Source organism: Capra hircus, chromosome 22, assembly GCF_001704415.2.
Source record: "Capra hircus breed San Clemente chromosome 22, ASM170441v1, whole genome shotgun sequence".
Taxonomy (NCBI): Eukaryota; Metazoa; Chordata; class Mammalia; order Artiodactyla; family Bovidae; genus Capra; species Capra hircus.
The window spans coordinates 6,854,810-6,998,988 of NC_030829.1; the positions used below are offsets into that span (position 1 = coordinate 6,854,810).

The window sequence follows — 144,179 nt, forward strand, 5'->3', positions numbered from 1 at the left end:
AAGATACACAAATGGTTAATACATAAGATGCTCAGCATCGTGCATTATTACAGAAATGCAAATCAAAACTTCAGTGAGGTATTCTGATACTCTGACCTCATACCAGTCAGAAGGGCCATCATCAAAAAATCTACAAAAAATAAATGCTGGAGAGGATGTGGAGAAAAGGGAACCCTCTCACACTGTTGGTGGAAGTGCAAAATGATAGTCACTATGGAGAACAGTAGGGAGAGTGCTTTAAAAACTAGGAATAAAACTACCATATGACCCAGCAATCCCACTTAGGGCATATACCTTGAGGAAACCAGAACTGAAGAAGACACCCATCTGTCCATCGGCAGATGAGTGGATAAGGAAGCTGTGGCAGTTGCATACAATGGAGTATTTTGCAGCTGTAAAAAGGAATGCATCTGAGTCCGTTCTAATGAGGGGGATGAACCTAGAGCCCATTATAGACAGGGCAGTCAGTCACAAAGAGGAAGACAAGCACCGTACATTAACACATACATATATATGGAATCTAGAAAGATGCTACCAACGGTCTCGCATACGGGGGAGCAAAGGAGACACAGAAGTGAAGGACGGACTTTTGGACTCAGTGGGGCAAGGAGAGGATGGGATGATTTGAGAGAACAGCACTGAGACACATGCATTCCACATGTAAACCAGAGGACCAGAGTTTAATGTACGAAGCAGGGCACCCAAAGCCGCTGCTCCACGACAGCCTAGAGGGATAGGGTGGGAAGGGAGGCAGGAGGGGGGCTCAGGAAGGGGGGACACGTGTGTATCTATGGCCGATTCATACCGACGCATGGCAAAAACCATCACAATACTGTGAAGTCATTATCCTTCAATTAAATAAGTTTTTTTAAAAAGCTTTGATTGCTCAGGGAAAAGAGAAGTCCAATCTGGCAATGTGAATTACAGGGCATCTCTGCCATTACAAGGCCACCACAGACTTGGCTCGTACTGAGAGTCAGTACAGAGTACAGAACACAGGTTTCCACTCATCATCAATTAAATCCTAGTGTTTGAAAATGGGAAGCATTAACAGAGGTTCCCAAAGCAAACACACAACCGCAAGATAGCCACTCTCTGCAGGCCACATTTGGTTTCATCTTCCCTGTGTTTCTGTCGTGGAAAGAGACATCTGCTCTCCTGGAGCTGCTGCGTGTCAGTTTACAGAAATCAGCCTCGTTTTGTGCTTTAAATAATCACACTGAGTGGCCATACCTCAGTTCATCTACCCCATCTCCCATGAGGAGGCCTCTAGGTTGTTCCCAATATTTTGCAATCAGCAACACTGTCGCAGAGATTAACTGCGTGAATTTTATTTTTGTATCCTCAGATATACACCTTTGGGGTAAGTTCCCAGGTTAGGTGGTTACTGAGTTTGCATAGTTTGGTTAGACAGTGCCAGTTTCCCTCACCAGAGGTTGTACTGTTTTGCACTCCCAGAAATAGTGCAAACACCTGTTTCTCCAACATCTCCCACAAAGTGCAATCTCAAGCTTTGAATTTTTTTCATTCAGATAGGGAGAAATGATATTTAGTGTAATTTTAATTTGCATTTCTTCCTGAGAAAAAACTGAATGTATTTACATATGTTCAAGAGCTACTTTTATGTTTTACTTGTCTGTTCATGTTTCTTGCCTATTTATATCCTACAGGGATTCTGGTTCCCCTACCTCTATTTTAAGAATTCTTCAAATATTAAGTGTATCAGCTCTTTCTCTGTGGTATAACTTTTTTCTCTTAAGCTTTCTGCCTGCCTTTTGCTTCTATTTATGGTGTTTTTTCCCATCATGCTTTTTTCCAGGTTATTTTTAGATAGCTGAGTATACAATTTTTCTTTAATTGCATGTATACGGAGTTAAAGTTAGAAAGCCTGTCCCCATTTGGATACAAAAGAATTTTAAGTTTTCTTTTAGTACTTGTATAGGTTCATATTTTACATTTAGGTCTGATATACCTGGGAGTTGATTCTTGTGACTGATATCAGGGATGGCTCTAATTTAACCTTTACAAACAGCTAGCAGTTGGTCTAATACCATTTTATACATGTGTATGTATAAATACATATTTATATATATGCATATGTGTATGTTTATATATGTAAATATGTATTATATACACACATATAAACATATAAAACTGTTTTCTTGTAGAAACAAGCACGCAAGACAGTGGGCTTTTCAGAAATGGTCAATCACACTAATACATTTAGAGCAGATAGCTAAAAGTGCTTGAATAATTGCGGGACTAGTATTTAATGACTCTATGCAAACTAAAATTCCTTCCCTGGTGGCTACTAACATTTAATTTATGTAACACTTAACAGTTTAGAAAAGTACCCCCACATCCTCAATCTGGTTTACCCCATCGTAACTCTGATCCCGAGCAGGCTGTCCTCAACACACAGAGGACGGGGCAAAGGCTACAGAGGAGCAGGCGACTTACAGAGGCATGCACTCGGCGAGGGCAGTGACTCAGCTCTTCTCCCTCTTGCCATGGGTCTCCACAGAACTGGCACCACAGTGCTTTCACACTAAGATAGCTGTGGCTTTACAGAGTCCATTAAGAAGAAGGTGGTGGCTAAGACGCTCAAGTATCTCTTGCAAGCCAGGGTTGGATTAAGACTTTACTTGAAGGTTAAACCTCTCAAAATACTGAGCATCTCCGGCAGCTAAAGAGCAGCAAAGTATCTGGGAGTATAGCAAAAGATGTGGCTATGCAGCAATTCCACTCCTGGCTATGTATCCAAAAACACCAAAAACACTCATTTGGAAAGACACATGCACCCCAGTGTTCACAGCAGCATTCCTTACAATTGCCAGATATGGAAGCAACCCCAGAGTCCATCAACAAATGAATGCATAAATAAGATGTGGTACATAAATACCATGGAGTATTGATCATAAAAATGACTGAAATTTTGTCATCTGCAGCAATATGGATGGAGTTGGAGGGCATCAAGCTAAGTGAAGTAAGTCAGACAAAGACAAATACTGTATGATATCACATATATGGAACTTTAAAATGACAGTAAACTAGACATAGAGAAGCTATAACCACTAAAGAAGCGAGTGGTTACAGCAGTGGGGGAGTGGCGGGCGTGAGACAGGCCCAAGGATGTACTGTACAACATGGGGACTGTAGCCAGTATTTGGTAATAACTTAGTGGAAAAGTACTCACTCAAGATGTATTAAAATTTTTTTAAAACTAAAAAAAAAGTTGTGGTTATTATCTACCATCTTAATAGTACTTCCCATCTGCACAGAATCTGAAAAGAGCGCACAGACACAAAACAGAGGGGGAGCCCAACCCAGTGAACAATGGTGAAGTTGTCGCATCAAAGACAGGACATACCTTAATAAAAAAAGCTTGGAAGAGTCACATCCTACAGGATGTCAACTCAAATTTCTGAACCAAAACCTGGCTTTAAATTCTAAGGCAACACGGGGGAACATCAAATGACTAATTTGGCTACTGAGTTACACCAGCAGTTCTGAGAGCGATCAGAGGACCCCTGGAGGTCTTGAGGACTTCACAGGGATTCTGTGAGGTCAGAACTATCCTCCCCCTCCTCCTAAGAGGCCATCTGCATTTTTCACGGTGAGATTATCGGTTTGCACTGCAGGTGGAGTGCAACTAGGAGCACTCTAGCACAAGGCAGGGCGGTGGAAGCGAGCTGAATTTGTCGTCACTCTCCTCTTCACCACTCTGGGAAAACACAAAGCAAATTCACGTAAGAATTCCCTCAATGAAGTAAAATTTTATTAAGTTGCACCAACCAGTACCAGTTCTTGCAGCTCTGTGAGGAAATGGAAAGACACATGTACATTTCTGCTGCTTACTGAAGTGTTTCTGTACTGAGTGATGAGCTGATCTAGCCACTTCTTTCACCTACTTGAAATAATTACTTGAAAGAATTACTTATAGACCAGCTGGTACTTCAGGCGTATCTGGGAGACATTTTCTCAATAATGAATGAAGTGATCCTATCAGTACAAGCAACATAAACTGATAGTATCTGTTGCACTGACAGAACCTGAACTTTCCAGAAAAAAATTAGAATCTTGGAAAATTTGTATCGGCCACTGAGCCTGACAGTTTCCCACCACTTGAAACTTTTCTAATGAGATTTAATAATAACTAAAAATATGTTATTTGGGGAGGAGACATTTTATAATGGGACATGTTAGAATTTGGAAGAACCTGGAGTTCAGCAAACGGGTATTTTCTAAATGCAATGAATAATGTTACAGGAGTCACACAGGGGTAAAAACCCACTCCAGGTGAAAGACAGACCAATGGTTTTCTCCTGCAAAAAACAGTTGTCAAGTCTTGGCATCGAGAGAGAAAATTCACAATTCTCTGGAAAAGCTATTAAAATACTCCTACCTGTTTCCACCTATGTATTTCTGAGGCTTCATTTTTCTTCCTGGAATTCAGACAGCATTTCAGATCAGAAGGAACACAGTAGATGGGAGAACCCAGTTGTCTTCCATTAAGCCAGACACTAAAGAGTTTATAAAAATGTAACAATGGCACCCTTCCACAGACTTTTTTTAGTTTCACAGAGTTGTTTTCTGTAAAGTTATGCTAACATAAAATGGATTTACTATCGCTACTTATGAATGAATATTTTTAAATTTTCAGCTTTTATTTACCACATGGCAAATACAGATAAGTGACCACATTAAAAATAATTCTTTGGGGTTCTTAGTAAGTACAAATATAAAGGAATCCTGGGAATTCCCTGCCGATCTAGTGGTTAGGACTCCACGCTTTCACTGCTGAGGGCCCAGGTTGGGGAACTAAGATCCCACAAGCTGCAAGCAAAAAATAAATAAAATAGAAGAGGAATCTTGTGACCAAAAGTTTTGAAAATCGTTGTATCTGAATTTTAAGAAAATAAATTTTATACCAAGACAGAAAAGAACTGTCACCAACTAGTTCTAAAAAGTTTTGGTAATAAAATGAGACCAAGGTACAGCTCTGCCCCAAACCTATGTGTGGTAGTGTGTGTGTGGGTATGTATTACTCTCCCTCCAATTATATATAATCGTATTTTGAGAAATTGGAGGCATCATTATTTTATTGTTTCTTAAAAATATAACTATCTCCATATATGCTCTATCTGAAAAATCTTTTAAAAATATCCTTGAATTTCATGTACCTCTTCACATTAATCCCTTCATGTATTTTTTTACTTTATGTATATATTACAGTTCTTCCTATAATTCTCTAAAGTGATCATGATCACAGGATAAATCCCACACATACAGTGAGAATTTCCTATCACTGTCTACAATCCTATTTCAGCATGGGGAACCACTATTTGATAAAGACATTAACAACGGTGCTACGTGAAGGAGGAGCTCCCATATTCTGGCATTTTGCCAATTAAGAAGCAAGTACTTTCTGTAAAGCAAAAGCCCACATAAAAAACTGTAAAGGATACTACCATTTGGGCTACTGTTAAGTTCCATACTGGGCCTCATAAATTGCTATCTGACAGCTTTAAAGAAGCAAAACTAACAAGTTCTACATCAATCTTGGGCTTCCCTGGTGGCTCAGTGCCGAAGAATCTGTGCCTGCCAACGCAGGAGACAGGGGTTCAATGCTTGAGTTGGGAAGATTCAAGTGGCAACCATTCCAGTATTCTTCCCTGGGAAATCCCAGGGACAGAGGAGCCTGACGGGCTGTTACAGTCCATGGGGTTGCAAGAGTTGGACGCAATTTAGTGACTAACCACCACCACCACCAATCTTACATAAACTCTTTACAATGAATACAAAGAGGGAATACTCCAAACTTGATTCACGTCAAACATAAACTTGCTATCAAATACAGACAACTCCATGAAAAGTATAGGCCAATTTTTCTCAGAAGCATGATGTAAAATCCGAACAAAAGATGAGCAAACCAAATTCAGTTTTATCAAGTTAAATCTATTTCAGAGACACAAAGTTGGCTTAATATTTCTAAGAGGTAATGTAACCGATAATCATTAACAGCAAAATTATCTCACTATATAAAAAATGTTTTATAAAATTTAATACCTGTCTGTGATAAAATTTTATAATATAAACTAACTAGGAAAGAAGAGAACTTTCTGATAGGGCATCTACAAAAGGCACGCAACAAATAAACTCAACAGTGAAATATTTACAGCTTTCACTCAGGAAGCAAGATAAATATACTTCCACTTATTGGTCCCAGAGAATCCTACATTGGAGTGTGGGTGTCACAAAGCAAAACAACTTTAGAAAAGAAGAAATAAAACTCGTTATTTACAGATGACATAACTGTACTAGAAAATGTAAACGACAGATGGTGCACCTTTCCACAACCCAATTTGTAAAGCAGAGGACTGTAGACCAGATGCATGTATAATAAACTATAGATGAATTATTATTACATTAATAAATAGATTTTAGCAAGGTTGCTAGATAAGATCAATATTAAAAAAAAAGTGTATTTCTACATATCAGCAACAAAGTAACATTTTAAAAGGATGCCATTTAAAATACCATCAAAAAGAGAATGCTCTGGCAGTCCAGTGGTGAGAACCCCTTGCTTCACTGCTGAGGACCCAGGAGTCTGGGAACTAAGATCCCACAAGCTGCACAACGCAGCCAAAATAAATAAACAAGTAATAAAATAGCATTAAAAACTAGCTGGAAAAACATCTACTGAAAGAAGATGCAACCTGAAATACAAGTGCACTCAACACTACAAACACCGCGAGGAGAGACTGGAGACCTATATAAACACCAAGACGCTCCTCTGCAAAGTCTTGGAGGATACAAAAATCATAATCATCCCCAAAAGGATCTATAAACTCAATGCAATCTCAATCAAAATGCCACTTTTTTTGCTGCGGCAATGGACTAGTTGACTCTGAAGTTTATATGGACATGTAAAACGTCAGGAACAGCTAAAATAATCGCATGGAAATACATTAGAGGAGGGCTTGGGCTGCCAGATAAAGGCTTCTTTTTTTAACTACAGAAATTGAGAAGGTAGTGCTAGTACAGGACAGACAAACGGGCATCATGGATAAGACAGGAAGCCCAGAGACAGACGCGTGCATCAAGACGGTCCAATTACGACCAAGGTGACACTGCGGTTCAGGACGATGCCCTCCCCCAACCAATGGAAGGAAGGCTGTGACCAACCTAGACAGCATACTCAAAAGCAGAGACATGACTCTGCCAACAAAGGTCCGTCTAGCCAAAGCTATGGTTTTTCCTGCGGTCATGTATGGATGTGAGAGTTGGACCGTGAAGAAGGCTGAGCGCCGAAGAATTGATGCGTTTAAACTGTGGTGTTGGAGAAGACTCTTGGGAGTCCCTTGGACTGCAAGGAGATCCAACCAGTCCACCCTAAAGGAGATCAGCCCTGGGATTTCTTTGGAAGGAATGATGCTGAGGCTCAAACTCCAGTACTTTGGCCACCTGATGCGAAGAGTTGACTCATTGGAAAAGACTCTGATGCTGGGAGGGATTGGGGGCAGGAGGAGAAGGGGACGACAGAGGATGAGATGGCTGGATGGCATCACCGACTCGAAGGACATGAGTTTGGGTGAACTCCGGGAGTTGGTGATGGGCAGGGAAGCCTGGCGTGCTGAGATTCATGGGGTCACCAAGAGTCAGACACGACTGGGTGGCTGAACTGAACTGAATGATATCAAATTAACTGAACACATTAAAAAAAAAACCCTTATCCCCTACTTCACACCATCTGCAGAAATCAATCCCAGATGAACTGATGAATTGTAGAGAAGTAAAACAATAAAGCTTCTGGGGGAAAAACAAACCTAACACTATCTTCACAACCTTTAAAAGTGAAGTCACTCAGTCGTGTCTGACTCTTTGAGACCCCATGGACCATAACCTACCAGGCTCCTCTGTCCATGGGATTTCCCAGGCAAGACTACTGGAGTGTGTTGCCATTTCCTTCTCCAGGGGATCTTCCTAACCCAGGGATCAAACCCAGGTCCCTCACATTGCAAGTAGATGCTTTACCATCAGAGCAACCCCTGAGGACAAGCAAAAACGTCTTCAGAACAGGTACCCAAAAAAAAAAAAAAAAAAGTGAAAGGGCCAAACCACAGAATGAGAGAAGATATTTGCAATGCATATCTGACAAAGACTAGCATTCTGAATATGTGAAGAATGAGTCAGAAAGAAGTCAAATATTTCCCTGTTTTTCTGAGAAGGGGAAAAAAGAAAAGTCTTAAGAGTCTCAAACAGGTACATTACAAATGAGGATAACCAAATGGCCAATAAACATGAAATGTGCTTAGTTTCATTAGCTACCAAGGAAGTAAAATTAAAATCACAATGAGATTCTACTGTGTAAACAAAAATCCCGCCAGAATGAGAGACAATAGCAAGTGTGTACAAAGATGGAGAGCAACTGGAACTCTTGTATATTGCTGGAAGTAACGCAAATTCCTTTTTAAAAACTGATACATAATTCACGTATTATAATTCACCCTTCTGAAGTGACAAGTCTTTAGTATATTCCCAAGACTGAGGACTGTATCATTTCAGAACTACTTTTATAACCCTCAAAAGAAACCCTATACCTATTAGCAGTCAATCCTCATTGCCCTCTCCTCTTGCAACCACTGAGATGTCTCAGAACTGGCCTATTCTGGACATTTCATATAAACGGAATCACACATTTTGATGTTTTGTGACTGGCTTCTTTCACTTAACATGTTTCCAAAGTTCATCCATGTTGTAGTAGATATCAATACTTCATTCCTTTTTTTTGTTTTTCTGGCCATACCACCTGACTTGTAGGATCCTAGGTCCTGGAGCAGGGACTGAGCCTGGGCCCTCGGCAGTGAAAGCACAGAGTCCTAACCACTGGACCACCAATTCCCCATTCCTTTTTATAGCTGAAAAATACTCCATCGTATGGACAGGCCACACTTTGTTTATCCATTCGTCCACTGATGGATGTCTGGGTTTTTTTTCCCCTTTTAGCTATTATTACTAGCTGTAATAGCTGTACTGTTATACATAACGCTGCTATAAACATCTGTATACAAATGTTTCTAGGAGGACATACGTTCTCATTTCTGTTGGGTATATATCCAGGAGCGGAAGTGCTAGGTCTTACGGTAACTATATGCTTACCCTGTTGAAGAACCACCACACTGCTGTCCGAAGTAGCTGTGCCACTTTACATTCCCAACAGCAACATACAGGTGTCCTAATTTCTTCACGTATTTGCCAATTCTTATTTTTCATTTTTGGCTCTGAGGTGGGATCTCACTGTGGCTTTGTTTTGCATTTCCCCAGTTATCAATACTAATGACATCAAGCGTCTTTTTATGTGCTTGTCATTTGTGTATCTTCTCTGAAGAAGTATCTACTCAAGTTATTTTGTTCATTTTAACACTAGGCTGATTTCCTATGAAGTTTTAAAGAGTCTTCCTATATTCTGAATACTAAACCCTTATCAGATATATAATTTGCAAACATTTTCTCCCAGAAATGCAACCTCGTATAACATTTGGCTAAACATTTAGTATCTGCTCATGTTGAACACACACACAGCTTATGAATCCAGCAATCCAGGTCGACACACACCCCCAACAGAAAGGAGGACACGTTTTCCACAAGACACCCTGAAGCCTGTTCATGACAGCACAAGTCCTAAGAGCAAGAGGAGAGCTGAACAGCCACCCAGGTATCCGGCAGGAAGCGGATGCCGGCCCCCGAGGATGCCCCGTCCTAAGCCCTGGCGCCTGTGTACACTACTTCTCTTGGTAAAGGGGCTCCACAGGTGCAATCAGGATTCTGAGAGCGGGAAATCAGACTTCCATATTCTTGGAAGTCATCCCTCCATCCTAATAAGTAAAAAAGCTGAACACACTGAGAAAAATAAACAAGTCTCCTTGGATCTGTCAGAGAAGTGAGGTGATAGGGCCAACTGCACTCCCCCAAACTGGAGAGACAGGTGGGTGGACACAGAGAATCACAACTTACTGAAGCACAAACTTCCAGGCAGAAACCTCTAAGGGAGACAACGCTGGGGTGAGAGGGCCTGGACTGTGACTAACAGATTGCTGGAGCTCAGCATGGACAAGTCTGTGAGTTAAACACTATGGGGATCATAAGGGGATCCCCACAGTTTTGAGTTTTACGTCCAGGAATTCTACTAGAGTCTCAGAGGGAAATTCAGAGAAAAATCCCCTGGTGCTTCTGGCAGGGGAAGGAAGAAAGTAACCATTTTGAAAAAAGTCAAAGTCATCTGTTTCTAACAAGGCCTGCCCTCAGCAGAAATTACTTTACTAGAGGCTGAACATACTGGTAGGGAAATCCCCAACTCCAGCTCCCCCTAGAGAACCACTCGTGAAGTTCAGAACCCAGGGACACAGGCTTACTGAGAACTGATCACAGGACTATAAAAGACTTCCTCCCCACACCTCACCATCACAGCACTAAAAGGTCTATTCACTGGAGCGCCTTCTACCCAGTACATCATGTTCAGCTAACAGAAAATTACACGGCAGAGTAAAAGGCCAAAAAAAAAACCAAACCACATCACAGTCTGAAGAGACACAACAAGCATCAGAATCACATTCTAATATTTCTTGGTAGAAATATTAGAACTATTAGACCGTGAATTTAAAACAACTTTGATTAACATGTTAAGCACTTTAGCAGTAAAAGCAGACAACACACCAAAACAACTGGGTAATATAAGTAGAGAGATGGAAATTCTAAGGAATAACCTTTTTTAAAAAACAGACAGAAAACTAACAGAAATGATTAATGCTTTCCATGGGCTCATCAGTTGACTGGACTTGGCTGAGGAAGAATCTCTGAACTGGACAACAGGGTAACAGAAACTTCAAAAACTAAAAAGCAAAGATAAAAAAAGACTGGGGTGGGGAGTGGGAAAAAAAGAGGAAACAGAATACCCCAAAATTATGGGACAACTACAAAAAGATGTAATATATACGTGAGAATGCTGAGAGAGAAAAGGACGGAAAGAATATTTGAAGCAACAGTGACTAAGAATTTCCCCCAAGTTAATATTATTGAGAATTTCCCCCTAATTAATGTCAGATACTAAACCACAGACCCAGGAAGTTCAGAGAATACTAAAGATAACCACTCATTCACCCCCACCCCTAGGCATATCATATTCAAGCTGCATAAAATCAAAGATTTTTAAAATCTCAAGAGAAGTCAAAGAGAAAACACCACCTATGGAGGACCCAAGGCAATAAAATAACACTCAATTCCTCTTCAGAAACCACGCAAGCAAGGAGAGTGAAGCGTTGGGGGAGCTTACAGCGGATTACTCACGTGGGCCAAGTTTAATCCCATGGATGCTGATATGCAGAAGCAGCAGGGTCAGAGCGAGAAGCGGTGTGCTGGAAGCAGAGACCAGAAGATGCAACGCTGTTGCCTTTGAAGATGGACAGGGGGCCAGGAACCAAGGAATTCAGGCAGCCTCTAGAAGCTGGAAAGGAAGGAAACAGACGCTCCCTGGAGCCTCCAAAAGAAACCAGACCTGCTGACACTTTAACCTAGCACAGCTGGTTTCGGCTTCTGCCCTCCAGAATGGCATGATAGCACATTTGTGTTAAACCACTAAATTCTGTCAGTGTCTTACAGCAGCAATGGGAAACTAACATACCCTGTCAACAGCATACTAGAGATGTGAGTGTTTTTGCACGACCAAGTGTGATGTGATGAGAATTAGTTAACTATTGCTACAGGCAACGAAATGGAGGCACCCCAAAAAACTGAAAGAAGCCTGACGCAAAGAAATATAAATGTTAAGAGTCCATTCATATACAGCTTAAATACAAGTAAAACTGATCTATGGCTTTGGAGGAGAAGGCAGGAGTAACTTGGTAGGTGGGAGGACTGCGGGGGGGCACGCAGGAAATACCAGTAACGGTGTCTTTCTTGATGCTGGTGCTGGTTGTATGTGGTCACTTTGTGGTATTTCAAACCATACACCTGTAAGCTGTCTACTTTTTTGTACTGTGTACTTCAATTAAAAACAGCTAAAAAAAAAAATTAAGTAGTTTAAAAACAAATTTCCTTGCAAAAATTGGGAACAAAAAAGGTTTAAATTCTAACCACAATAAACAAAAGATCTTCAATTAGTTAAAACTGAACCTCATATAAAGTGAACAGTTATAATTAATTCAGGTAACAAAGATATTCTGAGGGTTTTCTAGTATATCTCCAATGTACACAGAAAAAAAAAAAAAAAAAACCCCATGGAGTTGGGTCTAGACCATGCCAAAATACGGTAGACCCACGGGCAGGACCACGGGCAGGGCCCACGGCAGGCCACGGCAGGGCCCACCGGCCAGGCCCACGGCCAGGCCACGGCGGCAGGCCACGGACCACGGCAGACCACGGCAGACCATGAAGCACAGTCTGCAATCTTCATCAGTTTCACTTACTTCAAGTACAACTAGTTTAGAAAAACTGGCCTTTACAACACCAGAATTGCAGAATCATTAGGATTTTACCAGCGGCATTTTCCCCCTCATATTTTATCAAACAAAATGTTTTCGCAAATTAATTTTTCCATGCCCACAAACATACTAAGTTTTTCCCACAATGAAACAAATTATAACCCTTTCATATATTTTAGTATTTACGGTCAACCATTAGGAGCCAAACACTAGTATAAAACTAAACAGATTTTAAAGTTATAATCAAAGAATTACATTTGAAAGTAGAGGTGTTGTCTTCAAATATTTTGTGGGGAAAAAAAATCTTTGGAATTATATATTATAAAGTTATAACAAAGACCAATGTAAATAGTAGTAACCGTTTTCCTTCAATTATCTGAAATTAAGCAATAGGTCGAATATACGTATGTTCTTTAGCTGAACATCAGTAGGACAATCTAACTGTTCTTACAAATGTTTCAAAACTGAGTATCAAAAGGTGAAACTACCCCCAGGTGATCTGACCTGGAAGGACGCAAAGAGTAGCTGTATGAATTTGCCGAACTTTTAAAACAGTTTCTGCCCATTAAATAATGATAAAAAAGGCTTTATTTTTTTCTACTAGGAATGCTGACATTAGATTTGATAGTTCAAGACACGCTGACAGGGAAGATGTACTGATCAAGGTAAATTCCTAATTTAAGGAGACTTACAGGGTAGTAATTTCAGGTACTTACTTGTCTCTTAGAAGAGTAGAAAACTTAATAATCCTATGAAGTTAAATAAAATACTGACAAATCTTATTCACTGTATGATAAATATAGATTTACATATAAAAGAATCCAACAAGTTATTTGAACCTGAATGCAGAGAATAAATACTTTATTAACTGATTACAGTTGAAAGTCACAAACAAAAAAGGGGTATATTAAGGCAGAGTCATATATATATATATAGGTAAATATATATATATAGACAAATCCAGACTGTTATACCTCTTTACATTTTAACCTCTGCATTTTTCTTTTATCCATTTAGGCAGTGTGCTTTCTTTTTCTTCTCAGTTAAACAAATCTTGACCAATGTTTCTAAATCACGTTTTGATAACTTATAGGACCATGGATTAAGACAGTGACTAGTGTGTCCAATGCTGACAGTTTCCTCAGCATATTCCATGTGTGGTGGTATAGTTACGGTGGTGTGGAAAATCTGACAACTGATCACCTCCTCTTTTCCAGCAAAACTAATACATAATTTTTTAAAAGATTTCTTAACAGTCTTAACTAAAATAAGCTTGGACTTCCAAGTCAGTCAAATGCCCAAAGCGTATTATTATTCTGCCCTTCCCAAACCCTCCTAGGTGTTTTAAGCAACCTTCAGAAAATGATCCCATGGCTGTATTTCAGATCTATAAATTTGAGTTTTTTAAATCCAAAATTACTTTCTTATGCAAAGTGGCGATGCAAATAGCAATCCTACATAGTGTAGAATAATTTTTTCTGTATAGTTCCCTTTTATTAAAAAATGGGCAACCACACACACACAAAAAGGACATAAATTTAGTCCATCTGAAAAAGCACTCCAGCTCCCTAATTCCGCTTTTGAAGGAGAAGGCAGAGGCAAGTTTACATTATCCCAGAAAACTGAATAGATGGCTTTATTTGGCATCTTCAAGAAGCTTCTCCTTCTGCAGGAGATGGAGGTGTTGTAGCGGAAACCGTCACTGGTTTCCGTGCAATTCTGTCCAGTTCCGCGTGAACATCTGAGAGGACGGGCTTCTGGCCTACAGTGAAGGAAGGAAACTACGATTTAGACACGAGGCAAAATATCTCTGACACTAATGCATCTTCATTTAACAACTGCCCATGGTTTCATTAACTCTATCTAACATACATACAAAAAACATACGTAAACATATATTCAAAACACATATATATCTCTAAAACTTTACACATATATATCTAAAACTTTATCTAAAGCACACATATATATATCTATAGATATCTATATATATATCTATATATATATATCTATATATATATATCAACATCCTAATTTAAACACAAATTCCCTCATTTTCTTTTCTTAATTTTGTTGGGGGTGGGGTGGTCACATGGCATGTGGGATCTTAGTTCCCTGACCAGAGATCAAACTCACACCCCCGGCAGTGCAAGCGGAGTCTAAACCACTGGACTGCCAGGGAGGTCCTTACAGTCCCTTGTGTTAGACGGTAGGGTCTGTGACCAAATGGAAGGAAGACTAGAACCTACCATTCCATCTCATAAAGGTTTTTCTTTTTAATAAAAAGGCACAGAACAAACACAGAAAATAGCTTAAAAATAGCCAACAAAATTTTGTAATCTGGAAAGAGGCTGCTGCTACTGCTGCTAAGTCACTTCAGTCGTGTCCACCTCTGTGCGACCCCGAAATGAGTGAGCGGTAACTAAATTAGCAGTCCTGAGACAGGTAATCTTTTCTACACTGAGGGTGACAGAAGCCAGAAACTAATTCAGTTTATCCTCAGAAATCTGTAAGATTAAAAATGGTAGCAGCAGGTACTTGAGAAAAGGGTGGCAAGAAGGTGTGATTAAAAAAGTAGAATAGGTTAAAGTCTGAAGAGCACTTATACAAACAACAAAAGGAAAAAACACTTCATCAAAATTTAAAAATCCTGCGTTTCACAGGACACTCTTAACAAAGCGAAGGGACAACCGACACAAAAATACTTGCAAATTCTATGTCCTTTATATAGGGGAGACAATACTTGCAAATTCTACACTTGAAAAATGTCCAATAAACAGAATATATAAAAAACACCCAGAACTCAATAATAAAAACAACCCCACTCTAAACAGGCAAAGAATTTGAATAGACATTTCACCAAAGAATACATAAAAGTGGTTATTAAACATGTGAAAAGATTTTCAAAATCATTAGCTATCAGGGAAATTCAAATTAAAACCACAATGAGATACAGCTTCACAGCTGAAATGATGTCTCTAACCAAAAAGACGGGCAAGTGGTGACCATTTTGTAATGCATAAAAATATCAAATCAGGGACCTCCCTGGCAGTCCAGTGGTTAGGACTCTGAGCTTCCACTGCATAGGGCAGGGGTTCGATCCCTCGTTGGGGAACTAAGATCCCACATGCTGTGTGGTGTGGCCAAAACAAATCAGATCACTAGGTTGTATACTTGAAACACAGTATTGTTCATCAATTATATTTCACTCTAAAACATAGACACACATGCAAAAATACTCTAACAAAGAGACATTCTGGACTTGGTTAAGCAAAACCAAAAGGAAAAACAACAAAAACCTGAAGTGGTGCAGCATTTTGGAAACTTTAAACGCAGAGGTACTACATGACCCACCAATCCCACACTTAGACACATACCCAAGAGAAATGAAAACGTGTGCGCGTGAACTAAAGAATGGATAAATAAAAGATGTATGCAGACCCATGCAATGGGATTTTTTTCAACATTAAAAAAATATTGATACGTATGCTACAACATGGATGAAACTCAAAAACATTACTTTAAGTGGGCATATACTGTATGACTCCCATTTATATGAAATCTCCAGACAGGCAAATACAAAGAGAAAGAAAACAAATCACTGCCTAGGAGGACGGCAGGGGAGGGAAGGGTAACTGCTAATAGGTTGCATTTTTCTTTTTTTTAATTTTTACAATGTTGTGTTGGTTTCTGAAATTCAACAACTCAAATTGTCCATCATTATACATACATCCCCTCCCTCCCTTACCTCCCTCTTCTCCCGCATCCCATCCTTCCAGGTCATCACAGGGCACCAGACCGGGCTCCCTGCGCTCCCAGCAGCTTCTCCCCAGCTGTCCCTGCGGCCTCGTGGTGCGTACATGTGGCTCGTGCGTACGCACGGCTGCTTCCTCCACTCGTCCTACTCCCTCCCCCCCAACTGTGCACACGGCTCCATGCTCTGCAGCTCTTTCCCTGCCCTGCAAGTAGGTTCATCAGCATCACTTTATTCCAGAGTCCATACATATGCGCTAATATAGTGTACTGGTTTTTTCTGACTTACTTCACTCTGTATTATTAGGCTCTAGGGTTCAACCATCTCACTAGAACGGTCTCAAATTCCTTCTTTTTGATGTGGATTTTTTAAGGAGATGAAAATGTTCTAAAATTAGATTATGGTCATCTACATCATGTTTTGCGTGGATTCCCTGGTGGCTCGGCAGTGAAGAAGAATCCGCCTGCCAGTACAGGAGGAATTGGTTCGATCCCTGGGTTGGGAAGATCCCCTGGAAAAGGGAATGGCAACCCTCTCCAGTATTCCTGCCTGGAGAAGCCAGGGACAGAGGAGCCTGGGGGGCTACAGTCCACGGGTATCAAAGAACCAGGCATGACTGAGCAACTAAATAACACCACCACAAAGGTTTGTGTAAGTCTGTAAATACATTACAACACTGAAATGCACACTTTAAATGAGCAATACCGCTGCTAAGAAAGGAAAGCCCCAGTAAGTACCTGACTTTTTGGCAGACGGTGGTAAACTGCCGCCTCCGCCTGCAGCCCCACCTCCAGGGCTACCACCACCAACACCAGGGCCTCCTGGGGAGCCAGTCTTTTTACTCAGCAAACTGTTAAAGAAATTTGCCAGGACACCTTCACTTGTAGCTCCAGCTATTTTAAAAAAAAAAAAAAAGGATAAAAAACATACTCAAAGCTTTCAACTTTTCTATAAATTATTACAGTAATGATACACAGAAAATGAATCACACACAGAAGATGTTCCAAATCCAAGCCAAGTTTAATCTTTTGAGGCTGGGTAACTTCTCTAATCAATCATATATAAAACAAATATGAGTAAGTGTTAAGAATGTAATTATTAAAAACTTAAGAGTGTTATTTTTTTCTTTACATTTTATTTCTTTTTTGCTGTGCTGGGTTCATTGCTGAAAGAGGGTAGAGTGTTATTTTTAAGAGGCCAAAAGCATTTAAAACAGATGCTACTTGTGAATATATATCCCCTTTGAAAGGGGTTCTTCAAAAATAAAAATAGTTGCTTCAAGTATTACACAAAGCTGTCCAATCTGATATGAAAATCAGCAGAAGCTCTAAGAGATTAATGGACAAAGGAGGGCAATAAACAATTCACAGAAGAAAAATACAAACAGGAAGGAAATACTAGGGGCGGTGTGAGCTCTCATTAGTTAATATTTACAGAATGCTGATTAGGTGTAGGCAAACTGCAAGGCTCCATGTTGATGACAGGTAACCTGACCAGTTGAGAAACATCAGGAAAGGGCATAAAAAGATAAGAAGTCTCACCTACTAATCCCACTCAGGGCAATTATTCCTGTAGAAATAACTATAATGCATACAGTTTTTTTCTGCTTGTTAACTGCAAATAACCCATTTCAGGTAAAACATTAATTTCTCCAATGACCTATAGGTATAGTTTAGTTCAGTCGCTTAGTCATGTCCGACTCTTTGCGACCCTATGGACCACAGCACACCAGGCCTCCCTGTCCATCACCAGCTCCTGGAGTCCACCCAAACCCATGTCCATTGAGTCGGTGATGCCATCCAACCATCTTGTCCTCTGTCGTCCCCTTCTCCTGCCCTCGATCTTTCCCAACATCAGGGTCTTTTCAAACGAGTCAGCTCTTAGCATCAGGTGGCCAAAGTATTGGAGTCTCAGCTTCAAAATCAGTCCTACCAATGAACACCCAGGACTGATCTCCTTTAGGATGGACTGGTTGGATCTCCTTGTAGTCCCAGGGACTCTCAAAAGTCTTCTCCAACAACACAGTTCAAAAGCATCAATTCTTCGGCACTCAGCTTTCTTTACAATCCAACTCTCATATCCATACATGACCATTAGAAAAACCATAGCTTTGAAGTGTCTTTTAATTTCATGGCTGCAATCACCATCTGCAGTGATTTTGGAGCCCAGAAAAATAAAGTTAGCCACTGTTTCCCCATCTATTTGCCATGAAGTGATGGGACCGGATGCCATGATCTTCGTTTTCTGAATGTTGAGCTTTAAGCCAACTTTTTCACTCTCCTCTTTCACTTTCATCAAGAGGCTCTTTAGTTCTTCTTCACTTTCTGCCATAAGGGTGGTGTCATCTGCATATCTGAGGTTATCGGTATTTCTCCCGGCAATCTTGATTCCAGCTTGTGCTTCCTCCAGCCCAGCCTTTCTCATGATGTACTCTGCATGTAAGTTAAATAAGCAGGGTGACAATATACAGCCTTGACGTACCCCTTTTCCTATTTGGAACCAGTCTGTTGTTCCATGTCCAGTTCTAACTGTTGCTTCCTGACCTGCATACAGGTTTCTCAAGAGGCAGGTCAGGTGGTCTGGTATTTCCATCTCTTTCAGAATTTTCCACAGTTTATTGTGATCCACACAGTCAAAGGCTTTGGCATAGTCAATAAAACAGAAATAGATGTTTTTCTGGAACTCTTGCTTTTTCGAAGATCCAGCATGAGTAAATATAACACAAAGCTTTTATAAAGTGCACACCATAGAATGTATGTTAAAACTACACTGTAAATGGTTCACAGTCTGACTCACTGAGTTTCTATCTCTATAGATACACAAAGAAGAAAATAGCTAAGGCAAAAGGTGGGATGACAGTAGGTAGATTTCTGCTGTGAAATACACTGTGTTGTTTACTCTTAAAAAGAGAGAAATGTACCTTTCATGTTTGGATCGATTTTTTTTGACCCAGCAGGGATGGGTGACACGCTAGCAACATTGGATGACACAGATCTGTTTGGTGTTCGAGGGGAGCCTCCTGGGACTCTTGGTGAGGCGTCCTAAGTAAAAAGATGAAAGCCATATTTATAAAACCCTGAAAGCTCAACTTCACAAAAATTATCATATAAACAACTCCTTTACAACTGCCCCCCATCTCTTCCACTGGTCCCTTTACACTGCAAGCCCTGAGCAAAAGTGTTTAGCAATCGTGTCCTCATTATTAGAATACCAGGGACCCCTCACATTTTAGCATACAAATTTTCCTTTCAATGGAAAAAGGGAAACACATAGAATAATGAAGTGTGGTTGTGAAGAGAAGCATGGGAGTCAGATCCAGACTCCAGTCTGGACTTGCATCCTATCCCAGCAACTGTATAATCTCAGGTAAGCCATGGTGTCCTAAAAAGCCTCCATTTCCCCACTTGCAAAATGGGGATAAGGATAGGACTTGCCTCATCTGGCTGTTGTGAGGATTTATAAAACAACATACAAAAATGGTTCAGCCTACAGGACAAATGGTACAAAATAGATCTTTATGATTTCAATATTCTAAAAGGGAATGAAAGTTTATCTTTTAAAATCTCACAAATTCCAGGGGCATTCCTAATTCAACTTTATATCCAAGTACACCCATCACAGACAGATATACAATCAATGACATTAAAGAACTGAAACAAGATGCACTGATTTTAATCCCTTCGTCAAGATCTGCAATACTGACCACAGGCCTTCCAGCTGCAGTTGGTGGCTGCTTTGCTAAAAGGGACTGAAAAACACACAAAAATTCTAGGTTAGACATTCAGTCATGTATTGCTGCTTTTAAAGAAAACGTGTACAAGAACGGTTTAATCATTAAGCGTACTAAGTCTGCTTCTGATGTAATTCCATACCTGTAGCTTCATAAGAAACACTTGGTCATCTTCCGCCACAATTTCCTTCTCATGCACAAACTGAAATGAGCAATGCATAGATGAACAAGTCATTATGCTAAAGTCATTCATAACTCACTCTCTAGATTAGCACAATTTTTTAAAAACACCAAGAATATGAATATTACCTGTATCACATGTACATGGGTGGACTGCCCTCCCCAAGGCCCTTCAGCAGAGCTGTCCAATACCGATCTGCACTAATATAAATGTCCTGTATCTGTGCTGTCCAACGTTAGCCTGCGGCTACTGAGGAGCTGCAATAACAGCTAATGTGACTGAGGAACTGAATTTTCCATTTAGTTGTACTTAATTTATACTTAAGAGCCATATGTAACTAGTTCCTACTGCTCTGGACAGCACAATCCAAGAGCCACACGCATATAAAATCTTGTAAGATTTACACATGCTTATAAAATCTGCGCGACTCAGTGGTAAAGAATCCTCCTATAATGCAGGAGATACAGGTTCAATCCCTGGGTCAGGAAGATCCCCTGGACAACAGAATGGCAACCCACTCCAGTATTCCTGCCTGGAGAGTCTCATGGACAGGGAGTCTGGTGAGCTACAGTCCCCGGGGTTGCAAAAGAGTCACACAAAACTTGGAGACTAAACAACAGTTAGGTGTTTTAAAAGGGCCAATAATATCCCAGTTGAGAGAAGAGCAACTTGCTCCTGGATTCCTGAAGTAGAAACACAGTATCTCTTCTATCTGCTGAATAATTAGGAAAAAAAGGCGGGGGAGCTGCCCATGCCTCCTGCTCCTCCTTTTCCTCTGCAAGGCAGGGCGATCCTTTGGAAAGGTTAAGGCAGACTGGACCCCACCTCCACTCCAGCTTGCCTGCCCATCACTTTCCATCCCACTGAGCATGAAATCCAGAGTCCTGCCTGCAGCCTAATGCTGAGGCCCCGCAAGACGCTAACCCTGCCTTCTTCCCTCTGCTCTGGCCCTCCAGGGGGCTCCTTCCCAGCCTCTGCAGCCGCCCTACACACTCCTGCCTCAGGCCACGTGCACGTTCTCTTCCCGTGGCTCCACATCCTCCCCTCTTATCAGACCTGCCTTCCCCATTCCCGACTGTAAGCTCCCACCCACCTGCTCCCCCTCCCTCACTGCGCTTCCTTTCTCGAGCACAGATCACCACCTGAGTGATGGCATGTACAGATTCACTACCTCATCACGGTCCTGTTTAGCACCTAATGCCTAAATGGCAGCGCAACAAATATTTGTGGAATGAATAAAAAACCATTTGAAGCACAATCTCGCTGTTAAAAGAGAGAATGGGAAAAAAATTGTTTTTAAAGTGTGTGTTTCTTTCAATAGACATTCAAACCGAATAACGCACCGAGTTTTCATTTGATGCTATATTTCTTATTTGTAACTGCTCTGTAAATGTTTGGATTTTTAATTAAGAACCTTATTCTATGCTGAATCAACATTACTTTTTCCTGAAGCATGTTCAAATTAAAAGTCAGTGAGAACGTACTAAATGCGAACACAGCTTCATACAGCTTTTCGGAAGTGTCTATACTATCTAACCATAAAACACCATCCTTAGCGAAAGACATATGAAAGTAGAGCATCATCTGGAATCAGACTTAGAAATCTTAAGGATGACATGCAACAATACAGAATAAAGCGAAACCTGGCAGCCCCTGTCTGCTGTGTGCTAGTATGAGCAGCTAATGACCAGGAAGAGGAGGCAAGGTCTGTCTCAAGAGACAAACGCTAATTCTACTTATTATTCTACCAAGGTGTTCCTGGCTTCTGATGGAGCCCCAGGTTGTAAAGTTCACAACTTGCCTTTACCTTACTTAACCCCTTACCTTTCTACCTACAATCTTAAAATAATGGACTTCCCCCTCAGTATAAAAGACTATTAAGACTATACACTAAAATTTACCTTCCGGACAGGTGGTTTAGTTATGATGTCTTCAAAATTATCTTCTGCTTTCAACGTTTGAAAGTTTTCATGTAATATTCCTATTTTCTTATCATTATCCCACCCTGCTGGACTAGAAAGAAACAAAGATGATAAATTCTCAACCATTTATACAGTCATTCTTTCATTCAATCCATGATCAGATTAAGGTGAACATTTTTTATGAAGTTAAATTTGACCAATTATGGAAAATTAATCTATTACAATACTCAAGTTAAAGTTTACTAATTTCTACTTAAACTTATCAACTTTCTTGATTTTAGAACTGACATTGCAAGTTTTTTTATTTGAGAGGAAGTAATCATTAGTGTTACCTCCCAATTTATTCAGATAACTTTTCAAAGCATGTCTAGGTTATACATTGGGTCCTTTATGTACCATAATCAATTAAAGAACAGGTACACTGACTGATACATGCCCCCAATAGGTAAGTTAGCTATAATAGCAGCCTTTCAAAAAGGCTCAGGCCAGCAATAAATCTAAAAGGCAACAATAATAGATCAAAGCATGTTATAAATAAAATAATCTAGGAACAGATTCTCACCAACTCATCATGGAAAAGTTTACTGGTCTCATTTCAAAACCAAAAATGATATCGCATCAAACTGCAGCAACAGTACATGATAGAACAATATACTCAGGAGTACAGCAGGCCTTTCTTGGTGGCCCAGAGGTTAAGCCCGCGCACGTCCAAAGCAGGGGGCAAGGGTTCGACCCTGGTTGGGGAACTAAGATTCCATGTGCTGCATGGCACAGCCAAAAAATTTTTAAAAAAAAGGCATACTTACATAAATACTGCATCTTTTTCCACAACAACAGCAGGAATCTTATAAGGAAATCCATAGAGTTTCTGGACGATGTACTTATATACTAAATCTATATTTTTATTTTCTTTTACTGAAGTGTATATAAGTGCTGCACCATCTGAATTAATACCGTTAAAGAAATTTTTGGACAAACTCCATGAAGAGGTACTGTAAAAGTCTGTGTTCTCAGCTTAACATTTACACATTATTAGTTTCAAAAATAATTTCCATGGATATAATTACATGGTAATCAAGAATTTCAAAACCATAAAGTATTTCACACAGGTTAAATTCAACTAAAGCAATCTCTACATAACTGATTTAACTCGGGAGGGCAAAACTCTCGTTAGCCAAGAAAGTAAAGGTAATTAACTGAGTTGACTATTCACAGCACATGAAGACAAGATTTGGTTTTGCTTTTTACCTTCAACCTCATGAAGGAGGGATATTATTTATCAAAACAACTGTCTTGCCTTTTCAACAAAGGCAGTCGGCACTAGCATCTCTTATAGTTTTTACTAGTCTCAGGAATCAGGACTTTGGGGAGAAAGCTCAGGAAAGCCACTGAACAGAGCAGATGAACCATCAAGAACCATCAAGGAGCTTTCAGGAACAATCCACAGCAACTGTGACCAAAATGTGATATAACACAGCCTACATGAAGACACAGTAAGTAACGCAGATTCTAACTCTGACCTTTATCCAAATGACCTGGTGGACCAAAAGATCAAGAGACGCCTGTGGAAAAAGGGGCCGTGTGACTACTGGCGGACACTGTGGTGGGAGCGGCTGACAGAGTTCTGACCACTGCTGAGGGGCACCTGCTAGCACGTGATGCTGTCCCGGGGGAGACGGTGACTCAGGCCAGGAGGGAGCGATGAGACTGCTGTACCCTCTGAACTGGGATATTCACATTTTCTAGGACACGAACCAAAGCTTGAGAACCTTACAGTAGGATTGCTAAACATACTTAATTTGTCATAATACTTAATTTGGTAGAAACAAACTTCATAATCTTAAGTAAAAGCTTAACTGTGTGAACTTGTCAACGATCTTTCTCACAACGAGAACCAATTTATAATAATTTGGAAGATTTACACAGCTGGAAAATTTGCATTATAATGAAAAATTTTTTAATTTTAAAGGAAACATGATTTTCACTCCCTGGTGGCTTGGACAGTAAAGCGTCTGCCTGCAGTGCAGGAGACCCGGGTTCAATCCTGGGTCGGGAAGATTCCCTGGAGAAGCAAATGGCAATCCTCTCCAGTATTACTGCCTGGAAAATCCCATGGACGGAGGAGCCTGGCAGGTTACGTCCTTGGGGTCGCAAAGAGTCAGACATCACTAAGTGACTTTACTTTTCACTTCGGTTCACTCACTCACACAGACACACACATGCACACACAACTCACTCTCCTGAAGTGCCATGTTTTGTATTCCTTTAAAATCAGCCAGCTTTACTACAGGTCTGCCATTATTTTAGTGGACAATCTTCCTGATCACATCTCTCTATAAACATTTTCAAGTGTAGTTTTAAATAACCATTTAAAGAGAGTGCTTGCTCTCAAATCTTCTAATCTGCAAAGATAACAAAAAAGGCCATGAACACCTAACTTCAATTACTCCCACTTTTTGTTTTTTTTGGCAGGCGAAGGCCCTTTAATTCAACCCAACTAACCATCCTGCGGCAGGAGAAGAGAAAGGCAGCAGAGGACAAAGTCCTGAAGGAAAAGGGGGAAAGGGAGGCTCCCGGTGTCAAGCGGTCTTATTCACTATTCGGCCAGGCTTTCTCCAAGCGGTCTTTAAGTCAGCATCCACTAATGACGATGAAAACCTTCGGACACTCTAAACATGTGTCCGTCACCTCCTCTTCCTATCTAGTGCTAATACCTATCATTTAGTCACTTTTCAGACCCACAAGCTTTGGTTCGGGAATGCAACTGCACAACAGCTGACCAGGGAGGGGCGAGTGAGCACACTGCTTCAGTGCTCTCAAGCCATCTGAAGTTTTCAACAGGAAATTCTAAGAGCATTCACTCACTGATTCATTGTATCCTTTGCTCAGCTGTAAATGTTATTCATCGGCTCATCTAATCCTTGCAACCTAGACTACACAAGATTCCTATGACTGGTTTTCTAACCTTGTGATCATCAAAATTACCCAGAAAGCTTTTTCAGAATTTAGCACAGATTTATCCAGCCTTTCTTTTGAATGGTCCAATTCAGTTAATTCTTAGATGGGCACACCCAGATTTAAAAACCATTTAAAACCATTGTATCAGACTATGCAATGGAGATAAATGCATACTCTGGAGATGATTAACATACTAAACATATTAAAAGTAAGAACACACAAACCCAAACACTGATCTTGCCCTACCACCCACTCCCAAGTAATGAACACTGGTTTTAAATGAGAACATTTACAATGCTAAGTTGTTAGAATTTTCTGCGTAAGTCTGAGAATTATTTTTCTTAATCACAGTACTTTAAACACATCAAATCAAAGTTACATGTTTCAGTACTTGCTTTTGTATCTCAAAATACCAAGATGCTTGGGAATTAAAACGAAATTTCTGACCAGAGGTAAGAAGATAAAAGTTTATGGAATTTTAAGTTCACCAATTTACTCAACTTAAATAAACAAACAAAATATTGCACCGACCAATGTATTAAAAGGATACACTGTAAACAAAACTTCCGGATATGTGACTGAATAAAATCAAAATGCTCATCTCTGTAGTCATGTTCTTTCTCCAACACACTAATGGCATCACACTAATGAGTTAAAATAATTTTAAAAAGAACAATATTAACTTTAAATAATAATGTAACGATTTAAATTCAATTTTGGGTGGGAGAATATCACGAAACTACAACTCTGACATGGTGACTGATTGGCAGGACCTAGAGTATCAATTACTCCTATCTGTCTAGAGACTTTTAGTCAGTCTTGAGACTAATGAATACTGTCATTACTTAAAGAGGTACTAACTTCTACGATATACTCATCTCTTTGGTGATAAGAACACCAAAGAGAAAGTTTTGGTATAAAAGGAAGAGTAACAGGACAAGCTTATAAAAGGCGGTTATACTTATTAACTCAATGACTTACATTCTAGAACAAATTCTCTAGAGCACTCCGTATATCCAGGGAGTCTGTACCGCACACCATTTCCCCTTTGTTCTGATTATCTGACAACTCTAAATTGACCTTCATTACTTTTCAGGTGCTTTTATTCACTCTCACTTCAATTTTACCAACAGCAGAAAAGGGGAATTACAGGGTATTTCTGAAATGTCACCAGTACAATCAATGAAACAAATCTGATTTCTACTTGCAACAAAAGAATGTTAGGAAAAAAATTAAAGCATGTTCCAAACATGACATCCAAGTAACGTCACCAAAACTTCTGAATTGGAAGCTTATGAAATCGAAAAATAAACAAGTATTAATTTGGGGTCCAATCCGTCATTTTTTGTCATGCATATATAAAATATATCATAGAACGGTTTCCTTTATAAACACCATATAAAATGTGGCATATCTGTCCATTCTATAGAACTGAGAGCATTTCAAATTATTAAAGATGCATATAATTTCTACGACACTTGGCAAAGCATGACAGTTTACTAAAGATATTTTTAACTGAGCTATGAGGATGTGGCAAGTAACCGTCTGAATCTCAATTTCCAGGGTCTTTAAAACGAGCTGAGTAACCCATCTAATCTGAGACACACATTCTCCCACACCCACATACTTTAAAAGCTCTTAAACTCAAGTAGAACTGATGGTGCCTTAGATTCTATAAAATACTATAAATGATCTCTTCTGGCTTGAAAATTTTATGAATCTGTGACTCATCTGATAACTGATTCAGGTCCCTTTTAAACTTAACATTTTTTTCATTCAAAAATAAGAGCTTTTATGAGGCAATCTGCAGTGTAAAAACAGGAAAATATATGTCGATAAGCAGCTGTTTGCCAAACAAAATCAAAACAAATCACACACGAAAGGATTCTATTGGGAGAGCTTAAGCACAGATTTATAGAAAAGGTACAAGAAACACTTCTAACTACACCAGAATCACCATTTGAAAAGCAGGCAACAAATTTTGACTTAATTATTTTAAATCGTACCCCTATTCCTTTGTTATCGATAATTTTTGCAGTGTTTAAAGTAAAACTTAAGTTATATTTTAAATTTTATCATTTTTATTCCAAAGATGAATTCCATACCCTCTTTCAATTATATGCACAAATTTCACATTACTTTTTGATAATAATTTTAGATAGCAAAAGCGTTTATATGTTCTATAATTTTCTTAACTAGTCCATGGCTTACTAAAGTAAAAACACACTACCTAAGACCAAACAGGGAGAAGATGAAGTATAAATTATTTTTTAAAGGAAATCTGATTTTATTATAAAGTGTATATATACAGTGACAGAATGAAATTAACAGAATTTAATAGCAACCCTACCAGAATCTCTTTAATAAAAGGCTTTTGATAGATGCATATCAACTTTACACAATGAGCACTGATGGGTCTTTAAAATCAAGTCTATTTTACATACATAATCTCCTAATATATCAAGATATCAGCATATGAAACTCAAGGCAGGAAAATATTTTACAAACTTGATAACCATCATCTTACCTGTAATTCTTTCTACTAAACTGACTACAGAATTTGAAGTCTAATCAGAATTAGGAAAATGAAACTCAATCACAACAGAACATCTAAAGTAACTTTCCTTCAAAGAAAACTACCATTTAGATCACAAAGCGAACATGTGAACAGCATTCAATATTTTAAACTGTTACTTCTAGTTTGGAAGTTACCTAGAAAAACTAATGCGTCCGCTCCACAAGGAGCCTAGAAATAAACAGTTGTTCATCCCGGGTCAACATCAGCAGCAGAGTCTACAGCAAGCAGACTAACCTTTGTGCAAACCACCAGTACTGGAACGCCCAAGTTGTGTGTGAGTGTATCCGCACCCAGCGGCAAGAGCACACTGTCATCTTTGTCCTCCTGCGACGTGGTATTTCTTCTCTGAGGGGAAGCTGGGAAATCTTCTCCTGGTTCTACATATTCTTGAAAATCTCTAACCACTGAAAATCAAAGTAAAGTAATTTAATACATAGTTTAGAAACAGCTTTTCATTTCAGTAGGTAGCTTTTCCGCCATCATCTAGACACGTATTTTTTGCTAGAGTTCGTACTTGGTCTTGTAAGAAACAAAAAGAGTTTGAGAAATCTGCTTCAAAGACAGTACATAAACACTGGGCAGTGGACCCACATTAATTATCAGGAGGCAGAATAAACGCTGAGTGGTTCCAAAGAGTGGGGTTCAATGCAGGCCTGGCTCACCTGGGCAAATGACGGTGGGCAAGCCACAACTGAGCTTTGTCCCTCTTCCTCTCCACCTCACAAAGGGCACTCGACAGGATATAGGAAAAGATGAACGTGTGTTGGGGAGGGGGGTCCGCAATTTAAACGACGGTTCCAGATGACTTTCTAATAGTAACTTCTCTCTAAACATTTTATTCGTGTCTTTCTATCTAGGTGCAATCTTGAGCCATATTTATTCTATCACTCCCATAAGAACTAATGAGGTATTACCAAAACTGATAAATGTTTAGAACTCATCTGCAGAACTATCAAACCTTCACTAGAAGAAAAGCTACGGTGAATGTACCCAGGGCCTTAGCAAAGCACACTTTGATTCAGTAACCCCTTGTCGAAGAATTCTTAAGGAACCAGTGGTAGATACACACAGGGGTTTCCACACGGCTGATTTTCATGTTTAAAGCCAAACGACGGCACAGGATAGTAAGTGCATGACGGAATATTATACAGAATCACAGAGGAGGGAAACGCTAACGGACTTGAGGTCAAGGAAGAGGGTATCCTGAAGAGCTCATCGTGGTTCCTGCAGGAACGCAGGGGCACGTGCACACCTCTGTGCATGCGTGCTCAGCTGCTTCAGTCAGGTCCGGCTCTGTGCAACCCCACAGACTGTAGCCTGACAGGTTCCTCCATCCATGGGATTCTCCAAGGCAAGGATACTGCAGTGGGTTACCACGCCCTCCTCCAGGGGATCCTCCCGACCCCAGGGATCGAGCCAGCGGCATCTCCTGCACCACCGGTTACTTCTCTGCTGCTGAGCTACCCGGGAAGCCCACGCACACCTGTACTGCCCTTCAAATCAGAGGCTGCAACCTCACAGTGGTTCTCAGATTTGAGCACGCACCAGAAGTTTCTCACTCAGCAGTCTACGGTAGGGCCTGAGAATGTGTGTTTCTAACAAACTCCCAGCTGTACTGTTGCCGGTCGTGGGACCACAGACTGAGAACCACCTTATGGCAGAAACTTAGAGGCAGGAAAAAGCTCCATAGGCAATGGCCAAAAAGAAAAGAAAGGTATAGATTAAAAGCAGCTGGATATCTTTCCCAATGATTCAGGATACACATTCTCTTAAGTTTGTACTGTTTCCATGCATATAAACTTCAGTAAGCTGTCCAATTTCCCCTAAAAGTTATCAGCTAAGGACAGCAAAGAGCAGCAGCATTCCATCTGTATATTTCCTTAAACGAAGGGCAACATTGACATATGAAGCGCTCTCAGTGAAATAAAGACTTGTGACTGGCCTACAGCTTGTCAGAAGTGGCCCATATTGTTTTCATCATTTCCATGAAAATTTCCAATTTATATGGGCACATACAAAATATATTATGTACTTCATAAACCATAAAAACAGCTTAACATCTTTATATTATAGTGTTAGCATCCGTGTGGACATACTTCATTTTGACAAGGTTAATAAGATTGTTCCACTTCCTTATCAAGAAACTAAACTACTGAAAATGAGCAGCTGTAGAAAGACTCAGAATTTATCCTGAAATACTGCTCTTCAAATGAACACATACGGCCTTTTGGCAAAGAAGAAAGGGCGCCTCTTCAGAAGAGTCTGCCATCGTGCGTATGTCTCCAGTGTAAAGCTATATTAAAACCTAGCACGTCATCCAAACTGAATTTCAAAGGCAGCACTCACATTATGTTTCCCTTCGTCAAACCTTTTTCAAACTCAAGAATTCCTAACAATCACGATAGTCAACTGGGAAATTTTGTCTCCAAAATCTGTATTGTCTAGACTACTCACACTTTTGTTCCATTTCTTTCATTTCTTCAGGAGGAACTTTCAATTTGTCAATATGTTCTCTAACAACACTTGCCCATTTCTGTAAAGAATCCAAAGCAGTCCAAGGCTTTGACATGTCAACAACCAGCATAACTAAAGTGTCCTTCAGAGAAATGGCATCCAGTGAGAATTTAAGGAGGCCTTTGTGATAGGGGTCTCCATCCAAGATCCATACATTACATCTTGTTTGATCTGCAAAAGACGAAGAAGGTTACCAAGGCAACAAGATAAAGTCATTTCATCATCCAAGTCACAATACTACTTGGCATTTTAGGGCAGCTCCACAGGAGAGGTTTCCTTTGGTAAGGTTCAACTACTTAGGTGACATCTACCAATTCAGTTAATTCCTAAAGAATACTCAAGAAAATGATTTAACTGCCAACACAGAAAACGAACATCCTCTCCTTTGAATTTCTCAATCCCAAACCACAGACTGAATCGCTTGTTTCTATTCTTACCATCAGAAGATAGAGCCATGCATATTCAAGACACTATATACAAAAATGAGAAAGCAAGTGATCTACAGAAGGCAAAGACGGCGGGTCAGACGCAAAAAGCTGGGAAGCAGGCGACATTCTCTCGTCAGAAAATGAGAAGACAGAAAAGCGAGGGCAAAACATTCACAGAAGACTTATTTCACTTAACAGGAGAGAAAAGGAACTGAAAAACAGATTATTCAAGGTCAGCGAGAAAGCTAAAGTTCACATACCAATACCTTAAGATGTTTAAAAATACCACCCTATGAATCCCAATCCCAAACCAATAAAAGTATGCCCTAAACTATTCACAGACTGGCATGAGATAATACGGATCCTGGTAAAATAAATGATGCTAAGAAAAGTCGAAGACTAATCTTCATATGGACAGCAGCTCAACCTGAAGAAAGACACCAGGAAAATCAATTACAAGTGGACGACACTCACCGTCCCTGTCTTCATCATGAACATTTAAGTACAAATATTCCAATCCTCTTCCTTTCTTGTACTCTTCTATTCCCTGAATTTTTCTTATTAAGCTTGTTTTTCCAGCTCCATCTTCACCTGTAAAAAGGACAGATCTTTAAAATTATAATACGGACTATTTAAGGGTGCTTCCTAGTGTGATGAATGAAAAACCCAATTGGAACTAGCTTCAACCAAGAGGGTGATTTGCCAGAAGACGAGTAGGGAACTATACAGGAGAAGATGCAGACTTCACCCCGTGATTCTCTGTCCATTATCTCCACTCCTCTTGCTAAGCCTCTATTTCTTCTATTACAAACGATCTCCTCTGTGGCCATATTTTAAGAAGCTCAACTTTTACGCCATCCTCATTCAAGCTACAAGGAATAAAACACTCTCTCGGTCAGCTTTCAGTCTGAAGACGCTCAGGTAAAGACGTCTAGTTGGTCCAGTTGGCATCACATGCACACACCCAAGGGCCACTCATGAAGGAAGGTAATAGAAAAAAACTGACCAGGACAGGGACCTGTGACTGGCCTCAGCCAAATCATGAAGCCACAAGAAACAAGTAGCAAAGGAGAGGGGTGAGTAACTTGGGGGTAGTGAGCTGAGCAAGAAGAAGGATAGAGAGAATGTAGAATAGATAAAAACTGTGGCTTAAAAAGTATTAACAGCAAGAAATCATGCGACTTAAACCTGGCACAAATTTCAGAAGCTTAAAACCAGGCCAGCTATTTGATGGTTTGGTGGGAGGTTTTTTCAAAAAGTTTTTTTTTTTTAATATTGGGGCTTTCCTGGTGGCTCAGATGGTAAAGTGTCTGGCTGCAGTGCGGGAGTGGCAGGTTTGATCCCTGGGTCAGGAAGATCTCCTGGAGAAGGAAATGGCAACCCACTCCAGGACACTTGCCTGGAAAATCCCATGGTTAGACACAACTGAGCAACTTTACTTACACTTTCTTTAAATACTACATGTTACTATTTCATGGACTTCTTTTGTTATTGCCAATATCATGTTATTAGTACTTAATAAAAATGAATTTCTTGGATTTAAGGACTTATTTCTACAGATTCGTGAGTTCTCTGAGAATTTCAAAATTATTTTCAATTTTCATGTTAAGCATTTAAGAAACTATATATCTCCTGGGTCTTCTAACTATCTTTAGCTGTCAAAGCTGTCAAGAAACTGCAGTAGCCACCTGTGCATCGGGGTTCATCATCCTACTGGTGCCAAGCTGAGGCCAAGTGACGCAGACAGAACAGAGCGGAGTGGCCACAGGGGCAAGCCAGACTCACAAGAAAGCGTCCCAGGGAAGCCAGTGCTGCTTCCAGCTGCACCGCTCCTATTGGTTTTAAACCATTTCTCAGCACTTCACAGCAGTAAGTGTGGCCTTTGCTATTGTTGTTCACTCGCTTCAGTCATGCCCGACTCTTGGGGACCCCATGGACTGTGGCCCGCCAGGCTCCTCTGTCCATAGGATTTTCCAGGCAAGAACACTGGAGTGGGTTGCCATTACCTACTCCAGGGCCTCTTCCCCACGCAGGAACCGAACCTGTGTCTCCTGCATTGCAAGTGGACTCTTTACTGCTGAGCCACCAGGGAAGCCAGCCTTTAAACAGATGCTTGGGAAAAAACCTGTATTTAAACAGATGCATGGAAGAAAACTATTTTCAGGAGAGCAGTAAGTGTAGCCTTAACTAAGCAATAAAGAACTTGCCATTAAAAAGAGTACTTATTTTTCAGTGCTATTTTTGCAGTAAACTATTAAAATGATCCACCAGGGGAATCTCCCGGTGGTCGAGTGTTTTGGACTCAGTGCTTCCCCTCTGAAGCTGGAGTCAATCCCTGGTCAGGGAGCTGAGATCCCACAAGCCACGTGGTGCAGACGAAACAACAAAATAGAGAGTCCATCAAAATAGCAGACTGGGCTGGAAACAGCGTACTATGATAATGGCACACACTCCGTGATGGTCACACTTAGAAATCATGAATTCGACCAGTGAAAATGAAAACACAGACTTCAGTTTACCATGAAACTTATTTAATTTCAGCAAAACATCGTTTGTTATACTGATTACTAATTTGAATGTTATCAGTTTTACAGTTTTTATGGCATTTACTTTATATATATATTATTTTTTTTTTGGTTTCATCATGCATCAGGGATCAAACCCACACCCTCTGCACTGAAAGTGTAGAGTCTTAACCACCGGACTACCAAGGAACTCTCTATATATACAAATTTGCTTTGGTAGTTCAAGCACTATAAAACAAAATTTAAGAATTTATATCTAGTCAACTAAGTGGGCACGAGCAACAGACATAAAGCAGCCTACATCACAGTGAGATCTAGGAGAACTTGCTTTAAGAGGGTCCTTGGCAAGATCAGCGGACTTTCAAGGCAGTGAGACTATTCTGTGTGGCACTGTAAGAGTAGATGCAAGTCATCAGGCACTATATTTTCAAAGTACATAAAAACAGGCAGTAATTAGTGAGGTAAAACTTCACTTAATATGACCCAGGATTTAGCTTGTCTCTTTAATTTCCATTTTAGATGTTAGCAAGTGAAAGGGTATGTTTAGAAGGGTCAAAAAACTTGAGTTAGTTTCAACTTTTTTTAAACATTTCAAATATATATAAACATTTCTGAATAAAAAATACACACATATACTTGTAGATGATCTTAAGCATAAACAAAAAGAATAAAACCACAATAACATCAGTTAGAAAGAACCACTGATAATTTGGTCATCCATGGTGAGACGACGAGTGATTCCTTAAGTTATAAGTTTTCGTCTTCCTTTTAGTTTATCTAATTCTAACTTTAAAGGCTTGTAAATAGTATCAGGTCAGAACTCCAAATTCATGATACTGTTAGGTAGTCAGAATAGGAAAACAGAGTCCAAAATGGCGGTGGCTAAAAGACAAAGAAAGGAAAGGCCCAAGAAAATGAACGGAAGAAAATCCGAGGACCAGAGTGAGAACCTCAGGTGGAACAAACAGCCCTCCTGGCTAGCCCATTTTACACACAGCAGGCTCGGGGGAGAAGAAACCTATACACAGAGGAGCCAAACTGAGCTCCTCTTCTTCTGGGTCGGCCCACCTTACACCTCAAGGATGTATGTTCCTCTGCTTACCAAATAAAACTGAGCGGTAACTGAGCTGTAACACTGGTCCGCCAAATAAAGCTGAGCTGTAACCGAGCTTTAACACCGGTCAGCCATTTCAAATTTTTGGTGCAGTGAGACAGACCCGAGGAAATTACACACTCTCCCAACATATCAACAATATTATCAATTGTGGGATTTTCCCTAACAGTCTAGCAGTTAAGAGAAGAGTGAAGATACCAAGAATCGACTCAGAGGAAAAGAGCCTGATGCTGGGAAAAACTGAAGGCAAAAGGAGAAGGGGATGACAGGGGATGAGATGGTTGGATGGCATCACCGACTCAACAGACAGGAGTTTGAGCAAACTCTGGGAGAGAGAGGACAGAGGAGCTTGGCGACTCTGCACTTCTGATACAGGGGGCACAGGTTCGATCCCTGCTCAGGGTATCAAGATTCCACATGCCATGCAGAGAAGTCAAATAAATGAATTAAATATACACACACACACACATATATATACTGTCAATCATAAGGACATATGCTTACAATTCTAAGTTCTTGCAGCCATTACTGTAGTGTGGCTGCTTCCTTTGTCTAAGGTCTGTATGAAAGTGGAAGGGTTCAGAGTTTGTTTACCATCATTCACTTCACTGGATTAATGGTTCTTAAAAATGCATCAGACTCCCCTGGGGGGCTTGTTAAAACACACTTCTGGGCCTCGCCTCCTGGCTTCCTGGTTCAGTAAGCCTGAGGTGGGGCCCACACATCTGCATTTCCAACAAGCTCCCAGTGTTGCTGATGCTACTGGTCCAAGGACCACACTTTGAGAACTGCTGCACAGACATTCACTACACTAAGCCAAGCACTAGGAATACAAAGATCCACAGGTCAAAGCTGCTGTCCCACGAGCTCATAAACTGGAGAGGGAAAAACAAACAGAAGAGGGTTTCAAGACACTGTCATCAGGACTACACCAGAGATGGGCAACAACCAGGAAGCCAGCGCGAAGGAAGACTCTGGTTTTGCCTGGAAGTCAAAAAGGGTTTTGAGAGAAGGTAATATTTCAGTCAAACCTTGTAATGTCCATGAACCATACTGAGTTACTCATTCCAAGAAGTAGGGAAACACATGCTGAGCCTGGAGGCAAAGAAGTGTCCTTCTAGAAAAGACAGATAATTTGAATGCAAGAAATGTACGATGTGAGAAAGAAAGGGGCCAGAAAGTGAGCACAAAGAGGGAATGTGAGATTATGAAGGGCATCCTACGCCAGTCTGGTAGTTAGACTTTATCGTGAAGAGTCCCTGGTGGTATTTAGGCATTTTAGAAAGACTGCTATCGGAAAAGTGTGGAAGGGTGACTGAAAAGGTAAGTTTGAGAGTAAGGAGACTAGATACAGTAACCCCCCTACATACAAACCTCAAGTTGCAAACTTTCAAAACTGTGAGTGTGTCTTCCATCAACATCAGGCTGAGTGAAACTGCAGCCTGCTCGCTCTGTCTCCCATCGCCAACATCCTTCGGCTCTACCATCTCCCACCTCCTCTCCCTCCTCCAGCCAGTAACTCTTAGTGCCTCCTCACTCAGTGCCAGACCCTGCACTGCACTGTACAGGGCACAAGGATTAGTCAGTCGCTCAGTCGTGTCCGACTCTGTGCGACCCCATGGACCGTAGCCCGCCAGGCTCCTCTGCCCATGGGATTTTTCCAGGCAAGAACACTGGAGTGGGCTGCTGTTTCCTTCTCCAGGGCATCTTCCCAACCCAAGGATTGAACCTGGGTCTCCTGCATTGCAGGCAAGGTACTGTACTATAAGATTAAACGTTTTCTTTATTTTCTGTGTTTATTTTTTCCATACATAGAATTTATGTGAAAAGTATTATAAACCTGTTACAGCGCAGTACTCTATAGACAACTTTGTTAGTTGGGTACCTAGGCTAACTCTGTTGGACTTAGGAACAAACTGAACTTACAAACGAGCTCTCAGAACAGAACTTGTTCATACGCAGGGGACTTACCATACTGGACCATTAGTGGAGTGCTAGCGAGAGGCGGGCGGGGGTGGGGCAGCTGGACCCAAGGCTGCGCTGGCTGGGCGAAGGCAGAGAGGGAAGCAGACGCAGAAGGCAGAGAAGCCTGTGCCGTGCCCCGCCCCCCGCCCGCTGTTGTCCCACCTGCCTTCAGTGGTCGGCCCTACGTCTTCCTGGAAGGTTCCCAACCCATCCAACGTTTCTGTTTCCCAGGGTTCCTTCTTCAGAGCCCAGTTCTCCTCACTCTACATACAAGTCCAAGAGAATCTCCACACAAGACTTCAATACCACCTATAATCTAGTGACTCTCAGATTTCCTTCCAGTCTCAGCTGCTCAACTACTTATTGTTCATCCCCATTTAGAGGTCCCACGAATAACTCACGGGGCAATATGCATAAAAGCAGTATTGTTATCTTGCCACCTAATTATTCATGTAACATTCCAACCTCGAGGCTTTGATCCACTGTTCCCTCCTATTTAGAACATACTCTCTTCAGAAATTTGTTAAGTTTGTTACCTAAGCTTCCTCCCAACCTCCCTCAAATATGTCCTCAGGTAAACTGTTCCTAACCACTGTATTTAAACTCACAACCTTGGAGTGGGGGGGAAATCACAACCTCCCAACACTCCTCCCGTGTGTTTTATTTTTCTCCACTGAACTTACTCACATAGTATAGGTTGGGTTTTTTGCTTAGTCTCTCTCTCATCCAAAACTCCAGAGGACCAGGCATTTTTGTCTACTGACGACTGCCACATCCCCGGTGTGTACTAACTCGTCACAATGGAAGGTATGTTCCTAAGCCGCCTACAAAGCAGCCACTGACAAACTGTCACAAACAAGAAAAAATGTGGCAAAACAGTAACACAACTTTCACAAACCCCTGAATGAAAGATACAAATTTTGTCCTCTTAACCACAGGGAGGGTTTTTAAACTTCATTATGTACTGAAAGTGAAAGTCGCTCAGCCGTGTCTGACTCTGTTGCAACCCCAGGGACTATACAATCCGGGGAATTCTCCAGGCCAGAATACTGGAGTGGACAGCTCTCCCCGTCTTCAGGGATCTCGCCAACCCAGGGGTCCAACCTCCGTCTCCCACACTGCAGGCAGATTCCTCACCAGCTGAGCCACAGGGAAGCCCATGTATTACTATTTATTGTGTATTAATGGCTTTGAAATGCAAAAGCCTCAGAAGTTAAGATAGAAAAGGGGTGAAATTTCTACTTCATCAACATGTTTCTATGTAAGAAAAATTAAGACTGTCATTCACCTTTGTTCACCCACATCCTGAGCAGTCAGAACCATCAGTAACCTCTGCCTCCGTCTCTTTGGAAGCAGCAGCGGCAGCAAACACCGATGGCCGACAGTACGCATCTCGGTCGGCTCAGTCGCTCAGTCGTGTCCAACTCTGCGACCCCGTGGACCGCAGCACGCCAGGCCTCCCTGTCCATCACCAACTCCCACAGTTCACCCAAACTCACGTCCATTGAGTCGGCGATGCCATCCAGCTGTCACGCGAGTGTATGCTCCTCAATTCTTTGTCTCGTCACAACAAAGACTTGGAGGGACGGACATTAAAGCCCCCTCGGCGTGTCACAGCTCTCAGGTCTTGGATAGACCGTGTTATAGCTCTCAGGTCTCGAATGGACCATGTTATAGCTCTTAGACAAATCAGTGTTACAGCTCAGTGTTACAGCTCTATTTATTTAGAAGGTGGCAGGAAAATCCATCTTCGAGGCGTGAGGGCACGTCAATCTAAAGACACGAGGAGAAGAGGGCCCCAGCGCGCGGGAGAGAGAGCTGGCTCTGGCTCCTCTATTCATATGTTCATCTCTCCCTGGGCCTGTCCTGTGTAAACTGGGCCAGCCAGGAGTGTTGTCTGTTTTACCTGAGGTCCTCACTCCCGGTCCTCGGACCTTCTTTTGTTTCATTTTCGCAGGCTTTTCCCTTCCTTGTCTTATAGCCACCGCCATTTCGGACTCCTTTTCCCTGTTCTACCTACCTAACACAACCATCTCATCCTCTGTAGTCCCCTTCTCCTCCCGCCTTCAATCTTTCTCAGCATCAGGGTCTTTTCCAGTGAGTCAGTTCTTCGTATCAGGTGGCCAAAGTATTGGAGTTTCAGCTTCAGCATCAGTCCTTTCAATGAATATTCAGGACTGATTTCCTTTAGGATTGACTGGTTGGATCTTCTTGCAGTCCAAGGGACTCTCAAGAGTCTTCTCCAACACCACAGTTCAACAGCATCAATTCTTCAGCGCTCCACTCACTTTATGGTCCATCTCTCACATCCATCATATGCATTTAACCAACAGTCTAATTCCAACACAGCCACATCTCTGGGGGCATGATGGTTACCTCCCATCTGAGGATACTAGGGTTCAGAACTATTAAATGTCTTATCCAAAGTCTCAAATAGTTAGGAAATGACAAGGTCAGGGTCTGAAGTGATAAAAAATTGAACTCCAAAACACCCTCTTTCCTTGGGACTTCCCTGGTGGTCCAATGGCTAAGACTCTGCGCTCCCAATACAGGGGACCTGGGCTCCATCCTTGGCTGGGAACTAGATCTCACAAACTGCAACTAAGAGTTCACATGCCAAAACTAAAGATTCCAAGTGTCACAACTAACACCCAGGGCAGTCAGATATTTTAAGTGTCCACTTTCCAATATACTACACACACACACAAACTAAATCTTCAGAAAACGATTAAACATACTGCTTATTATTTCTGTCTTATGACAAAATAATAAGGTATTCCTGCTTCCAGGGGCCATTTATTTTCAGAAGAAAAGCAATTTAATGCATTCCTCTCTCTCAACTGCCTTTGAGTGATGGGTGGTTATATTCCCACTTTCCTGATTCTACGTCTAAGGACCAGGAATGACGTTTGTTTTACTATACTGGTAATTTCTTTTCTCCTGTAATTTTAAACCTTGGGGATTCATTTTAAGAAAAATTTTACATTAAATTTGAAAAGGAGAATACTGTCAAATAAACGTAATATGGTAAATATGGTAGAGATTTCCCCACCACCCCCCCTCCCTGGATTCTGAAATTTCTCATTTCTGGTAATAAATTACAAGTGCTCACAATGAGAATAAAGAACATTAAATAAACACACGCAGGCTATAAGGAACTCCAATGACATCCTCTCTGCTTACATGAGGAACAGGCCAGGCCACAGCCACGAACACCGTGGGGCATAGTGACAGCCGTCCAAGCCTCCCCAGAGAAGGCAAGTCAGCCTTCTCAAAAGCGCAACTTCCCTGGCGGTATGCTGGTGAAGCATCCACCTGGCAACGCGGGGGTCACGAGAACTGAGCCTGCCTGCCACAAATGCCAAAGGCGAGCACCCAGAGCCCAGGCTCCGCAACAAGAAACACCACCACCACGAGCACCTCCACCGGAAAACAGCTCCCGCCCGCCGCCACCAGAGAAAGCCCTCCCACCGCCGACGGCCAGCAGAGAAAGCCCTCTCACCACGACGGCCACCAGAGAAAGCCCTCCCACCGCCGACGGCCACCAGAGAAAGCCCTCTCACCACGACGGCCACCAGAGAAAGCCCTCCCACCGCCGACGGCCACCAGAGAAAGCCCTCTCACCACGACGGCCACCAGAGAAAGCCCTCCCACCGCCGACGGCCACCAGAGAAAGCCCTCTCACCGCGACGAAGGCCCAGGACAGCAAAAATAACCTTTAAAAACAAGAATATTCTAAATCTAAGAGAGAAGATTCTCAAGATGTTTGAAGATGCACTTTGCTTGCTAAAGAAAATCTTTTCGGGAACAAAATTTCTCCCCTCATCAACATTAATGACATTTGGAAGTTAAACAGTTGGCCGAAAAAGTAAATATTAATATATTATACGTTTTAAAATAAATCTTAAGCCTCAATTATAATGACCATTTTCTGCTGCTGTCCCTTTTGTTTAAAATAAATAAATAAATAAATGAACTCTGATGTGATTTGTCTTGGTGACAAATGTGGACAACTGAAAACAGATTTCCTAAAAGGAGCAATAAAGGCACATGTAAACAAAATCTCATTTGTTCCCTAGTATTTCCAGAAAGCTCAACTGGGGTACAGTCTTGTTCTAGGGTTATACCCATTTTCCAATCACATCCATGTTAGACTTGCTTTTTCTCCCTTAACCCACAGCCACCTCCCAGCTCTCTCCTCTCACTAGATAAACCTACCACTCCAAAGTGAACATTCACCAAGTTCATACCACACTCTAATCCATTCCACATCCTACAGCTGAGTAATCTTCCCAAAACAATCACGCCACTCACTCTCTTAAGACCCTGAAAGGGATTCTAGTTAACAGCATTTAGAGGGAAATAAGCCAACATGTGCGATTTACTTTGAACTGAATTTTTCCTTCATGGCTGCATGGTTCTATGATAAGGCAAAAACAGTTCAGTATTAATAGCAGAATCGGGTTTGGGTGCATGAGCGCTAACTGTAAAGTGCCTTCAACGTTTCTGTTATGTTCGGAATTCTCATTAAAATGTCAGAAAAAAATCCTTAAAGGTCTTCCTGCTATCCTCACAGTACAGAGCCAACAGGAAAGGTCACCATCCCTTACAAAGCCCCCTGCCCTTTCCTGCCTCTCTCTCATCATGTCCCACCACCCGCACGTGAGGCTCCAGCCACTCATAACTTCTTCCAGGGCAACAGAGAGGCCTCGTTCTCGCAACTCTGAAGCTTCACACGCGCTGTCACTTCTTTCCAGAACTTCCCCGCACCACACTTGGAGAACCCTACCTTATCTCTCCGGTCTCAGCTTAGTGTCCTCTAGACTCCCGCCTCCAGAAGTCTGGTCAACAGCCCCCTCTGTCCTCCAGCAACACACGCCCACGTCACCGCAGTGCGTCGGCCTATCTGTGTGCTTCAGTGAGTCACGTCCGCCCCCTTCTTCCAACATCCTCTGAGCAGGTTCTCCCAACAGCAGCAGGGTATGAACTCCTTGCATTTAAGATGCTTACAGGAAAGAAATTACCCCATTCTTACCAGGCACTGTCCTTGCTGGCTCATCGAAACCAGGACTTCGCTGGTGGCACAGCAGATAAAAATTCGCCTGCCACTGTAGGTGACCCAAGTTCGATCCCTGGTCCAGAGAGACTCCACATGCTGCCGAGTGACTAAGTCACGCTCCACAACCCCTGCGCCCACGCTCCAGAGCCTGCAAGCTGGCACTGCTGAGCCTGTGTGTCGCAACTACTGAACCCACTGTGCCTAGAGACTGCGCTCCACAACCGGAGAAGCCAGTGCAATGAGGGGTCTGTGCACAACTCCCAGTGGACCGCACGCTCTGCACCCAGAGAGAGGCTGCAGAGAGCAGCGGAGACCCGGCACAGCCGAACGCACACACGTGAGAAACGCCACACGCTCTGCACCCAGAGAGAGGCTGCACAGAGCAGCGGAGACCCCGGCACCAGGCCCGGAACGGCCACACACGTGAGAAACACCACACGCTCTGCACCCAGGAGAGAGGAGGCCTGCCACAGGAGCCAGCCGGAGACCCGGCACAGCCCGAACGCACACACGTGAGAAACGCCACACGCTCTGCACCCAGAGAGAGGCTGCACAGAGCAGCGGAGACCCGGCACAGCCGAACGCACACACGTGAGAAACACCACACGCTCTGCACCCAGAGAGAGGCTGCACAGAGCAGCGGAGACCCGGCACAGCCGAACGCACACACGTGAGAAACGCCACACGCTCTGCACCCAGAGAGAGGCTGCACAGAGCAGCGGAGACCCGGCACAGCCGAACGCACACACGTGAGAAACGCCACACGCTCTGCACCCAGAGAGAGGCTGCACAGAGCAGCGGAGACCCGGCACAGCCGAACGCACACACGTGAGAAACGCCAGGAACCACGTCTCCGTCTCCTCAGGCTGGGTGACTTTTCAACAAAAGACATTTAACAGTTCTGGAGGCTGGGAAGTCCAGGGTCAAGATGTTGGCCTGTCTGTCTAGAAAGCCTGGCTTCCTGGGTCAGCAACAGTCTTCTCGCTGTGTCCCCTCATAGCAGGAAGGGTGAGACAGTTCTCTGGCATTGCTTTTGTAAGGATGCTAACCCCATTCACGAGGGCTCCACCTTCATAAGCTAATCATCTGCCAAAGACCCCCATCCCCTAATGCCATCACACTGGGGTTAGACTCTCAACGAGAACTTGTGGGGACACATTCACTCCACAGCATCGGTCCTGGTCACAGAAGATCCCTTAGCACCGTCATCCTTTTCCGGTTGTGCTGCCTCTGCCCTGCTACACACGGGCTCCCTCCAGCTGTGCAGAGCAGGGGCTGCCCTCCAGTGGCGGGAGACGGGCTGGTCGCCGCGGTGGCGCTTCTGCTGAGGGGCACCGCTCTAGGCACACAGGCTGCAGTAGCGGCAGCACGCAGGCTCCGGAGCTCGCAACGACGCTCTTATCTTACAGCCACGTGGAGTCTCTACTTCCGTAACTACACCTCATCTGTCATCGCTTATCTTGAGCCTTTACCACAATCCACTACGATGATTGACTATTACCTATAAAACTCTCATCAGTAACAGATCCTAAAAAATACCTCCTTTGCTAAACTTAGGAAAACTTTCCAGTCACTGTACAGAGCCATCAGTATTCAACTGCCTGGCTACAGCCAAGCTGAAATAAGTTTGAAGATACTAAGTCCATCATGAACTTTCTCTCTTTATTGTATTATGCAATTAGAAGGATCAAAGTGTTAAAATTCAGGATGCCTATCAGAATTGATAAGACATTTTAAAAATCATCTTTAATGGCCAAACTATTCAAGAAACATGTCACTAACCTCCAAGTTATTTTTGGAAAACAAAACACAGAGCCTGAAAGAGTAAAATAAACGAAAAACTACATACATACTTCATTGTATACAACCAGCATCTTTCACGTGGCAAGAAGGACAACGGGGCCTGTGCGGCCTCAAACAATGCTGAAAGAAGGCACCTACCTTCATCTACGAACTTTAAGACAGACTTATCTTCACTTCCTCGGCCTTCAACTGGCGGCGAAACACACACCAGCATTAAGTGTGCCAGCCAAACAGGTAATGATCTGTAAACACACACTTGTACAAGAAGAGAGTTCCTACTGAAACAGACTAAGATGAAAGTCCTTCTATAAAGCACTCCTTAGTGATGATATTAAGATTATTCTCTAAATAGTTTATATGAACTTGCATTTACACACTAGATTCTCTTAGGGGCCATATTTTAAAGGAGTTCTGAAGACAAACCAGGAAATTCCCTAGCAGGCCAGTGGTTAGGACTCCAGGCTTTCACTGCCAGGCTCAATCCCTGGTCAGAGAACTAAAATCCCACAAGCCAAAGGGCATGGCCAAAAAAAAAAAAAAAAAAATCCCCCAAAACAAAACGTAACTGGAGCTTCTGAGAAAAGATGGCAGAGAAGAAGGACATGAGTTCATCTTCTCTTACGAGAACACCAAAATCACAACTAACAGCTGAAAAACCATTGACAGGAGAAAAACCCTGGAACCTACGCAAAAGATAATTCTACATCCAAACACACAGCGGCAGCCACAGTGACACAGTAGGAAGGGACGCCATCATAATAACACCAGATCATATGCCCGCCAGGTGGGCAACCCACAAAACGGAGAGTAACTGTAACCTGAGGCTCTCCCACAGGAGTGGCAGTCCTGAGCCCCACTTCTGGCTCACCAGCCTGGGGATCTGAAAATGGGAGGAGGAGCCCCCAGGGGATCTGGCTTTGAAGGCCAGCAGATGCTGACGGCTGCAACTTCAGAGGACTGAAGGAAACAGACTCTACTCTTAGAAGGCGCACACAAAGTCTAGTGCACGCCAGGACACAAGGGGAAAAGCACCGGCCTCAGAAAGCCTGGGCCAGACACATCTGCTGGCATTGGAAGGTCTCCTGCAGAGGCGAGGGGTGGCTGTGGCTCACGGCAGGGACAGACGCTGGTGGAGGTAGCTCTGGGGCTACTTAGTGGCAGGACCCCTCCTAGAAGCCGCCATTTTTTCTCTAGGACCTGGCCCCTCCCAACAGCTTGTAAGCTCCAATGCTGGAGACCAGCAGCGTGGGAACATAGTCCAACCTATCAGCAAAAACACAACTTAAAGTCTTTTGAAGGCTGCCCACTAAACAGATCCCCTGACACAACCCTGCCCACCAAAGGACAAGCTCCAGCTCTACCCACCAGTAGGCAGGAACAGGTCCCTCCCACCGGGAAACCTGCACAAGTCTCTCAGTCTCACCCACCACGGGGCAGACGGCAGAAGCAAGAACTACCTCTCTGCAGCCTGCAAGACAGAAACTGCAATCACAGAAAGTCAGATAAAATGAGACAGCAGAATACTTCCCAGGTGAAGAAACAACATAAAATCCCACAAGAACCACTAGGGAAACAGACAGGCAATCTATCTGAGAAATAATTCAGAGTAATGGTGCTAAAGATGATCCTAAGTCTCAGAGAAAGAATAGGAACAGGACATCCCTGGCGGCGTGGTGGAGAGGAATCCACCTGCCAATACACGGGACACAAGTTCGATCCCTGGTCTGGGAAGGTTTCATGCCACAGAGCAGCTAAGCCTGTGTGCCACAGCTACTGAGCTCCCCAGCAGCCACCAAGTCCACGCGCGTCACCTACTCCACGCACCTGGAGCCTGTGCTCCGCAAGGGGCCACTGCAGTGAGAAGCCCACATGCCTCAGTACGAGCAGCCCCCACGCGCTGCACCAGAGAAAGCGCCTGCAGAGCAATGAAGCCCAGCACAGCCAAGTATAAACTGATTTTCTTTAAAAAGGGAATGAAGGCACAGATCAAGAAATATTTAACAAAGACCTAGAAAAAACTAAAGAACAAACAGAGACAAACAATAACTGTATAAAAAATACACTAGAAGGAGCCAACTGCGGCATAAGGGCAGGAGGCACAAGAATGGAGAAGATAGCAGAATGGCGCAAAACGCTGCCTCAGAACAGAGAACAAGAAAAAAGAACAGGCTCTAAGAGACCTCTGGGAAAACTTGAGATGCACCAACCTTCGCATTATAAGGGTCCCAGAAGGAGGAGAGACAGAAAGGACCTGAGACAATATCTGAAGAGAGAATAACTGAAAATTTTCCTGACATGGAAAAGGAGACCACCACCTGAGTTAAGGAAGCACAGACAGCCCCAGGCAGGATCAATCCAAGGAGGAATAATGCCAGACACAGAGTAATCCACCGACAAACACTAAAGACAACGAAGGAACATTAAAAGCAACAAGAAAAAAGCAACAATTAACAAAGAAGGAAACTCCCCTAAGGTTATCACCTGATTTCTCAGCAGAAACTCTGCAGGCCAGCAGGGAGTGGCAAGTTGTATTTAATGTGATGAAAGGGAACAATCTACAACCAAGAATACTCTACCCAGCAAGGTTCTCATTTAGATTCGAAGGAAAAATCAAAATCTTTACAGAAAAGCAGAAGCTAAGAGAATTCAGCACCACTAGACCAGCTTTGCAACAAATGCTAAAGGAACTTCTTCAGGCAGAAAAAAAAAGGCCACACAACTAGAAACAGGAAAATCACAAGTGCAAAATAACAAGTGGTAAAGTCTAACATACAGTAAAAGCAGGAAATAACCCACATACAAATATGATATCAAAACCAGCAATCGTGGGACGTCCCTGGCAGTCCAGTGGTTAAGACACTGCACTTCCAATGCAGCGGCCACGGGATCCATCCCTGGTCAGGGACCTAAGATACCACACGCTGCACGGCACAGTCAAAAAATTAAAACTTATAAAACTAGCAATTGTGAGAAGAGGAAAGTACACCCGCAGGATATTGGAAATGCAGTTATAATTTAAAAACCAGCAACTTCGAACAATCTTGTTTATGTACAGACTGCTCTATCAAAACCTCAAGGTAGGGCTTTCCCGGTGGCTCAGTGGTAAAGAATCTGCCTGCCAACGCAGGAGATGTGGTTCGATCCCTGATCTGGAAAGACCCCACGTGCCCTGAAGCAGCTAAGCCCAGGCGGCACAGCTACCGAGCCTGTGCACTAGAGCCCAGGAGCTGTCACTACTGAGCCCTCAGCCCTGGACTCCTGAAGCCTGTGCACCCTAGAGCCTGTGCTCGGCAACATGAGACCCGCCGGAATGAGACGCCTGCACGCCACAACTCAAGTAGCTCCCACTCGCAGCTACTGGAGAAAAGCCACGCAGCAGCAACGACCCAGCACAGCCAGAAGCAAATAAATGTACTTTAAAAAGCAACTTCAAGGTACCCACAAACCAAACATCTACACTAGATACACTCACACAAAGCCAAACACAAGGCCAGAGTTAGTCATCAAATCACAGGAGAACAAAAGAGGGAGGAAAGGAAAAAACCTACAAAAAAACTCAAAAGAATTAAGAAAATGGTAACAGAAACAGACATATCAATAATTAGCTTAACTGGAAATGGATTAAAACCGATGAAAAGACAGACTGGTTAAGTGAGTACAAAGAGATAAATAAATAAATGAACACAAAAACAAATAAGACGTGTATATATGCCGCTACAAGAGACCCCACTTCAGATTTAGGGACACATACAAACTGAAAGTGAGGAGATGGAAAAGGTATTCCATACAGATAGAAATCAACAGAAAACTAGAGAAGCAATACTCATATCAGACAAACAGGCTTTAAAATAACGACTGCTACAAAAGACAAAGAAGGACACTACATAATGACCAAGGGACCAAGCCAAGAAGAAGATACAACAATTGCAAATACATATGCATCCAACACAGGATCACATCAATATAAGGCAAACACTAACAGCCGTTAAAGGAGAAATCGACAGTAACACAGCACAGCAGGGGACTTTAACACCCCACTTCCATCAATGGACAGATCATCCTGACAGAGAATCAGTAAGGAAACACAGGCCTTAAATGACATATCAGATCAGAGGGACTGAACATTTACAGAGCCTTCCATCTAAAACCAGCAGAACACCCACTCTTCCAAATGCACATGGAATATTCTCCAGAACTGATCACATGCTGAGCCACAAAGCAAGCCTCAGTAAATTTAAGAAAACCGAAATCACATCAAGCATCTTTTCTGGTCATAATGCTATGAGATTAGAAATCAACTACAAGAAAAAAAAGACTACCAAAATCACAAACACGGAGAGGCTAAATAATATGCTACTAAACAACCAATGGATCACTGAAGGAATCAAAAAGGAAATAAAAAAACACCCAGAGTAAAATGAAAACAAACGCATGAATATCCAAAACCTAAGAGATGCAGCAAAACCAGTTCTAAGGGAGAGTCTGCAGCAGCACAGCCTCACCTCCAGAAATGAGAGTCTCGAAAGCTTTTACATGCATGTGCACATGGATAACATGTGCTATGCATTTGAGAGAACTTGTGGATTTTTGTCTAACTAAAAAATTTATGAGATTCTTGATTTCACTCATTTGACTTAGCATGACTAGAATGCTAGATTTCTAATAAAAAAACAGATGTGCAACAAGCAACAAAGATTTACTGTATAGAACAGAGAACTATAATCAATATCTTGTGATAACCTATAATGGAAAACAATTTCAAAAAATATATGCATACATGTATAGCTGAATCACCTGCTGTGTACCTGAAACACTGTAAGTCAGCTCCATGTCAATAAAATATACATATTAAGCCTAAAAAAAGTTAAAAGAAATAATAAAAATCTCAACAACCTAACCCTTATACCTAAAGCAACTAGAGAAAGAAGAACAAACAAAACCCAAACTTAGTGGAAAGAAGGAAATCATAAAGATCAGAGCAGAAATAAATGAAACAGAGATCAAGACCACCGAGACTAAATGCTGGTTCCCTGAAAAGACAGGCAAAATTGATAACCTTTATCCAGACTCACCAAGAAAAAAAGGGAGAGGGCCAAATCAGCAAAATCAGAAAGGAGGAGCTACACCAGACACCACAGCAGTACAAAGGTTTGGGACTTCCCTGGTGGTCCAGCGGTTAAGAATCTACCTTGCGATGCAGGGGACATGGGTCCACTCCATGGCTGGGTAACTGAGATCCCACACGCCACAGAGAAAAGAAGCCTGCCTGTCACAACCACTGTGCCTGTGCACCACAACTAGCGCGTTCACGTGCTACAGTGAAAGGTCTCAAGTGACACGACCAAGGCCCGGCGCAGAAAGCGAGGAAAAATGTTTTTAAAGAAAATACAATACAAAGGATCATAAAAGCAACAGGTACAAGGAACTACATGCCATTAAAATGGACAACCTAGAAGAAGTGGACAAACTCTTAGAAAGGTACAATTTCCCAAGACTGAACCAGGAAGAAACTAAGAATATCAACAAACCAATCACAAGTACTGAAAAGTGAAACTTGAGATTTAAAAAGGCCCAGCAAATCAAAGTCCAGGATCAGATGGTTTCATAGGTAAATTCTATCAAGCATTTAAAGAAGAGATAACACCTCTCCTAAAACTTTCAAAAAACTGCAAAGGAAGGAACACTCCCAAATTCACTCTAGGAGGCCACCATCACCCTGATACCAAAACCCAACAAAAATAACATAAAGGAAAGAAAATTACTGGCCAGTATTACTGATGAACACAGACACAAAATTCCTCAACAAAATACTAGCAAACTAAATCAAACATTAAAAAATCATACACCATAGTCAAGTGGGATATAACCCAGGGATGCAAGGATCTTTCAATATCTGCAAATCAGTGTGATACACCACGCTGCTACTGCTAAGTCGCTTCAGTCGTGTCTGACTCTGTGCGACCCCATAGATGGCAGCCCACCAGGCTCCCCCGTCCCTGGGATTCTCCAGGCAAGAACACTGGAGTGGGTTGCCATTTCCTTCTCCAATGCGTGAAAGTGAAAAGTCAAAGTGAAGTTGCTCAGTCGCATCCGACTCTCCGCGACCCCACGGACTGCAGCCTACCAGGCTCCTCCTTCCATGGGATTTTCCAGGCAAAAGTACCGGAGTGGGGTGCCATTGCCTTCTCCCACTTACCACTGCAACAAAAAAGAACAAAATAACTAGGAATAAACCTACCTAGGGAGGCAGAAGAGCTGTACTCAAAAAACAAAGGTAGTGATCAAAGAAATCAAAGACAACACAAACAGATGGAGAGATGTATCATGTTCTTGGATTGAAAGAATCAATATGGTGACTATGTCTGTACTACCCAAAAAGTGGAAGTGTCAGTCGCTCAGTCATGTCTGACTCTTTGCAACCCCACGTACTATAGCCCACCAGGCTCCTCTGTCCATGGAATTCTCCAGGCAAGAATACTGAACTCAGTAGCCATCCCCTTTCCAGGGGATCTTCCCAACCTGGGGATCGAACTCAGGTCTCCCACACTCTAGGCAGATTCTTTACCACTGAGCCACCAAGAAAGCCCAAAGCAACCTACAAACGCAATGCAATCCCTTTGATATTACCAATGGTATTTTTCACAGAATTAGAACAAAAATATTTTAAATTTGTATAAAAATACAAAAGACCTCAAATAGCCAAAACAATCCTGAGAAAGAAGAACAAAGCTGGAGGAATCAGGCTCCCTGACTTCAGACTAAACTACAAAGCTTCAGTAATCAAAACAGTATGGTCTGACACAAAACCAGCAATATTGATTGATGGACCCAGAAATAAACCCATGCACCTGCAGTCATCCAATCTATGACAAAGGAGGCAAGAATACACAATGGAGAAAAGACAGTCTCTTCAATAAGTGGTGCTGCGAATACTGGACAGCTACATGTAAAAGAATGAAATTAGAACACTCCCTAATACCATACACAAAAATAAACTCAAAATAGATTAAAGACCTAAACATAAGGTCAGACACTATAAAACTCTAAAAAGAAAATATGGGCAGAACACTCTTTGACAAACTCTAACAAGATCTTTTTCAACCCTCCTCTTAGCATAATGAAAATAAAAACAAAAATAAACAAGTGGACCTAATTAAACTTAAAAGCATTTGTATAGCAAAGAAAACCACAAACAGGATGAAAAGACAACTCTCAGAATGGCAGAAAATATTTACAAACCAAGCAACTGGCAAAAGACTAATCTCCAAATATACAAACAGCTCAGAACTTCCCCGGTGGCCCAGTGACTAAGACTCCACATCACCAGTGCAGGGGACCCAGGTTCAATTCCTGGTCAGGGAACTAGATTCCACATGTCATAACTAAAGATCCCAAATGCCCCAGTGAAGATCAAAGATCCCATTAAGATCCAGTGCAGCCAAATAAATAAATATGTTTATATACATATATACGTATTTATATATATATGTATACGTGTGTATACACACATACAAGACACAAACAGCTAATCCAGACCAAAAAAACACAAAACTCAACCAAAAAATGGGCAGAATACCTAAACAGACATTTCTCCAGAATAGACATACAGATGGCCAAACACATGAAAAGATGCTCAACATCTCTGATTATTAGAGAAATTCAAATCAAAAAGAATTAAAGATTTTAAAATTTAAAAAATAAAAAAAACTTAAAAAAATAAAAAAAAAAAATCAAAACTACAATGAGGTAACACCTCACGCCAGTCAAAATGGCCATCATGAAAACAATCTATAAACAGTAAAGGATGGAGGGACTTCCCTGGCGGGCCAGTGGTTAAGAAGCTGCCGGCCAGTGCAGGAGACAGACCCGATCCGTGGCCAGGGAACTAAGATCCCACGTGCTACAGGGCAACGGAGCCTGCGCGCCACCACTACCGCGCCCACGCCCCAGAACCCGCATCCCACAACTGCTGAAGCCCACACACCATAGAGCCCACGCTCCGCGGCAGAGGAGCCGCCGCAGCGCAGAGCCGGCACAGTGCAGCTACAGAGGAGCTCCCCGCCGGCCAGGACGAGAGAAAGCCGCTGGGCAGCAACGAAGGCCCGGAAGAGTCAAAATAAACACAGTACTACTTTTAAAAATTAAAAACTAAATAAATGCTAGAGCGAGTGTGGAGTAGAGGAACTCTCTTACACTGTTGGTAGGAAGGCAAACTGGTAACAGCCGGCAGGAAGAACAGTGACATTCCTTAAAACACTAAAAACATTAATTACTCCATGATCCAATAATCTCATTCCTGAGCATATACCTGGAGAAAACCATAACTCAAAAAGAAACCTGCTCTCCAATGCTCACTACAGCTCAATTTACAGTAGTCAGGATATGGAAGCAACCTAAGTATTCATCAACAGAGAAATGGATAAAGAAGACATGGTACATACGTACAATGGAACATTACTCAGCTATAAAAAGGAATGAAACTGTGCCATTCACAGAGACATGGATGGACCTAGAGACGCTCGTACAGAGTGAACTCGGAAAAATACCACATTAACACATATGTGGAATCCAGAAGAATGGTACAGATGCATCTATCTGCAAAGCAGAAACAGAGACAGACATAGAGAACACACACACGGACACCAAGGCAGAAGCAAGGGTGGGATGAATGGGAAACTGGGACGGACACACACACTGCTGTGTACTGACAGGAACTAATGAGAAAGCCACTGTACAGCAGGGGGGACTCTACTCACTGCTGTGTGGCGACTAAAGGAGAAGGAAACCCACAGTACCTATGGACAGCTGTGTGTGTACAGCTGGTTCCCTTTGCTGTACAGCAGAAATTATCACCTGACCTGCCTCCTGAGAAACCTGTGGGCAGGTCAGGAAGCAACAGTTAAAACTGGACATGGGACAACAGACTGGCTCCAAATCAGGAGAGGAGTATGCCAAGGCTGTATATTGTCACCCTGCTTATTTAACTTATATGCAAAGTACATCATGAGAATCGCTGGGCTGGAGTAAGCACAAGCTGGAATCAAGACTGCCAGTAGAAACATCAATAACCTCAGATATGCAGATGACACCACCCTTATGGCAGAAAGTGAAGAAGAACTAAAAAGCCTCTTGATGAAAGTGAAAGAGGAGAGTGGAAAAATTGGCTTAAAGCTCAACTTTCAGAAAACTAAGATCATAGCATCCAGTCCCATCACTTCATGGGAAATGGATGGGGAAACAGTGTCAGACTTTATTTTGGGGGGCTCCAAAATCACTGCAGATGGTGACTGTAACCATGAAATTAAAAATGGTTGCTCCTTGGGAGAAAAGCTATGACCAACCTAGACAGCATATTAAAAAGCAGAGATATTACTTTGCCAACAAAGGTCCATCTAGTCAAGGCTATGGTTCTTCCAGTAGTCATGGATGGATGTGAGAGTTGGACTATAAGGAAAACTGAGTGCTAAAGAATTGAAGCATTTGAACTGTGGTGTTGGGGAAGACTCTTGAGAGCCCCTTGGACAGCAAGGAGATCCAGCCAGTCCATCCTGAAGGAAACCAGCCCTGAATATTCACTGGAAGGACTAATGCTGAAGCTGAAACACCAATACTTTGGCCACCTGATGTGAAGAACTGACTCATTGGAAAAGACCCTGATGCTGGGAAAGATTGAAGGTGGGAGAAGGGGATCACAGAGAATCAGATGGTTGGATGGCATCACTGACCCAACGGACATGAGTTTGAGTACGCTCTAGGAGTTGGTGATGGACAGGGAGGCCTGGCGTGCTGCAGTCCATGGGGTTGCAAAGAGTTTGACACAACTGAACGACTGAACTGAAACTGAAAAATTAACACATTGTAAAGCAATCATACCCCAATAAAAATTTTAAAATAGAAACAAGTAAATAAAATAGATAACCAAGAGGGACCTAGTGTATAGCACAGGGACCTCTGTTCAACATTCTGTAATAACCGAAATGGTAAAAGAATTTGAAAAACAATACACACATGTAGATGCATAATTGCTTCATTCTGCTGTACACCTGAAACTAACACAACCTTGTTAACCAACTACACCCCAAATATAAAAATTTAAAAACCCCTAACCTACTTTGGCCACCTGATGCGAAGAACTGACTTGCTGGAAAAGACCCTGATGCTGGGCCAGACTGAAGGCGGGAGGGGAAGGGGACGACAGAGGGTGAGATGGTTGGATGGCATCACCGACTCAATGGACATGAGTTTGAGTAAACTCTGGGTGTTGGTGATGGACAGGGAGGCCTGGCGTGCTGCAGTCCATGGGGTCACAGAGTAAGACACAACTGACCGACTGAACTGAACATGTTTAGATCAAACTATATCATAATCAAGTTATTTTCACGTCCTCATCCAGGCACTGGGCACCTTTTTCTGCAAGGGGCTAGACAGCAATACTTTAGGTTTTGCAGGTCACATAAGGTCTCTGTCACATATTTACCTTTGGGTTCCGCCTCCCCAACTCTTCAAAGATGTAAAAAACAAACACCGTTCTTAGATTGCTAGCCACAGAACAAGCGTCTATAGGCCAAATTCTGTCCTAGTGGATGGACCAAAAGGAGGAATTCGTTAATCCAATTACAGTGAAATTCTCCACAGCAAGTAAGCCTGTATTTCAAATTATTCATCTGAACCTGTTCAAGTAAATCACTCTCTGTGAGCCAAGTACAGGATCTAAGCACTTAAAAGAACTTCAGTTTTACCATAAACCACCAACAGTCATCAATTCTCACTTCAAAGCTCAAATCTGAACACCAAATAAGGGAAAAAAACTCCACATAAAGTAACCAAAACAGCATCAACATAAACATGTGCTCATGATGTTGTTTTATCTCAACAGATCTCTAGTTTAACACCAGGATGTAATGCCCATAAACTTTTTAAAAATCTGATGAATGAATTAAAAACATAAAGATCTAGAAGATGGGACTTCTAGCAACTGTAACCTTGTCCCCATCAGTTGTGTGAACCAGGACAAGTCAGATAATTTCCATTTGCTCCCTTGTCTTCTAAATGGAGGTAGTGAAGTTGTTCAGTTGTGTCCGACTCTTTGCGATCCCACGGACTGTGGCCTACCAGGCTCCTCCATCCACGGAATTTTCCAGGCTAGAGTACTGGAGTGGGGTGCCATTTCCTTCTCCAGAGGATCTTTCCAACCCAGGGATTGAACCCAGATCTTCTGCACTGCAGGCAGATGCTCTACCGTCTGAGCTACCGGAGAAGCCCCTAAATGGAGGGAGAGTGGAGTATAAGACCAGACAGTCTCCAATCTTTACAGTGACGGATTTAAACTTCTAGGACTATCAGAATCCATACCTCAGACAATCTCCAATCTTTACAGTGACGGGTTTTAAGTTCTAGGACTATCAGAATCCATACCTTCTCCATCAGTGATATGACGCACTGGGGTTTTTCTTAGACACTGGTGTTTTTTTAAAAAGAAAACAGAACCATGACTTTTGAGCGGCTGAAACCTAAGTACACACTGTACTAGGTTAGGAACAACTTGAACCCTTCCCGTGTATGCCAATGTTTGAAGCGTTTACAAACAGTATCTCACATAATCCTTACACTAATCCTCAAAGGTAAACAGTATAATCTGAAAGATTAAGCAACTTGCTGAGGAAGGGTCAGGATTTAAGTCCAGCAATGCTCCTCCACTCTATTCTCTCTGTCACTGTTAGGCAGCAGGTTCTAGCATTGTCCCCTCACCTCCAGACAGACAGGGGTGAGAAAGGGAAACGTGAGCAGCACTCTGCCTCCCTCTCCTCCCAGCTTCCTCTCCTGCTGCCGTGGAAGGCTGAAGCACAGCACACTCCCTGCTGGGCACAGGCTGTGTCTCTGACGCCTGCCTTCTGTACAGAGCTTTGGTTCACACTTCCACATACCTCCGTTGGAAACTTTATGGTCCACAGCATCATGATACTAATCATAACAGAGAATTCCAGCCTGCCATATTCCTTCTTTATCCGAGTAAGACACCAACACTGTAAAATGAGCACCTCTGATTTGGCTTTGCATGATGGAAAATGAATTACTGGGCTTCCCTGGTGGTCCAGTGGTTAAAAATCCGCCTGCCAACGCAGGGAGCAGAGGTTCAATCCCTGGTCCGGGAAGACTCCACCCGCTGCGGGGCAACCAAGCCCACGCACCACGGCTACCAAGCCTAGAGCTGGCACTCCACAGGAGAAGACACCACGACGAGAAGCCCGAGCACTCCACCTAGAGAAAGCCCACGTGCGGCACAGAGACTCAGCACAGCCAAAAATGTTTTCATTAAAAATAAAAAAATAAATCATCCTATTTCATCTGAAAGCTCTGCTGACAAGAGCCACACGCAGTCACCACCGGAGCTACTTCTGGGCGTGGACCGTCCACATGGCTTCCGTAAGTTACCTGGATGACCCAAGCAGGCTGGGGGGTTGGTCTGCTCTTTGTCTGCAAAGAGCATCTCTCCCCTGCCTCAGCCAGCAAAGACAGGGAGAAGCTACCAACCAGCCATAGGGTCTGCAGCCACTGCTTCAAGACCACCTCCCTCCAGCGTGTCGAGGAGTGCGTGCGGTGGAGAGCCAGCCCTGAATCCCAGCTCAGCTGTGCACCCTCTTCCACAAGACAGGCAGCATGCTCCAGAGAGAAGCACCAGCAGAAGACTCGAGCAAGAGGCACAGCACACCCCATCAGCTGGTCCTAGCCCCACCTGTGAACACCATTCGGCCATCTAGGTGACGGCAAAAGCAAAACTTATCCTTTACCGTTCCGCTCACTAGGCCTGAACTGAACAACACTGAGTTCAATGCAATAAACACTCACCAGGGCCAATAAATGCTGATCCCAATGGTATTAACAGTTCCTAGGCTCCAGAGGGTCAAAGTCACCCTAATGCAACAGTTCTTCATGAACAAGCAGAGTATGTATTCTACAACTAAACTGCCTTTAAATTAATATGCCAGTTTTTAACCTGCCTACCAGAGAGGCAAAGATGGACATGAACAGCCCCTGGTGTCACCAATGGTGCTGGACAAACAAGTGCCTGCACACACTGATGGTGGGACACGTAGAACAGGACAGCCTTCTGAGACTACGGTTTAATAATGTTCAAGAAGACTCTGAAGGTACATACTTTCCATTGGTGAGTGCTGAGATGACAGCATTAAGTCCTTCTAGGGACAGGTCTGGAGCCTACGAGAGTTTCTCATGCTTTCATCCCTTCCAGCACATATTCAGCTTTGCATATGAAGGAGGTGCTCAGGAAACACCTGTTCAATGAATTCTGACAAATAGTATACCACAGGTTTCCACCAAGCCGTTGGTTAGATCAGTTTTCGACTCAACATTGTTTCTATATAGAAACAACATGGGAATCTCACAGGAGAGATGCAGATCTCCTTTATGTGATAAGGACTGAAGTCCTTTTATGTGCAGGCGCCATATGCCACTTCTGTGTACTGCTCATTTTTCCACATATAATAGGTATCTGTGTTCTGAAATTGTCCCAAATGGTAATACTTTAGTTTATTAAATGGCATTTTCAGGGGAGTTCTTTTTAAAGATTCTTTGATTGCTGGTTTTATTTAAGATCAAAGGAAATTTTTAAGATTGGGAAAAGAAACAGCTGAAACTTTGGTTATTCCATTTGTAAAATTGAATACCTTAAACTCATCATCTCATTTAGCTTATTAGTACTCTTATTTTGTACTTTATAAACTGTTTCAAGTTCTCCCTTACTAATTAGTAGTTCTCGAGATGACTTTTACTGTCTTAATATTTGATACCGTGAACTTGCTGGTCTGTTCAGGATTTCGTTGAGGACTTTTATTTTGTATTTACTTTTACCTTGTACCCATACTCTGTGAGGAAAGAGAAGATTTTAAGAAGTGCTTTAACAGCTCATGCACGCTGTAAAAGTTATACGTGGCTTATTTTTAGTTAGGAATACTTTGCAATAGTTGGATTTTAAAAGAATACTTTTTACTGAAGTATAGTTGATTTAAAATGTTGTGTTAGTTTCTGCTATACAGCAGAGTGATTCGGTTACATATGTGTGTGCGTACTTTTTCATCTTCTTTTCCATTATGGTTTATCCCAAGATCCTGAATATAGTTTTCCATGCTCTCCATAGAACCTGTTGTTTATCCACACTATATACTGATATGGCAGTTTGTATCTGCTAATCCCAAACTCCTGATCTGCCCCTCTCTCACACCCTGTCCCCTGTGGTCACCTTGTTCTCTGTGTCTGTGAGTCTGTTTCTGTTCTGGAAGTAAGCTCGTTTGTGCCGTATTTTGGACTCCACCTGTTGGGTGGTGTCATGTATGAGCACGTGTATCAGGATCATTCTCCTTTCGTATGATGGTCCCTAGGTCCATCCACGTCGCTGCAAACGTCATTCCATTCTTTTTTGTGGCTGAGTAGTATTGCATTGGAGAAGGCAATGGCACCCCACTCCAGTGTTCTTGCCTAGAAAAGCCCATGGATGAGGGAGCCTGGTGGGCTGCCGTCTATGGGGTCGCACAGAGTCGGACACGACTGAAGCGACTAAGCAGCAGCAGCAACTCAACCTGTGGGAGTTTATCCCAAAGATAATACCTAGTAAGCGGAAAATGGGGTGTAACAAGAATAATCTGTTTACCCATCAAGTATAATTTTATGACAGAACCATATGTATTATTCAGTCACTAAAGGGGAATCCACTACCACACCAAAAAAAAAAAAAAAAAAAAAACACCTTCCGATACATAAAAAGAAAAAAAAATCTGATTTCAAAATATAAGGTATGAGCCTATTTTGTTTAAAAAAACAAATATATACATAGAGAAAATGAAGACTGATTACTTCCAGGTGGTGAGATCACGTGTTATTTTCATTTTTCTGACTCATAAGTATTCTTTCTCTCTGGCAAGAAACATGTATTACTCTTATCACTTAAAACAAGCAGAAGGTGTGCTACACATTTTAGTTCTTTGAATCCCAGGAAATCTGATACACTCTCCCCTGAAAGGCCAGGGGGCTGCACGCTGCCCACAGGCGGCGGGAGGGCTGACTCGGACACCGGGGCCTCTGGGTAAGGGCCCCCACCCGAGCAGCTCGGGACTTCTCACCAGGCCTTCAGCTATAGCCACAGGCCCCCGCCGGCCTGCGGTGCCCCCTCCCCACCCTACTCGCAAAAGTTTCCTCAGACACCACCTTTCCCACAAAAATCTTATGTAGTCTGATTAGCAATTACTTCAGACTGACACAGCTGACTTTTTACCACATGCCGTGAGTCCTTCCCCACTGGAGGTCACAAGCTCCTGGAGGGCAGGGACCAAGTCCTAGCCAGCCTGGTTTTCTCCAGACAACCCAGCAGAGCGTTTTGTGCACAGCACACTCTAACAAATGCTTGATGAACAATGAATAAAGAGTTTACCTGTGAGGTTTTTCTAACGGCCACTGCCCTCACTTTACGAACAAAAGAAGGACCCCAAAGGCTAGTCCGTGGTCTCTTTCTTTCCTTTTCGGCCTCACCACAAAGCATGCTGGATACAGCTCCCCAGCTAGGGACTGAACCCACGCCCCGCACTGGAGCACAGTCTTAACCTCTGGACTAGCAGGAACCCAGCACTCACTCAATAGGGACACAGTCCCATGCTCAACTTGGATCTTTCCTTTTCCTAACCCAAGGCTCCCGTTCTGCATTCTCAAAGGGTTTTGCTGATCTTCCTTCATGTCTTACCGCCTGGCATCTGTACTTCTCCCAGCTCTGTTTTGCTTTTGACAGTAGCTCAAGAAGGAAATAGATGAGCGTCTCTTGACAATTCTTAAACCTGTGTTCAGACTATACCTCTAGCTGGTATAACAATGAACCTTTAAGCAAAAGATGGTCAACATTCATCCAACAGTTATTTGCTGAGCACCCATTAGGGGCCAAATATTATTCGGTTAACCAGAAAGCTCTATTAACCGGCTCCTGGTGTTATTGATGAAACTGACACCCGTAACATTCTAAAAAGAGGGGCTACAAACTTCTGCCCAAAGGCCACATCTGGTCTGCTGCCTCTTTCTGTAAATAAAATTTTACTAAATACTGCCACCTCCATCCACGAATGTATTCTCTATGGCTGTCTAGGGGCTACGAGGGCAGAGCTGAATAGCTACAAGAGAGACCATATGGCTCCCAGAGCCTAAATTATTTACTATGTGGCCTTGATAGGTTGCTGACCACCATAAAATACCAATATGCCACTGGACTCTCAAAACACTTTATATCTGGTATATGGTATAGCAACAGTAACATAATAGGCAATAGTTTTGTTAACCCTTTGAAAATTACAGCCCAACAGCATAGCTGTGACAGCACTGTCCCTTATATCCCATTCCTACAGGCAAGCACGCCAGAAAACACCACCCACAGGACAAAAACCTGTTTCTCACAAGCCATACAACTTCGGGGATCTTTAATCCCACTTTCTCTTAAACAGTTTCTGACTAGACAATTTCATTCTTTTCAGAGTCAGCCCTTATACAGAAAACCACTCACTTCCTCGACAAGTTACTTCCCTGAAAAGATCTCTAGTCCAATGTGTATCTTGAGGCCTACTACTTGCAATAATTCAAACATAAAAGAAATGAATTTTATTTCTGATAATGCTCAGTATTTTGTGAGACTTTTTTTTTTTTTTGGCTGCACACTATCCTGAACTAGTAATGCCTTCAGGGGTAAAAAATGCAGACTCCATTTCTTCCCTGAGTGGAATCAAACCGTCCACATATACAAAGAAATACTTTATTATTTTAAACACAATTACACCATGTTTTCAAAACACTTCTTCAAAAATATACAATCCACAAGCTTTACACTTAGAAATAATTATAGAATATCAGAGGAGGTACGACTTCAGAGATCACCAAATCCAAGTCTCTTAATTTACAGATGAGAAAGGTGAGGCTTACATGGGCCAGCCAACTACTCTCATTAATTCACGATGGCCTCAGAACAGGAAGCGATACTAATGTCTCACCTATCAGCCAGGCACCGCGCTGGCGTCCAAAGCTACGTATGTATCTTCAGACAATTAATTCAATTAATCGTTATCAATGAGATTTTTTGCAGTGAGGCAGGTTACATCAGGAGAACCAAAGAAAGTTCCTTAATAACTGCTAAACATCTTTTACTTTTCCTACAAAGAAAGCTTTCTTTTCTTGAAGAGAAACTGCCCGGTGTATAGATTGAGAATACTGGCTCTGGAGCCAGGCTGCACAGTTCAGAATCCTGACATTGCCCCTTTCTGACTATGTAACCTCAGGGCAATTTACCTAACAGCTCTTTCTTTCCTGATCTTTACAGGGATAATCTCGGTATGTAAACAATCCTAATGTGCCTGGTACACGTAAGTGCCTATAAATTTGTTGCTGTTGTTATTTTCCTTAGGTAGTCTTATCAAAACATGGTTAAGTAACCCAAGGCACAGAGAAAGTGCCCTCAACAGCAGCTATTAAAATTCATATAACTACAATCACTGTAGTAAAGTTTGATTAAACAGTAAGGGTAAAGAAGAAAAATGTTATTAAAAGGACCATTTGTAAGTTAAATCCTACTAAAAACATACACAAGAAGTTCTGCCTTTTAATATCAAGAACAGACAAGTTTACTCTCAAAATCTTTCAAGCAAAAATGACTGAATGCTAACGCCAGAGTGTTTCTGGGTTTCACAAGGGGCCAGACGTAAGTGAATGACTTCTTCAGCACAAACACCATGACAACAGAAGCTACATCCTAGAATCCAACAAATATTTGGATTTTACTTTAATTATTAGTATTTTCACTCCAAGATAGCCTTTTTAAAAAGTTATGCGGTAGGAAGAGTAGGTGGCACTTTCTCCCTTGAAGGAATTTCTGTCAAAAGTCCAAAATCCTTACCAAAATCAGAGGGCAGGGTCTTTACAGCTGTGTGGCCTTGGAAAACTCACTGAACAGCTCTCTAAAATTCAGTATCTTATCCACAAATCAGCATTCACATCTACACCCCAGTTTGGGGAAGCTGGGAGGAAGAGGGGCAGAGGAGGCAGACTAAGATTTGTACGTAAATGCTTTGAGATATGATCCAGCGATCCTACTTCTGGGCCCGTATCAGAAAAAACATAATTCAAAACAACACACGCATCCCAGTGTTCACTGCAGCACTATCTGCAACAGCCAGGACATGGAAGCAGCCTGAACGCCTATCAGCAGAGCAATGGTAAAGAACATGCGGAGCGCATGCACGACGCGATGCCAGCCAAGTGAAGCCACTCAGTCGTGTCCAAGTCTTCGTGACCCCCTGGACTATATACAGATGGCTGTGAAAAGACAGGAATCGAAAAGCAAAGGAGAAAAGGAAAGATATACCCATTTGAATGCCGAGTTCCAAAGAATAGCAAGGAGAGAGGGGAAAGCCTTCCTCAGAGATCAATGCAAAGAAACAGAGGAAAACAATAGAATGGGAAAGACTAGAGATCTCTTCAAGAAAATTAGAGATACCAAGGGAACATTTCATGCAAAGATGGGCTCGATAAAGGACAGAAATGGTAGGGACCTGACAGAAGCAGAAGATATTAAGAAGAGGTGGCAAGAATACACAGAAGAACTTTACAAAAAAGATCTTCATGACCCAGATAATCACGATGGTGTGATCACTCACCTAGAGCCAGACATCCTGGAATGTGAAGTCAAGTGGGCCTTAGGAAGCATCACTACAGGGGTTCAGGATGGGGAACACGTGTATACCTGTGGCAGATTCATGTTGATTTACGGCAAAACCAATACAATATTGTAAAGTAATTAACCTCCAATTAATATAAATAAATTTATGTTTAAAAAAAAGAAGCATCATCACTACGAACAAAGCTAGTGGAGGTGATGGAATTCCAGTTGAGCTCTTTCAAATTCTGAAAGATGATGCTGTGAAAGTGCTGCACTCAATATGCCAGCAAATTTGGAAAATTCAGCAGTGGCCACAGGACTGGAAAAGGTCAGTTTTCATTCCAATCTCAAAGAAAGGCAATGCCAAAGAATGCTCAAACTACCGCACAATTGCACTCATCTCATGCGCTAGTGGCTTCCCTGGTGGCTCAGAGGTTAAAGTGTTTGCCTGCAAGGCAGGAGACTGGGGTTCAATCCCTGGGTCAGGAAGATCCCCTGGAGAAGGAAATGGCAACCCACTCCAGTATTCTTGCCTGGAGAATCCCATGGACGGAGGAGCCTGGTAGGTTACAGTTCACAGGGTCACAAGTCGGACGCGACTGAGCGACTTCACTTTCATGCACTAGTAAACTAATGCTCAAAATTCTCCAAGCCAGGCTTCAGCAATACGTGAACCGTGAACTTCCAGATGTTCAAGCTGGTTTTAGAAAAGGCAAAGGAACCAGAGATCAAATTGCCAACATCCGCTGGATCATGGAAAAAGCAAGAGAGTTCCAGAAAAACACCTATTTCTGCTTTGATTATGCCAAAGCCTTTGACTGTGTGGATCACAATAAACTGTGGAAAATTCTGAAAAAGATGGGAATACCAGACCACCTGACCTGCCTCTTGAGAAACCTCTATGCAGGTCAGGAAGCAACAGTGAGAACTGGACATGGAACAACAGACTGGTTCCAAATTGGGAAAGGAGTACGCCAAGGCTGTATATTGTCACCCTGCTTATTTAACTTATATGCAGACTACATCATGAAAAACGCTGGGCTGGAAGAAGCACAAGCTGGAATCAAGATTGCCAGGAGAAATATCAATAACCTCAGATATGCAGATGACACCACCCTTATGGCAGAAAGTAAAGAGGAACTACAAAGCCTCTTGATGAAAGTGAAAGAGGAGAGTGAAAAAGTTGGCTTAAAGCTCAACATTCAGGAAACTAAGATCATGGCATCCAGTCCCATCACTTCATGGCAGATAGATGTGGAAACAGTGGCTAACTTTATTTTGGTGGGCTCCAAAATCACTGCAGATGGTGACTGTAGCTACGAAATTAAAAGACGCTTACTCCTTGGAAGGAAAGTTATGACCAACCTAGACAGCATATTAAAAAGCAGAGACATTACTTTGGCAACAAAGGTCCGTCTAGTCAAGGCTATGGTTTTTCCAGTAGTGATGTATGGATATGAGAGTTGGACTATAAAGAAAGCTGAGCGCCAAAGAATTGATGCTGTTGAACTGTGGTGTTGGAGAAGACTCTTGAGAGTCCCTTGGACTGCAAGGAGATCCAACTAGTCCGTCCTAAAGGATATCAGTCCTGAGTGTTCATTGGAAGGACTGATGTTGAGGGTGAAACTCCAGCACTTTGGCCACCTGATGCAAAGAACTGACTCACTGGAAAAGACCCTGATGCTGGGAAAGACTGAGGGCAGGAGAAGGGGACGACAGAGGATGAGATGGTTGGATGGCATCATCAACTCAATGGACATGGGTTGGGTGGACCCCGGGAGATGGTGATGGACAGGGAGGCCTGGCGTGCTGCAATTCATGGGGTCGCAAAGACTCAGACATGACTGAGCAACTGAACTGAACTGGACTACAGCCTGCCAGGCTCCTCCGTCCATGGGATTTTCCAAGCAAGAATACTAGAGTCGGTTGCCATTTCCTTCTCCAGGAGATATTCCCAATCCAGGGATCAAACCCAGGTCTCCCACACTGCAGGCAGACTCTTCACCATCTGAGCCATCAGGGAAGCCCCTGATGAACTCTCAGCCATTAAAAGGAGTGAAATAGCGTCATCTGCAGAGACATGGATAAATCTAGAGACTCATACAAAGTGAAGTCAGGAAGAGAAAAAAGCATGTAATACTGCTTATATGTGGAATCTAGAAATGATACAGATGAATTTATCTGCAAAGCAGAAATAGACACAGATGTAGAGAACAAACCAATCAATACCAAAGTGGGGAGGGGAGGCTGCACTGAGCTGGGAGATTGGGACTGACATACACATACTACTATATACAAGTTATATAACTAATGAGAACCTACTGTATAGCCCAGGGAACTCTACTCAATGGTCTGTGGTGACCTAAATGGGAAGGAAATCTACGAGAGAGAGGGGTATATGTACAGCTGGTTCACTTTGCTGTACAACAGCAACTAACAACAATGTAAAGCAACTATACTCCAATGAAAAGTTTTAAAATAAGAAAGAAAAGAAAATGTGTTGAGGATGGCTCACACATAGGCAAATATTGCCAGCTTTGAGTCCTTCCACTCCAGGCAGTGGGAGGGTAGACTGCAGAGCAAGGTAAAGCTAAACTGTCACTTGTGTTCAGGATATATGATGTTTGATCACTGTTCCTGTTTTACATATAAGTTGGAAATGTAAAATCCTTTTAGTCTCAGATTTGGTTTTTTTAAATATGGGACTCCAGAGATCACCATAATTCATATTATGAAAGACATACTAGAGCCAAGCATTCTTTGCCTAGCACCTTCAAACTCATGACAAAGAAAACCACAATCCCCATTTATACATTCTTCTCTTCCACCAGCATAAACTGAAGGCAGCCATAATACATGATGGTAAAATGTGATTAAAAAAATCTTTAAGAGGTATTCCAGAAAATTAAACCTGGTTATGTAATCAGTATAAAAATCTGTTGTCAGCTTTTTCCCAAAGTTGAAAAGGACTTTGATGAAATCCCAGTAGAAATAGTACCCCCACCAAAAAATTTTTTTAATTATAAACTTGCATAACTTGGTATCAGGTGGAGCTGGAAAAGCTCATATAAAAGGAATCTATTCTACAGCAGAGAAGATATAGAACAATCTATTCTAAGTTTGGAGGGATGGAAGTCTAGGGCCTCTAATTATATTCAGTCTTTGACGCAAAGACAAGTTTAAAAAAGGGTTTAAAACGCATGGTGCAACCTCAGTGCAAATTAGACACATCAAGAAATGAACAAAGCTGTCACTTTTGTTTCACTAGAAACAGAACCATGTAAGTAACATCTAATGCACTAAGGATTAGTTGCGAAAAACTTCTAAAATGAAAACAAAAATCAGGATCTTAACAGCAGCAGCATTTGAAAAGTCTTGAGAGTATTTAAAAATACAACCCACCTCAATGAGGTCAAGCTGTGTTAGGTACATTTTAGTTTAAGCACTTAATAGAAATTTGTTTAAGCTAGTAGATTGAAAACATCTTCTGGATTTTTTTTCCTTTTTTTTTTTTTTTTTTTTTGCTTTTGGATTCTGTCTCTGGCCTATATTACCACTTATGTAGGTACTAACTCAATTTTTAAAATAAAGATATTTTCTAATCCACTTAAGATATTCACAAAGAGTCATTGGGCTGTTATCAGTTCACAAACATTATCTCACTCAGTTGTCCCCATAATAAGAAGTAGGTATTATTTCTATAATGTCAATTTTAAGAAAGAAGAAATTGAGGGTCATAGAAGTCAAAGAACCTGCTTCAGATCATAGGACTAGTATGTGATAGGGCCATGAGGGAACCCAGGTGTATCCGCAGTGGATACTTTCAATCACATTAAAAACAAAGGTAATACTAATTTTTCAAATAGCTTCATTAACTTTAATTAATGTCAAGAATCACACTGCAGACTGGCAGCAGTTCATGAAAAATAATGTTTTTATTTAAACATTCCCATTAAAAGCAGACCCTGACAAATAGATTTGAATTCTGTTTCCTTTCCTGTTTTTAAATGCACATAAAAAGTCTTGAGGCATCAATACCAAAGTTTTAAAATTTAACCGTCATCTTATGAGCCAAACCAAATCTTCACATCGAAAGAGTATGAAAGAAATGTCTCCTCTAAATGACTTTGGAGCTAAGCCTGCAAAAATGTGAACCTGTGAATTGTTCTCCACGTCCACCCGCAGACTCAGTAAAGAAACAAATACCTAACTCCCGGAGAGTAGAGGGGATATAGATCAATCAGGACACATTAGACCATTTCTCCTTATTACACCCATCTGGCCAAAGGTGCTGAACAAGAGAGCTGTTTACTGCCCTATAGGTGTCAGTGAAAAAGGCAGCTGCAACACGAGCCCACTGTACCTATAAAAACTGACTCAAATAAGAACATTTATCACAACTACCAGGTCTCCTTTATAGCGTCTGTCAATTACACAAAGAGCTTGCTATTAAATATTGATGGCATGCTATTTGCAACAGAACTCTGGCGAAGAGCCTCCTGCTACCAATTTTTGTTATGAAAGAAAAACCGTCCTTATTTTCGACGTAAAGCCCAAGCCACGAGCTCTCTCCGATGGGCTATCGCATTGTCCTTCCCAGGGGAGGCTGTCAGGGCCACCCCCACACACACCCAGGGGAGGAGACGGGTTCTGGGGAGGGCGGGTCCCTGCAGACCTCGGGGCAGGGGTCCCAGTCTCTCTCCTCCCCAGCTGTCAGCGACAGGTCGGAAGGTGGGGCGGGGCCGGGCCAGGCTGTCCGCACAAAGCCAGCCAGAGCGCGGCGGGCAGACCCGGACCCAGGCCCGGGAGGACGCCGCGCAGGGCGGAGCAGGTGGGGGCACTTACCCAGCAGCAGCACGTTCTTCCCCGCGGGGAGTTTGGAGCGCGAGCGGGTGGAGACCTCACTGAGGATGCAGGACCTGGCGGGGAACAAGGCTCACGCTCAGGCCGGGGCCCCGCGCCGGAGGGGCTGCCCCGGCCTCCACGCCCGGACGGGGGCGGCCGAGAACGCGGCGGCCTGGGCCGGGCGCCGAGCCCCGGCGGGCACGCGACCCTGGACCATCCCCGGGCCGGCGCTGCCGGCGGGGACCAGGGAGAGGTGCGATCCTTACCAAAGGTTCTGTCCGTCCTCGTCGTCGCCTGCCGCGGCGCCGCCGTTGCCCGACGCTAGCTCGTTGGCCAAGGGGCCGCCTGTGTAAGTCGCGGTTATTCCTGGCGGACAGGAACCGAAGGAGCCAACTCGCCCCACGGCCGCCATCTTGGTCGGGAATCACTCCGCTCCCGGCAAAGCTGAATGAGCGCGGCGGCGGCGGCGGCGGGAACCCGGATATGGAGCGTTCGGCGCACGGGAGCGGGGCGGGGCCTGTGGGGGTGGGACCCAGGCTCTGCAGGGACTGAAGGAGTAAGAGAGGGCCAACTGCGCGTGCGCTGCAGGCTGGCCGGCGCGGCGGGGAATGCGCCTGCGCAGGTTAGCCGGCCGGCCGCCCTGCCGCAGCGCCAGTCCTAAGCTCTGCGGGTTGGTTGCCGCCGCCGCCACCCCCACCCTTCCCGCAGTCCTGGGCTGCAGCCGGGCGCCTTGGGGTGTGTCAGGGGAACAATGCTCTCTCTCTCTCTCTCTCTCTCATTCTCTCTCTTCCCGCCCCCACCTTCGGGTCCACAAACCTCGTAGCGGGTGTGAAATTCCTGCACTGTCACTGCTGTCCCGGCTGCTGCAATTAGAATTGGTTGTTCTGTTTACCTAAGACACAGCCGTCATCCTGCAGTCTCCTTTCGCCATTGTTGTGCGGATTCTGTTTGCCTCATTCCTGTGTCTTTTTTCGTATTTTAGTGGAGAACTTCCTCCGTTGGTTTTATGAGAGAAAAAAAATCGGGTATGGCTATGTTTTGGGAGACCTGTATTCAATCAAGGTCCAGGTGAAAGCTTAATGAAGGAATGATTGATAAAGGTGTTGATCTTAAGAGATGGGGTTAGCAAGAGCAGGAAGATTTAGGGCTGAAGGGAAGAAGGAAGGAATGTTCACTAGAATCCAGAGAGCTGCAGCGGTAAGAAAGGTGTTGATGAGCAAGATCTGTGGCTTTGAGTAAATGAACACAGCACTGACCTCTCTCCTTCTGCCCTGAGGTATCCCACCAGTGTCACATTTGCCAAAGCCAATAGAAGCCAAAAGGCAAGAGAACTCGAGCAAAGGAATCCATGCAGGTTTACCTATCTGAGCACAAAAAGGGATAGAGAAAGGATCAGGAAGAGCAAACAGAAGATAGCCAGCTCACCTAGTCTGTTTGAAAATGCAGATAGTCTATACCCAGTGATAGTCTGGCTGGGTATAGAATTCTTAGGATGCAAATTATCTTCCCTTATGTTTTTTAAGGCCTTTACCCCTTGTCTGCTAGATTTTAGTGCTGTCATTGAGAAATCCAAAGCCATTCTGATTCCTACTCCTTTGTTATGTGGTCTTTTTTTTTTTTTTTTCTACTTGGAGGCCTTTAGAACTTGCACAGATTTCCACTAAAACACATACCCCTTCCAGTTTCTGCACTATCACACTAATTATCCTGCCAAGTGTCACAGACAAATAATTCATCAGTTCAGTTCAGTTCAGTCGCTCAGTCGTGTCCGACTCTTTGCGACCCCTTGAATCACAGCACCCCAAGCCTCCCTGTCCATCACCATCTCCCAGAGAAATAATTCATACTCTTACACTAAACCAACAGCCCCACTTCTGCACTAGATTCCATCTCCTCTCCACCACTCAAGGACATTGCTCCAACAATTCTCCCCCGCTTTCTCTGCTACTGCTGCTAAGTCACTTCAGTCGTATCCGACTCTGTGCGACCCCGCAGATGGCAGCCCACCAGGCTCCCCCGTCCCTGGGATTCTCCAGGCAAGAACACTGGAGTGGGTTGCCATTTCCTTCTCCAATGCATGAAAGTGAAAAGTGAAAGTGAAGTCGCTCAGTCATGTCCGACACTTAGCGACCCCATGGACTCCAGCCTTCCAGGCTCCTCTGTCCATGGGATTTTCCAGGCAAGAGTACTGGAGTGGGTTGCCATTGCCTTCTCCGCCCCTTTCTCTAGATAATCATTTATTGATTTCAACTGGATCATTTCTCTTGGCCCTCCCTACTCTTTCACCAGCTACCACTGCATTTCTTTCCTCCCTTTTGCAGCAAAACTCTTTAAGTCAGTCGTCTTTACATGCTATCTTCAATTCCTCTTCCCCTTTGGCCTTAGAACTCACTTCAATCAGATTTTTACCCCATGACTCCACAGAAACTGCTCTTATCCTTGTAGTCAATGATCTCCTTACTACTAAATCCAGTGGTAAATTCTACTTCCTCGTCTTTTTAGCCTTTCAACGTCGTATTCTATAGCTGATCATCCTTGCTAGATATTCTTCTTTACGTGGCTTCCTGTGTCACGAGCTGCTGCTCCTCAGCCTCCTCCACCATTTCCTCATTTTCTTGACCACTTAATGGCTCAGGGCTCAGTATCTGTTCCTCTTCTCTATCTATACCCAATCCTTTGGTGATCTCATATAGTCTCATTAAATTCCATCTGTATGCTAAATCTCCCAGAGTTTTCTCTCCAGCCTAGAGCTCCATCTAGAACTTCATATTAATACATCCCAACTGTTTCTTCCACATCTTCACTTGGATATCGAACAGCAGTCTCCAACTCAGCATGCTTTAAACTGAGTATCTGACCTCTCCCCCCAAATTCTGTTTCACCCATCACCTAACCTAGTGATCCCCAACCTTTTTGGCACCAGGGACCAGTTTCATAGAAGACAATTTTTCCATGGATAAGGGAGGGGGGTTTGAGTGATGGGGAGCAGTTATATATACAGATGAAGCTTCACTTGCTTGCCTGCCACTCACCTCCTGCTGTGTGGCCTGGTTCCTAACAGACTACAGACCAGTACTGGGGGTTGGGGACCCCTGACCTAACCCACTAGGTAGCAGTTCCTTACTGCCTACGTTATTCTTGACTCCTCCTTTCCCTTCACACAGCACAACTGAATACATCAGGAATGCAAAAGTCTTTACCTTCTAAATATACCCACAATCCAACTTCTTAACACTCACCCTCTGATACTACTGTGAGCTATCTTCTCTTGCCTGAATTGCTATAAAGGCTCTTCAATACAGCAGCTGGAGGGATCTTTTAAAAAAATGAGCCAGGAGTACCCTGGTGGTCCAGGAGTTAGGACTCAGGGCTTTCACTGCTGTGGCCTGGGTTCAGTCCCTGGGCAGGGAACTAAGACCTCACAAGCTGGCTTTAAAAAAAAAAAAAAATCATATCATTTTACTCTTTTACTCAAAATCCTATAGTGGTTTCTCATTTCAATCAGAGTAAACTCCAAACTCCTTACAATGACCCACAAAGTCTACAGAATCTGGCCCCCATTGCCTCTCTAGACTTTTCTGCTCTAATTGGTCCCTCAGTTTCCCTACTCAGCCATACTGGTGCCACTTTGTTCTTTAAACATAGTTTGTATCCCTTTGATTTAGCTGTTCCCTCTGCCATGAAGGAGATATTGAAAGTGAAAATGTTGGTCACTCACTCATTCCCAGCTCTTTGTGACCCCATGGACTGTAGCCCACCAGGCTCCTCTGTCCATGGGATTTTCCAGGCAAGAATACTGAAATGGGTTGCCATTTCCTCATCTATGATATCTTTCTGAACCCAGGGCTTGAACTCTGGTCTCTCACACTGCAGGCAGATTCTTTACCATCTGAACCACCAGGGAAGCCCATGAAGGAGATAAGGAGCTGCCAAACCAATATCGTCCCCCAAACAGCCAGCTGGCTACCTCCCTCTCCACCTTCAATGTCTTTGTTCAGTTCTCAGCTTCTAGATGAAGTCCACCCTGACTACCCCATTCAATGCTGAAATTTAAATCTTCACCTCTGCAATTCCAGGTTCTTCTTACCTTGCCTGCCTTTTCGTCTTCTATAACACTACCTTCTGACATGGTATAAGATGTACAGATTATTACTTCGTAACCTACTACCATCATCCTCTGCAGGGGATTGGTTCCAGGACCCCCAAACAAATATGAAACTCCATGGATGTTCAAGTATATGAAATGGGGTACTTTTGCATTAACCCTTCGCACACCCTCCATATACTTTAATCATCTCTTTGTTGTTTAGTGAGAAGTAGAGTCTGCCCCTATGCATCTCCATGGCCTGTAGCCCACCCGACTCCTCTGTCCCTGAGATTCCCTAGGCAAGAATCCTGGAATGGGCTGCCACTTTATTATCCAGGAGATCTTCCTGACTCAGGGATTAAATCTGTGTCTCCTGGACTGGCAGGCAGATTCTTTATTGCTGAGCCACCAGTTCAGCTCAGTTACCCAGTTGTGTCCAACTCTTCATGACCCCATGGACCGCAGCACGCCAGGCCTCCCTGTCCATCACCAACTCCTGGAGTTTACTCAAACTCATCTCCACTGAGTCAGTGATGCTATCCAACCATCTCATCCTCTGTCATCCCCTTCTCCTCCCACCTTCAATCTTTCCCAGCATCAGGGTCTTTTCAAATGAATCAGCACTTTGCATCAGGTGGCCAAAGTATTGGAGTTTCAGATTCAAATTCAGTCCTTCCAATGAACACTCAGGACTGATGTCCTTTAGGATGGACTGGTTGGATCTCCTTGCAATCCAGAGGACTCTCAAGAGTCTTCTCCAACACCACAGTTCAAAAGCATCAATTCTTCGGCGCTCAGCTTTTTTTATAGTCCAACTCTCACATCCATACATCACTACTGGAAAAACCATAGCCTTGGCTAGACAGACCTTTGTTGCCAAAGTAATGTCTCTGCTTTTTAATATGCTGTCTAGGTTGGTCATAACTTTCCTTCCAAGGATTAAGCATCTTTTAATTTTATAGCTACAGTCACCCATCTGAAGTGATTTTGAAGCCCCCAAAAATAGTCAGCCACTGTTTCCACTGTTTCCCCATCTATTTCCCATGAAGTGATGGGATGAGATGCCATGATCTTCGTTTTCTGAATGTTGAGCTTTAAGCCAACTTTTTCGCTATCGTCTTTCACTTTCATCAAGAGGCTCTTTAGTTCTTCTTTGCTTTCTGCCATAAGGGTGGTGTCATCTGCATATCTGAGGTTATTGATATTTCTCCTGGCAATCTTGATTCCAGCTTGTGCTTCCTCCAGCCCAGCATTTCTCATGATGTACTCTGCATAAAAGTTAAATAAGCAGGGTGACAATATACAGCCTTGGCGTACTCCTTTTCCTATTTGGAACCAGTCTGTTGTTCCATGTCCAGTTCTAACTGTGGCTTCCTGACCTGCATACAGGTTTCTCAAGAGGCAGGTTAGGTGGTCTGGTATTCCCATCTCTTTCAGAATTTTACACAGTTTATTGTGATCCACACAGTCAAAGGCTTTGGCATAGCCTTTATATAAAACAGAAATAGATGTTTTTCTGGAATCCTTTTGCTTTTTCAGTGATCTAGCATATGTTGGTAAGTTGATCTCTGGTTTCTTTGCCTTTTCTAAAACCAACTTAACATCTAGCTGAGCCACAAGGAAGCCCTTAATCCTCTCTCAGTTTCTTATAATACCTCATAAGTAAGTGTTAGTCGTTCAGTCATGTCCAACTCTTTGTGACCCATGGACTGCAGCCTACCAGGCTCCTTGGTCCACAGGATTTTCCAGGTAAGCATACTGGAGTGGGTTGTCACTTCCTTCTCCAGGGGATCTTCCCGACCCAGGGATCGAACCCAGGTCTCTGGCATTGTAGGCGGACACTTTAAACCTGAGCCACCAGGGAAGCCCTTAATATAATGTAAATACTGTGTAAATAGTTGTAAATACAATGTAACTGTTATACTAATAGTTGTAAATGCTATTTAAATAGTTGCCTGAACAAGGCAAATTCAGGTTTTGCTTTCTGGAATTTTCTGGAGCTTTTTTCCCAAATATTTTTTTTCTTGGCCACACCAATTGGCATATGGGATCCTAGCTCCCAGACTAGGCATCGAGCAGGCAAAGAAGAAAAGGAAAGATATACCCATCTGAATCCAGCATTCCAAAGAATAGCAAGGAAAGAGAAGAAAGCCTTCCTCAGTGACCAATGCAAAGAAATAGAGTGCAATAGAATAGAATGGGAAAGACTAGAGATCTCTTCAAGAAAATTAGAGATACCAAGGGAACATTTCATGCAAAGATGGGCTTGATAAAGGACAGAAATGGTATGGACTTAACAGAAACAGAAGATATTAAGAAGAGGTGGCAAGAATACACAGAAAAACCATACAAAAGATCTTAATGACCCAGATAACCACAATGGTATGATCACTCACCTAGAGACACACATCCTGGAATGTGAAGTCAAGTGGGCCTTAGGAAGCATCACTACAAACAAAGCTAGTATGGGTGATGGAATTCAAGCTGAACTATTTCAAATCCTAAAAGATGATGCTATTAAAGTGCTGCACTCAATATGTCAGCAAATATGGAAAACTCAGCAGTGGCCACAGGACTGGAAAAGGTCAGTTTTCATTCCAATTCCAAAGAAAGGCAATGTCAAAGAATGCTCAAACTACTGCACAATTGCACTCATCTCACATGCTAGCAAAGTAATGCTCAAAATTCTCTAAGCCAGGCTTCAACAGTATGTGAACCATGAATTTCCAGATGTTCAAGCTGGATTTAGAAAAGGCAGAGGAACCAGAGATCAAATTGCCAACATCCACTGGATCATCAAAAGAACAAGAGAATTCCAGAAAATAAATCTACTTCTGCTTTATTGGCTACACCAAAGCCTTGACTGTGTGGATCACAACAAAATCTGGAAAATTCTTAAAGAGATCGGAATACCAGACCACCTTACCTGCCTCCTGAGAAAGTTGTATGCAGCTTTCAAGAAGCAACAGTTAGAACAGGACATGGAACAACAGATTGGTTCCAAATTGGGAAAGGAGTACGCCAAGGCTGTATATTGTCACCCTGCTTATTTAACTTCTATGCAGAGTACATCATGCAAAATGCTGGGCTGGATGAAGCACAAGCTGGAATCAAGATTGCCGGGAGAATTATCAATAACCTCAGATATGCAGATGACACCACCCTTATGGCAGAAAGCAAAGAAGAACTAAAGAGCCTCTTGATGAAAGTGAAAGAGGAAAGTGAAAAAGCTGGTTTAAAACTAAACATTCAACGCAGGATACAGCATGCTTGGGGCTGGTGTATGGGGATGACCCAGAGAGATGTTATGGGGAGGGAGGTGGGAGGGGGGTTCATGTTTGGGAACGCATGTAAGAATTAAAGATTTTAAAATTAAAAAAAAATAAAAAAATAAAACTAAACATTCAAAAAACTAAGAGCATGGCATCCAGTCCCATCACTTCATGACAAATAGATGGGGAAACAGTGGAAACACTGAGAGACTATTTTCTTGGGCTCCAAAATCACTGCAGATGGTGACTGAAGCCATGAAATTAAAAGATGTTTGATATTTGAAAGAAAAATTGTGACCAACCTAGACAGCACATTCAAAAGCAGAGATATTACTATGCCAACAAAGATCATCTAGTCAAAGCTATGGTTTTTCCAGTAGTGATGTATGGATGTAAGAGTTGGACTATAAAGAAAGCTGAGCATGGAAGAATTGATGTTATTGAACTGTGGTGTTGGAGAAGACTCTTGAGAATCCTTTGGACTGCAAGGAGATCCAGCCAGTGCATCCTAAAGGATATCAGTCCTGAGTGTTCATTGGAAGGACTGATGTTGAAGCTGAAGCTCCAATACTTGATGCAAAGTGCTGAATTTGAAAAGATGCTGATGCTGAGAAAAACTGAAGGCGGGAGGAGAAGGGGACAACAGAGGATGAGATGGTTGGATGGCATCAGTGACTCAATGGACATGAGTTTGAGCAAGCTCTGGGAGTGGTGATAGACAGGGAAGCCTGGTCTGCTGCACTCCATGGGGTTTCAAAGAGTTGGACAGGACTGAGCAACTGAACTGAAGCATGTTCTTGGTAGTCCTGTAGTAGAAGTGTGGCGTCCTAACCACTGGACCACTAGGGAACTCCCTTTCCAAATATTTTTAATCTGAGGTTGGTTCAATCTGTGGATGTGGAACCCACAGATACAAAGGGTGGACTGCATAGAATTTACTTATTTATTACAACTTAATCTCTGTGGGGGCTTCACTAATGTAGCCTATTGTGCCTAGAACACAGCACAAGATTTGTTGAAGGTATGAATAAAGGAACAGATTTACTCTTTGTCACCAGGTTTCTAAAATTTCAGGATAATGATGGCCTGGATAATGGATAATGATGATGATGATGGTGTTTGTGCATTTCAAGAGGGAAAAGGAATTTTAAAAATTCTTTAATACTTGAAAGCAGGAGCTCTCTTTTACAATATGTTAGCCACTTTTTGATATGTATGTGTGTGTGCGCGTGAACGTTCAGGTGTCTGACTTTTTGTGATCTCATGGACTATAGCCCACAAGGCTCCTCTGTCCTTGGGATTTTCCAAGCAAGAATACTGGAGTGGGTCGCCACTTGCTACTCCAGGGGATCCTCCTGACCCAGGGATGGAACCTGCAGCTCCTGAGTCTTCTTCATTGGCAGGCGGATTCTTTACCATTGAACCAAAATCCTTCTAAAATGTATTCCACATCCGCTTGCTACTTTAAGATGCTGCCTGAATACTGATTTACTGTTTCTTAAGAGGTTCTGGGCCTCTCTACGTTTCTCAATAATAGTATCCTGCTGTTGTATGAGGAAGTCTTAGATCCTGCTGCGATACCCCGGGGTGTACCCCAGATATCCTTTTTAGTTTGGCTTCTAATTCAGCTGAGCCACGGAGCCTGGAAGTGGGAAATGGGGCACTAGTTAGACAGGAAACAGCTCCCCTCTCCAGCTTTCCATCAGGGAGGAGCTATGTCTCCTCTCTGTCAACCATCATCCCCTGATTACTCATCAGCTTCCTCGAGGCCATATAGTTAGGGATTATTTTTCTCAAGAAAAGTGATTATTTTTCAGGCACAAGAGCTCTGCAGAAAACTGGTTAGGGAAGAGAAGCTTCTGGAGGGCTGAGGGATGGAGGGCTGAGGTGGGGGGTGGGGCTGGTGCAGGCCACTTCCTCTTTCTGCCCCAGGATGGCTCCCTCTGTGTTTGAGAACTGGGACAAAGCAGCCACCCCTCGAGCTGCTTCCTCTTGCACCAGCTCCCACCGGCTGTCTCTGGCAGATTTTCACATAAGACTTGCTTCACCCACTGCACCAAATGCTGGCAATCACAGTGGACACAAATGCCAGCTGAAAAGCCAAAAGAAAAAGGAACTAAGCAAAGCCGGGAGTGACCCTTAGAGGCTGACTCTATGAACAATTCAAACAATAAAAGAAGTTCAACAGTCCCCTACATAATATATGATTTTTTTTTTTTGGATAACACCCTGATGTTTGAGAAAAAACAGTAATTCTAGAATTGGCAGAGTCTCTGCTTACAAACTTTCCCAGCAGGAGATCCAAGGACCCAATTAGGGGGAAAATATGCCTAATCTTGCTTTTTTTGCTTTCCTTTGAGTTGTGTTTATCTCATTCTAAGTACCTCTGTAGAATGAATGCAATGATGGGTATTTAATTCACATTTCAGTCACCAGTCCCTCTAAATTACACACCTAACCTCTCTCCTACCACTCACCTAGGACTTTTACAGGTGAGCCCTGAAAGAACTTCATGTCTTAGACAAAGAAAGAGAGGGGGAAACAACCTGAGAGGAGAAAATAGGAACAGACTTTCTTAGGTGTTTTTTCCCCCTTCATGGAAAACACCTGAAAAAGAATCACTTCTATTTCTGGGTCGAAATTGAAATCCATGCCCTTCTTTCTTTAAAAAAAAAAAAGTACTTGTGTATGCATATGTGTGTGTATAAAGCATACCTGAGGATCACAGTTTACAAAGAAAAAACGCTTCGTTTGCTTTGAAATATATCATTGAAAAATATTATGCTCTGAATATTTTTTAAAATTCCAGAATAAAGCAATTATTAGAACTGTCTTTTCATTTCAGGCTGAGCTCCTCCGGACAATACCCATGTTCATTCCTGGAAAAATGGGTGATGAATGAAAGGGTAAAACCTGTAAATCAATCCATATTCATATGGAGTAGATGCTTGGTGACACACAGGGAAAACAAAGGGGCGTATCCTTTAGGCTAGAGGAATGTTTATCTAAGCATTTTAATTATCTACTTATACATTTTTAATACCTAATAAATACGATTTTTAGAATGTTCAGTTGTCACTGTTGTTTTAATCTGTTCTTTACCACAAAAAAGAAGAAAGAGAAAGGTCCACTGATTAATGTATTGCCAGCTGGATACTTATTACATATGTTTTTGGAGGATCTCATTTCCTTGTAATCAGATGCTCTCAAGTTCAAGTCCATTACCTTTTTAAAGGAATAGTGATTTCACCGTGGCTTACTTCTTAGCTTTCCAGAATTACACTCTGCCACTCTAACTCCCTAAAGGAGAATATATTTAATAACTGACTTTATAGATTGAGATCTGCCAACATTAGATCATCAAGGTCATTACATTTTTCTACTCTGGGGGCTCTACCTGAGGCAAAAAATAGGAAATTCCATGGCATTCCCCCCTCTTTTTATTCCATGGCGCTTTTAGAAATGTGCTGTCTTTTGGGGCTGCAGGTGATTTCATATTCATAACAATTTAGTCTACTTTATTCTAGAGCTAATTATGGTTTCTTATTGCTTTGAGTAAAAGTAAGCCTAGGAGTATAACCTATTATATTCTGCACCAACAAAAACATTATGTTCATTTCTTTTTTCCCCACATGGGAAAGAGGATGAAAGAGGTGCCCAGTGGGAAGTTTCTAATAAGCAAAATGAATCAGTTATTTTACACCATGTGAAATTAAAGAGTTGTTTATTTGCAGGTGTTTGAGATTCTTAATATAGACTGTAGACCATCAGGCTCCTCTGTCCATGGGATTCTCCAGGCAAGAATACTGGAGTGGGTTGCCATGCCCTCCTCCAGGGGATCTTCCCAACTCAGGGATCAAACCCACCTCTCCTGCATTGGCAGGGGGGTTCTTTACCACTAGCACCAGCTGGGACACCCTTGCTGCTGCTGCTGCTGCTCCTAAGTCGCTTCAGTCGTGTCCAACTCTGTGCGACCCCATAGACGGCAGCCCACCAGGCTCCCCTGTCCCTGGGATTCTCCAGGCAAGAATACTGGAATGGGCTGCCATTTCCTTCTCCAATGCACGAAAGTGAAAAGTGAAAGTGAAGTCGCTCAGTTGTGCCCCACTCTTAGCGACCCCATGGACTGTAGCCTACCAGGCTCCTCCATCCATAGGATTTTCCAGGCAAGAATACTGGAGTGGGTTGCCATTGCCTTCTCCGTGGGACACCCTTAAGGAGATTCTAATGATCTTCAAATTTTATTCTTCTAATACTATTAGTATTCTTCTAATACTACTAGAAAACAGAGAGACTTCCCTGGAGGTCCAGAGGTTAGGACTCAGCGCTTTCATTGCTGGGGGTGCGGCTCTGATCCATGGTCAGGGAACTAAGATCCTGCATGCTGCTCAACCGAAATAAATACAGGAAACAGAAAATTAGCGTTCCTGAGTACTATAAAGGGGACATCAGGAAGGAGAGTGTCCTATCCGATTCCTCCTCTGTAAATCTCAGGATTGCTTCAAAGAATCAAATTTATCTTATATTTCAGTCCATTGGTAAATGGAATAGCCAGATAACCTAATAGAATTTTTACTCTGGTATATACACATATATATTTTTTAATATACTGGCTTTAGTCTAAGAAGTATATTGACCATATGATCTCATGGTTTAAAATTTTGCTTTAAATAGTAGCAATATTATAATGAATCTGACATTTTAGATTACTGTCCATATGATCCAACCTAAGTACTCAGTTAAACAACGTTAATGAAAAATAGAGGGAACTAGATAGCATATCTGCATCGTTCAGATGGAATAAAGTGTTTGGATTAGTTGTTCAGAGTGACGTCGGTGCGGTCATGGGTTACAGTCCAGGCTCCAGAGTCAGAGCAATTTCACTTCAAGTCTAGACTCCACCACTTACTAATTGTGCAACCTTGGAATTGTTTCAAATCTAAAGCCTCTAATAGACTTATGAGTGGTAAACAAACAAAATCTGACATATAGTGAGGATTCAATAAACATTGGAAATATTTACTGTTATTTGAAATAAATTTATCAGGTGTTTGTACAGCAGGGTTTCTCAATGTTGAAATGGTTTAAATGTGCACATGAATTCCTTGGGAACCTTGTTAAACAGCAGATTCTGATTTAGTAGGACTGGGATGGGGTCTGAGCATCTACATCCCTAACAAGCTTCCAGATGGGTATCTCTACCACTGGACCACACATCAAGGATACATGGCAAAGAACACATACTTTGGATTTATTCATCTGCAGACTAGAATCCTGACTCCAAACATGTCAGCAATATGACCTGGGCAAGGTCAAGCTTTCTCGTTTTTACCATGGAGATGATAACATGTATTTCTAGTTAAATCAATTTTTTGAAAATAAAAAACAGTGAATTCAGGGACTTCCCTGGTGGTCCAGTGGCTAAGACTCTGAACTCCCAGTGCAGGGGGCCCAGGTCTGATCCCTGGTCAGGGAGCTAGATCCCACAAATGCCACAACTAAGAGTTTGCATGCGGCAACTAAAGAGATCTCACGTGCCACAACTAAAGACCCTGCATGCTACAACTGAAAAAATATATATGTATCCAGCATGCCGCAACAAAGACTGGAAATCCCACATGCTGCAACAAAGACACATTGCAGCCAAATAAGCAAATAAACATGTTTTTAAAATAGTGAAACTGAAGCAATACCTGCCATCTTATAGGTACTTAACAAATCTGAGTTCATTTTGTTCCATAAGACATGCTCTACTGGTTCATCCAATAAGGAAGGCTATGGTAGCCTTCCTTCGTGGCAAAGCTGAAAATTCCATTCATCTTTGAAAACATCTTAGAATTTGATCATTATGAAATCAACTTCAATGCTGATTTAAAACTTTGTCATTGCACGGCAAGCAGATCAATTCAGACCAGATGTTGTGGTAACAGATCAGGAAAATGCCCCAGGCAAGTGGTGGTCAGCTTCACTAGGTACCAACACACGGCCAGTCTTAGTTTAGTTTGACGCTCACCCTCTTCTTCATCTCTGAACCACGATAAATCAAATCCAAGACATAATATCATTTCACCCATAAATATTTCAATACATATCTTTAAAAGCTGAGGGGTTTTTCCTTTAAAGACACGACCGTGATACCATTATAAGAATCATTTCAAACAAAATTGCAACTATTGAATTTATGCATGTGTGCACGCTCAGTCACTCAGCCATGTCTGACTCTCTGTGACCACATGGACTGTAGCCCACCAGGCTCTTCTATCTGTGGGATTCTCCAGGCAAGCATACTGAAGTCGGTACCCATTTCCTTCTCCAGGGGATCTTCCCGACCCAGGGATCGAACCTGCATCTCCTGCATTGGCAGGCAGATACTTTACCACTGAGCCATCTGGAAAGCCCATTGAATTTATAGCATATGTAAATCACCATCCAACTTTTACTATAGTTCATGAGATTTGAATGCATGTTAAAGTAGAATTCAAAACAGCCCCACACTTACGAACAAAGGAAATATGCTTGTTCCCTAGATGCTGCGCTTGTCAAAGAGGACAGGGCAGTCATCGGCTTACCTGCATGACTGACACCCTCAGCATCCCTCTCCTCTGGGCCAGCTTGAATCGCTCTGCCAAGTCTAGGTGGGGATTTCCTCTGCACGTTGTCCTCCGTACTCTGAGCAGTCCCTGCTTCATGCTCTCCATCTGACAAAGAGACTGCTTTTAACCTTTGCCAGGAGCACGCCCCTCTGCGCACGCTGATCTGAGTTCTAAGCTCACACAAAGAGCTTAGGGTTCTAGGAGCTCATAAATGTTAGACCTGGAAAGGCTAACCAGGTCTAACAGCCTAGTTCAGCCACTAGATCTGAAAACTGAGGTGCAGGAGTGACAAGTCGACTTGCCCTGTTTCAGGATTCTCTCAGAAGCTCTCAAAATAAGGGCAAATCATTGCACATCTGATCTTTCCATGATGATAAAATTTCAATCAGGGAGTTTGATCTGTTATTTTATAACATGTTTTTTGTCTTGGAGATTAAGAAATATATATGATTAGAGCAAAAACATGCCATTAAAGAAGATGAAAGGTTTTTCATCATTGTCTGAAAACCCATGGGTTCTTTTTGAACCCATATAAAATTTCTATTTAAATTTCTAATTATAAAATATTTCAAACATATAAAAATCAATAAATATAGTTATACTGATATGCATTAATAATATGCATATTATATAAAAGTAACATATCACCAAAGATATGCTTCCTGCTTAGAATTTTTTATTGAATATATCTAACATACAAGACCATAAATTTAAGGTATATAACCTTAGAATTTTTAAAAGAAAGTCCACTCTACTCTCACCCTTTTCAAATTCTTTCTTTAGAGGTAGTCTCATCTTAAAAACAGGTGAATTTCATTCTCATGCAGATACATATTTATATATTCAACTGTATGTTTTAACTTTTTACATGAAGGCTATATACTATGTGTACATTTTACAAATTGCTTTTTTCACTCAACACTATTCTTTCAAGATTGAGTCATGCAGATATATAGGAGGGTCTTGGATCATTCATTTTAATTGCTATACTATAGAATTCTACTGTACGAATAATCCAGTTTATTTAATCCATTCTCCCTCAAAAGAAGAGCTAAATTGATCTGGTAGGTATCTTTTATTAGACTGATCACAAAGTACCCTATCCCTTGGAGGAGGACATGGAAACCCATTCCAGTATTCTTGCCTGGAGTATTCCATGGACCGAGGAGCCTGGTGGGCTACAGTCCACAGGGTCCCAAAGAGGTGGAAGTGACTGAAGCAGCTTGGCACATGATACCCTATAGTTGTGGTAGATATGCTCGATGGCATTGATTCATTTGTTATTATTTATTAATGGAATAATAATAAAGGTTATGAACTTGTTGGTTGCAGTTAAATCAGCATGCTATTGCTGTTTGTATATTAATCCCATATCCACCAATTTTGCTGACTATTCTATTCGTTTTGAGATTTTCTTGTGGGAGGATGGTATCGTAGCCCACCACCTTCCTCAGTACTTCTCACTGTCACAGGCAGGTTGGGCTTCCCTGGTGGCCCTGTGGTAAAGAATCCACTTGCCAATGCAGGAGACTCAAGTTCAATCCCTGGGTCGGGAAGATCCCCTAGAGAAAAAAGTGGCAACCCACTCCAGTATTCTTGCCTGGAGAATTCCATGGACAGAGGAGCCTGAAGGACTAGAGTTCATGAAGTCACAGAGCCGGGCACGACTGAGCAACTAAACGACAACTGTAATGTCAGAGAAATTGGATTTAGCAGAATTTTAGGGGAGAAGGTGACTGAAAGCTAGAGAAATAGATGGCCTGGTGGGCCTGGTCCTCCTGCAAGCAGCAGCCAGAGCTGGGGACTGCCCATCCAAGGCTTCATGTACAGAGGGTGTCGTGGGTTTGAAAAGGGGGATGACCTGAGGCACCGCTCGGGGACCTCATGAGATACTGGAGGTTGCATTCTTAGTGATGTGATCCCCTCCTCTGTGTCTTAACACATCTTCAGTTAAAAAAAGAGAAAAGAATCACAACCTTCATCTCCCTGATATTTTTGCAGGAACCACTGAGAAGGTGGAATTTTGTATCTGGACATGATGCAGGGACACAGGAAACAAAGCTGCCAGTATCCAAAAAAGCAGGAGGAGGTGGAGCCCATGGTCCTGGGGAGGCAGTGGCAGGAGGGCCCCCACTCCACCACTCGGGTGTGCAGGAACGGGTGGGGGACGCATGGTCCAGAAATAGGATTCACTTACCTTTTTTGCCAAACTTCTTCTTTTGAAGTCTGAGTTTGCTAATTCTTTGGCCTCCTTAAAATGAAAGTGTGATCTATGGGGCATGAGAAAAAAATATCACCTTTACGTTATCTCCTTAGTGACTTGTCACAGGGCAAAATTCCATCCTTAGATTCATTTCTTCAAGGCCATCTACACACATAATGAGTTATGGCCTTCTGGTATCTGAGGAGGCAATAAACCAATTCTGCATGACTAATGTTAATGTAGATTTGTTGATTCATTTAACCCACCAGTGAAAAGGAAAAGGCAATAGGAAAAGCTTGGATGTTGGGTCAAACTACCAGGGTTGAATCCTCCCTGTTTTAAGATTAATCCTGTGCTGTTTGGGGCCATCACTTAGATTCTGTTGCCTCAATTTCTTCATCTATAAAATGGAAATGAATAAATAGTGCTTACCACATAGGATGGCTGTGAAAATTAAGTGAGTTCAACTTCGTCAAGCACTTAGAACATTGTCTGCCTCATGCTGCTGGTGCTGGTGCTAAGTCGCTTCAGTCCTGTCCAACTCTGTGCAACCCCATAGACGGCAGCCCACCAGGCTCCCCCGTCCCTGGGATTCTCCAGGCAAGAAACTGGAGTGGGTTGCCATATCCTTCTGCAATGCATGAAAGTGAAGTCGCTCAGTCATGTCCAACTCTTAGTGACCCCATGGACTGCAGCCTACCTGGCTTCTCTGCCCATGGGATTTTCCAGGCAAGAGTACTGGAGTGGGGTGCCATTGCCTTCTCCACGTCTACCTCATAGGAAGCACTATTTAGGAGTTTCCTGGTGGTACAGCAGATAGGAATCCGTCTGGCAATGAAAGGGATATGTGTTCTATCCCTGATCCAGGAAGATCCCACATGCCGCAGACCAACTAAGCCCACTGGCCACAACTACTGAGGCCCATGAGCCTAAAGCCGGAGCTTTAGAAGAGAAGAGAAGTCACTGCAATGGAAACCCCACGCACTGAAACGAGAGAGTAGCCTCTGTTCACTGCAACTGGAGAAAGCCCACGCACAGCAGTGCAGACTCAGAACAGCCAAAATATACAAATAAACAAATAAAAATTATCCAAAAAAGAAAGCAGTATTTATTATTAGCTTTGATTACTAGCATCATTAGAGGGGAAGCAAAACTCTGCTTTTTTGAGGAATGGCCCAAAGAGCAGCTCATTTTGAGGAAGTAAAAAAGATGGGAAAATCTACCCACATAGTATGATTGACATAGTATGATCTTCCAACAACACAAGAGAAGACTCTACACATGGACATCACCAGATGGTCAATACCAAAATCAGATTGATTATATTCTTTGCAGCCAAAGATGGAGAAGCTCTATACAGTCAGCAAAAACAAGACTGGGAGCTGACTGGCTCAGATCATGAAATCCTTATTGCCAAATTCAGACTTAAATTGAAGAAAGTAGGGAAAACCACCAGACCATTCAGGTATGACCTAAAATCAAACCCCTTATGATTATACAGTGGAAGTGAGAAATAGATTTAAGGGACTACATCTGATAGACAGAGTGCCTAATGAACTATGGACGGAGGTTCGTGACATTGTACAGGAGACAGGGATCAAGACCATCTCCATGGAAAAGAAATGCAAAAAAGCAAAATGGCTGTCTGGGGAGGCCTTACAAATAGCTGTGAAAAGAAGAGAAGCAAAAAGCAAGGGAGAAAAGGAAAGATATAAGGATCTGAATGAAGAGTTCCAAAGAATAGCAAGGAGAGATAAGAAAGCCTTCCTCAGCAATCAATGCAAAGAAATAGAGGAAAACAACAGAATGGGAAAGACTAGAGATCTCTTCAAGAAAATTAGAGATACCAAGGGAACATGTCATGCAAAGATGGACACAATAAAGGACAGAAATGTTATGGACCTAACAGAAGCAGAAGATATTAAGAGGTGGCAAGAATACACAGGAGAACGGTACAAAAAAGATCTTCATGACCCAGATAATCATGATGGTGTGATCACTCACCTAGAGACACACATCCTGGAATGTGAAGTCAAGTGGGCCTTAGGAAGCATCACTACAAACAAAGCTAGTGGAGGTGATGGAAGTCCAGTTAAGCTATTTCAAGTCCTGAAAGATGATGCTATGAAAGTGCTGCACTCAATATGCCAGCAAATTTGGAAAACTCAACAGTGGCAACAAGACTGGGAAAGGTCAGTTTTCATTCCAATCCCAAAGAAAGGCAATGTCAACGAATGCTCAAACTACTGCACAATTGCACTCATCTCACACACTAGTAAAGTAATGCTCAAAATTCTCCAAGCCAGGCTGCAGTAATACATGAACCATGAACTTCCAGATGTTCAAGCTGGATTTAGAAAAGGCAGAGGAACCAGAGATCAAATTGCCAACATCCACTGGATCATGGGAAAAGCAAGACAGTTCCAGAAAAACATCTATTTCTGCTTTATTGACTATGCCAAAGCCTTTGACTGTGTGGATCATAAGAAACCGTGGAAAATTCTGAAAGAGATGGGCATACCAGACCACCTAACCTGCCTCTTGAGAAACCTGTATACAGGTCAGGAAGCAACAGTGAGACCTGGACTTGGAACAACAGACTGGTTCCAAACAGGAAAAGGAGTACGCCAAGGCTGTATATTGTCACCCTGCTTATTTAACTCCAATACTTTGGCCACCTCATGTGAAGAGTTGACTCATTGGAAAAGACTTTGATGCTGGGAGGGATTGGCGGCAGGAGGAGGGGATGACAGAGGATGAGATGGCTGGATGGCACCGCCGACTCGATGGACATGAGTTTGAGTAAACTCTGGGAGTTGGTGATGGACAGGGAGGCCTGGCGTGCTGCGATTCATGGGGTCACAAAGAGTCAAACACGACTGAGCGACTGAACTGAACTGAACTGAACTGAGTATGATTGAAAACAAACAATCGGGAGCAATGGAGAGCAGGGACATTGAGAGTGAAAGGAGGCTTTAAAGAAGAGGGACTCAGGACTTCGCTGGTGGTCCAGGCTCCCAAGGTAGGGTAGGGGCCACTGCAGGTTGAGGAATATGATCCTGCATGCCACACAGTGTGGCCAAAATAAAAAAAAAAGATGTGGGACCAGGTGGAAATGGTTGCTCTTTTGAAGTTTCCCATAGAACAATGTCTAGATGCCTGGTCCTGGCATTTGGGGAATTATAAAAGTTTTTCGCCATCTGTACCTCCAGAGTGATCAGCTTTTGTTGCAATAATGCTGCATGAAAAGGCAGCCCGTAACTCAGCATAAACGACACCAAGGATGCATTCATGAGTCTGCAGGTCAGCTGGAATTGGTTCCAGACTGTGGGTCTGCTCCACAGGGCTCATTCTGTGGTTCAGGCTGAGGTTCGTGTTTTTCTCCTGGTGGAGGTCAGAAGCTTCCAGAGGCCTGGGAGCAGAGCTCACACACACACACACACACACACACACACACACACACACACACACACAGTTGATGGTATATAGCTCTGCCAACATTCCATTGACCAAACAAACCACATGGCCAAGCCCAGCATCCATGGGATGGGGAGGTTCTGTTTTCCCATCCATGGAGGTACGTCAGAGGCAGTAGAAACACATCCTGAACAAATTCTCATTTTTCATACCTTCTATCTGAGATTTTATGGTTTCAGTTGTGTCTCCTCTCAGCCTTTCATTTCTTTCTGCAGCATGCAGGGTCTTAGTTTCCCAACCAGGGTTCAAACCTATGCTTCTTGCAATGGAAGTGTGGAGTCTTAACCACTGGACCACTGGGCAAGTCCCAGCCTTTTCTTAGACTCAAGAATTTACATCTTTTTCTTCTCTCCTGATAAAGACATCACTCCCTTCTGGCTTTGCTTTCACCCTTGGTCTCCTCATCTTGTTAGACACGACCCATTTTGTTGGTCTTCTTGATTATATGTCCACGTTGAACCGTTGGGCTTCTGAGTAAAGCTGGAAATATTGGGTTTGCCAAAAAGTTCATTCAGATTTTTCCGTACTCTCTTACAGAAAAACCCAAAAGAACTTTTTGGCCAACCCAATAGATGCCAGTGTTCTTTTCTGGGATCAGGATAAATAAACAAAACTATAACATTTTTGGAATCAATTACATGCCAGGTACTAAGCTAGACATTCTTCATTCCATGTCAGTGATACTCATACACTGTTTCTGTCAATCCTCACAGATCAAGCACCTCTAGGGATTAGGCAGGCACCCAAGTGAAGTGAGTGGGATACGGCAGTTTGCCCACATCAGATGTAACTGCATTGCACGGCAGTATCTTTAACTTTATTCACAATCGAAAGGAACTCCTGTTGAAATGTAATCACCATTCTTTACTTAATAACTTCTGCAGCAGGCATCTTGCTGTACACCCATCATAACTCTTCCTATGGGTCACTTTGGAATAGCATGTTACATTGTCTTCTTTCCACACAGACATACTTTATTCTCTTTTTAACTTTCCCTCTTTTTTGGCCATGCTACTTAGCTTGCAGGATCTTAGTTCCCCTCAGTTCAGTTCAGTCGCTCAGTCGTGTCCGACTCTTTGCAACCCCATGAATCACAGCACGCCAGGCCTCCCTGTCCATCACCAACTCCTGGAGTTGACTCAGATTCACGTCCATCGAGTCAGTGGTGCCATCCAGCTATCTCATCCTCTGTTGTCCCCTTCTCCTCCTGCCCCCAATCCCTCCCAGCATCAAAGTCTTTTCCAATGAGCCAACTCTTCACATGAGGTGGCCAAAGTACTGGAGTTTCAGCTTTAGCATCATTCCTTCCAAAGAAATCCCAGGGCTGATCTCCTTCAGAATGGACTGGTCAGATCTCCTTGCAGTCCAAGGGACCCTCAAGAGTCTTCTCCAACACCACAGTTCAAAAGCATCAATTCTTCGGTGCTCAGCCTTCTTCACAGTCCAATTCGGACATCCATACATGACCACAGGAAAAACCATAGCCTTGACTAGAGGGATCAAACCAGGGGCCCCAGCAGAGAAGTGCCGTCCTAAACACTGTACCTCCAGGGATTTCCTGACTATACACATATGTGCTCAGTTGCTTCAGTCATGTCCAACTCTTTGTGACCCTATGGATTGTGGCCCACCAGGCTTCTCTGGATTCTCCAGGCAAGAATACTGGAGGGGGCTGCCATTTCCTCCTCCAGGGGACCTTATCCACCCAGGGATCAAACCCGTCTCTTATGTCTCCTGCGTTGGCAGGCCGGTTCTTTACCACTAGCGCTACCTTGGGAATCCTGACTATATACATAGTTTTCTGTTCCTGCTAAGTCGTTTCAGTCGTGTCAGACTCTGGGCAACCCCAAGGACGGCAGCCCACCAGGCTCCCCCGTCCCCGGGATTCTCCAGGCAAGAACACTGGAGCGGGTTGCCATTTTCTGCTCCTTTTTACAATTCAACATTTAGACTTCTCTTCCACAAATCTGGAGAAGGAAATGGCACCCCACTCCAGTACTCTTGCCAGGAGAATCCCATGGAGGGAGGAGCCTGGTAGGCTACAGTCCATGGGGTCGCAAAGAGTCAGACACGACCGAGCGACTGAAGTCGCTTCACTTCACTTCACTTCCACAAAGAGAACAACTCTTTAATAATTTTCCTTAAATATACAGCTCTCATATATTTAATTTTCCCATTTCTGTTAGGGATATACACTCAGAGATAGTTCACTTTCCTCTTAGGTATAAGAAAATGACTACACAAGAGTGATGTCGAGTGGCAGCTGACATTCAGCTGTATCGTCAGGGTTTCCTTCAGGAAATGGTGAGGACTGGGGGGAAATAGTGCGTGCCCACCCACGCACCAGCCCTCAGCTCTGAACAATTATTGCCATTTAGGAATCCAAGCCCCCCAAATTCATATTTTTCATATAAAAATTCCCAATTTTTAAGTGTCACTAACCATATTAGTCAGGATAGATTGTTATGTTGTAGTAACAAAGTGAAGTCCCTCAGTCGTGTCCGACTCTTTGTGACCCCATGGACTGTAGCCCACCAGGCTCCTCCGTCCATGGGATTCTCCAGGCAAGAATACTGGAGTGGGTTGCCACTTCCTTCTCCAAGGGATCTTCCCAACCCAGGGATCGAACCCAGTCTCCTGCATTGCAGGCAGACGCTTTAACATCTGAGCCACCAGGGAAGCCCAAACGAACCCTCAAATGTCATTGGCTTAGCACAAACTCAGATGCAGGTCAAGAAGATTCTCTTATCTGGTGACTCAGGGAGCCAGGATCCCTTCATCTTGTGATCCTGCCCCCTCCATAGACGGTTTCCAGGACTACCACTGTGGGGAAGAAAGATGCAAAATGCACACCAGCTCCTAAGTGCCTTGGTCAGGCGATGACGCACGTCATTTCAGTTCACAGTCCGTTGATCATATGGAGTTGCTTGAGTCCAAAGAAGACAGGGAAATTATGGGGAGCAGTTGAATATCTGATGACCCCACATTGCCCCTACCATAGTAATTAATTCAAAGCAAATGAACAAACAAGAAAAATCCCCGGGCATACCAAACAAAATGCAGTTGCAGTCTAGGATCCAATCCAGGGACTAAAAAGTATTTTGCAGTTGTAAACAACTAGGGCTTGGGACTTCCCTGGTGATCCAGTGGCTAAGACTCCATGTTCCCAGCGCAGGGGCCCTGGATTCAATCCCTGATCGGGGAACTAGATCCCACATGCCACAGCTAAAGATCCTACATGCTGCAGCTAAGACCCAAAGCAGTCGAATAAATGAATAAACATTTTTTTGAAAAAAATCAACTAGGGCTCAAAGAGATTGTGTCTTGCCCAAGCTACATAGTTAATAAATGGCTGGACTAAGTCCATATTCTTTTTCCACACCATGCTACTATTATTGATTGAATAGTATAGATGGATATCCAGGTTTCCTAAATAACCCTTAAAACTCTTCTCTCTCTGGCACTAAATAGAATTTCACAATTAACAAGAACCTTATTGACTCTAACATGTTATTTGTAGGCTTTACATACTCCAGTGGTTTCCAACCTTGAGTGAGCAGGAGAACAGGCTGGAAAGCCTGCTCACACAGAATGCTGAGCCCCACCCCAGAGTTTCTGATTCAGGAGGTGTACATTATATACCTTAAAAAAGATCGTTTGACAACTTATTTATTTATGTGTTTTTGGCTGTGTGGGTCTTCACTGCTGTGTGGGCTTTCTCCAGTTGCAGTGAATGGGGACTACTCGCTGATTGTGGTTTGTGGGCTTTTCTCATTGCGATGGCGTCTCTGGTTGTGGAGCATGGGCTCAGGAGTTGCGGAGCATGGCCTTAGTTACCCCACACATGTAGGATCTTAGTTCCTGGACCAGGGATCAAGCCCGTGCCCCCTGCAATGGCAGGTGGATTCTTCACCACTGGGCTACCAGGGAAGTCCCACATTATACACTTTATGTATACTGGCCTCAGTAAAAAGGTCTACAACATACTTCTTGCCAAAGAAAAAATTTTAATGGTTTTACAGTAATTCTAATTTTTATTTTTAGTGGGATACAGCTACCATAATTTTTTTTATTACCTTGCATAAATAGTACCCACCAAAATAACCAAAAGTGATGGAAAATAAAGTTGCAACATCCACAGGTTTGTGCATGTAGGGGATATTAAAGTTTCTGCCAAAGAATTCCCTGGCAGTTCAGTGGTTAGGACTCCATACTTTCACTGCAGAAGGCATGGGTTCAATTCCCAGTCAGGGAACTAAGATTCTGAAAGCTGCAAAGCACAGCCAATAAATAAATACTAATATCTGGCTGTGTGACATTGGGCACATTGCTTAACCTCTCTGAATCTTAGTTCCCTCCTCTATAAATGAATGAGTTGAATAGGGCTCATAGGGCTATTGAGGATTAAATAAAGCTAAGTATGTATAGGGGATTCCTTAGCTAGAAAGCATAAAACAATTAACTATTATCATTCATCAGCGTAATCTGGAAAATACTTTTAAGAGGGACTTCCCTGGTGGTCCAGTGGCTAAGACTGCGGTTCCAGTGCAAGGGGGCCTGAGTTCAATTCCTGGGCAAGGAACTAGACCCTGCATGCCTCAACTAAAGATTCCCCATGCTGCAAGGAAGATCGAAGGACCTGTGTGCCAGAGCTAAGACCCAGAGCAGCCAAATAAATAAATAAAAATATTAAAAATAAGTAAATGAATAAGACAGAAGTTTTTCATAAAAGAAGTCTGAACATACACAATATATGATAAAGTATATGGAGAGTGAAAAAGTTGGCTTAAAGCTCAACATTCAGAAAACGAAGATCATGGCATCCAGTCCCATCACTCCATGGGAAATAGATGGGGAAACAGTGGAAACAGTGGCAGACTTTATTTTTTTGGGCTCCAAAATCACTACAGATGGTGACTGCAGCCATGAAATTAAAAGACGCTTACTCCTTGAAAGAAGTTTTGAGCAATCTAGATAGCATATTCAAAAGCAGAGACATTACTTTGCCAACAAAGGTCCATCTAGTCAAGGCTATGGTTTTTCCAGTGGTCATGTATGGATGTGAGAGTTGGACTGTGAAGAAGGCTGAGCACTGAAGAATTGATGCTTTTGAACTGTGGTGTTGGAGAAGACTCTTGAGAGTCCCTTGGACTGCAAGGAGATCCAACCAGTCCATTCTGAAGGAGATCAGCCCTGGGATTTCTTTGGAAGGAATGATGCTAAAGCTGAAACTCTAGTACTTTGGCCACCTCATGCGAAGAGTTGACTCATTGGAAAAGACTCTGATGCTGGGAGGGATTGGGGGCAGGAGGAGAAGGGGATGACAGAGGATGAGATGGCTGGATTGCATCACTGACTTGATGGATGTGAGTCTGAGTGAACTCCGGGATTTGTGATGGACAGGGAGGCCTGGCGTGCTGCGATTCATGGGGTCGCAAAGAGTCGGACACGACTGAGCAACTGAACTGAACTGAACTGACATGATACTTTATCAGTATATCCAAGCTGATACAGTAATTACACTATATCTTCTAGGACACACTGCTGCTGCTGCTGCTAAGTTGCTTCAGTCGTGTCCGACTCTGTGCGACCCCATAGACGGCAGCCCACCAGGCTCCGCCGTCCCTGGGATTTTCCAGGCAAGAACACTGGAGTAGGTTGCCATTGCCTTCTCCAATGCATGAAAGTGAAAAGTAAAAGTGAAGTCACTCAGTCATGTCTGACTTTTAGCGACCTCATGGACTGCAGGCTACCAGGCTCCTCTGTCCATGGGATTTTCAAGGCAAGAGTACTGTTAACTGACAAAAAATCTGATGGACGATAACTATCAGATTATCTGGATTAATGAAATAGTATTAAAAGATCCAATCCCAAGGACTCTGTAAGGTTTTTTTTTTTGAAGACTTATTTAAAATATAACTATTTTGGTACCTGATTTAAAAAATAAATTTAATACAAAGGCTAGTCCACAGACAAAATGTAGCCCTGCTTGAAATCCAGCCAGCAGCTATGAGCACTATTAAAAGCTCTGGTAGCCATTGTGACCTTGCATTAAGAGGCCTCATGTTTTCAACATAGGTAAGCTTTAGCTTAAATGAACATTAAGATTTAGTTCTGAAATCTGAGGACAAAATCCACAAAATAAAATCACAGTAGTTTTTCCTTCTGTTACAATGATCCAGTTTATAATTCCTCCTTGTTAAACTACCTTTCCAGAACAAATAGAAATTATCACAAAATCACTTCAAACATTTAAAACTAGGACACACTAGTAGTAAAGAATCCACCTGTGAACACAGCAGACGCAAGGACTCAGGTTTGATCCCTGGGTTGGGAAGACCCCCTGGAGTATGAAATGGCATCTGACTCCAGTATTCTTACCCAGAGAATTCCATGGACAGAGGAGCCTGGTAGGCTACAGTCCAGAGAGTTGCAAAGAGTCAGACATGACTGAGCACATCAACCCTAGGACGTAAGCTTTCATCTTTCTGTTCTACTGTCCTCGGCCTATGACCTCCATTCTCACGGTCAACTCATGTCCCAAGATGACTTCTAAAGGCCAATCATGATGTCCATGTCACAGGCACCAGTTAGGAGCAAAGAGGAAAGAAGGATATACCACCTGGTTTTCAGAGCCCTCCCTTTAGTCTCATAGACAGTTCCTCCTACCTGTCGTTGATGAGAATCTCACAGCCTTGTCTAGCTACAAGGATACTTGGAAAATGTGGTCTTTCAGGCAGGTGTATTGTTTCCCCAAATAAAATTACAGTCTGTTATCAGGAAGGCAAGGAAGGCACTTCCAAGATGGTCCAGTGGATAAGACTCTGTGCTCCCAATGCAGGGGGCCCAGGTTCAATCCCTGGTCAGGGAACTAGAATGTACATATTGCAACTAACAGTTCACATGCCACAACTAAGACCCAGCACAGCCAAATAAGTAAATAACAAAAAAGGAAGGCAAGGAAAAGGATGTTGGGGCAGGCATTTCTGCCGCAGCAGCCAAAGTATTATCATTAGGCAGCTGGATGAATGAACAAAGAGAGCAAGACTTATGATTCATGACTTAAGATAATAGTTAAGGCTGAGCTTCCAAACTTCAATGTGTATTGAATCACCAGGAATCATGTGAACGTGCAGATTCTTATTCAGACTTTCAGAGGTCAGGATGGAAATTTTCTATTTCCAACAAGGTCCCAGATGCTGGTCTGTGGACCACACTTTGAGTGAAAGTGAAGTTACTCAATCCTGTCCAACTCTTTGCAACCCCATGGACTATAGCCTGCCAGGCTCCTCTGTCCATGGAATTCTCCAGGCAAAAACACTGGCGTGGGTAGCCGTTTCCTTCTCCAGGGGATCTTCCCAACCCAGTGATTGAACCCTGCCCTCCCACACTGCAGGCAGATTCTTTACTGTCTGAGCCACCAAGGAAGGGCCTAGAGCATTGTTCCTAACATTACTGGCACTTTCTCCAACAACTGGAGGAAAACAGCTGACTCAGTCGGAGTATTACATGGGGACCCAAGGACTAGGGATGCTTTGGCGCCTGGATTTGGAGTGAGTAGAAGCTGGCTAAAGCAGAATGCACAGTTTGCTTCAACTGAACTTACTATGGCAACTTTTCCCATAGTTTCTGCCCTGTCTGCAGACAGACTGAAATCCCCTTCAGATCGGGGTTCCTAGGGCACTGTGATAGGCTTGAATGACCTACCTCTGAACTTATCGATATACGAGAAAAATGTCTTTATTTGGGACTTACAGTCACTTTCCATGGAGGTGTTGGGCTGGGCTGGTGCTCCAGTCATGATAAACAGCAGTGACATCGGTATAATCCTCACTGAAGAAGCTCTCCCCGTAAATTGAGTTGTAATCGTGTGTGCCCTCCGTGACTTCTTCCAGGAAGCTGGGAGTGTTTGATGCCACTGGAAAGCCTGTGTCTCCTCCAAGGGCCAGTCAGGGGCAGAGTTTAATCAGTAGTGAATCCTACAGCAGTGGTCAAGTCCAGGGCTGGTGTGGGGAAGGTCATAACCAGGGTAGACAAGGCAGAGAGGATCAGGGCTTTCCTGGGCATGGTGCAGAGAGGGCGTGGAGTGCTCTCCAAGGTAAGCAGGAAGGCCAGCAGGCCCTCAGTGTGATTCCCTTTCCAATCCTCTCTTCACCTTCCCCGCTCTTCACCCCTTTCTTTCCCTCCTTGCGTGGATCCCCACGTGTCCGCTTGCATCACCGTGAAAGCCCATCACAGAGCAGTGATTTGCTTTGCCAAGACAGCACCAAGTCATTGCTTAATCCCCTCTGACGTTTTGAGCAGTTGCTCTGGAGGTAGATGAAAATACTCCCCCCCGCCTTTCAGCTTTTATAACCCATTCAGGAGTGAGAACGCTATTTTTAGGGCACAATCATCTTCAGAGCTCTTGCTGGCCTGGAAGGAAATGTCTCCAGTGCTTTAGGGAAATGAAGTCAGTTCTCTTTTTCTCTTTCAGCTGGTATCCAGAATGGGTTCTTTCTTTGTAGCAACAGGAAACAATTCATTGTTCACATCCAGCTGAGAGAGTTTCAAACCCCTGGAACGTAGGGTACTTTCCTGCTTTGTGGCCTCTGCAGTAAAATGAACTTGATATCCCCCATTCCACCTGGTGTGGGAGGGTAAAGGTGATTGTTTTGTTCCAAATGACTCAGAGTGTTGTCAGGTATGCATGGAGTGAGGTTCTCACAGCGAGGCAAGGGTTTTGGTGCATGAGGTTTATTGAGGACCAGAAGGCGACAGTGGAGAAGAGAGGATAAGGAGACGGTGGAGCAGATGCTCATCAGCAGGTCTCTATTGCGGCTCCTGGGCTTCATCCTCTGAGGACTCTGAAGGTCTGCTGGAACATGTCTCAAAGACATCCCACTGAGGGCGGAGACGTGGGCTGCGGAGACACTCACTCCCATCCCTCAGGGACTTAGGGCTTAGCCTGGGGCGTTAAACCATCTGATACCCCTGGCCTGCCCTAGAGTGGACTAAGAGCCCCACTTCCCAGGATCAGAGACTGTCTCAGCCAGAGAGATGAGGAAGCCCTCTAGGACAGCAAAGGGTGTATGGACAGCCCCTACGACAAGGGTCAGAGTCTGAGTCGTAAATGAACCACGTGGCCCACATTTAAAACATACAGTCCAGGGGTACTTCTGGGTGGTCCAGTGGCTAAGGTTCCACATTCCCAATGCAGGGACCCCAGTTCCATCCCTGGCCAGGGAACTAGATCCCACATTGCTAGTAAGAGTTCACACGCCATAACTAAAGATGTGCACGCCACAACTAGATCTCATGCTCTGGCACAGCCCAATAGATAAATAATTGGTGTATATACACACACATACATATATATATATATATGTATATATACACACACACACAGTATGGGGACGTCCCTGGTGGTCCAGTGTTTGGGACTTGGCGATTTCACTGCTGAGGGCCTGGGTTTAATCCCTGGTTAGGGCACTAAGACCCCGCAAACCTCTTGACCAAATTAAAAACAAAAATCAAAAACACAGTTTGGCCTTCTGAAGGACCACTTTTGCCTTGCAAGGCCTATTTTGCTTTTGAATAAAGAAGCAGAGAATCCAGCTGTAGGTATTGGCTATGCAGCAAAAGCACATTGGAACTGAAACCTCACTACGCGCAGCTCCCAGCCCCCTTCTCCAGCTCCACCCAAAGTAAATGAGGTCACCCTCTCCCTGTGGAGTCAGCACAAGTCTGGGCAGAAGGCGATGGCTGGCCGACTTGCAGCTGAAAACCGAGACAGCAGCATTTGCGACAGACAGGAAGGAACAGGGGCTTGGACTCCATCATCGCTATCTAGACAACTCAGGGGAGGATGCTCCGTGCCTGAGATGGCCGTGACCATGAAGCCCAGCGGGTCAAAGAGGTCCCGCGGAGGTCAGAAGGCCCACAGAGGCACTGTTTCAAATACATCTGTTTTCTCTTGTTCATAAAAATAACATACACTTCTGGTAATTGGAGAAAACTTAGATAATACGAGATAGGACTTCCCTGGTGGTTCAGCGGCTTAAACTCCGAATGCCCAACGCAGAGGGCTTTGGTTTGATCTAAGTATGGGAACTAGATCCCACATGCTGCAACTGAGACCCAGTGCAGCCAAGTACATAAATATTTAAAAAGGAAATGCAGAATAAGGTAAAGAAGGGGAAAAAATCAACTGTAATTCATGTGCTGACCCTGTACAAATATATAAACAAAATAGATAAATTTATCAACATATAAAGAAAATCAGATATTTTATAATATAATCATATATTAGAGCCATCTTTTTACATACATGGCTTTGTATCCTGTTTTTCGTATAACATATCATGGGCTGTGTGAATCTGAATGTCACTGACAATTCCTCACCATCTCTCTGCCATCTGAATCCTATTCCATCATCTGGATGGGCCATAAACCATTTGACTATTCTTATATGAATTTTGGGGTGAAAACCTTTGTGCTGGGACACCCCTGATGGCTCAGACAGTAAAGAATCTGTCCACAATGTGGCAGACCCAGGTTTGATCCTTGTGTCTGGAAGATCCCCTGAAGAAGGGAATGGCAACCCACTCCAGTATTCTTTCCTGGAGAATCCCATGGACAGAGGAGCCTGGCAGGCTACAGTCCATGGGGTTGCAAAGAGTCAGACATGACTAGCAACTAACACTTTCACACTTTCACCTTGGTGCAGACTGCCTCACCTCTGGGTATTTTGTCAGGATGTCCTCTCAGATGTGTGACTACAGAGTCAAAGGGAATGAGGCCCAACGTCTGGGGCCTGAGCGAAGGGGCAGCCTCCACACAGCCGTCCCTGGAGAGGATCTGTGACATACAGAGACAACGCCCCTGGCCATAGAGTTGCAAGTCAGGCAGGGTCCTCGAGCTTGCAGGTACCCTAGAGACGGCCCCCTCCCACACCCTACTTCTTATTTTGCAGGTCCCCCAGGGGTTAAGTCACTTGCAATTCTTGACCACTTAATAATGGCCAAGAATTGCAAGTGACTTAACCACTTCTGGCACTTCTGCCACTTCTGGCATATGTGTAAGCCCTCAACAAGCCTCTCTGAGAGCAGCCCAGATGGACCAGACTTGGCCAGGCCATCAGGCTCCAGACCTGGGTTGTTTATAGAAATTAAATTACATCATGACACGGAAGATGGAATGGCCAGGTGGCTGACTGCCCAGCTAGAAGGAAGGCTATGTTCTTCTGTTGTTCAAGAGCCTGAAAGGGTACCTCCTTCTCCATCAGCTGACTACACATAATAGGATAAAATATCTCTGCCTTCATTTGGAAGGACCACAAAGTTTGGTGGAATGGCTAGGAACCAGAATAAATCAGAACGAACACAAGGCATTGGGTCAGACTGAGTCAGGAAGCCACGCTGGGAAAGGCAAGTACTTTCCTGACCGCAGCTCATTCTTTCCTTGTTTGCTGAATGAAGACTTGAACTCCAGGTCTGGTGTGTATGGCAGACACTGTCAGAGTCCTGCCCATATTCCCTCCACACACACAGTCCCCAAGTATATTAACCACTTCCTACTACAAGCACCTGAGAAGTGTACCTGGAGGAACTTATCTAGCTACAGGAGTCTGACTCAGACCTACCTGGACAGGCAGGATACAAGTGCAAGAAACCTTCTCTCAGAGCAATCCTCAACCAATGACCAATGGGAGTTGGTGCTTAAAAATCTCTGTTTCCAGGACTTCCCTGGTGGCCCAGTGGCTAAGACCTTGTGTTCCTAATGCAGGAGGCCCAAGTTCAATCCCTGGCCAGGGAACTAGATCCTACATAATACAATTAAAGATCCCGCATGCTGCAACTAAGATCCGGTGCAACCAAATAAATACTTTTTAAGAAACTGATGATGTTTGATTTCTGGAACTATACAATAAAAGGCACTAGGGTTTTCTCCTTCTCTAATATCACACTTTCTGCGGGAAGTCAGCTGCCATGTTATAAGGATGCTGAAGGAAATCAATGGAGAGGTCTTTGTTTTATGAAAATGAGGTTTCCTGTCAACAGCCAGCAAGGAACTAAGAACCTTCTGCTAAACAGCCATGTGAGTGACCACTCTTGGAAGTGAATCCACCAGGAGCCCTACACAGTGTCTTCACTACCACCTCATGAGGAACTTCAAGCCATAACTACCCATCTGAACCACTCTTGAATCTCTAACCAATAAAAATTGAGATAATAAATGCATGTTGTTTTAAGCTGCCAAACTTTGAAGAAATTTTCTACACAGAAATAGACAACTAATAAAAACATTTCACCAACAGTGTGCAAACATATTTTTATCCTAAGATCCCAAGTAATATCAATTATTATGTTGTAAATTTAGTAAGAAAAGTGCAACCTAAATAAACATGAGTCGTGCTTTAAAAAAAAAATGGAAGAGACAAAACCCTAAAATTAAAAAAAAAAATCTCCATTGCCTTGTAGGTAGGATATCTTTGTTCTGTACCATCTCACACAGGTTCCAGTGGGAGTGGGTCCCAGACACTCACAGCAGTAACCTGCTCGTTAACACACCCTCCATTGGTTCCCTTTCCTTCTGGCTTACTCTCCTAATCCCCTCCCAGATCTCCTGTTACTCAGTTCAGTTCAGTCCAGTCGCTCAGTCGTGTCCGACTCTTTGTGACCCCATGAATCACAGCACTCCAGGCCTCCCTGTCCATCACCAACGCCCAGAGTTCACTCAGACTCACGTCCATCGAGTCCGTGATGCCATCCAGCCATCTCATCCTCTGTTGTCCCCTTCTCCTCCTGCCCCCAATCCCTCCCAGCATCAGAGTCTTTTCTAATGAGTCAACTTTTCGCATGAGGTGGCCAAAGTACTGGAGTTTCAGCTTTAGCATCATTCCTTCCAAAGAAATCCCAGGGCTGATCTCCTTCAGAATGGACTGGTTGGATCTCCTTGCAGTCCAAGGGACTCTCAAGTCTTCTCCAACACCACAGTTCAAAAGCATCAATTCTTCGGCACTCAGCTTTCTTCACAGTCCAACTCTCACATCCATACATGACCACAGGAAAAACCATAGCCTTGACTAGATGGACCTTTGTTGGCAAAGTAATGTCTCTGCTTTTGAATATGCTATCTAGGTTGGTCATAACTTTTCTTCCAAGGAGTAAGTGTCTTTTAATTTCATGGCTGCAATCACCATCTGCAGTGATTTTTGAGCCCCCCAAAATAAAGTCTGACACTGTTTCCACTGTTTCCCTATCTATTTCTCATGAAGTGATGGGACTGGATGCCATGATCTTCGTTTTCTGAATGATGAGCTTTAAGCCAACTTTTTCACTCTCCTCTTTCACTTTCATCAAGAGGCTCTTTAGTTCCTCTTCACTTTCTGCCATAAGGGTGGTGTCATCTGCATATCTGAGGTTATTGAGATTTCTCCCAGCAATCTTGATTCTAGCTTGTGCTTCTTCCAGCCCAGCATTTCTCATGATGTACTCTGCATATAAGTTAAATAAGCAGGGTGACAATATACAGCCTCGACGTATTCCTTTTCCTATTTGGAACTAGTCTGTTGTTCCATGTCCAGTTCTAACTGTTGCTTCCTGACCTGTATATAGGTTTCTCAAGCGGCAGGTCCCTCCAACTCAAATCCTTGAGTCTGAATCTCCTGCTAGGGGAATCCAATCTAAGGCAATATAGCCCTTTGAGGATGAACTGTAGGAAACCCTGATATAAGAAACTTCAATCAGAGGAGTAGACACAAACTGATATAGATGTTAAAACTGACAGACAAGGACATTAAGATCACGATTATAACTGTCCTGTGCATTTTCAAAAAGCTAGAGGAAAGATGGAACATAATAAGATAAGACATGGAAGATGTTTTAAAGCCCAGGGGAACTTCTAGATATGAATTAGAGAGAGGAAGGCAACCCAAGACAAATATGGGTAATGGATGAGGATCCCAGGGTCCTTATCAAATTATAATATTAGGATTAGGTTCGGATACATAAAACAGGTGGAGGGTGGTAATTAGTAGCACCTTAAACAAGAGAGAAGCTTACTCCTCTCTCAACTAAGAGAAATCTGGAGGTAGGCACCGCATAGCTGAAAGGGGAGTTCCATTATGCCATCAGATTCAGTCTGGTCTGTCTTCCTTCCTTCCTCTTCTTTCTTCTGGCTGTGCCAGGCAGCATGCAGGAACTTAGTTCCCTGACTGAACCCGTGCTCCCTGCACTGGGAACATGAAGTCTTCCCCACTGGACTGCCAGGGAAGTCCCCATCAGCCTGATCTTTCTACCCTACTATCCCGTGTGCATAGCTTTCCTCCTCTCACGGCCCACGGTGGTAACCGGGGCTGCAGCCACGACATCCACATTCTAGGCAGCAGAAAGGAGGGAGAGCAGATGAGGGAACGGGAACCTTTCCTAGCAGGTCGATTCCATTTAAGCAGTGGGTCTGGAAATGACACAGAACTCTTCCATTTAGATCTCATTGTCCAGAACTTCTTCATGTGGCAGCCTGGAGCTGCAAGGGAACCTTACAATTAGAAATCTTAGCTGCTAAAATCAAAGTTGTGTTACTAAGTAGAGAGGAAAGGACAGCTGTTGCATCAGATAACCAGTATTCTCTGACTTACCAAGAAAGATCTGGACTTCCCGGTGGTCTAGCGGTGGTTAAGACTGTGCTTCTTAACAGGGACTGCAGGTTCCATCCCTGTTCAGGGATCTAAGATCTCATATGCTGTATAGTGTGGCCAATAAAAAACCTCCAAAAATCCAAGACTTAGAGATGTTTGATGTAGAGGGCTGCAATGGGAAGGACAGAAAACAGAGGTTTGATGAATGTTTTAGAATCACCAAACCAGTTAGAGCTCCACTTTGCATCTCCCTCATACATGTGGAACACAGGCAATCCAGACCAAAAACGGTTTAAGGCTCTCCATTAGCTATCATGGCTGTACAAGAAACCAGATTGGCATAAAATAACAATCGTTTCTCATTTCTCACAGTTCTATGGATTGGCTGCAGTCAGTTGGCAGCCCCCTGGGTCTGAGGCGGTCTGAGATGGCCTGTGGCCTTGGATTGGCTGTCACTGTGACCCCTCTCCGTACAGCCTGTCGTCACTCAGTAGTCCAGCTCGTGCTCCCAAGAAAGGGAAGGCGAAAGCTGCAAGGCTTCTTGAGACGAAGGTCCCAGAATGTGCAAAATATCACTTCCGTGGCATCAATTAGCCAAAGCAACTCAAGAGGCCAAATCAGGTCTAACAGGCAGAAAACAGACTTCATCTTTAGATGGAGGAGCTGCAAAGCCAATGTTAAAGCGGCATAGACACCAGGAGATTTGATTCATTGAGAACCAGCCTGTTAACAAGCTACTGTAGACTCTAAAGAAACTGAATAAACTGCCTGAAGGACTCTCAGAATGAAGCCATCCCCATTCTGGAATCTTGAGATCTTATCATTTCAAGGCCTACTCCCTTCTTGCTCACTCTAGAGCAAAATCTATCAATAAACAAGCCCTTCCTGCCTCACTTCTCAGCTGAGGAGGAGACCAAAAGCAAGAGCATGACATATACAGCAGCAGAGGGGATCAGTACCAACTACGCTGAAAAACCTATCCAGGCTCTTGGGTATGTACAGTTACCAAATGAAAAATAAAACGACCAAGTCAAAGGAAGAATTAATCCCAGAGGAAATGGAGATAAATCAGAAAACAGAAGAAAGTGTAATCTAAAAAACAAACACAGTGAGCTCCAATCAGTGCTCGGTGACAACCTAGAGGGCTGGGGTGGGCTAGGAAGTGGGAGGGAGGTTCAAGAGGGAGGGACGAGTGTGATCCTATGGCCGCTTCACGCTGATGTATGGCAGAAACCAACACAATAATGCAAAGCAATTATCTTTCGATTAAAAACAAATTGAAAAAAATTTTAAAAACAAAAAGCTTAAGTGACTTCAAAGAGATTTGAGAAGCTATTATATTTATAAAACAAGAACAGAGTACCGTGGGGAAAAATAACAGTCCACAGCACAAGAAAAATCTTTGGAAGTATAATGGGAGATATAAAAAATTCAACAGAGAGTCTGAAAGAAAAGGAAACATCCCAGGAGATGGAAGAAACAAATCAAAGAAATGGAAAATAGAAGATATAATGAAGAGAGAAAACTAGCCCAGGAAGCTCAACATCTAAATAATAGGAAGTCAGTAAAGAGAGAAGGTGGAAACCAACGGAAGGAATTTATTAAAGAACTATGGAACAAAATTTCCTGCAAACATATATGCCCTTACTTTGAAAAAGCCTTCTGAGTTCCTGACATAGTAAGTTAAAAAAAAAAAAGAAGTATAGATACCAAAGGCAAACTTTAGACGGTCGTGGAGTAAGAGAAGACTCTAAATCCTCCTGGAGGGTAAGAAACAGGTTACCAATAAAGGAATAGTTGAAGCATCCAACTTATTACCAAATGTGAAAGGTTTAGAAATTTTCTCCCTCAAGTATCCTTCCTGCCAAAGGAAGATGTGGTATATAGGACACAAGGGAACTCGCCAAGGATTGCTATGAAAAGAAACTCCAGCTTATCAGCTGTTTAAGCAGCCTGAACACAACGAGTTCACCTCAGATCAAAGACTCAGTGAGCTCTCACAAGAATATTTTTAAGAAATGTGGAGTACATTTCAAACAACAGGAAAAGGAAGAAGAAGCTAAATGATATGTCATGTAGCAGAGAAAGCAAATGTTTGATCTTTCAATGGCAAAAGAGAACCAATTAGAAACACTAGAAAATATATGTACAAGATGTGTGAAGCAATGAAAACTCACAGCGTGATTCTGAAGAACTGGGAATATAAGTGTAGCAGACAGCGCATTAACATTATTCCATTGTAGGATTATATGTCTATACATTTTTCTGTTGATGGACTTTTGTTTCCAGTTTGGGGCTATTATGAATAAAGTTGCTGTGAAAATTCTTGTCTTTGTCCACGGTGTAAACCTCACTTCTCTAAATGTGTGTGTGAATCTCATTCTTAACTCGGGTCTTTTTCACTTGCTGTTTTCTCTGTCCGGACCACTTTACTTTTAGATGTTTACAAGAGTGGCTCTTTGCCACAGTTAGCTGTCAGATGGTGGCAGGAGGGGACAGGCTAGTGGCTGGAACACTTGGGGGCTGGCTGAGCACTTCTTTCTCTTATAGTTTCAGGGTCTTTCTGTGAGGTTTCTCTTTGTGTGCTGGTTTTGTTAGGGGAGCCACTGACTGAAACCGCCAGCCCTGGCCAGGCACCATAGTAACCGCTCGCATGAGTTATCTTAAACAGGAGGCCCTGGTAAGGAATGTGGAACTAACAAGCTACCACCAACTGGAAGAACTGAAGAAGGGTCAAAGGAGAGAGGAGACTCCAGCCCACATGTCCTACCGATCTCCCAGAATCCTTCTGTCTGGAATCTATCTTGGCTCAGTTGTGACACCAGGAAGCCCCCTGAGTCACAGTGATTGGCCAGAGACAACCTGGAAACTAATCCCATCACCATAAAACCTGAGACTGTGAGCCACATGGCAGAGCGGTTCTCCTGGGATCCCTTACCCTGCTGCTCCCTGCCTGGGGCACCCCTTCCCAATAAAGTCTCTTGCTTTGTTAGCACCTTCGTCGCCTTGGACAGCTCATTTCTAAGTGTTTGACAAGGGCCCACTGTTGGGCCCTGGAAAGGGTCCCCCTTCCTGCAACAGTTTGAGCTTCTTTCCAGCACGGCCGCCTCAGGGCAATTGGACTGCTTTTCCATGGCAGCTTTATCACTTCTTATGATCTGGCCATGGAATCACACAGCATTGTTCCTGCTGTGTTCTGGTTACAAGCAAATCACCCACCCACTCAATGTAAGGGTAAGGAAAATACAGTCTTGACAGATGAGTGATAAGACTCAAGGTCTTGATGGATGAGCATGTGGGAGTTTTGTTTCGTTTTTGATCTTGCAGCATGTGGGATCTTAGCGCCTAGACCAGGGATTGAACCTGTGCCTCCTGCAGGAAGCACAGAGTCTTAACCACTGGACCACCAGGGAGGTTCCCTGGAATGGGACGTATTATTACAGCCAATTTTTTGGAAAATGCACTCAGCCATACTATCCATACTCTCTATGGTTTCCTTGTAGAACTTATTATTTTCAGATATTATTTATTTCTTTCCTTGCTTGTGATCTACCATCGCCCTTTACGAAAACATATGCTCCAAAAGGTCAGGAACCCTCTCTTCATTATTCTCTATCCTCTCATCAGTCCCTGAATGCTGCCTGTAAAACCGAATCCTCCTAAAATCAAATTCCCCTGCTGAGTTTATAATTTATCCATCTGAAACTTCATTCCCTTTCTTGTCCTGTCCCCGTTCCCTTCAGGATTAAAGAGTAGCAAACAAAGGGGAGGACTGAAGCCAGGCAGGATCCTGTAGGGCCTTCCCATGCAAAAATGTCCCTCTGTGGCCCCTGTTTCTTGTTTGGGGGAAAAAAAAAAAAAAGACTTTCATCTCCTGGGCCTTCCCTGCATTCCAAAGAGCATGCTCAGGCTGTTAATGACTAGGATAAGAGTCACAGGACTCGTAGTTCCTCCAGAAGGGATAGACACAGCAATCTGGTGCATATCTTACAGTTCTTCAGCAAAAGTTAAGACTCCCACAGAGGTGGAAGATGGTGACCGGATGCTGACCACAAGCACACAGACCCCAGAGGAGCTGGAACCAGAAGACTGAGATTCCTGAAACATCACCCTGTTACCTCACCACCAACCAATCGGAAGAGGGTCCATGAGTTGCTCACACATCCTCCCACCCTTAACACTGCTTTAAAAACCCTCGCCTGGGGTCTTCCCTGGCGGTTCAGTGGTTAGGGATCTGCCTTGTGACGCAGGAGACACGGGTTCAATCACTGGTCCAGGAAAATTCCACATGCTGCAGAGCAACTGAGTCCATGTGCTCCAATCCCTGAGGCCACGTGCTCCAGAGCCCATGCTCCATGATGAAGAGTAGCCCCCATTCACCACGACCAGAGAAAGCCTCCATGCAGCAATGAAGACTCAGCACAGCCCAAAATAAATCACCAAACAGTTATCAAAACAAACAACCAACCAAAACCCTGCCTGGAAGCCTTGGGGGAATCTGGGGTCTCTCGAGCACGAGCTGCCCATTCCACTTGATTAATGTCTGCAGTAAACCTTCGCAGTTTGCTGCAAACACTTGCTCATGTCTCGGCCACAGAAAAGCAGAGTGTGTCTTGGTCATTTACTGTTACACAACAAACTATCTGACTTAAAATTCACTGACTTAAAACAATCACTTTTATCATTTTTCAAGAGTTCCAGGGGTCAGGGATTTGAGCAGACTCAACCCCATCACCTCTGCTTCACGTGACATCTGTTGGGACATAATGTCCACCACGTCCGATGTCTCAGCTCAGATTGCTCACCAGGCTGAGGGGCAAACAGGAATGGTTATGTTGGGGTTGCCTGTCTGGGGCTTTAGCTTACTCTGGCCGATGAGTGACTGGCTTTTCTTCCATGTGGTCTCAGAGGTTTTTCCCTCACATGGTTTCTCCAGCAGGGTGGTCACTCAACTTGTGTGGCTGCATGGCTCCCAGGAACTTCTGCCCGGAACTCTGAATGCGTCCTATTGGCTACAGCAAATCAGGGTCCAGCCCAGATGCAAGGGGCAGGGGACGCACACACCAGGCACAAACACCAGTAGGCATGGGTTCTTGGTGGCCACCAAAGAGTCAGCTGGATATACATGCAAATCCTGGCTCCTCGGCTTGCTAGTTCTATATCCTTGGCTTAATTTCTACGCTTCTCTTAACCACCATTACCTACCTTATCTATAAAATAAGCAGGATACAATTCCTTCTGGGCAGAATTACTCTAGGCATGAATGAGAAAAACATGTATTATGCTGGACATAATCACTGCATGGGGTTTCATAGGAAGAAGCGAAGCATCAGAAAGATGTGTAGGGGACTTTCCTGGTGGCCCAGAGGTTAGGACTCTGTGTTCCCAATGCCGGAGGCACAGGTTCGATCCTTGGTCGGGGAACTAAGATCCTGCATGCCACATGGCGAGGTCCAAAAAAACAAGAAAGAAAGATGTACGAACCGTATACTTGACAGAGCCATGAGAACATAAGCTCTTGGTGAGCTAAAGAAATCTCTGGGAGGACGTTAGACTTCCAAGCAGCCAGAAGTTAGAATCTCAAAAAATTAAAAAATACAGTGATTCCGGTATGGTTCCACTGGTGAAGAATTTCTTCTCTTTTTTCCTGAATTACTTTCTTCTCTTTGCCAACTTCTTGGATGTATTTTAAATTTAGCTTTTCTCTTCTTAGCTCTCTTGTTGACTAATTTCCTCTGCCTAGTAACCCCTTGTTCCATCCAAAAACCTGAAGCCTTACGAAGCCCTTCCCATGGTCATCCGCCTTCCCCTCTAGAAATCTCTTTAAGCCTCCCCTCTAGAAGAGAAATCTCTTTAAGCCTCATCCCTGTAACTCTGTCCTTTCTCCTGGCCTCCCGCCTTATCACTTCCACTGTGAGGCTCCTCCCCAAGGAGAGATTTCAGAGCAAATGACCTTTAACCCAGTGAGAGTCCCTCTCCTGCAATCTCCACTAATCTTCTTAGGTGTTAATATTTAGCCTTACCTGGTAATACCCAGGTGCCCACAGCCTCATCAGCAGAACCTTTTGAAATCTTTCCCTTGCTTCTTGCGTCTGCTCATTTGATGGGAGATTTCTGTTCTGGCAAGAGGTCAGTAGAAATGACAGCTTTTTCAGTAGAAAGAATACACTTTGTTTTTTCGCTTTTTTTCTCTTTGTTTGGCTGCACCGCTTGGCATGTGGGATCTTAGTTCCCCAACCAGGGATCGAGCCTGCCTGCCCTCTGCAGTGGAAGTGCAAGGACTGCCAGGGAAGTCCTGAAAGAACACACTTTGAAAGTCAAAGATTTGATGACGGGGACAGAAACTGTTTCTCAGAGGTGCTCTGAGATAAGTCACAGCATAATTAGCACTTTATCAAAGTCATGTGATGAACGTACAGTGAGAAAGGTGGTCAGTTCTCCCCCAACTTTAGAGGGCAGGTCTGGAGAGGAGCCTTAGTCCCTGCTTGTCTAAGATGCTTCCAGAAGATGGTGATCCTGCTGATCTGGGGACCACGCTTAACCAGGAAATGCTACTAAGTAGACAGGGAGGAGGGACAAGCTATGGACATCTTCCTACAACTCTGAGAGGCAGTAAACCACCCTCCTTTTATTTCCAGGCATTTCCTTGCAACAAAAATTCTGGGCTTTGAGGACAGATAGAGCTCTCTACCCACTGGGTAGTCTTCAGCAAATCACTTAACCTCTCTGAGACTCAGTTCCTCATTTGTAAGGAAGGAGGTGGGGCTGGATAAACAATAAGGTCCTACTGTACAGCACAGGGAACTCTATTCACAATCCTGTGCTGAACCATAATGGAAAAAAATATATTAAAAAAAGAAAGTCTATGGGACTTCCCTGGTGGTCCAGTGGTTAAGAATCTGCCTTGCAAAGCAGGATATGTAGGTTTGATCCCTGGTCAAGGAACTAAGATCCCTCATGGTGCAGGGACAACCAAATCCATGCAGGGCAACTAGAGAGGCCCCCACTCCCACACCTTAATGAAGACCCAGGGCAGCTAAAATTAAAAACAATTTTTAAAAAATAATGTTTATACGTGACTATGCTAAAACCTTTAACTGTGTGGATCACAACAAACTGTGGAAAATTCTTTAAAAAATGGGAATACCAGACCACCTTACCTGGCTCCTGTGAAACCTGTATGCAAGGTCAAGAAGCAACAGATACAACCGAACATGGAACAACAGACTGGTTTTAAACTAGGAAAGGAGTATGACAAGGCTGTTTATGTTGTCACCTTGCTTATTTAACTTATATGCAGAGTATATCATGTGAAATGCAGGCTGGATGAAACACAAGCTGGAATCAAGATTGCTGGGAGAATTATCAATAACCTCAGATATGCAGATGATACCACCCTTATGGCAGAAAGTGAAGAAGGACTAAAGAGCCTTTTGATGAAAGTGAAAGAGGAGAGTGAAAAAGCTGGCTTAAAATTCAACATTCAGAAAACTAAGATTATGGCATCCGGTCCCATCACTTCATGGCAAATAGATGGAGAAACAGTGGAAACAGTGACAGACTTTATTTTCTTGGGCTCCAAAATCACTGCAGATGGTGACTACAGCCATGAAATTCAAAGATGCTTGCTCCTTGGAAGAAAAACTATGACCAACCTAGACAGCATATTAAAAAGTAGAGACATTACTTTGCCAACAAAGGTCCATCTAGTCGAAGCTATGGTTTCTCCAGTAGTCATGGATGGATGTGAGAGTTGGACCATAAAGACTAAGCACCAAAGAATTGATGCTTTTGAACTGTGGTGTTGGCGAAGACTCTTGAGAGTCCCTTGGACTGCAAGGAGATCCAACCAGTCAATCCTAAAGGAGATCAATCCTGAATATTCATTAGAAGGACTGATGTTGAGACTGATGCTCCAATACTTTGGCCATCTGATACGAAGACCTGATTCACTGGAAAAGACCCTGATGCTGGAAAAGACTGAAGGTAGGAGGAGAAGGGGACAACAGAGGATAAGATGGTTGGATGGCATCACCAGCTCAATGGACATGAGTTTAAGCAAACTCCAGGAAATAGTGAAGGACAGGGAAGCCTGGCATGCTGCAGTCTGTGAGGTCGCAGAGTCTGGTCAGGACGGAGCAACTGAACAACAACAACATGTGTACAGAGACATACATGTCACTTTGCTGCACAGCAGCGATCGGCACAACACTGTAAATCAACTGTGCTGTGCTCATTCACTAAGTTGTGTCTGACTCTAAGCGACTCCTGGGACTGTAGCCCACCAGGCTCCCCTTTCCATGAGATCTTCCCGGCAAGAATACTGGAGTGAGTAACCATTCCTTCCTCCTTCCCTACCCAGAGATTGGACTTGAATCCCATGTGTCTCCTTCACTGCTTTACCACTGAGCCCTACACGTCAATAAAAATAAATAAAATGAAGAAGCGGGTAGGGTTCATAGCAGCCCTGCTGAACTGTCTGGGGGATTTGAGACACGGCATGCAGGAGGGCCCAGCAGTGTCTGGCACAGCTAGGTCCTCAGCGAATGGGGCCGAGCCTCACGACTGTCAGGGCAGAATCAAGAGACCTAAGCAAGAGCCTGACGTCTTCAGTTGTCCCGTGTTCTCAGTGAGGACGTGGCCTTGTTTTCACGCCCCACGGTAGTGAGCAGTGGTGTTTGTGGGCGTGCGCCCAGTGCTCCACCAGCTGCTCTGCTGCGATGGGTGCCCTTGAGCCTCCTTCGGGCAAAATGAGGTAATGCTCTGGAGCCACAAGTTGAAAGCCTCTTTCTCGTGAGCTGTCACACCCTCCAATGGGAAGGCGTCCATCATAAGATTGTTTTCCATTATGACATTCCCATGACACCTTTGCCATGGATCCTTCTGAAGCGGCAGGAAATGGAAATATTCCACAGTTCTTATGGGTGCACGTCCATTTTCTTCTCCTGCACCCACAAAAGCATTTTTTTTGGAAGAATATGCTTGGGATACTCCATTCCCAAGCTGCTGGCTTTCCCAGATGTCCTCAGTAAGCCGCAAGACCCGCAAATCTGTCAAAGGACTGATTCTGTTTGCTCGAACCTTCAAATCGCTTTGTGGTAACCAGAGACTGCTCTGCTGACAAACAGGAGAGAGAACTACCAGACTTCTCTCTCGAGGTTTCTGCCTGTTTTGACTGTTGCAGTTGACACCCACATGTTGTCTAACGTATACTGATGATTCAACGAAAGCCACTACAAGTAAAACCAGTTGTTTCATGCCAGAGAACAGCCTTCACCTGAGCTGACTTTCTATGACGACAGTGACAACTTGATCTCTGGAGGTGAAATTTCTAGCTTTCTCTCTCAACAGGCCTGGGAAGAGCATACAGCTGTATGGTTCATTCATTACTTTATAGCCCCAAGTTTATTTCTCCTACTTAAAGAGTTAATTTGTTTCATCCATGTTAAAAAAGAAAAAAAAACCCACTATATTACGAGCACATTTTTTCTTCATTTAAGCAAAATTCCTAAACTGCACTTGCTACACTTTCTAGATCAAAACTAGATGGTGGGAGATGTAGAGTTGTTTAAAAAGAAAGAAAATCAATGGAGTAAGGCTGGATAGTGATTTGGGGACATCAAAGATACCAGGACTTCCCTGGTCCTCCAGTGGTTAAGACTCCATCCTTCCAACACAGGGGATGCAGGTTCTACCCCTGGCCACGGAACTAAGATCCCACATGCTAAACAGTGCAGCCAAAAATAAAAATAAAAAAGTAAAGATGATGCCCAAATAGTTCACTTCATTAGCTGGGAGTATGTATTCACCAGCACAATATGTATTTCAGAAACCTCCTAAGTTCAAGTCAAGTTAAGATTTTTACCTTAAAGCTGTTTGATACTAATCAATATATTAAATATTTAATAAATAAAAATAGTCCATGAGATAGACTAATTAGTTGGGAGGACACTGATGAAGAAAAAAATATGAGTAGAAGCAAGAGGCATGTAAATTCATTTTTCCTGTAGAGACCATACATACTCAAGAAAATTGATATAATCTCCACATTTTCAAGCCTATGCTGTGCTATGGTTAGTTGCTCAGTTTTGTCTGACTCTTTTCAACATCATGAACTATACCTGCAATGATCCTTTTGTCCATGGGATTCTCCAGGCAAGAATACTGGAGTGGGTTGCCACACCCTCCTCCAGGGGATCTTCCCATCCCAGGGATCCAACTCAGGTGTCCCGCATTGCAGGCAGATTCTTTACCATCTGAGCCACCACAGAAGCCTATACATTTACCCAAATCATACAGAGAGGTAGACAGACAGACAGACAGACAGACTGCTGGATGGATAGACGGATGGATGGATGGATGGATGGATAGACAGATAAATTCAAGGTACTCTTCTCCTCCCTACAGAGACCTGCTTGTCGAGGCAGCAAACATTTCTTGAGTGTCTAATCCATGCTGGGCTCTAAAGGTGCTGGAGGCTGTGAACAAGACAAAGAAGTAACAGTCATTCATTCCACGTTCTGACATAGGATAATAGTTAAGACTCTTTTGGTTACAAGAAATAGCGAGTCTAACAAATGTAACAGAGAAGGCAATGGCACCCCACTCCAGTACTCTTGCCTGGAAAATCCCATGGACGGAGGAGCCTGGTAGGCTACAGTCCATGGGGTTATGAAGATTTGGACGCGACTGAGCGACTTCACTTTCACACATTGGAAAAGGAAATGGCAACCCACTCCAGTGTTCTTGCCTGGAGAATCCCAGGGATGGGGGAGCCTGGTGGGCTGCCGTCTATGGGGTCGCACAGAGTCGGACAGGACTGAAGTGACTTAGCAGCAGCAGCAGCAGCAAATGTAAGCAAAAATGGGAATTTATTGGAAAGCTACTACTGGAAGACCTACACATCCAAGCCCTGGATAGGGGGCAGAAGCAGGAAATCACGGACCTTCCCCTTTGGGCAATGATGTCATTATGGTGACTCAGCCCCAACAAGTCCCAACCACTGCATCTTTCAGTTCAAATTTCTGAAGATAGAAACTGATTGGCTCAGGTTGGGTGAGGTGTCTATCCCTGCTCCAATCAACCACGGCCAGAATGGCAGGTTCATGTGGTTTGAACCTGCCCCGACACACTTCAGTCTTCCCAGAAACTGAAAGATTTTGTGAATAGAGCAGACACTCTATTTAGGTTCTATATTTTGTAGCCCTAATATTTAAATAGGTTCAGGGATATATTCAAAATATTTAACAACTGATATGCAGATGACACCTCCCTTAGGCAGAAAACAAAGAACTAAAGAGCCTCTTGATGAAAGTGAAAGAGGAGAGTGAACAAGTTGGCTTAAAATACAACATTCAAGAAACTAAGATCATGGCATCCAGTCCCATCACTTCATGACAAATAGATGAGGAAACAATGGAAACAGTGAGAAAATTTATTTTCTTGGGCTCCAAAATCACTGCAGATGGTGACTGTAGCCATGAAATTAAAAGATGCTGGATCCTTGGGGGAAAAGCTATGAAAAACCTAGACAACATATTAAAAAGCAGAGATATCACTTTGCTGACAAAGGTCTGTATAGTCAAAGCTATAATTTTTCCAGTAGTCATGTATGGATGTGAGAATTGGACCATAAAGAAGGCTGAGCACCTTTTGAAACTGTGGTGTTGGAGAAGACTCTTGAGAGTCCCTTGGACTGCAAGGAGATCAAACCAGTCCAGGAAATCAGTCCTGAATATTCATTGGAAGGACTGATGCTGAAGCTCCAATACTTTGGCCACCTGATGCAAAGAGCTGACTCATTGGAAAAGACCCTGACGCTGGGAAAGATTGAAGGCAGAAGGAGACGGAGATGACAGAGGACAATATGGTTGGATGGCATCATCAACTCAATGGACATGAGTTTGAGCAAGCTCCAGCAGATGGTGATGGACAGGGAAGCCTGGCATGCTGCCATTCATGGGGTTGCAAAGAGTCAGACATGACTGAGGGCCTCAACAACAACAATGACCCAGGCAGTGAGTAGCCAGAGCAATGCTGTAGCCTAGAAACAGGGTCCAGGAGGGTCCCTGCTGGATCAGGTATTAACCCTGTATAGTTATGAGGTCATGAGACGATATGAGATATCCTATGTGAGGGGCCAGGGTGGCCCTGGAGAGGTGGGCCTTTGGGGAATTTTCCTAGAAGTTCAGGTGCATTGGAATAGATTTCCAAGATATAGATTTATGTGGAAGTGGAAGTAAAGTCGATGCTGTAAAGAGCAATATTGCATGGGAACCTGTAATGTTAGGTCCATGAATCAAGGCAAATTGGAAGTGGTCAAACAGGAGATGGCCAAGAGTGAATGTTGACATTTTAGGAATCAGCAAACTAAAATGGATTGGAATGGGTGAATTTAACTCAGATGACCATTATATCTACTACTGTGGGCAAGAATCCCTCAGAAGAAATGGAGTAGCCATCATAGTCGATGAAAGAGTCCAAAATGCAGTACTTGGATGCAATCTCAAAAATAACAGAATGATCTCTGTTCGTTTTCAAGGCAAACCATTCAATATCACAGTAATGCAAGTCTATGCCCCAACCAGTAATGTTGAAGAAGCTGAAGTTGAATGGTTCTATGAAGACCTACAAGACCTTTTAGAACTAACACCCAAAAAAGATGTCCTTTTCATTATAGGGGACTGGAATGCAAAAGTAGGAAGTCAAGAAACACCTGGAGTAACAGGCAAATTTGGCCTTGGAGTACAGAATGAAGCAGGCAAAAGCTAATAGAGTTTTGCCAAGAGAACGCACTGGTCATAGCAAATACCCTCTTCCAACAACACAAGAGAAGACTCTACACATGGACATCACCAGATGGTCAACACCGAAATCAGATTGATTATATTCTTTGCAGCCAAAGATGGAGACGCTCTATACGGTCAGCAAAAACAAGACCTGGAGCTGACTGTGGCTCAGAACATGAACTCCTTAATGCCAGATTCAGACTTAAATTAAAGAAAGTAGGGAAAACCACTAGACCATTCAGGTATGACCTAAATCAAATCCCTTATACAGTGGAAGTGAGAAATAGATTCAAGGAATTAGTTCTGATAGAGTGCCTGAAGAACTATGGAAGGAGGCTTGTGATACTGTATAGGAGGCAGGGATCAAGACCATCCCCAAGAAAAAGAAATGCAAAAAGGCAAAAAGGTGGTCTGAGGAGGACTTACCAATAGCTGTGAAAAGAAGAGAAGTGAAAGGCAAAGGAGAAAAGGAAAGATATAAGCATCTGAATGCAGAGTTCCAAAGAATAGCAAGGAGAGACAAGAAAGCCTTCCTCAGTGATCAGTGCAAAGAAATAGAGGAAAACAATAGAATGGGAAACACTAGAGAGCTCTTCAAGAAAATTAAGAGATACCAAGGGAACATTTCATGCAAAGATGGGCTTGATAAAGGACAGAAATGGTAGGGACCTAACAGAAGCAGAAGATATTAAGAAGACGTGGCAAGAATACACAGAAGAACTGTACAAAAAAGATCTTCACAACCCAGATAATCATGATGATATGATCACTCACCTAGAGCCAGACATCCTGGAAGGTGAACTCAAGTGGGCCTTAGGAAGCATCTCTACAAACAAAGCTAGTGGAGGTGATGGAATTCCAGTGGAGCTGTTTCATATCCTAAAAGATGATGCTGTGAAAGTGCTTCACTCAATATGTCAGCAAATTTCGAAAACTCAGCAGTGGTCACAGGACTGCAAAAGGTCAGTTTTCATTCCAATCCTAAAGAAAGGCAATGCCAAAGAAGGCTCAAACTACTGCACATTTGCACTCATCTCACATACTGGTAAAGTAATGCTCAAAATTCTCCAAGCCAGGCTTCAGCAATACATGATCCATGAACTTCCAGACATTCAAGCTGGTTTTAGAAAAGGCAGAAGAACCAGAGATCAGATTGGCAACATCCTCTGGATCATCAAAAAAGCAAGAGAGTTCCAGAGAAACATCTATTTCTGCTTTATTGACTATGCCAAAGTCTTTGACTGTGTGGATCACAATAAACTGTGGAAAATTCTGAAAGAGGTGGGCATACCAACCACCTGATCTGCCTCTTGAGAAATCTGTATGCAGGTCAGGAAGCAACAGTTGAAACTGGACATGGAACAACATACTGATTCCAAATAGGAAAAGGAGCACGTCAAGGCTATATATTGTCACCGTGTTTATTCAACTTATATGCAGAGTGCATCATGAGAAATGCTTGGCTGGAAGAAGCACAAGCTGGAATCAAGATTGCCGGGAGAGATATTAATAACCTCAGATATGCAGATGACACCACCCTTATGGCAGAAAGTGAAGAAGAACTAAAGAGCCTCTTGATGAAAGTGAAAGAGGAGAGTGAAAAGTTGGCTTAAAGCTCAACATTCAGAAAACTAAGATCATGGCATCCAGTCCCATCACTTCATGGGAAATAGATGGGGAAACAGTGGAAACAGTGAGAGAGTTTATTTTCTTGGGCTCCAAAATCACTGCAGATGGTGACGTGCAGATTGTGCAACCATGAAATTAAAAGACGCCTGCTCCTTGGAAGAAAAGCTATGAATAACCTAGAAGCATATTAAAAAGCAGAGACATTACTTTGCCAACAAAAGTCTGTCTAGTCAAAGCTATGGTTTTTCCAGTAGTCATGGATGGATGTGAGAGTTGGACTATAAAGAAAGCTGAGCTCCAAAGGATTGATGCTTTTGAACTGTCATGTTGGAGAAGAATCTTGAGAGTCTCTTGGACAGCAAGGGGATCCAACCAGTCCATCCTAAAGGAAATCAGTCTTGAATTTCATTGGAAGGACTGATGCTAAAGCTGAAAGTCTAATACTTTGGCCACCTGATATGAAGAGCTGACTCATTTGAAAAGACCGTGATGCTGGGAAAGATTGAAGGCGAGAGGAGAAGGGGACGACAGAGGATGAGGTGGTTGGATGGCATCACCGACTCAATGGACGTGAGTTTGAGTAAACTGTGGGAGTTAGTGATAGATAGGGAGGTGTGGTGTGCTATAGTCCATGACGTTGCAAAGAGTAGGACACGATTGAGCAACTGAACTGAATAGATTTATTAGAAATATGATCCCAGGGAAGGCCATTAACAAAGTGGATGAGGACCTTCCTGGCAGTCAATGGTTCAGGAGATGGGTATTTGATCCCTTACCCAGGAAGATTTCTGAAGAGCATGGCAACCCACTCCAGTATTCTTGCCTGGAAAATTCCATGGACCGAGGATCCTGGCAGGCTACAGTCCATGGAGTCGAAAAAGAGTCAAACATGACCTTGCCACTAAACAGCAATGCATCACACAATCATGGGTTGGGTGAATGCATAGATGTGGAACCGCGGGCTGACCACTGGACTTGAGCATCTGCGGAGTTTGGTATATGTCAGGGGCCTCTGGAGCATCAAGGAAGGAACAAATCATGCTTTCTTCTTTTCTTAAAATTTTATTCATTTATTTTTATTTTGGGCTGTGTTGACCCTTTGTTGCTTTGCTCGGGCTTTTCTCTAGTTGAGGCGAGCAGGGACTACCCTCTAGTTGCTGTTCACCGGCTGCTAGCTGCAGTGACTTCTCTTGTTGCAGAACATGGGCTCTCAGCATGTGGGCTCAGCAGTTGCAGCTCACAGGGTCTAGAGGCCAGTGGTTTGAGCACAAGGGCTTAGTTGCTCTGCAGCTAGGGGGTCTTACCAAAACAGAGACTGAACCTGTGTCCCTTGCAGTGCACGGCAGATTCCCAACCACTGGACCAACAGGGAAGGCCCCAGATCATGCTTTCATGATAATGAAAACTGAAATTCCCACCATCTGCTGCCTGCAAGCTAGAGATCCCGAAAAGCCAGCTGCAGTCAGAGTACCTGAGAACCAGGGGAATGGGTGGCATAAGTTCTAGTCGAAGTCCAAACATCTGGAAACAAGGCATCGGGCCCTGTTCTTGGACAGGAGAAGACTGACTGCCCAGCTGGAGCAATCCGACAGAAACGGAACTTTCCCTTCCTGTCTCTTTGTCTGCCGTCCTCTGTTCTACTCAGTTCCTCAACAGACTGAATGAGGCCGACCCACACTGGGGAGGCCCATCTGCTTTGCTCTGTCTGCCTATTCAAATCCTAATCTCACCTGGATATATCCTCACAGACACACCCAGAATAATGTTCAATCAAATATACGTGAGTTGGACCATAAAGAAAGCTGAGCATCAAAGAACTGATGCTTTTGAATTGTGGTGTTGGAGAAGACTCTTGAGAGTCCCTTAGACTGCAAGGAGATCCAACCAGTCCATCCTAAAGGAGATCAGTCCTGAATATTCATTGGAAGAACTGATGCTGTAGCTGAAGTTCCGGTACTTTGGCCACCGGATGCAAAGAGCTGACTCATTAGAAAAGACCCTGATGCTGGAAAAGATTGAAGGCAGAAGGGGATGACAGAGGACAAGATGACTGGATGGTATCACCAGCTCCATGGACATGAGTCTGACCAAGCTCCAGGAGATGGTAAAAACAGGGAAGCGTGGTGTGCTGCAGTCCATGGGGCTGCAAAGAGTCAGACATGACTGAGTGACTGAACGAACAACAACAACAAATATCTGGGCCCCTCATATCTCCGTCAAGTTGACCCTTAAAATTAACCATCACAGATGCTCTCAGGGAAAGCTTGAGAGGGTAGCTTTACCCTGATCCCAGAAGGTGCTCTGGGGTGTAAGCCACACTGCATAATTCTCCCCACCAGCGGCAAGAGAGCCGGCCTCTGATATCTCAGCACCTCACAGTCACTGTTTCACAGTCATAGAAGACAGGGATCTCCTCCCCAGCATGTCTGACTCTCTGTGCCTGTGACTGGGCAGCTACAGGTGCTGGAAGTGAAACCACCTAGACAGTCCGGTGCAGGATGGAACCCTGACGTCATCTGCACCAGTGGGATCCGGGCAGGTTGCCAACTAAGTGTTTCCAGAGTATTTCAACTTCCCTGGTGGTCCAGTGGCTAAGACTGCACTCTCAATGCAGGGGGCCCAGGTTCAGTCCCTGGTTAGGGAACTAGATTCCACACGCTGCAGCAAAGAGTGAAGATCTCCCGTGCCACAACCAAGACTGGTGCAGCCAAATAAATATTTTTTTAAATAATAATAATAAATAAATAAACAGGGGGCACTCCCGGGCAGTCCAGTGGTTGGAACTTTCACTTTCACTGCTGATGACATGAGTTTGAACCCTAGTTGGGGAACTAGGATCTTGCAGGCCATGTGGTCAGCCAAAAAAAGAAAAATAAATAAACGGTTGAAGTAGATGATTTTGCCCCCAATCTTTTGTAAATAATTTCTCCCCTAATTATATTAAGAAATGTCTTTGCTGTCTCTGCACTATCCCTAGATTTTGAGATTCAAAGATAAATAATACATACAGTGGATCCTTGGCTTTTTCCCTCAGCTTCTAGACTCTAACCTCACTTTCCTATTTGCTGCCCCCACATCTGGGGTCTTAGTGGAAAGTTGTGGCAGCATCGTAAAAGGAAGGTACTCGCTGATTAGCTCCAACCCAGACCGAGGGCTTGAACCTCTGAGCTGCGGGGTGCCCTCTCCTAGAGTTTGGAATTGGGAGTGAGTAATACCTGGAGGAGATGGTCAGGAAGTCACTCCTTGCATGCAGCAGAGCTTGCTGACTACCCGCTTCTCGAGTGTGGGCTCTGTTGAGGTTCCTGACACGTGGCCCGGAACCCTCATGCAACCTAAGGGCTAAACATTTTCCATGCCTGGCCATACACACTTGGTTCTCTATAAAATAAGCCGTGTGATTTTTTTCAAAAACTCTCTCCTGAGATTTTATACACAGTTACCTGAACAAACAACTGTGTTTCTGCCAAGATTTTTTTCCCAAATATTGATGAAGAGATTCATCTATAAGCCTCTTTCTCTGTCCGGCTCTTTATCCAATACCACTTTGATTACCTATGTGCCGTGACCTAGTTTCCAAGCATAAGGCTGAGTTATCCAGGTCTATTGTTTTAGGCAGCGTTTATGTGCACTGTTTTCTTTTGTTCTTTGTGGATAAAATGTCTTAATAGCCACAAGATGAGAATCTGAAGCAGCAAAAATCAACATCTTGAGTGGTCTTCCATCCATCTCCACTCTCAGCAGCACCCAACAAAAACATTCCAAACTGATTAGCAGATGCAAACTATTATATTCAGAATGGATAACCCACAAGGTCCTACTGTGTAACACAGAGAGCTATGTTCAATATTTCATGATAAACCATCACGGTTCAGAGGAAGGAACATGTAACAGAATACATATATGTCTAACTGAGCCCATTTGCTATGCAGCAGAAATTAACACAACACTGTCAATCAACTATACTTCAATAAATTTTAAAATTTTTAAATAGATAAAAACCTATTTGCTTTGAAGACATGCAACAAAGAAGCTGAAAGAAAAAGGAGTGAAATAGGTGTGCCAAGCAGGAGAGTCTTCTGTCTTATACTTTTTAAAACATAACAGATGAACTCATTATTTTCCCAAACTTTCCTGAGGCAGAAATTCAGGCACCTGATTATTCTATAAAATCCAAGTGACAGCATCCTTGGAGAAACAGTTGCCTGGCAACTCGGAACAAAGGATTGTCTTCAGATTCCTCTGGAATCTTGTGTATCTATTTTGGTTTTTCTGTTGAGCTCATTTCCCTCCCTACAACCCCCAGACTGAACAATTTTGGAGGAAAAATTCCACTCATAAAAAGCCTTTTTTCCTCCAGAAGGTATTTTTAAGAAGCACAGCTATCTTTACGCAGTTGAATTGCTCTATTTTCAGGACTGGTACATGAACACACAAGAAAAGAAAAAGAAAATGCATTAACACGTAAGAAGAAGAAAAATGTCAATTGAGAGGTTTCAGACAGAGATGTATGTTTTGAGGCTGAAAGCCAGACAACAGCTTTCTAACAGAAGGTATTAATTCAGAATCTCACCTAAGACCAAAGTATAATTCAGCCAGTTGAGAGATGCTTTGCAAACTCCTACTTCTTGGTTGGAACAAGAAAAGCTGTCTGGGTAAGCTCTTATTCAAAAAACTCAAAAGCCCTACATCTCCCCTCTTCTGAATTAATGATGTAGTCCCAGATCTTTTTCCTCTCTTCAGTGAGATAAAGAGTAAGGTATCTGCATCCCTAATGATTCTTTTGCTTATAAGCAAGATAACCCGAGTGAGAGATCCTCCACAAAAGGGAAACTCCTGGAAGGACTGGGATAACTCACAAAAGGCCAACCAAATAACTTGGCAGTGGGAGGAACTACGGTGCTAGAAGTTAAGAGGCAGGAACCACAGAAAGGTTGAGAAGGAGAAAAAGGCAAGCAGAAGCCCATGATGAGAACAGTGAACTTCACATATCCTGGCAGTGCTCACTCAGCATCCATAATCCCTGGAGAGAATGTCACATTGGCAGAGTTTAGATCAAAAGACCAAGCTTGCTGTCCAAAATCAGGGAGAGGAAGAATCTCTACAAGGAGGACCTTCCGCAAACCCCTGCAGCTCCCATGACGTAAGGGCATATAAGTTCAACCACATACAGATGGTCCCCAGGGCTTCCCTGGTGGTCCAGCGGTTAAGGCTCCAAGCTCCAGGGGGTCCAGGTTCAATCCTTGGTCAGGGAGCTAGAGCCCACGCGCCGCAACTAAGGGTTCACATACCCCCAAGAAAGATCCCACCTGCTACAACTAGGTCATTTCCCTAAAAGAAACTCTGGTGCTATTTAGAAAGGAGAATGAATGCTAAGAAGCAAAAAAAAGAAAAAAAAATTTATCATTGTCTGAGTTTTGTTCCCAGAAGCAGAAACCGAGGCAGGGATTCTTATACTGTTATTCTTCAAGAGACATCCTGAAGTTGTGCTTTCCGGAGAAACTTGTAAGAAAGTAGGAGAAGCAGAATAGAGCAGGGAAAGAGGCTAAACCAAGATGAAGTTCCAGGTGAGGTCTAATTTCACTCTGACCACAGTTCTGGAATGCGAACGAAGCCACAGAGTTGTGCCCTTTGAGGCAAGGGGGCTCAGTTTTTTTATCCTCATCTCAGTCAGTCACTGGCTACATGATGCCCTGAGGTGAATTATTAATAGCATCTCCCAGGCATTTCTCAATAAGGTGGATCCCCCTGGCCAAGGATAATTCTCCCGAGAAGGGTATCAGCTTGAGCCATTAGCAGCATCTCTGGGAATAGCTGGGCAAAGGGACGCTACCACAGCAAAGGACCCAAGTGTCTACTACAATCATAAAAATAAAGGCAAGGTAGTTGGATTTGATTCACTACACCCAGGGTTTCCCATCTGTAGACCTGGTGCAAGAATCCTGGAGCTGCCAGTCATCCAGATGAAAGGGATTGATTACTGTGGAACTGTCTCAGTGGGGATAATAATGTAATTAACAGAAAGATACCAGCAGAGTCAGAAGAGGTAAAAATTTCCTTACAGGAGAAAGATAATGACAATCCAATCAAAAAATGGGCAGAAGATCTAAATAGACATTTCTCCAAAGAAGACATACAGATAGCCAAAAAGCACATGAAAAGATGCTCAACATTACTAATTATCAGGGAAAAGGAAATGAAAACTACTCAGAATGGCCATCATCCAAAAAAACCATAAACACTGGAGGGGTTCCCTGACAGCTCAGTGCTGAAGAGTCCACCTGCCAATACAGGAGACACAGGCTTGATCCCGGTACAGGAGGCTCCCACATGGCGCAGAGCCGCTGGGCCCGTGCACCACGCAGGCTTGATCCCGGTACAGGAGGCTCCCACATGGCGCAGAGCCGCTGGGCCCGTGCACCAGGCAGGCTTGATCCCGGTACAGGAGGCTCCCACATGGCGCAGAGCCGCTGGGCCCGTGCACCACGCAGGCTTGATCCCGGTGCAGGAGGCTCCCACATGCCGCAGAGCCGCTGGGCCCGTGCGCCACACATACTGACGTCCATGCCCGAGAGCCTGGAAACCGCAACTATTGAGCCCAGATGCTGCAACTACTGAAGCCCTCTTGCCCTAGAGCCTGTACTCAGCAATAAGAGAAGCCACCCCAACGAGAAGCCCTCACAATACAACAAAGAGTAACTACCTCTCTCTCCGATCTCCACAACTGGAAAAAGGCCCTCGCATCAACAAAGACCCAGCACCGCCAAAAAATCAATGAAATAAATAGATAATTATTTTAAACAATAAGCCAGAGGGGGTTTGGAGAAAAGGGAACTCTCCTACACTAATGGTGAGAACGTACAATGGTAACAGGCACTATGAAGGACAGTGTGGAGGGTCCCTAAAAAACGAAAAACAGAGCTATCATATGATCCCTCTCCTGGGGGTATATCTGGAGAAAACCATAATTCAAAAAGATGCACACACCCCAGCGTTCACTGCAGCACTGTTTATGATAGCCAGGACATGGGAGCAACCGGAACATCTGCGGACAGATGAATGCATAAGCAGATGTGGTGCATACATGCGACGAAATGTTACGCAGCCATAAGGACAAAACGATGCCATGCGCAGCAACGCAGCTGGACCTAGAGGTGATCACACTAAGGGAAGCCAGACAGAGAAGGACAAATGGCACGTGATTTCACTCGTGTATGGAATCCGATTTCTTAAAATGGTATAAATGAACTTATTTACTAAACAGAAACAGACGCACAGATTTCAAAAACAAGCTTACTGTTACCAAAGGGGAAATGTGTGTGGAGGGGATGATAAATGAGGACTTTGCGATTAACATACAAACACTGTTGTTGCTGCTGCTGCTGCTGCTGCTAAGTCACTTCAGTTGTGTCCGACCTGAGAATCAACAAGGACCGACTAATACAGCACAGAACTTTACACAACATTCAGTGATAACCTACATGGGAAAAGAATCTGAAAAAGAATGAACATACGCATATGTATATGAATCACTTTGCTCTATACCTGAAACTAACCCATTGTAAACAAACACTGTAAATCAATTATCCTCCAATAAAATAAAAAAGTATCAGTCTTCACCAGGTAAATGGTGCAGCTAGCTACAAGATCCAGTACATGAATTATTGGAATGAAACAGAAATGTACCTCAAGCCTCACTTTCCTATAAAAACATAACTCTTTGTCAATATAACTAGTAGTAATTATGAGATAAAACAAGGTGGAAAAATATAGAACAATATTAAGAGAAATAAAATGTCTGTCTTCAAATTGAGTACCTTTTCATCTTATCCTCTGAGGCCATTAATTGCCACTTTAACCTCATCTTGGTCTCCCTACTCATCTATAAGAATACTTAACTTTCTTTTGGTTTTTCAAGTTTCAAAAATGTTTTCAGCCTGGTATAGAGTTTTTTCAGAAAATCACTTCTAACTCTTCTCCTGCTGATCCATCCAATAACCCTATTTAGGTTTTACTGGAGGAGGCAAAGTGTCAAGTGTTTCATCACCTCTTTAGTTCTAGAGGCTAATAACAGAAAAATAAAGGCTCCTTCAGAAAAATAAACCATTAAAAAAAAAGATAATGAAGCTTATGGATATAGTCAAAGATCTAACACTAAAGGAGAGTTAAAGGAACAAGATCACTGGAAAAAAGAAAAAAAGAAACTGACTTTCTAATGCACTGGAGAAATGCATCAGAAAAAATATGGAAAAGAAGTCTTACAGACCTAACAGAATTTGACAATGACTCATGATATATGCACAGAAAACCAAGCAAACAAAAAAACACGCTATTGTTCATTACAAGAAAAACAAAACTGTACAAGAAGAGAAACATAACTATGATTAACAACATTTATAATACAAATAAACAACATTTCTCATTATGATTAACAACATTCATGAGCAAATATTTCTACATTCTCAGTGACCTAAATATAAATGTAAATAAAATGTGTCCCTGGAGGAACAGAATCCATCTGCCAATGCAGGGGACACGAGTTCAATCCGTGGTCTGGAAAGACCCTACAGGGCATGGAGAAACTAGGCCTGTGCACCACGATTGCTGAGCCAGCGCTCCAGAGCCCACAAGCTGCAGCTACCGAGCCCGAGAGCCTCCACGACTGAAGCCTGTGCAGTGCAGCCTGAGCTCTGCAGGAAGAGATGCCACCAGTGAGAAGCCCATGCACCACAAGCAGCAGTAGCCCCCACGCGCCACAGCTAGAGAAAGGCCACGCAAAGCAACGGAGGACTCAGCGCTGCCAAACCAGGTGAAGAAACCCTGAAGACACCTCTCTCTCTTTCCCTCTCTATTAAACATATTAACACATAATATATACCTTATATTGTATATCACATAATATATACTTTATAGTTACATAGCATATATATTTGTTGTTCAGTCACATAGTTGTGTCCGACTCTTTGCGACCCCATGAATGGCAGCATGCCAGGATTCCCTGTCCTTCGCTATATCTCAATGCCATCCAACCATCTCATCCTCTGTCGCCCCCTTCTCCTCCTACCTTCAATCTTTCCCAGCATCAGGGTGTTTTCCAATGAATCGGCTCTTTGCATCAGGTGGCCAAAATATTAGAGCTTCAGCAGTCCTCCCAGTGAATATTCAGGGTCGATTTCCTTTAGGGTTGACTAGTTTGATCTCCCTGCTATCCAAGTGACTCTCAAGAGTCTTCTCCAGCACCACAGTTGGAAAGTATCAATTCTTTGGCTCTCAGCCTCCTTATACATAAATACAAATACATATATATGTATAATATATATATACACATATTTGGCCATTCATGTACATATATATGGGCTTTCCTGGTGGCTCAGAGGGTAAAAAATCTGCCTGCATTGTGGGAGACCCAGGCTCTATCCCCGAATCGGGAAGATCCCCTGGAGAAGGGAATGGTTACCTGTTTTGGTCTTCTTGCCCGGAGAATCCCATGGACAGAAGAGCCTAGTAGGCTACTGTCCATAGGGCCCATAGGGTTGCATAGAGTCAGACACAACTGAACGACTAGCACATATATGTGTATGTATGTATATGCATGCATGCATACACACACACACACACACACACACGATACCAGTAGTCTTCATGCAGTTTTGGGGAAAAAAAAAAATCTCCAAATATTGTCAGAACGTTGTCAGATGTTCCCTGAAGAGCAAAATCCTCTCAGTTGAGAACTACTGTTCTAACATATTTATTACATTTTCTCTACTAAACAGCATGATGAGGATTTTATTTCTCTGACTTGAAACTGACTGATTCAGAAAGCCATAAATTATGTCAAAATTCAATAAACAAGATATTAATATAATTATTTAGAAATATACAACCAATAAAAGAATAAACAAATTAAAGTATTAAATGCAATTCCTCCCAAAGAACAGAACTGAAGGACAAGGAGGGGTGATTTTGAACTTTTTAACGTGATTTTGTTGTCTTAATGTGTACATATATAGCTGACTAGGTAGCTGATCAGGTAGAAAACTCCAGAGATAGACTCAAAAATTCTCGTAAGAGATGAAAGAAGTGTTTATTCTGATCTTTTGTCTAATCTCATCTAAACCATATTCTCTTCCATTTTGCCCAGAGGTAAGTATGGCTGTCATCTAGCTTGAATTATATGCTTGTTTCTTTTCCAAGATGACTCTAATCTGCCTCCTCCCTAACTGGGTGGAGAACTGGCTTACCTGGTTGTAATTATGCAGTAGTCAGAGAAGACAGGAAAAAACACTCTGGTAAAGATTCTTATGAACACTGAAATAATAACATTAGAATCCCTAGATCTGCACAGATTGTCTCCCTCTAAAAACGAGGCAGTGGAGGAGGTGAGGGCGGTTGAGACTGCTTGGATGGGTGTCGATGCTACTTACTTTTCTAGACTGTCTTTCCCCAGTCTGCATCCAGCCCATCTCCCTCACACTGTACCCCCAGCACTAGCTCTAACTCAGCCTTGCCTCCCCCCACCACAAGTGAAGCAGTCTTGGGACTGAAGTTCTTATGTACTCCCTGTTAAGCCGCTCAGAGTGGGACGTGACTGAAGCGATGTAGCAGCAGCAGCAGCAGCAGCAGCTGTGTTAAGTACATACTACATTTTGTTTATCCATGCATCTGTTGATGGACATTGGACTGGTTCCACCTTTTGGCTATTATGAACAATGCTGTTATGAACTTGGGTGTACAAATACTTGTTCAAATCCCAGTTTTCAATTATTTGAGCTATATGCCATAGAAATTGATCATATGGCCTGTGATTAGCTTATTTTTTTATCGTTTTTTTTTTTATGATTAGCTGTTTGAGGAACCACCTACTGTTTTCCACAGCAGCTGTAACATTTTACATTCCCACCAGCAATGCACAAGGGTTCCAATTTCTTCATATCCTCACCAACACTTGCTATTTTCAGTTTGCCTTTTTTAAAAAAATACTAGTCATTCCAAGGTGCATAAAGTGGTATGTCATTATTTCAATTTGTATTTATTTCCCCACTGGTAAGTAATATTGAGCATCTTTTCTTGTGCTTATTGGCCATTTGTGTATTTTCTTTGGAGAAATGTCTATTTGACATCTTTGCTGCTGCTGCTAAGTCGCTTCAGTCGTGTCCGACTCTGTGTGAGTCCATAGACGGCAGCCCACCAGGCTCCCCCATCCCTGGGATTCTCCAGGCAAGAACACTGGAGTGGGTTGCCATTTCCTTCTCCAATGCATGAAAGTGAAAAGTCAAAGTGAAGTTGCTCAGTCGTGTCCAACTCTTTGCGATCCTGTGGACTGCAGCTTACCAGGCTCCTCCGTCCATGGGATTTTCCAGGCAAGAGTACTGGAGTGGGGTGCCATCGCCTTCTCCAATTTGACTTCTTTACCCACTTTTAAAAAACTTTATCCATTTATTTGGCGGCATGGGCTCTTATTTGTGTCATGCCAGACCTTTTTTTGCAACTCTCTGGATGTGGTGCATGGGCTCAGCAGTTGCAGCTCAGGGGCTTAGCTGCTTCGAGGCATGTGGGATCCCAGTTTCCCAGGCAGGGATTGAACTCACGTCCCATGCACTGCAGGGCAGATTCTTAACCACTGGACCACCAGGGAAGGCTTCTTTGCCCACTTTCTTTTTTTTATGCCAGTATAAAGTGAAGCTTTATTCTTGATGATGTGGTCAGGTATCTTGGGTCAGATAACAAACAGAAACATCGTCCTTCATCAATTTTTGAAATTATATTTTTTTTGTTTGTTTTGTATTACCATTTTAAAATTATATTTTTAATTGGAGGACTGCTCCCTTTTTAATCAGGTTGTTTCTATGTTGCTGAGTTGTAGATACTCTTTCTATATTCTGGATATTAATCTCTTATCAGATATAATTTGCAAATATTTTTCCCATTCCATGACTTGCCTTTTCACTCTGTTGACAATTGTCCTTTAATACATGAAAGTTTTAATTTTTTATAAAGTACAATTTATCTATTTTTTTCTTTCGGTGTCATAACCAAGAAATCATTACCAAATCCACTGTTATATAGTCTTTCCACTATGCTTTCTTCTATGTGTCTTACAATTTTAACTCTTACATTTAGGTCATTGATCCATTTTAAATTAATTTTTGTATGTGGTATAAGAAAAGGATCAAACTTCATTCTTCTGCAGGTGGATATGCAGTTTTCCTCTCCCACCCTTCTGTTTCAGCTTTTTATATTTAACTCTGGCTTATTTTAAAATGATTTTGAAGTTTAATATTGATTAAAGGTCTAAATAAATTTTCTTCTCAAGTTATTATGCCATCTTCCAAAGCAATATACTTGCCTTCCTTAGCCATTATTTTGTAAGAGGTTTATTGAGATGTAATTCACCTACCATAAAATCTACCCACTTAAAGGATACAATTCAATAGTTTTTAGTATATTCACAGAGTTTACAACGATAACCACAATTTTAGAATATTTTCATCACCCCAAAAAGACACTGTGTATACTTTAGCAGTCACCCTCATCTTCCCCCAGCCCCTGAGTCTCAGGCAACCACCATCTCTATAGACTTGCCTATTCTGGATATTTCATTATTATTTTGTAATAAAGAATATGTTGGGTTTTTAGATAACTGACTTATTTCACTTAGCATAATGTTTTTAAGGGTCATCCATGTTGTAGCTTGTATAAATATCTCACTCCTTTTCAAGAATAATTATTTTATTTATTATTGTTTATTTTTGACTGCGCTGGATCTTAGTTGTGGCGTGGGATCTAGCTCCCTGACCAGGGATGGAACCTAGGCCCCCTGCATTGGGAGCACGAAGTCTTACCGCTGGACCACCAGGGATGTCCCTGAACGTTTCACTCCTTTTTCTAGCCAAATAATATTCCATTGCAAAGACACAGCACATGTCATTTATCTATCCATCAGTTGATGAGATATGTGGGTTGTTTCCACTTTTGGGTGCTGCTGTGAACATTTGTGCATAAGTTTTGTGTGGACATGTGTTTCCAGCTCTTTTGAGTATATACCCAGGAGAGGAATCGCTAGGTCAAATGGTAACTCTATATTTAACCTTCTGAAGAACTGCCAGACTGTTTTCTAAAGACGGTACACCATTTACATTCCCACAGTGTTATTTCTCCACATCCTAGCTGACGTTTATTATTATTTTTATTATTATAGACCTGCTAATGGATGCAAAGTGGTATCTCATCGTGGTTTCGATTTTCCTGACGGCCACAGTAATGCTGACTATCTTTCCATGTGCTTATCGGTCATTTGCACACTTTCTTTTACCCAATTATTTTTAATGTCTTCTTTATCATATCTATCCTGTTCTTTTTACCTGTCTATCCTCTCACCAGAACCATACCTTTCTTTCTTATCCTATATGTTTTAATATCTGGTAGGACTATTCTCTGAACTCCACCCTCCTTCCATTTCCTTTACTTTTTCTGAATTGTGTTGGGTATTGTCTCTTATTAATTTACGGCGAGAACTTTAGAAACTGACACATTACCATGCTAACAAAAGAGACAACTTTCTTAACAACCATTCTTTATATATTTCCTTACAGTATTCTGATGCCAATCATATGTGCTCTAAACATCCATGGTGTTTAGAAATAGTGTATATGCAATTTGTGACTTTAATGAAATATTATTCCAATAGCTTTAGAAAAGCAATTGACATAAATGAAGTGTTAACTTGAGTCAAGTGATACCAAGAGATAATGCTTGATTTGAAGAAAGAGGTTTCCTTGAAATATTTCTCCTAGCTGTCCCTTAGCAAAGTAAGACTTAGTAAGCTAGTCTCTTTGCATAAATTTCAATTCTCCAGCATTTGATTAAGCATGACAATTGGGATTCTCCATGGAAACAGTGGAGCAAGATGCTATACCTTCCCAAAAGCATAAAAATAATGCTCTCTTATTTGTTGCCTGGCAACAATACTCCTTGCACTTATTCACAGGGAAATTTATTTTTGCTGCTTGGTATAACTTTGGCAGGGAAAGGAAAGGAAAAAAAATAGTTATTTCAAGAATCAAACATCAAGAGGACAGTTTAACCTTTCCCTTCTTTTAAAGACCCGTGTGAGGTCTTCATAACTTTAAGTAACATAAAAGGCATATACTATACAAAAGCATAAGGCATAGAAATATAAAGGCAGCGTGAGCATGATCAGGGAGGAGCCTTCATGAAGAATCTTGGAGGGACTTCCCTGGTGGTACAGTGCATTAGGATTCACCTGCCAGTTTGATTCCTGGTCCAGGAAGATCCCACACACCCAGGGCCACTGAGGCGTACGCCACAACTACTGAAGCCCGCACGCCCTGGAGCCCAGCAATCAGAGAAGGCACCGCAATGAGAAGCCGTGCACCACGACTAGAGCGGCCCCGACCCGCGTAACTAGAGAAGGCCCGCATGCAGCAATAAAGACTCAGTGCAACCAGAAACTAATGAATTATAAAAAGAAAACAGGAATCTTTGAGGACAAAAGGTCTTTGATTAAGGGACACACTAGATGAAGCCCTTGAGGTTCTCAAGCAGCATGGGTTCAAACTGCACTTCTAAGGCTTATTGACAATGAGGCTCAGTCTCGATTTCACTTACCTCCCATCCCAGTTGGTCCCGGTGGTAGATAGTAATTTTGTTCATGATTCTTCCTTCCCTCCCCATCCTCACTATGGCTTATCATGGAAGAGAGTCGGGCTGAGTAAACAGTTCTGACCTTACATTTTTATACTACTTTAATATAACTGAAAAAACTCCCAGTGAAAGATATGAAAGAATTAGTTAGACGGAAGCTGATGAAGATGATGTGGAAACTGTAAGGTCCCACACTCCCAGATAGTCCCTGGCCCAGACAATGTCTATATTAAGTGTATCTATAAATACACAGAGAAGGGCTGGAAGCACAGACACCGAAATGAATGAGAGTTACAAATAGAAAGTGGAATCCGAAAGAATCCTGACCTTCTTCTTTATATCTTTCTGTATTGGTTGAATTTTTTGCATTGAATGTATAGTCAGTTCAGTTCAGTTCAGTCGCTCAGCGTGACCGACTCTTTGCGACCCCATAAACCACAGCACGCCAGGCCTCCCTGTCCATCACCAACTCCCGGAGACTACCCAAACCCATGTCCATTGAGTCGGTGATGCCATCCAACCATCTCATCCTTTTTCGTCCTCTTCTCTTCCTGCCCTCAATCTTTCCCAGCATCACGGTCTTTTCAAATGAGTCAGCTCTTCGCATCAGGTGGCCAAAATACTGGTTTCATCTTCAACATCAGTCCTTCCAATGAATACCCAGGACCGATCTCCTTTAGGATGGACTGGTTGGATCTCCTTGCAGTCCAAGAGACTCTCAAGAGTCTTCTCCAATACCACAGTTCAAAAGCATCAATTCTTCAGCGCTCAGCTTTCTTCATAGTCCAACTTTCACATCCATACATGACCACTGGAAAAACCATAGCCTTGACTAAATGGACCTTTGTTGGCAAAGTAATGTCTCTGCTTCTTAATATGCTATCTAGGCTGGTCATAACTTTCCTTCCAAGGAGTAAGCGTCTTTTAATTCCATGGCTGCAATCACCATCTGCAGTGATTTTGGAGCCCAGAAAAATAAAGTCTCTTACTGTTTCCACTGTTTCCCCATCTATTTCCCATGCAGTGATGGGACCGGATGCCATGAACTTAGTTTTCTGAATGTTGAGCTTTAAGTCAACTTTTTCACTCTCCTCTTTCACTTTCATCAAGAGGCTCTTCAGTTCTTTTTCACTTTCTGCCATAAGGGTGGTGTCATCTGCATATCTGAGTATATTACTTCCCCCTAAACCAATGAAGTTATTTTCCACACAAAAAGTAAAAAGAATCCCACTGACCTCCACTTTTTCATCAACTGGTACCCCCGAATTCCCCAACTTCAGTTCTTCACTATGTCTTCCCCACTTTTTAGCTTCAATCAGTCCGTGAAAACAACCAAGTGTCAAAGAAACAACATGAGAGATCTGTGGTGGTCCAGTGGTTAAGACTCTGTGCTTCCACTGTAGGGGGCCCAGGGTTCAATCCCTGCTTGTGGAACTAAGATCCCACAAGTCACATGGTACAGCCAGAAAGAAAAAAGTAAAAGAAGGAAGAAAAAAAAAGAGAGTTCTGCTCTGATTCCAGTTCCAGCCCTTTACCTCTCTGTTAGGACTTCGGCCTCCAATCTGCAAAGGGAAGGGCTGGTCTAACTAGGAATTAGGAAGTTATATACCTAGAGAAGCCAAGGAGGGACAAGTGACGGGAACCACTGGGGCTGTTCTGGACCCAGGAGCCTGCCCAGCCTCAGGGAGGCACCACTGCAGGCCCTGGTTTCTCCAGACTGGAAATCAGGTGTCTATATGAAATCTGATTTTTTAATATTAGCAAATACATTTTTAAACCTTTAGGCAGTTCCCTGCAAGCCAAGTCAACCTCACCTATGACTCCATCTGGCACGTGGTGAGCTGACTCTGAGTCAGAAGCTCTTTAAGGCTCCTTGTTTCACGGTCAATCCACTCGGGCGCCATCTAGTGATGGTGACTGTCACAGTTCCCGGGAAAAGGACTTTTTTTTTTTTTTGGCTACACAGCGTGGCATGCAGGATCCTAGTTCACCGACCAGGGATCAAACCCACTCCCCCTGCAGTGAAAGCACGGAGTCTTCACCACAAGACCACGAGAGAAGTCCTGAAAAACCTTTTCAAACAGATTGGTTAGAAGATAATTTATTTGTGTGCCCTCAAAATTAATTTTTCTAAATGACTTCTTAAATGGTCTCTCAGGTATAATTAGAATATAATCAGATAGATCAAAATCATACATGACTCACACTTCATGGGGAACACAGGATTACACAAGTGAAGAACATTTATTTACAACATTCCAGGTGCTGTTCTGTTTTAAAGTATTTTATTTAATCCTCCCCATAATCCTATGAATTAAGTACTATTACTACCCTGATTTTTCAGATGGAGACACTGTGGCCTAGAGAGATTGTGTAACTTACATGAAATCACACAGCCACTTACTAGTGGAGCTGGCATTAGAAAGCAAGCAGCCTTAGTCAAGAGGGTGTGTGCTTCTAAACAGAAGCTAGATTAGGGCATCACCATTGTAATAGACACTTCAGCTGCAGATGACAAAAACAAGGCATGGTGGGGGTGGGAGGATTTCTGGCTGTGGAAATATCTGGAGCTCAAACAACAGCATCTCTCCCCGCTCCCCCACACAGTTCTGCCTTCTTCTGATTTGTCTAATCTCAAGAAGACACAGGACAAACATGGTACCTTCCAGCTCCACAAAGCTCCACAAAGCAATGGGGCAAAAGGTCCTGGGGATAAAAAGGCTCATGTTTTGGAAAATAAAAATAATAAATGGATCCTTACCTAACACCACATACAAAGATGAACTCCAACAGACTAAAGACCTATATGTGAAGACAAACAAATATTTAAAATGAGAAAACGTGAGAGACTATGTTAAGAAGGACTTCGATGAAACTCAAAAGCACACGCCATAGGAAAAAACTGATACAACTGATGACCTACTTATGTTCAATGAAGAAAACTACAGAAAAAGCTAACAGACAAATAACAAGAATAGAAGACAACTGTAACGTCTAAACCGATGGGTGACTAATATCTAGGATGTACAAGAGACTCCTGTAAATCAACAAGAAAAAGAGAAGGAATCCCACAGGAAAATAAGCAATTTAGAGGAGACAAAGCAAAAAGGCTAACAAGCCTGTGCTGGATGATCAAGCTCACTAGGAACTAGAGAAATGGGAAACAGCACTGAGAATTCACTTCACATTATTTTAGACTGGCAAAAATTAGAAAGATGGATAATGCCACATGTTGGCTGGGACTGGGGGCATAGGGTCCTGCAGGCCCTGCTGGCAGGAGGGGTACAGACCTTTTGGAGAAGAGTCAGGCACTTTTTAGTGACATAAGAATATACACACCTTGAAAGAGAAAGTGTTAGTTGCTTAGTCATGCCCAACTCTTTGTGACCCTATGGACTGTAACCTACCTGGCTGCTTTATCCGTGGGATTCTCCAGGCAAGAATACTGGAGTGGGTTGCCATTTCCTCCTCCAGGGGATCTTCCTGACCCAGGGATCGAACCCAGGTCCCCTGCATTTCAGGCAGATTCTTCACCATCTGAGTCACCAGGGAAGCCATACACACACCTTCAGTTCAGTTCAGTCGCTCAGTTGTGTCCGACTCTTTGCGACCCCATGAATCGCAGCACGCCAGGCCTCCCTGTCCATCACCATCTCCCGGAGTTCACCCAGACTCGCGTCCATCGAGTCCGTGATGCCATCCAGCCATCTCATCCTCGGTGTCCCCTTCTCCTCCCACCCCCAATCCCTCCCAGCATCAGAGTCTTTTCCAATGAGTCAACTCTTCCCATGAGGTGGCCAAAGTACTGGAGTTTCAGCTTTAGCATCATTCCTTCCAAGGAAATCCCAGGGCTGATCTCCTTCAGAATGGACTGGTTGGATCTCCTTGCAGTCCAAAGGACTCTCAAGAGTTTTCTCCAACACCACAGTTCAAAAACCTCAATTCTTCGGCACTCAGCCTTCTTCACAGTCCAACTCTCACATCCATACATGACCACAGGAAAAACCATAGCCTTGACTAGATGGACCTTAGTCAGCAAAGTAATATCTCTGGTTTCGAATATACTATCTAGGTTGGTCATCACTTTTCTTCTAAGGAGTAAGCGTCTTTTAATTTCATGGCTGCAATCACCATCTGCAGTGATTTTGGAGCCCCCCAAAATAAAGTCTGACACTGTTTCCACTGTTTCCCCATCTATTTACCATGAAGTGATGGGACTGAATGCCATGATCTTCGTTTTCTGAATGTTGAGCTTTAAGCCAACTTTTTCACTCTCCTCTTTCACTTTCATCAAGAGGCTTTTTAGTTCCTCTTCACTTTCTGCCATAAGGGTAGTGTTATCTGCATATCTGAGGTTATTGATATTTCTCCCAGCAATCTTGATTCCAGCTTGTGTTTCTTCCAGTCCTTGGACTACAGCATATATCCCCAGTTATATGTCCCAAAGGAATTTTTATCTTGGCCCATGTGGAAACCAAGATGAGAGTATTTATCTTAGTCGAGTTTGTGCTCACGGGTAGCTGAACACGATTTGAGTGTTCAAGCTTGTGGGAGTGAAAACACAAAACACAGTCAAGGACTTCCCTGGTGGTCCACTGGCTAACACTCCACGCTCCCAATGCAGGGGGCCCAGGGTTTGGTCAGGGAACTAGATCCTTCATGCCCTGACTAAAGATCCTACAGCCACAACTAAGGATCCTGCCTGCTGCAACAAAGATCAAAGATCCTATGTGCTACAACCAAGACCCAGCACAGAGAAATAAATAAATATACTAGAAGACACACACACACACAGCAGAGGCCCACCCAGCTGACCCCAGGGCAGAAAGCAAGAGAGACCCACAGGGCAGGAGAAGTGCTATCAGGCTGCGCTTGCTGTGGCAACTGCTGGAAAGATGGGTGGAAAGGGGGAAACCAGGACAGCAGGAGGGGGCAGCCACCATCTGGGGTTGCCAGACTGAGTGAATTGAGGTCCCCTTTTTTTCACCCCTGAAAATGAACTCAGAGCTGTGGATTTTTAAAACACTTACTTATTTATATCTGTGTTTGTATTACATGGCTTGTAGGATATTAGTTCCCCAACCAGGGACTGAACCTGGGTCCCTGCCAGTGAAAGCGTGAGTCCTAACCACTGGATCGCCAGTGAATTCCCTAAACCTTTTATTTTATTTTATTTAAAAAAAAAAAGGACCCAGGAGCTCTATCCCCCTGCCTGGAGAACCCACACAGAGGAATGATATGTAATGTCTGCACAGAGGCTCCCTCTTGGACAAGCTTCCCTAGGTGGTAATTGAATTCCCAGAATGCTAGGCCCCTGGAGCGAGGGCCTGGGCTGTGATGATCCTGCTCTTTAGTGACGTCGGCTCTACCTTCCTTGTGTTTCTGGATACATAAATGAAAAGCATGAACTTGCCTGAGTTTGAGTCAACTCCACCCTTCACCAGCTGTGACCTCTCTGTGCCTGAGACATCAAGTCTCTAAGACAAAGATCAAAACACAACCTACATCATAGGTTTTTTCGTGAGGAGTCATGAGTTGGTGGTGCTATAAGTATTTAAACAGTTCCTGGCACCAGGTAAGGGCTATAAAAAAAAAATACTGGCCATTGTATCAAGACCACTTGGGATTTCTGCTTCTTGGTCCAGATTAAGCCAGATCTATTCCATACCTGCCAACACCAGCTATCTCTGGTCCTAATCTACTTCCAAGTTGCACACACATGCAGTTCCGTCGAGCCAGCCTCCTTGGATGGGAGGGAAAACTAGTGTGCGGCCAGCTCCTGAGGATTTAACAAAGCCAGAATCTGTTGCCTTTTTCAAATTCCCCCCAGGACAACGTGTAATAAATACTATTATTAATATTATTCCTTTTTAAAAAATGGGAAAACTGATGAAACGAACGACATACATAATAAAACAAAGCATTCTCTGACATAAATCATTCCAATGTTTTCTTGGGTGAGTCTCGCAAGGCAATAGAAATAAAAGCAAAAATAAACACATGGGACCTAATCAAACGTACATGGTTTTGCACAGCAAAGGAAACTACTAAAAAAATGAAAAGAAAGCCTACAGAGTGGGAGAAAATATCTGCAAATGATGCAACCGACAAGGGCTGAATATCCAAAATACACAAACAGCTCACACAACTCAACAGCAAAAACACACAAACAACCCAATCAAACACATGGGCAGAAGGCTTAGACAGTCATTTCTCAGAAGAAAACATAGAGATAGTCAACAGGCACATGAAAAGACAATCCACATCACTAAGTAACAGAGACGTGCAAATCAAAACTAAAATTCTCACATCAGTCAGAATGGCCATCATTAAAAAGTCTGCAAATAATAAATGCTAGAGAGGATGTGGGGAAAAGGGAGCCCACCTACAGCGCTGACGGGAATGGAAGTTGGTGCAGCTACTACGGAACACAGAATGGAGGGGCCTCAGAACGCTAGAATTACCATGTGATCCAGCAATCCCACTCCTGGGCATATATCCAGACGAAACTATCATCTGAAAAGATACATGCAACCCTATGTTCACAGCAACACTATTCACAATAGTGAAGAGATGGAAGCAACCCAAATGTCTATCAACGGATGAATGGATAAAGATGTCGTGCACACATACAATGGAATTCTACTCAGCCATACGAAAGAAACAAGGCCATCTGCAGCAAAGTGGATGCGACTGAAGATTATCATACTACGTGAAGTCAGATAAAGACAAACGCCATATGACGTCACTTAGATGTGGAATCTAAAATAGGACACAAAGGAACCTGTCTATGAAACAGACTCGCAGACACAGAACAGACTCACAGTTGCCAAGGGAGAGCGGGTGGGGGAAGAATGGGTGGAGAGTTTGGAGCTGGCAGATGCAAACAATTATATACAGGATGGATAAACAACAAGGTCCGAATGGATAGAACAGGGTACTATATTTACGTCCTGGGATAAACCACATGGAAAAGAATACATATATATAAATGGCCATGAATGTCTCTGGGGCTACTGGCTTCCCCAATATCTGAACCCACCATCGCCAGGACCACCATAAAAGGAAATCAAATGATGGGCATACTAAGACATCCAAAGCATTATTTTCCATTTCCAAAGTTGCACTTGTTCCAGTCGGTGCTGAGCAGGGAGGAAAAACTAGCATTACCCTCTTCATTAGTCAATCCTCCCCCACCAGCCTGATTCAGCCCCCTAAACAATGGCCATAATTACACTGAACAATTCTGTGCTTGTTTCCATGTCTAGACACAGAGCTTGCATTTGAAAACAAAAGAGAACAGGGACAGGAAAGCACCCTGCTGGTTTTTAATTCTTTGTGTCAAACTTTTTCTCTACTTGGATGCCTTTCTTGTGATCAGGAGATATATACTCAGAGTATCATGCCTCTAAAAATAAAACAAAACAAAACCTTTTTATAGAGGGAGTAGTATTAATTTAGGATAAAACAATATATTTAAACAGCCTCTAGTCTGAGTGGAAACAAGTCATTTTAAACCTTAGATTCAGAAAATGATGAATGGGGACTTCGCTGGTGGTCCAGTGGGTAAGACTCCACAGTCCCAACGCAGGGGGCCTGGGTTAGACCCCTGGTCAGGGAAATAGATTCCACATGCTGCAACAAAGATTTGGTGTAGCCAAATACAAAAGAGAGAGAACAAACCACTGGTTACCAGTGAGGAGAGGGAAGGAGGCGGGATAAGATACAGAGAGGGGATTAAGAGGTACAAACTACTATGTATAAAATAAAGCTTCAACAATTTATTGTCTGGCACAAGAATATAACCAGTATTTTTATAATAACTATAAAGGGAGCATAACCTTTAAACATTGTGAATCGCTATATTGCATACCTGAAACTCCTTGGAAGAAAAGTTATGACCAACCTAGATAGTATATTCAAAAGCAGAGACATTACTTTGCCGACTAAGGTCCGTCTAGTCAAGGCTATGGTTTTTCCTGTGGTCATGTATGGATGTGAGAATTGGACTGTGAAGAAGGCTGAGCGCCGAAGAACTGATGTTTTTGAACTGTGGTGTTGGAGAAGACTCTTGAGAGTCCCTTGGAGATCCAACCAGTCCATTCTGAAGGAGATCAGCCCTGGGTGTTCTTTGGAAGGAATGATGCTAAAGCTGAAACTCCAGTACTTTGGCCACCTCATGTGAAGAGTTGACTCATTGGGAAAGACTCTGATGCTGGGAGGGATTGGGGGCAGGAGGAGAAGGGGACGACTGAGGATGAGATGGCTGGATGGCATCACGGACTCGATGGACGCGAGTCTGGGTGAACTCCGGGAGATGGTGATGGACAGGGAGGCCTGGCGTGCTGCGATTCATGGGGTCGCAAAGAGTCAGACACAACTGAGCGACTGAACTGAACTGAACTGAAACTTATTTAATACTGTACATCAACTATGCCTGGGGGAATTCCCTGGCAGGCCAGTGGTTAGGATTCCACATGTTCACTGCTGTGGCCCAAGGTTCAATCCTGGCCAAGGAACTAAAATTCCACAAGTCTCAAGGCACAGTCAATCATCTTTTTTATTAAATTAAATTGAAAAGTTATGCCTCAATAAAAAAATTTTTTTAAGAAAAAGAAATGGAGGCCTAGATGAAAATAGCAATTGTTATATTTGCCACCAACAAGGGCAACCATGTCTCAGGCACTGCTGGACCTGTGCTTTTGACCTTCTCATTGCCTCCTTCTGTCACTGTGTTCCTTTATTTCTGGTGCACTCTGACCCCTCCCACTGACCTGTCCCTTCTCATTTCCTAATATCATCAATTAACTCGCTTCCTTCTTACCCTGGGTCAGGGTGACAGTCTAGTTTACCTGGTGACTTCACATGGCTAAGCTCAGCCACCATCATTTTCATTGCTAACCTCTGGATAAAGCCAAAGCCTTCTGTCATTTCTGCATTGTGCGTATGAATTACTATCTGAAGATAAACCTGAGTTTTATGATCAGGAAACAAAAATTGTTTTTAATCCTACAAACCAGAAATAGGATAGCCCTCAGTATCTTTTCACACCTTGCTAGTTTCTCACTTTTTATCTCTCAAAATAAACAGATTTATAAACAGGTTTATTTCTCTCAAAATAAACCAGCAGGGAACACTCACAGTAGTTAGCCTGACTGCTACCTCTCACTGTAACTAACCTGTCAATCTTCCCCTCTCTTTTCCCTACTTTAAAATCCTCTGCCTTCTATAATATCCTTCTGGGGACCAAGTCCTTCAGAGTGTCCAGTGTCCAGTACAAACAGAGCTTTGACACACACTGGATGCTGAAAATGCTTTGAATCAAGAATGGTAGGGACATGAATGCCAATCAGAAGCACAGTGAGATAGCGCCTCACCGCTGTCAGAATGGCTATCATCAAAAAGACCATAAATAACACATGTTGGCGAGGATGTGAAGAGCTGGAATTCTTGTACACTGTTGGTGGGAATGCAAATTGGTGCAGCCACTGTGGAAAACAGCATGGAAGCTCCTCAAAAAGCTAACAATAGAACCACCATTATGATCCAGCAAAATTGCACTCCTGGGTGTATATCCGAAAAAAAAACACTAATTCAAAAAGACATATGCACCCCAATGTTCACAGCAACATTACAGCCAAGATATGGAAGCAAACTAAGTGTTCATTTAAAAATGTAATGGATAAAGAAGATTTGGTGTATATATATAATATATATGCATATATAATATAAATTATATAATTATATATTAAATAAATACAATGAATTAAACAATATATTATAATATAAACTATACACATAATATATTATGCATATAGTATATATATGTATATATAATATACATATATATACATAATATATATATGTATATATATATTCTATATATACAATAGAATATGACCCAGCCATAAAGAAGAATGAAATTCCGTCATCTACAACAATATGAATGGATCCAGAGGGCATTATTCTAAGTGAAATAAGTCAGACAGAGACACATACTGTATGTTATCACTTATGTGTGGAATCTAAAAACAAACTAATGAACAAAACAGAAACAGATTCACAGATATGGAGAACAAACTAGTGGCTACCAGTGGGGAGGGGAGAGAGGCGAGATGGGGGCTGGAGATTAAGAGATACAAGCTAAGAAGTATAAAATAAATAAGCCACAAGAATATACTGTAGACCACAGGGAATACAGCCAATTAGTTTTAGTAACTTTAAATGGAGTATAATCTATTACAATTTTAAATCACTATGCTGTCAACACCTGAAACTAATATAGTATTGTAAATCAGTGAAGCCCCTCAGTCGTGTCCAACTCTTTGTGACCCCACGGACTGGGGCCTGTCAGGCTCCTTCGTCCACGGGATTTTCCAGGCAAGAATATTGGAGTGGGTTACCCTTTCCCTCTCCAGGGGATCTTCCCAACCCAGGGATCAAACCTGGGTCTCCCACATTGCAGGCAGACGTCTTACTGTCTGAGCCACTAGGGAAGGCACTGTAGCGTATCAGGCTCCCTCTGTCCATGGGATTTTCCAGGCGAGAGTGCTGGAGTGGATTGCCATTTCCTTCTCCAGGGCATTGTAAATCAACTATACTTCAACTAAAAAACTATTTCCTAATGGCAGGGACGTGAAATAAAGCAAGCCTCGTCTGCTTGCAAGTGCACAGGACAAGCTACAGAGAGAGCTGGGTCTGACTTTCCAGCATTTGCTGCAACTGAGCGAAGTTCAACTGCTACAGTCACCACAGGAATTAAACAGTAGCCAAGAGCCAGAACAATCAAAGTTACCCACAGGAGAAAATCCCTTGACTTGTCTGCGTGTGCATGACTTCCTATAGTAACAGTGCTGTCTTGGCCTCCTTGTACACTAAGTCCCCTATGAAGGAACCTTCAAGTTGCAAACTTCCAAAGATGCAAACCTGCATCTGGTTCCCCTGCCAGTAACATCAGGCATGTGTGAAACTGCAGCCTGACGACCCTTCAGCTCTACCATCTCCCACCTCCTCTCCCTCCTCCAGGCAGTAACTCTTCTTGCCTGTTCACTTGATGCCAGCCCCTGTATGCCAGGTATTATAGTGTCTTACTGTACTTTTCAAGATATTGTACTATAAAGTTAAAAATGTTTTATTTTTTGTGTCTGTTTTTTTATGTATTTTTGTGTGAAAAGTATTGTAAACCTATTACAATACAGTACTGTATAGTCAATTGTGTTAGTTGGGTACCTAGGTTAACTTTGTTGGACTTATGAATGCTTTCTTCGAATGGAATCCATTCATATGTAGGGGACTTACTGTACCGCCGAAGCAAAAGGACTTGGGGTCCTATTGCTCTTCCCCGTTTTATTGATAAACGAACAGGCAAAGGTAGAAGGCGTACTCCAGGTTGCCAAAGCTCTGAGACCGAACCGTCTGGATTGAGGAGGAGAGACGGGGGAAGAGACATGAGGTTGGCATGCACCAGCGTCTCTGGAGATTCGGAGAGAAACAAGTCACAGAGAGAGATTTCTACAGAAAGACAGTGGCTAATTCAACAAATACAGACTGAAAGAGCAGAGCGACAGGTCGCAGCCAGACTCACTACACAGTTACTTGTGTTTATCGTTCACCCAAGCTCTTGAAATTCACATTGGAACTGGACCCACAATGTTTAAACCTGACACTCCAAAGGGAGGTATGACCTAGGTCAGATCACACGTTCTCAAAGCAACTGGTCTTAAAATGCTGAGACTAAACATACAACAGTATAACTTGTGCTGGGGTGCCACCTAGCGGTCAGCGGTAAATTTATGTTTTCAAGTTAGCTAATAGGCATGCGAAGTTGCTTCAGTCATTCCGACCCTTTGCCAGATTCCTCTGCCGGTGGGACTCTCCAGGCAGGAATACTGGAACGGCTTGCCATGCCCTCCTCTAAGGGATCTTCCTGATCCAGGGATTAAACCCGTGTCTTTCACATCTGCACTGGCAGGCGGGTTCTTTACCACTAGCACCACCTGGGAAGCCCGGGATGTAGGTATACACACCTGTCCCAAAGGTCTAAATTCACTCTGTCCAGTACATCTGTAATGACAGCCACCTTTGTGGGAGATGTATGGAGAGTCGGGGACCAGGTTCAATGCCAATTCTGAGGTTTAGTGTAATAAGATCTTGGAATAAGCGCAGCAGTGGCTGTAGACATGGGCGTAGGTTCCTCAAGAATGGACGGTGAAAGATGCTGCTAGGTTTTGAACTGGAATGCCTGCACCCAGGCCGCTGATCAGGTCTAAGGAGCTGGTGAATGAATGATCCCCGAGACTACGAGGCACTGAGCCTTGTTCTGCAACCACAGCTCTGAGTTCAGGAATGTCATGGACCAGGCCGTGTTTACTGAGATTCAGCAGGGTGATGACCAGTCACGCTGAGGGTGCCCCACAGTGAAATCCCATAGGATTTATCTGGTGTGTTGGTGAGAGTCACCTGGCCTAGCACATCCCAGGCTGATACAAACACACAGAAGTCTAGGCCCAGGAGGGGCTGCTGACTTCCTGGAGGCTGAACGTGACCCTGGATACCCAGACGTTCCCATCTGCACCTCACTCTGCCTCCAGCACACACATCTACGGTGAGACTGTTTAGAGTCTGAAGCTTGCACTTCTCTTCCTCCCACAGAATGCTGCTGATCAACTGGTTTTCTGGCTGCTCAGTTCCTTCTGTATCCCCCAGGTATAAAAAACACATGAGTTTACCCAGTGGATGACTGGGCTTGGCTTTCCTTCCCTTGGCGCCAACTAATAACACTCAGCAATGCAGCCAACAAGCCCCAGGGAGGAAATGAGGCTGTCCTACTTGCGTGGGGCAGAACAGCCTCCTCTCCATCACAGAAGGTCCAGAGACATTTAAAACAGTTGTTTATAGACTTCCCTGGTAGTCCAGGGGCTAGGACTCCTAGCTCCCAGTGCAGGGGACCCAGGTTCAATCCCTGATCAAGGAACTAGATCCCATACGCTGCAGCTAAGAGTCTGCATGCCACAGCTAAAATCCCACATGATGCAAGAAAAAGCGAAGATTCCCAGTGCCACAACTAGGGCCCGGTGCAGACAAAGAAATAAATATTTTATATTAATCAATTACAAAATAAAACAGTTGCTTAATGTTACCTCTTAACTGGCAATGGCCGAGCAGTCCTAAACACAAAGAACATGAAACAATTCATAACAGGGATTTACAGGTACTGACCTCCCTAATAAACTGGGCATTCCTGAAGGAGGTTGACTGGAGTGACAGACAGCAGTTCTGGAAAGAAAAATGACCATAAGAGAGAAGTCTTATTTAATTTACCTAAAGAGTATCCACATTTGGCTTTTCTTCCATCGGCCCCTTCTGTGGACAAACTGTGTCTGCACAGCTACTGTGCAACGGAAGACAAGGTTCATGTGTAAAGATGTTAGTTGTGAGACTGGGTGAAATACCAGAAAATCAGAAACTATCTCAACGATCTTTGTGAAGGATTTACTAGATAAATCAGGACACACTTGATACCATGGAATACTAAGTAACCATTGAGGATAAGGTAGAGAAAACAACAGGACAAAAATACATGAACAAGAACAGTTTTTAAAACACTAGATGAGCATGCGTGCTAAGTCGCTTCAGTCATGTTCAACTCTTTGCAACCCACCAGGCTCCTCTGTCCATGGAATTCTCCAGGGAAGAATACTGGGATGAGTTGTCATGCCCTCCTCCAGAGGATCTTCCCAACCCAGGAATCAAACCCACGTCTCTTACGTCTCCTGTACTAGCGCCACCCGGGAAGCCCAAGCAATCAGGTGATAAAGGACAGTGATCCCTGGGGCACAGGAAACAAACAGAACTCTTAATACGGCCTGTCTGACTCCTCCCTGCCCCTCATTCTCTCTACTCAAGCCACAGGGAGTCTATGTCCATCTCTCACACTCAGTAGGATCCCTCCCACCACAAGCCTTTGCACCTGCTGTTCCCTATCCTTGTTCATTTCTACCTTTCAGATCTAGCTTCTTCAGGCTTTCTCTGAGTCTCCTGACTCCTGGACTAGGTCACATCCCCCAAAGAAGCACTGTTAGAACAGTATTTTTCTGCTCCTTCTGCTTCTCGTTTGTTACAAAATATTATATAATACACGTGAACATACACATGAACACCAACATATTAGCCCTGATGATATCACAATACCAAAATTTCTAACATAAACTTAACAGTTTTCATTCTATGTTATTACAGGATTTACGTAGGACTGTACATAATGAAATAGTAAATTTAGATGACACAAGCAAAAATCAAAT

At 43.2% G+C, this 144,179-nt stretch overlaps 1 protein-coding gene across 1 annotated transcript; it reads right to left on the reverse strand.

Annotated features, from left to right (window-relative positions):
- On the reverse strand, positions 13,312-67,070 carry DYNC1LI1 (dynein cytoplasmic 1 light intermediate chain 1). The gene is made up of 13 exons (XM_018038355.1): positions 66,816-67,070; positions 66,550-66,623; positions 31,019-31,135; positions 30,057-30,287; positions 27,837-28,006; positions 25,575-25,668; positions 22,873-23,008; positions 22,046-22,157; positions 20,106-20,165; positions 19,937-19,981; positions 19,154-19,274; positions 16,971-17,126; positions 13,312-14,241 (listed from the first exon to the last, which is right to left on the reverse strand). The coding sequence occupies exons 1-13, from the start codon at positions 66,959-66,961 to the stop codon at positions 14,129-14,131; spliced, it is 1,575 nt and encodes a 524-aa protein (XP_017893844.1). The 5' UTR covers positions 66,962-67,070; the 3' UTR covers positions 13,312-14,128.

Excerpts from the sequence above, each read along its gene's own strand:
- DYNC1LI1 (XM_018038355.1), bottom strand. The coding sequence starts at position 66,961 with ATGGCGGCCGTGGGGCGAGTTGGCTCCTTCGGTTCCTGTCCGCCAGGA. Across the intron at positions 23,009-25,574 it reads CCGGAAGTTTTGTTTACAGT|ATGGTGCAGCACTTATATAC; the intron begins GTATCCTTTTAA and ends GTATTAATTCAG. Across the intron at positions 22,158-22,872 it reads GAAAAAGATGCAGTATTTAT|TCCAGCAGGGTGGGATAATG; the intron begins GTAAGTATGCCT and ends GTTTCTTTCTAG.